We start from the raw sequence: 142,655 nt of genomic DNA on the forward strand, positions 1-142,655 counted from the left end.
CTGTCACAGCTCGAATCAGTCTGTCAGTTTCAATTGTCTGTCAGAGGTCAGATCAGTCTTCCAGTTTCAATTCTCTGTCACAGCTCGGATCAGTCTATCTGTTTCGCTTCTCTGTCACAGCTCGGATCAGTCTGTCAGTTACAATTCTCTGTCACAGCTCGGATCAGTCTGTCAGTTCGAATTGTCTGTCACAGCTCAGATCAGTCACTCAGTTTCAAATCCTTGTCTGAGCTCGTATAAGTCTGTCAAATTCAGTTACCTAACACAGCTCGGAACCGTCTGTCTGTTTCAATTCTCTGCCACAGCTCAGATAACTCTATCAGTTTCAATTCTTAGTCACAGCTCGGATCTGTCTGTCAGTTTCAATTCCCTGTCACAGCTCGGATCAGACTGTCAGTTTCAATTCTCTGTCACAGCACGGATCTGTCTGTCAGTTTCAATTCTCTGTCACAGCTCAGATCAATCTGTCAGTTTCGATTCTCTGTCATAGCTCGGATCAGTCTGTCAGTGTCAATTCTCTGTCACAGCTCGGATCAGTCTGTCAGTTTCAACTCTCTGTCACAGGTCAGATCAGTCTGTCAGTTTCAATTCCTTGTCACAGCTCGGATCAATCTGTCATGTTCCATTCTCTGTCACAGCTCGGATCAGTCTGTCAATTTCAATTCTCTGTCACAGTTCGGATCTCTCTGTCAGTTTCAATTCCCTGTCACAGATCAGATCAGTCTTCCAGTTTCAATTCTCTGTCACAGCTCGGATCAGTCTATCTGTTTCGATTCTCTCTCATAGTTCGGATCAGTCTGTCAGTTTCAATTCTCTGTCACCGCTCGGATCAGTCTGTCAGTTTCAATTCTCTATCACAGCTCAGATCAGTCAGTCAGTTTCAATTCCCTGTCACAGCTCGGGTCAGTCTGTCAGTTTCAATTCTCTGTCACAGTTCGTATTAATCTGTCAATTTCCATTCTCTGTCACAGCTCGGATCAGTCTGTCAGTTTCAATTCTCTGTTATATCTCGGATCTGTCTGTTAGTTTCAATTCTCTGTCACAGTTCGGATCAGTCTGTTAGTTTCAATTCTCTGTCACAGCTCGAATCAGTCTGTCAGTTGCAATTTTCTGTGACAGCTCGGATCAGTCGATCAGTTTGAATTGTCTGTCACAGCTCAGATCAGTCTGTCAGTTTCAAATCCTTGTCTGAGCTCGTATAAGTCTGTCAGCTGCAATTACCTAACACAGCTCGGAACCGTCTGTCTATTTCAATTCTCTGCCACAGCTCGGATAACTCTATCAGTTTCAATTCTCCCTCACAGCTCGGATGAGTCTGTCAGTTTCATTTCCCTGTCACAGTTCAGATTAATCTGTCAGTTTCAATTCCCTGTCACAACTCGGATCAGTCTGTCTGTTTCAGTTCTCTGTTGTAGCTCGGATCAATCTGTCAGTTTCAATTCCCTGTCACAGCTGGGAACAGTCTGTCAGTTTTGATTCTCTGTAATAGCTCGGATCAGTCTGTCAGTTTCAATTCCCTGTCACAGTTCGAATCAGTCTGTCAGGTTCAATTGTCTGTCAGAGGTCAGATCAGTCTTCCAGTTTCAATTCTCTGTCACAGCTCGGATCAGTCTATCTGTTTCGCTTCTCTGCCACAGCTCGGATCAGTCTGTCAGTTTCAATTCTCTGCCACAGCTCGGATCAGTCTGTCAGTTGCAATTTTCTGTCACACCTCGGATCAGTCTGTCAGTTTGAATTGTCTGTGACAGCTCAGATCAGTCTTTCAGTTTCAAATCCTTGTCTGAGCTCGTATAAGTCTGTCAACTTCAATTACCTAACACAGCTCGGAACCGTCTGTCTGTTTCAATTCTCTGCCACAGCTCGGATAACTCTATCAGTTTCAATTCTTAGTCACAGCTCGGATCTGTCTGTCAGTTTCAATTCCCTGTCACAGCTCGGATCTGACTGTCAGTTTCAATTCTCTGTCACAGCTCAGATCTGTCTGTCAGTTTCAATTCTCTGTCACAGCTGGGATCAGTCTGTCAGTTTTGATTCTCTGTAATAGCTCGGATCAGTCTGTCAGTTTCAATTCCCTGTCACAGCTCGAATCAGTCTGTCAGTTTCAATTGTCTGTCAGAGGTCAGATCAGTCTTCCAGTTTCAATTCTCTGTCACAGCTCGGATCAGTCTGTCAGTTCGAATTGTCTGTCACAGCTCAGATCAGTCTCTCAGTTTCAAATCCTTGTCTGAGCTCGTATAAGTCTGTCAAATTCAGTTACCTAACACAGCTCGGAACCGTCTGTCTGTTTCAATTCTCTGCCACAGCTCAGATAACTCTATCAGTTTCAATTCTTAGTCACAGCTCGGATCTGTCTGTCAGTTTCAATTCCCTGTCACAGCTCGGATCAGACTGTCAGTTTCAATTCTCTGTCACAGCTCGGATCTGTCTGTCAGTTTCAATTCTCTGTCACAGCTCAGATCAGTCTGTCAGTTTCAATTCTCTGTCATAGCTCGGATCAGTCTGTCAGTGTCAATTCTCTGTCACAGCTCGGATCAGTCTGTCAGTTTCAACTCTCTGTCACAGGTCAGATCAGTCTGTCAGTTTCAATTCCTTGTCACAGCTCGGATCAATCTGTCATGTTCCATTCTCTGTCACAGCTCGGATCAGTCTGTCAATTTCAATTCTCTGTCACAGTTCGGATCTCTCTGTCAGTTTCAATTCCCTGTCACAGATCAGATCAGTCTTCCAGTTTCAATTCTCTGTGACAGCTCGGATCAGTCTATCTGTTTCGATTCTCTCTCATAGTTCGGATCAGTCTGTCAGTTTCAATTCTCTGTCACAGCTCGGATCAGTCTGTCAGTTTCAATTCTCTATCACAGCTCAGATCAGTCAGTCAGTTTCAATTCCCTGTCACAGCTCGGGTCAGTCTGTCAGTTTCAATTCTCTGTCACAGTTCGTATTAATCTGTCAATTTCCATTCTCTGTCACAGCTCGGATCAGTCTGTCAGTTTCAATTCTCTGTTATATCTCGGATCTGTCTGTTAGTTTCAATTCTCTGTCACAGTTCGGATCAGTCTGTTAGTTTCAATTCTCTGTCACAGCTCGAATCAGTCTGTCAGTTGCAATTTTCTGTGACAGCTCGGATCAGTCGATCAGTTTGAATTGTCTGTCACAGCTCAGATCAGTCTGTCAGTTTCAAATCCTTGTCTGAGCTCGTATAAGTCTGTCAGCTGCAATTACCTAACACAGCTCGGAACCGTCTGTCTATTTCAATTCTCTGCCACAGCTCGGATAACTCTATCAGTTTCAATTCTCCCTCACAGCTCGGATGAGTCTGTCAGTTTCATTTCCCTGTCACAGTTCAGATTAATCTGTCAGTTTCAATTCCCTGTCACAACTCGGATCAGTCTGTCTGTTTCAGTTCTCTGTTGTAGCTCGGATCAATCTGTCAGTTTCAATTCCCTGTCACAGCTGGGAACAGTCTGTCAGTTTTGATTCTCTGTAATAGCTCGGATCAGTCTGTCAGTTTCAATTCCCTGTCACAGTTCGAATCAGTCTGTCAGGTTCAATTGTCTGTCAGAGGTCAGATCAGTCTTCCAGTTTCAATTCTCTGTCACAGCTCGGATCAGTCTATCTGTTTCGCTTCTCTGCCACAGCTCGGATCAGTCTGTCAGTTTCAATTCTCTGCCACAGCTCGGATCAGTCTGTCAGTTGCAATTTTCTGTCACACCTCGGATCAGTCTGTCAGTTTGAATTGTCTGTGACAGCTCAGATCAGTCTTTCAGTTTCAAATCCTTGTCTGAGCTCGTATAAGTCTGTCAACTTCAATTACCTAACACAGCTCGGAACCGTCTGTCTGTTTCAATTCTCTGCCACAGCTCGGATAACTCTATCAGTTTCAGTTCTTAGTCACAGCTCGGATCTGTCTGTCAGTTTCAATTCCCTGTCACAGCTCGGATCTGACTGTCAGTTTCAATTCTCTGTCACAGCTCAGATCTGTCTGTCAGTTTCAATTCTCTGTCACAGCTGGGATCAGTCTGTCAGTTTTGATTCTCTGTAATAGCTCGGATCAGTCTGTCAGTTTCAATTCCCTGTCACAGCTCGAATCAGTCTGTCAGTTTCAATTGTCTGTCAGAGGTCAGATCAGTCTTCCAGTTTCAATTCTCTGTCACAGCTCGGATCAGTCTGTCAGTTCGAATTGTCTGTCACAGCTCAGATCAGTCTCTCAGTTTCAAATCCTTGTCTGAGCTCGTATAAGTCTGTCAAATTCAGTTACCTAACACAGCTCGGAACCGTCTGTCTGTTTCAATTCTCTGCCACAGCTCAGATAACTCTATCAGTTTCAATTCTTAGTCACAGCTCGGATCTGTCTGTCAGTTTCAATTCCCTGTCACAGCTCGGATCAGACTGTCAGTTTCAATTCTCTGTCACAGCTCGGATCTGTCTGTCAGTTTCAATTCTCTGTCACAGCTCAGATCAGTCTGTCAGTTTCAATTCTCTGTCATAGCTCGGATCAGTCTGTCAGTGTCAATTCTCTGTCACAGCTCGGATCAGTCTGTCAGTTTCAACTCTCTGTCACAGGTCAGATCAGTCTGTCAGTTTCAATTCCTTGTCACAGCTCGGATCAATCTGTCATGTTCCATTCTCTGTCACAGCTCGGATCAGTCTGTCAATTTCAATTCTCTGTCACAGTTCGGATCTCTCTGTCAGTTTCAATTCCCTGTCACAGATCAGATCAGTCTTCCAGTTTCAATTCTCTGTCACAGCTCGGATCAGTCTATCTGTTTCGATTCTCTCTCATAGTTCGGATCAGTCTGTCAGTTTCAATTCTCTGTCACAGCTCGGATCTGTCTGTCAGTTTCAATTCCCTGTCACATCTCGGATCAGACTGTCAGTTTCAATTCTCTGTCACAGTTCGTATTAGTCTGTCAGTTTCCATTCTCTGTCACAGCTCGGATCAGTCTGTCAGTTTCAATTCTCTGTTATATCTCGGATCTGTCTGTCAGTTTCAATTCTCTGTCACAGTTCGGATCAGTCTGTTAGTTTCAATTCTCTGTCACAGCTCGAATCAGTCTGTCAGTTGCAATTTTCTGTCACAGCTCGGATCAGTCGATCAGTTTGAATTGTCTGTCACAGCTCAGATCAGTCTGTCAGTTTCAAATCCTTGTCTGAGCTCGTATAACTCTGTCAGCTTCAACTACCTAACACAGCTCGGAACCGTCTGTCTGTTTCAATTCTCTGCCACAGCTCGGATAACTCTATCAGTTTCAATTCTCTCTCACAGCTCGCATCAGTCTGTCAGTTTCATTTCCCTGTCACAGTTCAGATTAATCTGTCAGTTTCAATTCCCTGTCACAACTTGGATCAGTCTGTCTGTTTCAATTCTCTGTTGTAGCTCGGATCAGTCTGTCAGTTTCAATTCCCTGTCACAGCTGGGATCAGTCCGTCAGTTTTGATTCTCTGTAATAGCTCGGATCAGTCTGTCAGTTTCAATTCCCTGTCACAGCTATAATCAGTCTGTCAGTTTCAATTGTCTGTCAGAGGTCAGATCAGTCTTCCAGTTTCAATTCTCTGTCACAGCTCGGATCAGTCTATCTGTTTCGCTTCTCTGTCACAACTCGGATCAGTCTGTCAGTTTCAATTCTCTGTCACAGCTCGGATCAGTCTGTCAGTTGCAATTTTCTGTCACAGCTCAGATCAGTCTCTCAGTTTCAAATCCTTGTCTGAGCTCGTATAAGTCTGTCAAATTCAATTACCTAACACAGCTCGGAACCGTCTGTCTGTTTCAATTCTCTGCCACAGCTCGGATAACTCTATCAGTTTCAATTCTTAGTCACAGCTCGGATCTGTCTGTCTGTTTCAATTCCATGTCACAGCTCGGATCAGACTGTCAGTTTCAATTCTCTGTCACAGCTCGGATCTGTCTGTCAGTTTCAATTTTCTGTCACAGCTCTGATCAGTCTGTCAGTTTTGATTCTCTGTCATAGCTCGGATCAGTCTGTCAGTGTCAGTTCTCTGTCACAGCTCAGATCAGTCTGTCAGTTTCAATTCTCTGTCAGCCTCGGATCTGTCTGTCAGTTTCAATTCTCTGTCGCAGCTCGGATCAGACTGTCTGTTTCAATTCTCTGTCACAGCTCGGATCAGTCTATCAGTTTCAATTCTCTGTCACAGCTCGGATCAGTCTGTCAGTTTCAATTCTCTATCACAGCTCAGATCAGTCAGTCAGTTTCAATTCCCTGTCACAGCTCGGGTCAGTCTGTCAGTTTCAATTCTCTGTCACAGTTCGTATTAATCTGTCAATTTCCATTCTCTGTCACAGCTCGGGTCAGTCTGTCAGTTTCAATTCTCTGTCACAGTTCGTATTAATCTGTCAATTTCCATTCTCTGTCACAGCTCGGATCAGTCTGTCAGTTTCAATTCTCTGTTATATCTCGGATCTGTCTGTTAGTTTCAATTCTCTGTCACAGTTCGGATCAGTTTGTTAGTTTCAATTCTCTGTCACAGCTCGAATCAGTCTGTCAGTTGCAATTTTCTGTGACAGCTCGGATCAGTCGATCAGTTTGAATTGTCTGTCACAGCTCAGATCAGTCTGTCAGTTTCAAATCCTTGTCTGAGCTCGTATAAGTCTGTCAGCTGCAATTACCTAACACAGCTCGGAACCGTCTGTCTATTTCAATTCTCTGCCACAGCTCGGATAACTCTATCAGTTTCAATTCTCCCTCACAGCTCGGATGAGTCTGTCAGGTTCATTTCCCTGTCACAGTTCAGATTAATCTGTCAGTTTCAATTCCCTGTCACAACTCGGATCAGTCTGTCTGTTTCAGTTCTCTGTTGTAGCTCGGATCAATCTGTCAGTTTCAATTCCCTGTCACAGCTGGGAACAGTCTGTCAGTTTTGATTCTCTGTAATAGCTCGGATCAGTCTGTCAGTTTCAATTCCCTGTCACAGTTCGAATCAGTCTGTCAGGTTCAATTGTCTGTCAGAGGTCAGATCAGTCTTCCAGTTTCAATTCTCTGTCACAGCTCGAATCAGTCTATCTGTTTCGCTTCTCTGCCACAGCTCGGATCAGTCTGTCAGTTTCAATTCTCTGCCACAGCTCGGATCAGTCTGTCAGTTGCAATTTTCTGTCACACCTCGGATCAGTCTGTCAGTTTGAATTGTCTGTGACAGCTCAGATCAGTCTTTCAGTTTCAAATCCTTGTCTGAGCTCGTATAAGTCTGTCAACTTCAATTACCTAACACAGCTCGGAACCGTCTGTCTGTTTCAATTCTCTGCCACAGCTCGGATAAGTCTATCAGTTTCAATTCTTAGTCACAGCTCGGATCTGTCTGTCAGTTTCAATTCCCTGTCACAGCTCGGATCTGACTGTCAGTTTCAATTCTCTGTCACAGCTCAGATCTGTCTGTCAGTTTCAATTCTCTGTCACAGCTCGGATCAGTCTATCTGTTTCGCTTCTCTGTCACAGCTCGGATCAGTCTGTCAGTTTCAATTCTCTGTCACAGCTCGGATCAGTCTGTCAGTTCGAATTGTCTGTCACAGCTCAGATCAGTCTCTCAGTTTCAAATCCTTGTCTGAGCTCGTATAAGTCTGTCAAATTCAGTTACCTTACACAGCTCGGAACCGTCTGTCTGTTTCAATTCTCTGCCACAGCTCAGATAACTCTGTCAGTTTCAATTCCCTGTCACAGCTCGGATCAGGCTGTCAGTTTCAATTCTCTGTCGCAGCTCAGATCTGTCTGTCAGTTTCAATTCTCTGTCACAGCTCAGATCAGTCTGTCAGTTTTGATTCTCTGTCATAGCTCGGATCAGTCTGTCAGTGTCAGTTCTCTGTCACAGCTCAGATCAGTCTGTCAGTTTCAATTCTCTGTCACAGCTCGGATCTGTCTGTCAGTTTCAATTCTCTGTCACAGCTCAGATCAGTCTGTCAGTTTCAATTTTCTGTCACAGTTCGGATCAGTCTGTCAGTTTCAATTCCCCACCACAGCTCGGATCAGTCTGTCATTTTGAATTCTCTGTCACAGCTCGGATCAGTCTGTCAGTTTCAACTCTCTGTCACAGGTCAAATCAGTCTTCCAGTTTCAATTCTCTGTCAAAACTCGGATCAGTCTACCTGTTTCGATTCTCTGTCTTAGCTCGCATCAGTCTGTCAGTTACAAATCTCTGTCACAGCTCGGATCAGTCTGTCAGTTTCAATTCTCTGTCACAGATCGGATCAGTCTGTCAGTTTCAATTCCCTGTCACATCTCGGATCAGACTGTCAGTTTCAATTCTCTGTCACAGCTCGGATCAGTCTGTCAGTTTCAATTCTCTGTCACTGCTCGGATCCGTCTGTCAGTTTCAATTCTCTGTCACAGCTCGGATCAGTCTGTCAGTTCGAATTGTCTCTCACAGCTCAGATCAGTCTGACACTTTCAATTCTCGGTCACAGCTCGGATCAGTCTGTCAGTTTCAATTCTCTGTCACAGCTCGGATCCGTCTGTCAGTTTCAATTCTCTGTCATGGTTCGTGCTACTCTGTCAGTTTCAATTACCTGTCACAGCTCGGATCAGTCTGTCAGTTTCAATTCTCGGTCACAGTTCGTATTAGTCTGTCAATTTCAATTCTCTGTCACAGTTCGGATCTCTCTGTCAGTTTCAATTCCCTGTCACAGATCAGATCAGTCTTCCAGTTTCAATTCTCTGTCACAGCTCGGATCAGTCTATCTGTTTCGATTCTCTCTCATAGTTCGGATCAGTCTGTCAGTTTCAATTCTCTGTCACAGCTCGGATCTGTCTGTCAGTTTCAATTCCCTGTCACATCTCGGATCAGACTGTCAGTTTCAATTCTCTGTCACAGTTCGTATTAGTCTGTCAGTTTCCATTCTCTGTCACAGCTCGGATCAGTCTGTCAGTTTCAATTCTCTGTTATATCTCGGATCTGTCTGTCAGTTTCAATTCTCTGTCACAGTTCGGATCAGTCTGTTAGTTTCAATTCTCTGTCACAGCTCGAATCAGTCTGTCAGTTGCAATTTTCTGTCACAGCTCGGATCAGTCGATCAGTTTGAATTGTCTGTCACAGCTCAGATCAGTCTGTCAGTTTCAAATCCTTGTCTGAGCTCGTATAACTCTGTCAGCTTCAACTACCTAACACAGCTCGGAACCGTCTGTCTGTTTCAATTCTCTGCCACAGCTCGGATAACTCTATCAGTTTCAATTCTCTCTCACAGCTCGCATCAGTCTGTCAGTTTCATTTCCCTGTCACAGTTCAGATTAATCTGTCAGTTTCAATTCCCTGTCACAACTTGGATCAGTCTGTCTGTTTCAATTCTCTGTTGTAGCTCGGATCAGTCTGTCAGTTTCAATTCCCTGTCACAGCTGGGATCAGTCCGTCAGTTTTGATTCTCTGTAATAGCTCGGATCAGTCTGTCAGTTTCAATTCCCTGTCACAGCTATAATCAGTCTGTCAGTTTCAATTGTCTGTCAGAGGTCAGATCAGTCTTCCAGTTTCAATTCTCTGTCACAGCTCGGATCAGTCTATCTGTTTCGCTTCTCTGTCACAGCTCGGATCAGTCTGTCAGTTTCAATTCTCTGTCACAGCTCGGATCAGTCTGTCAGTTGCAATTTTCTGTCACAGCTCAGATCAGTCTCTCAGTTTCAAATCCTTGTCTGAGCTCGTATAAGTCTGTCAAATTCAATTACCTAACACAGCTCGGAACCGTCTGTCTGTTTCAATTCTCTGCCACAGCTCGGATAACTCTATCAGTTTCAATTCTTAGTCACAGCTCGGATCTGTCTGTCTGTTTCAATTCCATGTCACAGCTCGGATCAGACTGTCAGTTTCAATTCTCTGTCACAGCTCGGATCTGTCTGTCAGTTTCAATTTTCTGTCACAGCTCTGATCAGTCTGTCAGTTTTGATTCTCTGTCATAGCTCGGATCAGTCTGTCAGTGTCAGTTCTCTGTCACAGCTCAGATCAGTCTGTCAGTTTCAATTCTCTGTCAGCCTCGGATCTGTCTGTCAGTTTCAATTCTCTGTCGCAGCTCGGATCAGACTGTCTGTTTCAATTCTCTGTCACAGCTCGGATCAGTCTATCAGTTTCAATTCTCTGTCACAGCTCGGATCAGTCTGTCAGTTTCAATTCTCTATCACAGCTCAGATCAGTCAGTCAGTTTCAATTCCCTGTCACAGCTCGGGTCAGTCTGTCAGTTTCAATTCTCTGTCACAGTTCGTATTAATCTGTCAATTTCCATTCTCTGTCACAGCTCGGGTCAGTCTGTCAGTTTCAATTCTCTGTCACAGTTCGTATTAATCTGTCAATTTCCATTCTCTGTCACAGCTCGGATCAGTCTGTCAGTTTCAATTCTCTGTTATATCTCGGATCTGTCTGTTAGTTTCAATTCTCTGTCACAGTTCGGATCAGTTTGTTAGTTTCAATTCTCTGTCACAGCTCGAATCAGTCTGTCAGTTGCAATTTTCTGTGACAGCTCGGATCAGTCGATCAGTTTGAATTGTCTGTCACAGCTCAGATCAGTCTGTCAGTTTCAAATCCTTGTCTGAGCTCGTATAAGTCTGTCAGCTGCAATTACCTAACACAGCTCGGAACCGTCTGTCTATTTCAATTCTCTGCCACAGCTCGGATAACTCTATCAGTTTCAATTCTCCCTCACAGCTCGGATGAGTCTGTCAGGTTCATTTCCCTGTCACAGTTCAGATTAATCTGTCAGTTTCAATTCCCTGTCACAACTCGGATCAGTCTGTCTGTTTCAGTTCTCTGTTGTAGCTCGGATCAATCTGTCAGTTTCAATTCCCTGTCACAGCTGGGAACAGTCTGTCAGTTTTGATTCTCTGTAATAGCTCGGATCAGTCTGTCAGTTTCAATTCCCTGTCACAGTTCGAATCAGTCTGTCAGGTTCAATTGTCTGTCAGAGGTCAGATCAGTCTTCCAGTTTCAATTCTCTGTCACAGCTCGAATCAGTCTATCTGTTTCGCTTCTCTGCCACAGCTCGGATCAGTCTGTCAGTTTCAATTCTCTGCCACAGCTCGGATCAGTCTGTCAGTTGCAATTTTCTGTCACACCTCGGATCAGTCTGTCAGTTTGAATTGTCTGTGACAGCTCAGATCAGTCTTTCAGTTTCAAATCCTTGTCTGAGCTCGTATAAGTCTGTCAACTTCAATTACCTAACACAGCTCGGAACCGTCTGTCTGTTTCAATTCTCTGCCACAGCTCGGATAAGTCTATCAGTTTCAATTCTTAGTCACAGCTCGGATCTGTCTGTCAGTTTCAATTCCCTGTCACAGCTCGGATCTGACTGTCAGTTTCAATTCTCTGTCACAGCTCAGATCTGTCTGTCAGTTTCAATTCTCTGTCACAGCTCGGATCAGTCTATCTGTTTCGCTTCTCTGTCACAGCTCGGATCAGTCTGTCAGTTTCAATTCTCTGTCACAGCTCGGATCAGTCTGTCAGTTCGAATTGTCTGTCACAGCTCAGATCAGTCTCTCAGTTTCAAATCCTTGTCTGAGCTCGTATAAGTCTGTCAAATTCAGTTACCTTACACAGCTCGGAACCGTCTGTCTGTTTCAATTCTCTGCCACAGCTCAGATAACTCTGTCAGTTTCAATTCCCTGTCACAGCTCGGATCAGGCTGTCAGTTTCAATTCTCTGTCGCAGCTCAGATCTGTCTGTCAGTTTCAATTCTCTGTCACAGCTCAGATCAGTCTGTCAGTTTTGATTCTCTGTCATAGCTCGGATCAGTCTGTCAGTGTCAGTTCTCTGTCACAGCTCAGATCAGTCTGTCAGTTTCAATTCTCTGTCACAGCTCGGATCTGTCTGTCAGTTTCAATTCTCTGTCACAGCTCAGATCAGTCTGTCAGTTTCAATTTTCTGTCACAGTTCGGATCAGTCTGTCAGTTTCAATTCCCCACCACAGCTCGGATCAGTCTGTCATTTTGAATTCTCTGTCACAGCTCGGATCAGTCTGTCAGTTTCAACTCTCTGTCACAGGTCAAATCAGTCTTCCAGTTTCAATTCTCTGTCAAAACTCGGATCAGTCTACCTGTTTCGATTCTCTGTCTTAGCTCGCATCAGTCTGTCAGTTACAAATCTCTGTCACAGCTCGGATCAGTCTGTCAGTTTCAATTCTCTGTCACAGATCGGATCAGTCTGTCAGTTTCAATTCCCTGTCACATCTCGGATCAGACTGTCAGTTTCAATTCTCTGTCACAGCTCGGATCAGTCTGTCAGTTTCAATTCTCTGTCACTGCTCGGATCCGTCTGTCAGTTTCAATTCTCTGTCACAGCTCGGATCAGTCTGTCAGTTCGAATTGTCTCTCACAGCTCAGATCAGTCTGACACTTTCAATTCTCGGTCACAGCTCGGATCAGTCTGTCAGTTTCAATTCTCTGTCACAGCTCGGATCCGTCTGTCAGTTTCAATTCTCTGTCATGGTTCGTGCTACTCTGTCAGTTTCAATTACCTGTCACAGCTCGGATCAGTCTGTCAGTTTCAATTCTCGGTCACAGTTCGTATTAGTCTGTTAGTTTCCATTCTCTGTCACAGCTCGGATCAGTCATTCAGTTTCGATTCTCTGTTACATCTCGGATCTGTCTGTCAGTTTCAATTCTCTGTCACAGCTCGGATCAGTCTGTCAGTTTCAATTCTCTGCCACAGCTCGGATCAGTCTGTCAGTTGCAATTTTCTGTCACACCTCGGATCAGTCTGTCAGTTTGAATTGTCTGTGACAGCTCAGATCAGTCTTTCAGTTTCAAATCCTTGTCTGAGCTCGTATAAGTCTGTCAACTTCAATTACCTAACACAGCTCGGAACCGTCTGTCTGTTTCAATTCTCTGCCACAGCTCGGATAACTCTATCAGTTTCAATTCTTAGTCACAGCTCGGATCTGTCTGTCAGTTTCAATTCCCTGTCACAGCTCGGATCTGACTGTCAGTTTCAATTCTCTGTCACAGCTCAGATCTGTCTGTCAGTTTCAATTCTCTGTCACAGCTGGGATCAGTCTGTCAGTTTTGATTCTCTGTAATAGCTCGGATCAGTCTGTCAGTTTCAATTCCCTGTCACAGCTCGAATCAGTCTGTCAGTTTCAATTGTCTGTCAGAGGTCAGATCAGTCTTCCAGTTTCGATTCTCTGTCACAGCTCGGGTCAGTCTGTCAGTTTCAATTCTCTGTCACAGCTCAGATCAGTCAGTCAGTTTCAATTCCCTGTCACAGCTCGGGTCAGTCTGTCAGTTTCAATTCTCTGTCACAGTTCGTATTAATCTGTCAATTTCCATTCTCTGTCACAGCTCGGATCAGTCTGTCAGTTTCAATTCTCTGTTATATCTCGGATCTGTCTGTTAGTTTCAATTCTCTGTCACAGTTCGGATCAGTCTGTTAGTTTCAATTCTCTGTCACAGCTCGAATCAGTCTGTCAGTTGCAATTTTCTGTGACAGCTCGGATCAGTCGATCAGTTTGAATTGTCTGTCACAGCTCAGATCAGTCTGTCAGTTTCAAATCCTTGTCTGAGCTCGTATAAGTCTGTCAGCTGCAATTACCTAACACAGCTCGGAACCGTCTGTCTATTTCAATTCTCTGCCACAGCTCGGATAACTCTATCAGTTTCAATTCTCCCTCACAGCTCGGATGAGTCTGTCAGTTTCATTTCCCTGTCACAGTTCAGATTAATCTGTCAGTTTCAATTCCCTGTCACAACTCGGATCAGTCTGTCTGTTTCAGTTCTCTGTTGTAGCTCGGATCAATCTGTCAGTTTCAATTGCCTGTCACAGCTGGGAACAGTCTGTCAGTTTTGATTCTCTGTAATAGCTCGGATCAGTCTGTCAGTTTCAATTCCCTGTCACAGTTCGAATCAGTCTGTCAGGTTCAATTGTCTGTCAGAGGTCAGATCAGTCTTCCAGTTTCAATTCTCTGTCACAGCTCGGATCAGTCTATCTGTTTCGCTTCTCTGCCACAGCTCGGATCAGTCTGTCAGTTTCAATTCTCTGCCACAGCTCGGATCAGTCTGTCAGTTGCAATTTTCTGTCACACCTCGGATCAGTCTGTCAGTTTGAATTGTCTGTGACAGCTCAGATCAGTCTTTCAGTTTCAAATCCTTGTCTGAGCTCGTATAAGTCTGTCAACTTCAATTACCTAACACAGCTCGGAACCGTCTGTCTGTTTCAATTCTCTGCCACAGCTCGGATAACTCTATCAGTTTCAATTCCCTGTCACAGCTCGGATCTGACTGTCAGTTTCAATTCTCTGTCACAGCTCAGATCTGTCTGTCAGTTTCAATTCTCTGTCACAGCTGGGATCAGTCTGTCAGTTTTGATTCTCTGTAATAGCTCGGATCAGTCTGTCAGTTTCAATTCCCTGTCACAGCTCGAATCAGTCTGTCAGTTTCAATTGTCTGTCAGAGGTCAGATCAGTCTTCCAGTTTCAATTCTCTGTCACAGCTCGGATCAGTCTGTCAGTTCGAATTGTCTGTCACAGCTCAGATCAGTCTCTCAGTTTCAAATCCTTGTCTGAGCTCGTATAAGTCTGTCAAATTCAGTTACCTAACACAGCTCGGAACCGTCTGTCTGTTTCAATTCTCTGCCACAGCTCAGATAACTCTATCAGTTTCGATTCTTAGTCACAGCTCGGATCTGTCTGTCAGTTTCAATTCCCTGTCACAGCTCGGATCAGACTGTCAGTTTCAATTCTCTGTCACAGCTCGGATCTGTCTGTCAGTTTCAATTCTCTGTCACAGCTCAGATCAGTCTGTCAGTTTCAATTCTCTGTCATAGCTCGGATCAGTCTGTCAGTGTCAATTCTCTGTCACAGCTCGGATCAGTCTGTCAGTTTCAACTCTCTGTCACAGGTCAGATCAGTCTGTCAGTTTCAATTCCTTGTCACAGCTCGGATCAATCTGTCATGTTCCATTCTCTGTCACAGCTCGGATCAGTCTGTCAATTTCAATTCTCTGTCACAGTTCGGATCTCTCTGTCAGTTTCAATTCCCTGTCACAGATCAGATCAGTCTTCCAGTTTCAATTCTCTGTCACAGCTCGGATCAGTCTATCTGTTTCGATTCTCTCTCATAGTTCGGATCAGTCTGTCAGTTTCAATTCTCTGTCACAGCTCGGATCTGTCTGTCAGTTTCAATTCCCTGTCACATCTCGGATCAGACTGTCAGTTTCAATTCTCTGTCACAGTTCGTATTAGTCTGTCAGTTTCCATTCTCTGTCACAGCTCGGATCAGTCTGTCAGTTTCAATTCTCTGTTATATCTCGGATCTGTCTGTCAGTTTCAATTCTCTGTCACAGTTCGGATCAGTCTGTTAGTTTCAATTCTCTGTCACAGCTCGAATCAGTCAGTCAGTTGCAATTTTCTGTCACAGCTCGGATCAGTCGATCAGTTTGAATTGTCTGTCACAGCTCAGATCAGTCTGTCAGTTTCAAATCCTTGTCTGAGCTCGTATAACTCTGTCAGCTTCAATTACCTAACACAGCTCGGAACCGTCTGTCTGTTTCAATTCTCTGCCACAGCTCGGATAACTCCATCAGTTTCAATTCTCTCTCACAGCTCGCATCAGTCTGTCAGTTTCATTTCCCTGTCACAGTTCAGATTAATCTGTCAGTTTCAATTCCCTGTCACAACTTGGATCAGTCTGTCTGTTTCAATTCTCTGTTGTAGCTCGGATCAGTCTGTCAGTTTCAATTCCCTGTCACAGCTGGGATCAGTCCGTCAGTTTTGATTCTCTGTAATAGCTCGGATCAGTCTGTCAGTTTCAATTCCCTGTCACAGCTATAATCAGTCTGTCAGTTTCAATTGTCTGTCAGAGGTCAGATCAGTCTTCCAGTTTCAATTCTCTGTCACAGCTCGGATCAGTCTATCTGTTTCGCTTCTCTGTCACAGCTCGGATCAGTCTGTCAGTTTCAATTCTCTGTCACAGCTCGGATCAGTCTGTCAGTTGCAATTTTCTGTCACAGCTCAGATCAGTCTCTCAGTTTCAAATCCTTGTCTGAGCTCGTATAAGTCTGTCAAATTCAATTACCTAACACAGCTCGGAACCGTCTGTCTGTTTCAATTCTCTGCCACAGCTCGGATAACTCTATCAGTTTCAATTCTTAGTCACAGCTCGGATCTGTCTGTCTGTTTCAATTCCCTGTCACAGCTCGGATCTGTCTGTCTGTTTCAATTCTCTGTCACAGTTCGTATTAATCTGTCAATTTCCATTCTCTGTCACAGCTCGGGTCAGTCTGTCAGTTTCAATTCTCTGTCACAGTTCGTATTAATCTGTCAATTTCCATTCTCTGTCACAGCTCGGATCAGTCTGTCAGTTTCAATTCTCTGTTATATCTCGGATCTGTCTGTTAGTTTCAATTCTCTGTCACAGTTCGGATCAGTCTGTTAGTTTCAATTCTCTGTCACAGCTCGAATCAGTCTGTCAGTTGCAATTTTCTGTGACAGCTCGGATCAGTCGATCAGTTTGAATTGTCTGTCACAGCTCAGATCAGTCTGTCAGTTTCAAATCCTTGTCTGAGCTCGTATAAGTCTGTCAGCTGCAATTACCTAACACAGCTCGGAACCGTCTGTCTATTTCAATTCTCTGCCACAGCTCGGATAACTCTATCAGTTTCAATTCTCCCTCACAGCTCGGATGAGTCTGTCAGTTTCATTTCCCTGTCACAGTTCAGATTAATCTGTCAGTTTCAATTCCCTGTCACAACTCGGATCAGTCTGTCTGTTTCAGTTCTCTGTTGTAGCTCGGATCAATCTGTCAGTTTCAATTCCCTGTCACAGCTGGGAACAGTCTGTCAGTTTTGATTCTCTGTAATAGCTCGGATCAGTCTGTCAGTTTCAATTCCCTGTCACAGTTCGAATCAGTCTGTCAGGTTCAATTGTCTGTCAGAGGTCAGATCAGTCTTCCAGTTTCAATTCTCTGTCACAGCTCGGATCAGTCTATCTGTTTCGCTTCTCTGCCACAGCTCGGATCAGTCTGTCAGTTTCAATTCTCTGCCACAGCTCGGATCAGTCTGTCAGTTGCAATTTTCTGTCACACCTCGGATCAGTCTGTCAGTTTGAATTGTCTGTGACAGCTCAGATCAGTCTTTCAGTTTCAAATCCTTGTCTGAGCTCGTATAAGTCTGTCAACTTCAATTACCTAACACAGCTCGGAACCGTCTGTCTGTTTCAATTCTCTGCCACAGCTCGGATAACTCTATCACTTTCAATTCTTAGTCACAGCTCGGATCTGTCTGTCAGTTTCAATTCCCTGTCACAGCTCGGATCTGACTGTCAGTTTCAATTCTCTGTCACAGCTCAGATCTGTCTGTCAGTTTCAATTCTCTGTCACAGCTGGGATCAGTCTGTCAGTTTTGATTCTCTGTAATAGCTCGGATCAGTCTGTCAGTTTCAATTCCCTGTCACAGCTCGAATCAATCTGTCAGTTTCAATTGTCTGTCAGAGGTCAGATCAGTCTTCCAGTTTCAATTCTCTGTCACAGCTCGGATCAGTCTATCTGTTTCGCTTCTCTGTCACAGCTCGGATCAGTCTGTCAGTTTCAATTCTCTGTCACAGCTCGGATCAGTCTGTCAGTTCGAATTGTCTGTCACAGCTCAGATCAGTCTCTCAGTTTCAAATCCTTGTCTGAGCTCGTATAAGTCTGTCAAATTCAGTTACCTAACACAGCTCGGAACCGTCTGTCTGTTTCAATTCTCTGCCACAGCTCAGATAACTCTATCAGTTTCAATTCTTAGTCACAGCTCGGATCTGTCTGTCAGTTTCAATTCCCTGTCACAGCTCGGATCAGGCTGTCAGTTTCAATTCTCTGTCGCAGCTCAGATCTGTCTGTCAGTTTCAATTCTCTGTCACAGCTCAGATCAGTCTGTCAGTTTTGATTCTCTGTCATAGCTCGGATCAGTCTGTCAGTGTCAGTTCTCTGTCACAGCTCAGATCAGTCTGTCAGTTTCAATTCTCTGTCACACCTCGGATCTGTCTGTCAGTTTCAATTCTCTGTCACAGCTCAGATCAGTCTGTCAGTTTCAATTTTCTGTCACAGTTCGGATCAGTCTGTCAGTTTCAATTCCCCACCACAGCTCGGATCAGTCTGTCATTTTGAATTCTCTGTCACAGCTCGGATCAGTCTGTCAGTTTCAACTCTCTGTCACAGGTCAAATCAGTCTTCCAGTTTCAATTCTCTGTCAAAACTCGGATCAGTCTACCTGTTTCGATTCTCTGTCTTAGCTCGCATCAGTCTGTCAGTTACAAATCTCTGTCACAGCTCGGATCAGTCTGTCAGTTTCAATTCTCTGTCACAGATCGGATCAGTCTGTCAGTTTCAATTCCCTGTCACGTCTCGGATCAGACTGTCAGTTTCAATTCTCTGTCACTGCTCGGATCCGTCTGTCAGTTTCAATTCTCTGTCACAGCTCGGATCAGTCTGTCAGTTCGAATTGTCTCTCACAGCTCAGATCAGTCTGACACTTTCAATTCTCGGTCACAGCTCGGATCAGTCTGTCAGTTTCAATTCTCTGTCACAGCTCGGATCCGTCTGTCAGTTTCAATTCTCTGTCATGGTTCGTGCTACTCTGTCAGTTTCAATTACCTGTCACAGCTCGGATCAGTCTGTCAGTTTCAATTCTCGGTCACAGTTCGTATTAGTCTGTTAGTTTCCATTCTCTGTCACAGCTCGGATCAGTCATTCAGTTTCGATTCTCTGTTACATCTCGGATCTGTCTGTCAGTTTCAATTCTCTGTCACAGCTCGGATCAGTCTGTCAGTTTCAATTCTCTGTCACAGTTCGTATTAGTCTGTCAGTTTCCATTCTCTGTCACAGCTTGGATCAGTCTGTCAGTTTAAATTCCCTGATACAGCTCAGATTAATCTGTCAGTTTCAATTCCCAACACAGCTCGGAATCGTCTGTCTGTTTCAAATCTCTGCCACAGCTCTGATCAGTCTGTCAGTTTCAATTCCTTGTCTGAACTCGTATACGTCTGTCAGTTTCAATTTCCTGTCACAGCTCGGATCAGTCTCTCAGTTTCAATTCCCTATCAAGGCTCGGATCAGTCTGTCAGTTTCGCTTCTCTGTCACAGCTCGGATCAGTCTGTCAGTTTAAATTCCCTGTTACAGCTCAGATTAAACTGTCAGAATCAATTCCCTGTCTGAGCTCGGATCAGTCTGTTTGTTTCAATTCTCTGTCGCAGCTCGGATCAGTCTGTCAGTTTCAATTCCCTGCACAGCTCGGATCAACCTCTCTGGTTCAATTCTCTGACAGAGCTCGGATCAGTCTGTCAGGTTCGATTCTCTGTCACAGCTCGGATCAGTCTGTCAGTTTCAATTCTCTGTCACAGCTCGGATCTGTCTGTCAGTTTCAATTCTCTGTCACAGCTCGGAGCAGTCTGTCAGTTGCAATTTTCTGTCACAGCTCGGATCAGTCTGTCAGTTCGAATTGTCTGTCACTGCTCAGATCAGTCTGTCAGTTTCAATTCCTTGTCACAGCTCGGATCAATCTGTCATGTTCCATTCTCTGTCACAGCTCGGATCAGTCTGTCAATTTCAATTCTCTGTCACAGTTCGGATCTGTCTGTCAGTTTCAATTCCCTGTCACAGGTCAGATCAGTCTTCCAGTTTCAATTCTCTGTCACAGCTCGGATCAGTCTATCTGTTTCGATTCTCTCCCATAGCTCGGATCAGTCTGTCAGTTTCAATTCTCTGTCACAGCTCGGATCTGTCTGTCAGTTTCAATTCCCTGTCACAGCTTGGGTCAGTCTGTCAGTTTCAATTCTCTGTCACAGTTCGTATTAGTCTGTCAGTTTCCATTCTCTGTCACAGCTCGGATCTGTCTGTCAGTTTCAATTGTCCGTCGCAGCTCTGATCAGTCTGTCAGTTTGAATTCTCTGTCACAGCTCGGATCAGTCTGTCAGTTTCAATTCTCTGTCACAGCTGCGATCACTCTGTCAGTTTCAATTCCCTGTCACAGCTCTGGTCAGTCTGTCAGTTTCAATTCTCTGTTACATTTCGTATTAGTCTTTCAGTTTCCATTCTCTGTCACAGCTCGGATCAGTCTATCATTTTCAATTCTCTGTTACATCTCGGATCTGTCTGTCAGCTTCAATTCTCTGTCACAGCTCGGATCAGTCTGTCAGTTTCAATTCTCTGTCACAGCTCGGATCTGTCTGTCAGTTTCAATTCTCTGTCACAGCTCGGATCAGTCTGTCAGTAGCAATTTTCTGTCACAGCTTGGATCAGTCTGTCAGTTCGAATTGTCTTTCACAGCTCAGATCAGTCTGTCACTTTCAAATCCTTGTCTGAGCTCGTATACGTCTGTCAGCTTCTATTACCTAACACAGCTTGGAACCGTCTGTCTGTTTCAATTCTCTGCCACAGCTCGGATCAGTCTGACAGTTCCAATTGTCTGTCACAGGTCAGATCAGTCTTCCAGTTTCAATTCTCTGTCACAGCTCGGATCAGTCTGTCAGTTTCAATTCTCTGTCACAACTCTGATCAGTCTGTCACTTTCAATTCCCTGTCACATCTCGGATCAGACTGTCAGTTTCAATTCTCTGTCACAGCTCGGATCAGTCTATCAGTTTCAATTCTCTGTCACAGCTCGGATCAGTCTGTCAGTTGCAATTTTCTGTCACAGCTCGGATCAGTCTGTCAGTTTCAATTCCTTGTCTGAGCACGTATAAGTCTCTCAGCTTCAATTACCTAACAAAGCTCGGAACCGTCTTTCTGTTTCAACTCTCTGCCACAGATCGGATAACTCTACCAGTTTCAATTCTTAGTCACACCTCGGAAATGTCTGTCAGTTTCAATTCCCTGTCACAGCTCGAGTCAGTCTGTCAGTTTCAATTCTCTGTCATAGTTCGTATTAGTCTGTCAGTTTCCAGTCTCTGTCACAGCTCGGATCAGTCTCTCACTTTCAAGTCTCTGTCACATCTCGGATCAGACTGTCAGTTCGGATTCTCTGTCACAGCTCAGATCAGTCTGTCTGTTTCAATTCTCTGTCACAGCTCGGATCTGTCTGTCAGTTTCAATTCCCTGTCAGAGCTCGGGTCAGTCTGTCAGTTTCAATTCTCTATCACAGTTCGTATTAGTCTGTCAGTTTCCATTCTCTGTCACAGCTCGGATCAGTCTGTCAGTTTCAATTCTCTGTCACAGCTCGGATCAGTCTGTCAGTTGCAATTTTCTGTCACAGCTCGGATCAATCTGTCACTTCGAATTGTCTCTCACAGCTCAGATCAGTCTGTCGCTTTCAAATCCTTGTCTGAGCTCGTATAAGTCTGTCAACGTCAATTACCTAACACAGCTCGGAACCGTCTGTCTGTTTCAATTCTCTGCCACAGCTCGGATAACTCAATCAGTTTCAATTCTCTGTCACAGCTCGGATCAGTCTGTCAGTTTCAATTCTCTGTCACAGCTCGGATCCGTCTGTCATTTCAATTCTCTGTCATAGCTCTTTAGAGTCTGCCAGTTTCAATTCCCTGTCACAGCTCGGATAAGTCTGTCAGTTTCAGTTCTCTGTTACATCTCCGATCTGTCTGTCAGTTTCAATTCTGTGTCACAGCTCGGATCGGTCTGTCCGTTTCAGTTCTCTGTCACGGCTCAGATCAGTCTGTCACTTTCAATTCCCTGTCACGGCTCGGTTCTGTCTGTTAGTTTGACTTCTCTGTCACAGCTCGGAATCGTCTGTCTGTATCAATTCTCTGCCACAGCTCGGATAACTCTATCAGTTTCAATTCTTAGTCACAGATCGGATCAGTCTGTCAGTTTCAATTCCCTGTCACAGCTCGGATCAGACTGTCAGTTTAAATTCCCTGTCTCAACTCGGATCAGTCTGTCTGTTTCAATTCTCTGTTGTAGCTCGGATCAGTCTGTCAGTTTCAATTCCCTGTCACAGCTCGGATCAGTCTGTCATGTTCCATTTTCTGTCACAGCTCGGATCAGTCTGTCAATTTCAATTCTCTGTCACAGTTCGGATCTGTCTGTCAGTTTCAATTCTCCGTCACAGCTCAGATCAGTCTGTCAGTTTGAATTCTTTGTCACAGCTCGGATTAGTCTGTCAGTTTCAATTCTCTGTCACAGCTCTAATCAGTCTGTCAGTGTCAATTGTCTGTCACAGGTCAGATCAGTCTTCCAGTTTCAATTCTCTGTCACAGCTCGGATCCGTCTACCTGTTTCGATTCTCTGTCATAGCTCGGATCAGTCTGTCAGTTTCAATTCTCTGTCACAGCTCGGATCAGTCTGTCAGTTTCAATTCTCTGTCACAGCTCGGATAACTCTGTCAGTTTCAATTCCCTGTCACAGCTCGGGTCAGTCTGTCAGTTTCAATTCTCTGTCACAGTTCGTATTAGTCTGTCAGTTTGCATTCTCTGTCACAGCTCGGATCAGTCTGTCATTTTCAAGTCTCTGTTACATCTCGGATCTGTCTGCCACTTTCAATTCTCTGTCACAGCTCGGATCAGTCTGTCAGTTTCAATTCTCTGTCACAGCTCGGATCAGTCTGTAGTTGCAATTTTCTGTCACAGCTCGGATCAGTCTGTCAGTTCGAATTGTCTGTCACAGATCAGATCAGTCTGTCACTTTCAAATCCATGTCTGAGCTCGTATAAGTCTGTCAGCTTCAATTACCTAACACAGCTCGGAACCGTCTGTCTGTTTCAATTCTCTGCCACAGCTCGGATAACTCTATCAGTTTCAATTCTTAGTCACAGCTCGGATCAGTCTGTCAGTTCGAATTGTCTGTCACAGCTCAGATCAGTCTGTCACTTTCAAATCCTTGTCTGAGCTCGTATAAGTCTGTCAGCTTCAATTACCTAACACAGCTCGGAACCGTCTGTCTGTTTCAATTCTCTGTCACAGCTCGGATCTGTCTGTCTGTTTCAATTCTCTATCACAGCTCGATCAGTCTGTCAGTTTCGATTCTCTGTCATAGCTCGGATCAGTCTGTCAGTTTGAATTCTCTGTCACAGCTCGGATCAGTCTGTCAGTTTCGATTCTCTGTCATAGCTCGGATCAGTCTGTCAGTTTCAATTCTCTGTCACAGTTCGTATTAGTCTGTCAGTTTGCATTCTCTGTCACAGCTCGGATCTGTCTGTCAGTCTCAATTCTCCGTCACAGCTCAGATCAGTCTGTCAGTTTGAATTCTCTGTCACAGCTCGGATCTGTCTGTCAGTTTCAATTCTCTGTCACAGCTCGAATCAGTCTGTCAGTTTCAATTCCCTGTCACAGCTCGGATCAGTCTGTCAGCTTCAATTCTCTGTCATAGTTCGTATTAGTCTGTCAGTTTCCATTCTCTGTCACAGCTCGGATCAGTCTGTCAGTTTCAATTCTCTGTTACATCTCGGATCTGTCTGTCACTTTCAATTCTCTGTCACAGCTTGGATCAGTCTGTCAGTTCGAATTCTCTGTCACAACTCAGATCACTCTGTCAGTTTCAATTCCCTGTCACAGCTCGGGTCAGTCTGTCAGTTTCAATTCTCTGTCATAGCTCGTATTAGTCTGTCAGTTTCCATTCTCTGTCACTGCTCGGATCAGTCTGTCAGTTTCAAGTCTCTGTTACATTTCGGATCTGTCTGTCACTTTCAATTCTCTGTCACAGCTCGGATCAGTCTGTCAGTTTCAATTCTCTGTCACAGCTCGGATCAGTCTGTCAGTTCGAATTGTCTGTCACAACTCAGATCAGTCTGTCACTTTCAAATCCTTGTCTGAGCTCGTATAAGACAGTCAGCTTCAATTACCTAACACAGCTCGGAACCGTCTGTCTGTTTCAATTCTCTGCCACAGCTCGGATAACTCTATCAGTTTCAATTCTTAGTCACAGCTCGGATCTGTCTATCAGTTTCAATTTCCTGTCACAGCTCGGATCAGACTGTCAGTTTCAATTCTCTGTCACAGCTCGGATCTGTCTGTCAGTTTCAATTCTTTGTCACAGCTCAGTTCAGTCTTTCAGTTTCGAATCTCTGTCATAGCTCGGATCTGTCTGTCAGTTTCAATTCTCTGTCACAGCTCAGATCAGTCTGTCAGTTTCAATTCTCTGTCATAGCTCGGATCAGTCTGTCATTTTAAATTCTCTGTCACAGCTCGGATCAGTCTGTCAGTTTCAATTCTCTGTCACAGCTCGGCTCAGTCTCTCAGTTTCAATTCCCTGTCACAGCTCGGGTCAGTCTGTCAGTTTCAATTCTCTGTCACAGTTCGTATTACTCGTCAGTTTCCATTCTCTGTCACAGCTCGGATCAGTCTGTCAGTTGAAATTTTCTGTCACAGCTCAGATCAGTCTGTCAGTTGCAATTCTCTGTCATAGTTCGTATTAGTCTGTCAGCTTCCATTCTCTGTCACAGCTCGGATCAGTCTGTCAGTTTCAAGTCTCTGTTACATCTCGGATCTCTCTGTCACTTTCAATTCTCTGTCACAGCTCGGATCAGTCTGTCAATTCGAATTCTCTGTCACAGCTCAGATCAGTCTGTCTGTTTCAAATCCTTGTCTGAGCTCATATAAGTCTGTCAGCTTCAATTACCAAACACAGCTTGGAACCGTCTGTCTGTTTCAATTCTTTGCCACAGCTCGGATAACTCTATCAGTTTCAATTCTTAGTCACAGCTCGGATCAGTCTGTCAGTTTCAATTCCCTGTCACAGCTCGGATCAGACTGTCAGATTCAATTCCCTGTCACAACTCGGATCAGTCTGTCTGTTTCAATTCTCTGCCACAGCTCGGATCAGTCTGACAGTTTCAATTGTCTGTCACAGGTCAGATCAGTCTTCCAGTTTGAATTCTCCGTCACAGCTCGGTTCAGTCTGTCAGTTTCAATTCTCTGTCACAGCTCGGATCAGTCTGTCAGTTTCAATTATCTGTCACAGGTCAGATCAGTCTTCCAGTTTCAATTCTCTGTCACAGCTCGGATCAGTCTATCTGTTTCGCCTCTCTGTCACAGCTCAGATCAGTATGTCAGTTTCAATTCTCTGTCACAGCTCGGATCAGTCTGTCAGTTGCAATTTTCTGTCACACCTCGGATCAGTCTGTCAGTTCGAATTGTCTGTCACAGCTCAGATCAGTCACTCAGTTTCAAATCCTGGTCTGAGCTCGTATAAGTCTGTCAACTTCAATTACCTAACACAGTTCGGAACCGTCTGTCTATTTCAATTCTCTGCCACAGCTCGGATAACTCTATCAGTTTCAATTCTTAGTCACAGCTCGGATCTGTCTGTCAGTTTCAATTCCCTGTCACAGCTCGGATCAGTCTGTCATTTTGAATTCTCTGTCACAGCTCGGATCAGTCTGTCAGTTTCAACTCTCTGTCACAGGTCCGATCATTCTTCCAGTTTCAATTCTCTGTCAAACCTCGGATCAGTCTATCTGTTTCGATTCTCTGTCTTAGCTCGCATCAGTCTGTCAGTTACAAATCTCTGTCACAGCTCGGATCAGTCTGTCAGTTTCAATTCTCTGTCACAGCTCAGATCAGTCTGTCAGTTTCAATTCCCTGTCACATCTCGGATCAGACTGTCAGTTTCAATTCTCTGTCACAGCTCAGATCCGTCTGTCAGTTTCAATTCTCTGTCACTGCTCGGATCAGTCTGTCAGTTCGAATTGTCTCTCACAGCTCAGATCAGTCTGACACTTTCAATTCTCGGTCACAGCTCGGATCAGTCTGACAGTTTCAATTCTCTGTCACTGCTCGGATCCGTCTGTCAGTTTCAATTCTCTGTCACAGCTCGGATCAGTCTGTCAGTTCGAATTGTCTCTCACAGCTCAGATCAGTCTGACACTTTCAATTCTCGGTCACAGCTCGGATCAGTCTGTCAGTTTCAATTCTCTGTCACAGCTCGGATCAGTCTGTCAGTTTCATTTCTCTGCCACAGCTCGGATCAGTCTGTCAGTTTAAATTCCCTGTTACAGCTCAGGTTAAACAGTCAGTTTCAATTCCCTGTCTGAGCTCGGATCAGTCTGTCTGTTTCAATTCTCTGTCACAGCTCGGATCAGTCTGTCAGTTTCAATTCCCTGCACAGCTCGGATCAGTCTGTCAGTTCGAATTGTCTGTCACAGCTGAGATCCGTCTGTCAGTTTCAATTCTCGGTCACAGCTCAGATCAGTCTGTCACTTTCAAGTCTCTGTCACAGCTCGGATCAGTCTGTCAGTTTCAATTCCCTGTCACAGCTCGGATCAGTCTGTCAGTTGCAATTTTCTGTCACACCTCGGATCAGTCTGTCAGTTCGAATTGTCTGTCACAGCTCAGATCAGTCACTCAGTTTCAAATCCTGGTCTGAGCTCGTATAAGTCTGTCAACTTCAATTACCTAACACAGTTCGGAACCGTCTGTCTATTTCAATTCTCTGCCACAGCTCGGATAACTCTATCAGTTTCAATTCTTAGTCACAGCTCGGATCTGTCTGTCAGTTTCAATTCCCTGTCACAGCTCGGATCAGTCTGTCATTTTGAATTCTCTGTCACAGCTCGGATCAGTCTGTCAGTTTCAACTCTCTGTCACAGGTCCGATCATTCTTCCAGTTTCAATTCTCTGTCAAACCTCGGATCAGTCTATCTGTTTCGATTCTCTGTCTTAGCTCGCATCAGTCTGTCAGTTACAAATCTCTGTCACAGCTCGGATCAGTCTGTCAGTTTCAATTCTCTGTCACAGCTCAGATCAGTCTGTCAGTTTCAATTCCCTGTCACATCTCGGATCAGACTGTCAGTTTCAATTCTCTGTCACAGCTCGGATCCGTCTGTCAGTTTCAATTCTCTGTCACTGCTCGGATCAGTCTGTCAGTTCGAATTGTCTCTCAGAGCTCAGATCAGTCTGACACTTTCAATTCTCGGTCACAGCTCGGATCAGTCTGACAGTTTCAATTCTCTGTCACTGCTCGGATCCGTCTGTCAGTTTCAATTCTCTGTCTCAGCTCGGATCAGTCTGTCAGTTCGAATTGTCTCTCACAGCTCAGATCAGTCTGACACTTTCAATTCTCGGTCACAGCTCGGATCAGTCTGTCAGTTTCAATTCTCTGTCACAGCTCAGATCAGTCTGTCAGTTTCAATTCTCTGTCATAGCTCGGATCAGTCTGTCATTTTAAATTCTCTGTCACAGCTCGGATCAGTCTGTCAGTTTCAATTCTCTGTCACAGCTCGGCTCAGTCTCTCAGTTTCAATTCCCTGTCACAGCTCGGGTCAGTCTGTCAGTTTCAATTCTCTGTCACAGTTCGTATTACTCGTCAGTTTCCATTCTCTGTCACAGCTCGGATCAGTCTGTCAGTTGAAATTTTCTGTCACAGCTCAGATCAGTCTGTCAGTTGCAATTCTCTGTCATAGTTCGTATTAGTCTGTCAGCTTCCATTCTCTGTCACAGCTCGGATCAGTCTGTCAGTTTCAAGTCTCTGTTACATCTCGGATCTCTCTGTCACTTTCAATTCTCTGTCACAGCTCGGATCAGTCTGTCAATTCGAATTCTCTGTCACAGCTCAGATCAGTCTGTCTGTTTCAAATCCTTGTCTGAGCTCATATAAGTCTGTCAGCTTCAATTACCAAACACAGCTTGGAACCGTCTGTCTGTTTCAATTCTTTGCCACAGCTCGGATAACTCTATCAGTTTCAATTCTTAGTCACAGCTCGGATCAGTCTGTCAGTTTCAATTCCCTGTCACAGCTCGGATCAGACTGTCAGATTCAATTCCCTGTCACAACTCGGATCAGTCTGTCTGTTTCAATTCTCTGCCACAGCTCGGATCAGTCTGACAGTTTCAATTGTCTGTCACAGGTCAGATCAGTCTTCCAGTTTGAATTCTCTGTCACAGCTCGGTTCAGTCTGTCAGTTTCAATTCTCTGTCACAGCTCGGATCAGTCTGTCAGTTTCAATTATCTGTCACAGGTCAGATCAGTCTTCCAGTTTCAATTCTCTGTCACAGCTCGGATCAGTCTATCTGTTTCGCCTCTCTGTCACAGCTCAGATCAGTATGTCAGTTTCAATTCTCTGTCACAGCTCGGATCAGTCTGTCAGTTGCAATTTTCTGTCACACCTCGGATCAGTCTGTCAGTTCGAATTGTCTGTCACAGCTCAGATCAGTCACTCAGTTTCAAATCCTGGTCTGAGCTCGTATAAGTCTGTCAACTTCAATTACCTAACACAGTTCGGAACCGTCTGTCTATTTCAATTCTCTGCCACAGCTCGGATAACTCTATCAGTTTCAATTCTTAGTCACAGCTCGGATCTGTCTGTCAGTTTCAATTCCCTGTCACAGCTCGGATCAGTCTGTCATTTTGAATTCTCTGTCACAGCTCGGATCAGTCTGTCAGTTTCAACTCTCTGTCACAGGTCCGATCATTCTTCCAGTTTCAATTCTCTGTCAAACCTCGGATCAGTCTATCTGTTTCGATTCTCTGTCTTAGCTCGCATCAGTCTGTCAGTTACAAATCTCTGTCACAGCTCGGATCAGTCTGTCAGTTTCAATTCTCTGTCACAGCTCAGATCAGTCTGTCAGTTTCAATTCCCTGTCACATCTCGGATCAGACTGTCAGTTTCAATTCTCTGTCACAGCTCAGATCCGTCTGTCAGTTTCAATTCTCTGTCACTGCTCGGATCAGTCTGTCAGTTCGAATTGTCTCTCACAGCTCAGATCAGTCTGACACTTTCAATTCTCGGTCACAGCTCGGATCAGTCTGACAGTTTCAATTCTCTGTCACTGCTCGGATCCGTCTGTCAGTTTCAATTCTCTGTCACAGCTCGGATCAGTCTGTCAGTTCGAATTGTCTCTCACAGCTCAGATCAGTCTGACACTTTCAATTCTCGGTCACAGCTCGGATCAGTCTGTCAGTTTCAATTCTCTGTCACAGCTCGGATCAGTCTGTCAGTTTCATTTCTCTGCCACAGCTCGGATCAGTCTGTCAGTTTAAATTCCCTGTTACAGCTCAGGTTAAACAGTCAGTTTCAATTCCCTGTCTGAGCTCGGATCAGTCTGTCTGTTTCAATTCTCTGTCACAGCTCGGATCAGTCTGTCAGTTTCAATTCCCTGCACAGCTCGGATCAGTCTGTCAGTTCGAATTGTCTGTCACAGCTGAGATCCGTCTGTCAGTTTCAATTCTCGGTCACAGCTCAGATCAGTCTGTCACTTTCAAGTCTCTGTCACAGCTCGGATCAGTCTGTCAGTTTCAATTCCCTGTCACAGCTCGGATCAGTCTGTCAGTTGCAATTTTCTGTCACACCTCGGATCAGTCTGTCAGTTCGAATTGTCTGTCACAGCTCAGATCAGTCACTCAGTTTCAAATCCTGGTCTGAGCTCGTATAAGTCTGTCAACTTCAATTACCTAACACAGTTCGGAACCGTCTGTCTATTTCAATTCTCTGCCACAGCTCGGATAACTCTATCAGTTTCAATTCTTAGTCACAGCTCGGATCTGTCTGTCAGTTTCAATTCCCTGTCACAGCTCGGATCAGTCTGTCATTTTGAATTCTCTGTCACAGCTCGGATCAGTCTGTCAGTTTCAACTCTCTGTCACAGGTCCGATCATTCTTCCAGTTTCAATTCTCTGTCAAACCTCGGATCAGTCTATCTGTTTCGATTCTCTGTCTTAGCTCGCATCAGTCTGTCAGTTACAAATCTCTGTCACAGCTCGGATCAGTCTGTCAGTTTCAATTCTCTGTCACAGCTCAGATCAGTCTGTCAGTTTCAATTCCCTGTCACATCTCGGATCAGACTGTCAGTTTCAATTCTCTGTCACAGCTCGGATCCGTCTGTCAGTTTCAATTCTCTGTCACTGCTCGGATCAGTCTGTCAGTTCGAATTGTCTCTCAGAGCTCAGATCAGTCTGACACTTTCAATTCTCGGTCACAGCTCGGATCAGTCTGACAGTTTCAATTCTCTGTCACTGCTCGGATCCGTCTGTCAGTTTCAATTCTCTGTCTCAGCTCGGATCAGTCTGTCAGTTCGAATTGTCTCTCACAGCTCAGATCAGTCTGACACTTTCAATTCTCGGTCACAGCTCGGATCAGTCTTTCAGTTTCAATTCTCTGTCACAGCTCGGATCTGTCTGTCAGTTTCAATTCTCTGTCATAAATCGTGCTACTCTGTCAGTTTCAATTACCTGTCACAGCTCGGATCAGTCTGTCAGTTTCAATTCTCTGTCACAGTTCGTATTAGTCTGTCAGTTTCCATTCTCTGTCACAGCTCGGATCAGACATTCAGTTTCGATTCACTGTTACATCTCGGATCTGTCTGTCAATTTCAATTCTCTGTCACAGCTCGGATCAGTCTGTCAGTTTCAATTCTCTGTCACAGTTCGTATTGGTCTGTCAGTTTCCATTCTCTGTCACAGCTTGGATCAGTCTGTCAGTTTAAATTCCCTGATACAGCTCAGATTAATCTGTCAGTTTCAATTCCCAACACAGCTTGGAATCGTCTGTCTGTTTCAATTCTCTGCCACAGCTCGGATAACTCTATCAGTTTCAATTCTTAGTCACAGCTCGGATCAGTCTGTCAATTTTAACTCCCCGTCACAGCTCGGATCAGTCTCTCAGTTTCAATTCTCGGTCACGGCTCTGATCAGTCTGTCAGTTTCAATTCCTTGTCTGAACTCGTATACGTCTGTCAGTTTCAATTTCCTGTCACAGCTCGGATCAGTCTCTCAGTTTCAATTCCCTATCAAAGCTCGGATCAGTCTGTCAGTTACGCTTCTCTGTCACAGCTCGGATCAGTCTGTCAGTTTCATTTCTCTGCCACAGCTCGGATCAGTCTGTCAGTTTAAATTCCCTGTTACAGCTCAGGTTAAACAGTCAGTTTCAATTCCCTGTCTGAGCTCGGTCAGTCTGTCTGTTTCAATTCTCTGTCGCAGCTCGGATCAGTCTGTCAGTTTCAATTCCCTGCACAGCTCGGATCAGTCTGTCAGTTCGAATTGTCTGTCACAGCTGAGATCCGTCTGTCTGTTTCAATTCTCGGTCACAGCTCAGATCAGTCTGTCACTTTCAAGTCTCTGTCACAGCTCGGATCAGTCTGTCAGTTTCAATTCCCTGTCACAGCTCGGATCAGTCTGTCAGTTTCAATTCTCTGTCACAGCTCGGATCAGTCTGTCAGTTTCAATTCCCTGTCACAGCTCGGAGCAGTCTGTCAGTTTCAATTCCCTGTCACAGCTCGGATCTGTCTGTCAGTTTCAATTCTCTGTCACAGCTCGGATCAGTCTGTCAGTTTCAATTCTCTGTCACAGCTCGTAGCAGTCTGTCAGTTGCAATTTTCTGTCACAGCTCGGATCAGTCTGTCAGTTCGAATTGTCTGTCACAGCTCAGATCAGTCTGTCAGTTTCAATTCTTTGTCACAGCTCGGATCAATCTGTCATGTTCCATTCTCTGTCACAGCTCGGATCAGTCTGTCAATTTCAATTCTCTGTCACAGTTCGGATCTGTCTGTCAGTTTCAATTCCCTGTCACAGGTCAGATCAGTCTTCCAGTTTCAATTCTCTGTCACAGCTCTGATCTGTCTGTCAGTTTCAATTCACTGTCACAGCTCGGGTCAGTCTGTCAGTTTCAATTCTCTGTCACAGTTCGTATTAGTCTGTCAGTTTCCATTCTCTGTCACAGCTCGGATCTGTCTGTCAGTTTCAATTCTCCGTCACAGCTCGGATCAGTCTGTCAGTTTCAATTCTCTGTCACAGCTCGAATCAGTCTGTCAGTTTAAATTGTCTGTCACAGGTCAGATCAGTCTTCCAGTTTCAATTCTCTGTCACAGCTCGGATCCGTCTACCTGCTTCGATTCTCTGTCATAGCTCGGATCAGTCTGTCAGTTTCAATTCTCTGTCACAGCTTGGAACAGTCTGTCAGTTTCAATTCTCTGTCACAGCTCGGACCACTCTGTCAGTTTCAATTCCCTGTCACAGCTCTGGTCAATCTGTCAGTTTCAATTCTCTGTCACATTTCGTGTTAGTCTTTCAGTTTCAATTCTCTGTCACAGCTCGGATCAGTCTGTCAGTTCGAATTGTCTCTCACAGCTCAGATCAGTCTGACACTTTCAATTCTCGGTCACAGCTCGGATCAGTCTGTCAGTTTCAATTCTCTGTCACAGCTCGGATCAGTCTGTCAGTTTCATTTCTCTGCCACAGCTCGGATCAGTCTGTCAGTTTAAATTCCCTGTTACAGCTCAGGTTAAACAGTCAGTTTCAATTCCCTGTCTGAGCTCGGATCAGTCTGTCTGTTTCAATTCTCTGTCACAGCTCGGATCAGTCTGTCAGTTTCAATTCCCTGCACAGCTCGGATCAGTCTGTCAGTTCGAATTGTCTGTCACAGCTGAGATCCGTCTGTCAGTTTCAATTCTCGGTCACAGCTCAGATCAGTCTGTCACTTTCAAGTCTCTGTCACAGCTCGGATCAGTCTGTCAGTTTCAATTCCCTGTCACAGCTCGGATCAGTCTGTCAGTTGCAATTTTCTGTCACACCTCGGATCAGTCTGTCAGTTCGAATTGTCTGTCACAGCTCAGATCAGTCACTCAGTTTCAAATCCTGGTCTGAGCTCGTATAAGTCTGTCAACTTCAATTACCTAACACAGTTCGGAACCGTCTGTCTATTTCAATTCTCTGCCACAGCTCGGATAACTCTATCAGTTTCAATTCTTAGTCACAGCTCGGATCTGTCTGTCAGTTTCAATTCCCTGTCACAGCTCGGATCAGTCTGTCATTTTGAATTCTCTGTCACAGCTCGGATCAGTCTGTCAGTTTCAACTCTCTGTCACAGGTCCGATCATTCTTCCAGTTTCAATTCTCTGTCAAACCTCGGATCAGTCTATCTGTTTCGATTCTCTGTCTTAGCTCGCATCAGTCTGTCAGTTACAAATCTCTGTCACAGCTCGGATCAGTCTGTCAGTTTCAATTCTCTGTCACAGCTCAGATCAGTCTGTCAGTTTCAATTCCCTGTCACATCTCGGATCAGACTGTCAGTTTCAATTCTCTGTCACAGCTCGGATCCGTCTGTCAGTTTCAATTCTCTGTCACTGCTCGGATCAGTCTGTCAGTTCGAATTGTCTCTCAGAGCTCAGATCAGTCTGACACTTTCAATTCTCGGTCACAGCTCGGATCAGTCTGACAGTTTCAATTCTCTGTCACTGCTCGGATCCGTCTGTCAGTTTCAATTCTCTGTCTCAGCTCGGATCAGTCTGTCAGTTCGAATTGTCTCTCACAGCTCAGATCAGTCTGACACTTTCAATTCTCGGTCACAGCTCGGATCAGTCTGTCAGTTTCAATTCTCTGTCACAGCTCGGATCTGTCTGTCAGTTTCAATTCTCTGTCATAAATCGTGCTACTCTGTCAGTTTCAATTACCTGTCACAGCTCGGATCAGTCTGTCAGTTTCAATTCTCTGTCACAGTTCGTATTAGTCTGTCAGTTTCCATTCTCTGTCACAGCTCGGATCAGACATTCAGTTTCGATTCACTGTTACATCTCGGATCTGTCTGTCAATTTCAATTCTCTGTCACAGCTCGGATCAGTCTGTCAGTTTCAATTCTCTGTCACAGTTCGTATTGGTCTGTCAGTTTCCATTCTCTGTCACAGCTTGGATCAGTCTGTCAGTTTAAATTCCCTGATACAGCTCAGATTAATCTGTCAGTTTCAATTCCCAACACAGCTTGGAATCGTCTGTCTGTTTCAATTCTCTGCCACAGCTCGGATAACTCTATCAGTTTCAATTCTTAGTCACAGCTCGGATCAGTCTGTCAATTTTAACTCCCCGTCACAGCTCGGATCAGTCTCTCAGTTTCAATTCTCGGTCACGGCTCTGATCAGTCTGTCAGTTTCAATTCCTTGTCTGAACTCGTATACGTCTGTCAGTTTCAATTTCCTGTCACAGCTCGGATCAGTCTCTCAGTTTCAATTCCCTATCAAAGCTCGGATCAGTCTGTCAGTTACGCTTCTCTGTCACAGCTCGGATCAGTCTGTCAGTTTCATTTCTCTGCCACAGCTCGGATCAGTCTGTCAGTTTAAATTCCCTGTTACAGCTCAGGTTAAACAGTCAGTTTCAATTCCCTGTCTGAGCTCGGTCAGTCTGTCTGTTTCAATTCTCTGTCGCAGCTCGGATCAGTCTGTCAGTTTCAATTCCCTGCACAGCTCGGATCAGTCTGTCAGTTCGAATTGTCTGTCACAGCTGAGATCCGTCTGTCTGTTTCAATTCTCGGTCACAGCTCAGATCAGTCTGTCACTTTCAAGTCTCTGTCACAGCTCGGATCAGTCTGTCAGTTTCAATTCCCTGTCACAGCTCGGATCAGTCTGTCAGTTTCAATTCTCTGTCACAGCTCGGATCAGTCTGTCAGTTTCAATTCCCTGTCACAGCTCGGAGCAGTCTGTCAGTTTCAATTCCCTGTCACAGCTCGGATCTGTCTGTCAGTTTCAATTCTCTGTCACAGCTCGGATCAGTCTGTCAGTTTCAATTCTCTGTCACAGCTCGTAGCAGTCTGTCAGTTGCAATTTTCTGTCACAGCTCGGATCAGTCTGTCAGTTCGAATTGTCTGTCACAGCTCAGATCAGTCTGTCAGTTTCAATTCTTTGTCACAGCTCGGATCAATCTGTCATGTTCCATTCTCTGTCACAGCTCGGATCAGTCTGTCAATTTCAATTCTCTGTCACAGTTCGGATCTGTCTGTCAGTTTCAATTCCCTGTCACAGGTCAGATCAGTCTTCCAGTTTCAATTCTCTGTCACAGCTCTGATCTGTCTGTCAGTTTCAATTCACTGTCACAGCTCGGGTCAGTCTGTCAGTTTCAATTCTCTGTCACAGTTCGTATTAGTCTGTCAGTTTCCATTCTCTGTCACAGCTCGGATCTGTCTGTCAGTTTCAATTCTCCGTCACAGCTCGGATCAGTCTGTCAGTTTCAATTCTCTGTCACAGCTCGAATCAGTCTGTCAGTTTAAATTGTCTGTCACAGGTCAGATCAGTCTTCCAGTTTCAATTCTCTGTCACAGCTCGGATCCGTCTACCTGCTTCGATTCTCTGTCATAGCTCGGATCAGTCTGTCAGTTTCAATTCTCTGTCACAGCTTGGAACAGTCTGTCAGTTTCAATTCTCTGTCACAGCTCGGACCACTCTGTCAGTTTCAATTCCCTGTCACAGCTCTGGTCAATCTGTCAGTTTCAATTCTCTGTCACATTTCGTGTTAGTCTTTCAGTTTCCATTCTCTGTCACAGCTCGGATCAGTCTATCATTTTCAATTCTCTGTTTCATCTCGGATCTGTCTGTCAGTTTCAATTCTCTGTCACAGCTCGGATCAGTCTGTCAGTTTCATTTCTCTGTCACAGCTCGGATCAGTCTGTCAGTTTCAATTCTCTGTCACAGCTCGGATCAGTCTGTCAGTTGCAATTTTCTGTCACAGCTTGGATCAGTCTGTCAGTTCGAATTGTCTGTCACAGCTCAGATCAGTCTGTCACTTTCAAATCCTTGTCTGAGCTCGAATACGTCTGTCAGCTTCTATTACCTAACACAGCTTGGAACCGTCTGTCTGTTTCAATTCTCTGCCACAGCTCGGATCAGTCTGACAGTTTCAATTGTCTGTCACAGGTCAGATCAGTCTTCCAGTTTCAATTCTCTGTCACAGCTCGGATCAGTCTATCTGTTTCGATTCTCTGTCAGAGATCGGATCAGTCTGTCAGAATAAATTCTCTGTCACAGCTCGGATCAGTCTGTCAGTTTCAATTCCCTGTCACAGCTCGGGTCAGTCTGTCAGTTTCAATTCTCTGTCACAGTTCGTATTACTTGTCAGTTTCCATTCTCTGTCACAGCTCGGATCAGTCTGTCAGTTTCAATTCTCAGTCACAGCTCGGATCAGTCTGTCAGTTTCAATTCTCTGTCACAGCTCGGATCAGTCTGTCAGTTGCAATTTTCTGTCACAGCTCGGATCAGTCTCTCAGTTCGAATTGTCTGTCACAGCTCAGATCAGTCTGTCAGTTTCAATTCTTTGTCACAGCTCGGATCAATCTGTCATGTTCCATTCTCTGTCACAGCTCGGATCAGTCTGTCAATTTCAATTCTCTGTCACAGTTCGGATCTGTCTGTCAGTTTCAATTCCCTGTCACAGGTCAGATCAGTCTTCCAGTTTCAATTCTCTGTCACAGCTCTGATCTGTCTGTCAGTTTCAATTCACTGTCACAGCTCGGGTCAGTCTGTCAGTTTCAATTCTCTGTCACAGTTCGTATTAGTCTGTCAGTTTCCATTCTCTGTCACAGCTCGGATCTGTCTGTCAGTTTCAATTCTCCGTCACAGCTCGGATCAGTCTGTCAGTTTCAATTCTCTGTCACAGCTCGAATCAGTCTGTCAGTTTAAATTGTCTGTCACAGGTCAGATCAGTCTTCCAGTTTCAATTCTCTGTCACAGCTCGGATCCGTCTACCTGCTTCGATTCTCTGTCATAGCTCGGATCAGTCTGTCAATTTCAATTCTCTGTCACAGCTTGGAACAGTCTGTCAGTTTCAATTCTCTGTCACAGCTCGGACCACTCTGTCAGTTTCAATTCCCTGTCACAGCTCTGGTCAGTCTGTCAGTTTCAATTCTCTGTCACATTTCGTGTTAGTCTTTCAGTTTCCATTCTCTGTCACAGCTCGGATCAGTCTATCATTTTCAATTCTCTGTTTCATCTCGGATCTGTCTGTCAGTTTCAATTCTCTGTCACAGCTCGGATCAGTCTGTCAGTTTCATTTCTCTGTCACAGCTCGGATCAGTCTGTCAGTTTCAATTCTCTGTCACAGCTCGGATCAGTCTGTCAGTTGCAATTTTCTGTCACAGCTTGGATCAGTCTGTCAGTTCGAATTGTCTGTCACAGCTCAGATCAGTCTGTCACTTTCAAATCCTTGTCTGAGCTCGAATACGTCTGTCAGCTTCTATTACCTAACACAGCTTGGAACCGTCTGTCTGTTTCAATTCTCTGCCACAGCTCGGATCAGTCTGACAGTTTCAATTGTCTGTCACAGGTCAGATCAGTCTTCCAGTTTCAATTCTCTGTCACAGCTCGGATCAGTCTATCTGTTTCGATTCTCTGTCAGAGATCGGATCAGTCTGTCAGATTAAATTCTCTGTCACAGCTCGGATCAGTCTGTCAGTTTCAATTCCCTGTCACAGCTCGGGTCAGTCTGTCAGTTTCAATTCTCTGTCACAGTTCGTATTACTTGTCAGTTTCCATTCTCTGTCACAGCTCGGATCAGTCTGTCAGTTTCAATTCTCAGTCACAGCTCGGATCAGTCTGTCAGTTTCAATTCTCTGTCACAGCTCGGATCAGTCTGTCAGTTGCAATTTTCTGTCACAGCTCGGATCAGTCTCTCAGTTCGAATTGTCTGTCACAGCTCAGATTCGTCTGTCAGTTTCAATTCCTTGTCTGAGCTCGTATAAGTCTGTCAGCTTCAATTACCTAACAAAGCTCGGAACCGTCTTTCTGTTTCAATTCACTGCCACAGATCGGATAACTCTATCAGTTTCAGTTCTTAGTCACACCTCGGAAATGTCTGTCAGTTTCAATTCCCTGTCACAGCTCGGGTCAGTCTGTCAGTTTCAATTCTCTGTCATAGATCGTATTAGTCTGTCAGTTTCCATTCTCTGTCACAGCTCCGATCAGTCTGTCACTTTCAAGTCTCTGTCACATCTCGGACCAGTCTGTCAGTTCGAATTCTCTGTCACAGCTCAGATCCGTCTGTCTGTTTCAAATCCTTGTCTGAGTTCGTATAAGTCTGTGAGTTTCAATTATCTGTCACAGGTCAGATCAGTCTTCCAGTTTCAATTCTCTGCCACAGCTCGGATCAGTCTATCTGTTTCGATTCTCTAAAATAGCTCGGATTAGTCTGTCAGTTTCAATTCTCTGTCACAGCTTGGATCAGTCTGTCAGTTTCAATTCTCTGTCACAGCTCGGATCTGTCTGTCAGTTTCAATTCCCTGTCACAGTTCGTATTAGTCTGTCAGTTTCCATTCTCTGTCACAGCTCGGATCAGTCTGTCAGTTTCAATTCTCTGTCACAGCTCGGATCAGTCTGTCAGTTGCAATTTTTTGTCACAGCTCGAATCAGTCTGTCAGTTCGAATTGTCTGTCACAGCTCAGATCAGTCTGTCACTTTCAAATCCTTGTCTGAGCTCGTATAAGTCTGTCAACGTCAATTACCTAACACAGCTCGGAACCGTCTGTCTGTTTCAATTCTCTGCCACAGCTCGGATAACTCTATCACTTTCAATTCTCTGTCACAGCTCGGATCAGTCTGCCAGTTTCAATTCCCTGTCACAGCTCGGATAAGTCTGTCAGTTTCAGTTCTCTGTTACATCTCCGATCTGTCTGTCACTTTCAATTCTCTGTCACGGCTCAGATCAGTCTGTCACTTTCAAATCCTTGTCTGAGCTCGTATAAGTCTGTCAGCTTCAATTACCTAACACAGCTCGGAACCGTCTGTCTGTTTCAATTCTCTGCCACAGCTCGGATAACTCTATCAGTTTCAATTCTTAGTCACAGCTCGGATCTGTCTATCAGTTTCAATTCCCTGTCACAGCTCGGATCAGACTGTCAGTTTCAATTCTCTGTCACAGCTCGGATCTGTCTGTCAGTTTCAATTCTCTGTCACAGCTCAGTTCAGTCTTTCAGTTTCGAATCTCTGTCATAGCTCGGATCAGTCTGTCAGTTTCAATTCTCTGTCACAGCTCGGATCAGTCTGTCAGTTTCAATTCTCTGTCATAGCTCGGATCAGTCTGTCATTTTAAATTCTCTGTCACAGCTCGGATCAGTCTGTCAGTTTCAATTCTCTGTCACAGCTCGGCTCAGTCTGTCAGTTTCAATTCCCTGTCACAGCTCGGGTCAGTCTGTCAGTTTCAATTCTCTGTCACAGTTCGTATTACTCGTCAGTTTCCATTCTCTGTCACAGCTCGGATCAGTCTGTCAGTTTCAATTCTCTGTCACAGCTCGGATCAATCTGTCAGTTGAAATTTTCTGTCACAGCTCAGATCAGTCTGTCAGTTGCAATTCTCTGTCATAGTTCGTATTAGTCTGTCAGCTTCCATTCTCTGTCACAGCTCGGATCAGTCTGTCAGTTTCAAGTCTCTGTTACATCTCGGATCTCTCTGTCACTTTCAATTCTCTGTCACAGCTCGGATCAGTCTCTCAATTCGAATTCTCTGTCACAGCTCAGATCAGTCTGTCTGTTTCAAATCCTTGTCTGAGCTCATATAAGTCTGTCAGCTTCAATTACCATACACAGCTTGGAACCGTCTGTCTGTTTCAATTCTTTGCCACAGCTCGGATAACTCTATCAGTTTCAATTCTTAGTCACAGCTCGGATCAGTCTGTCAGTTTCAATTCTCTGTCACAGCTCGGATCAGTATGTCAGTTTCAATTCTCTGTCACAGCTCGGATCAGTCTGTCAGTTGCAATTTTCTGTCACACCTCGGATCAGTCTGTCAGTTCGAATTGTCTGTCACAGCTCAGATCAGTGTCTCAGTTTCAAATCCTTGTCTGAGCTCGTATAAGTCTGTCAACTTCAATTACCTAACACAGTTCGGAACCGTCTGTCTATTTCAATTCTCTGCCATAGCTCGGATAACTCTATCAGTTTCAATTCTTAGTCACAGCTCGGATCTGTCTGTCAGTTTCAATTCCCTGTCACAGCTCGGATCAGACTGTCAGATTCAATTCTCTGTCACTGCTCGGATCTGTCTGTCAGTTTCAAATCTCTGTCACAGCTCAGATCAGTCTGTCAGTTTCGATTCTCTGTCATAGCTCGGATCAGTCTGTCAGTGTCAATTCTCTGTCACAGCTCAGATCAGTCTGTCAGTTTCAATTCTCTGTCACACCTCGGATCTGTCTGTCAGTTTCAATTCTCTGTCACAGCTCAGATCAGTCTGTCAGTTTCAATTTTCTGTCACAGTTCGGATCAGTCTGTCAGTTTCAATTCCCCACCACAGCTCGGATCAGTCTGTCATTTTGAATTCTCTGTCACAGCTCGGATCAGTCTGTCAGTTTCAACTCTCTGTCACAGGTCAGATCAGTCTTCCAGTTTCAATTCTCTGTCAAAACTCGGATCAGTCTACCTGTTTCGATTCTCTGTCTTAGCTCGCATCAGTCTGTCAGTTACAAATCTCTGTCACAGCTCGGATCAGTCTGTCAGTTTCAATTCTCTGTCACAGATCGGATCAGTCTGTCAGTTTCAATTCCCTGTCACATCTCGGATCAGTCTGTCAGTTCGAATTGTCTCTCACAGCTCAGATCAGTCTGACACTTTCAATTCTCGGTCACAGCTCGGATCAGTCTGTCAGTTTTAATTCTCTGTCACAGCTCGGATCCGTCTGTCAGTTTCAATTCTCTGTCATAGCTCGTGCTACTCTGTCAGTTTAAATTACCTGTCACAGCTCGGATCAGTCTGTCAGTTTCAATTCTCTGTCACAGTTCGTATTAGTCTGTCAGTTTCCATTCTCTGTCACAGCTCGGATCAGTCATTCAGTTTCGATTCTCTGTTACATCTCGGATCTGTCTGTCAGTTTCAGTTCTCTGTCACAGCTCGGATCAGTCTGTCAGTTTCAATTCTCTGTCACAGTTCGTATTAGTCTGTCAGTTTCCATTCTCTGTCACAGCTTGGATCAGTCTGTCAGTTTAAATTCCCTGATACATCTCAGATTAATCTGTCAGTTTCAATTCCCAACACAGCTCGGAATCGTCTGTCTGTTTCAAATCTCTGCCACAGCTCTGATCAGTCTGTCAGTTTCAATTCCTTGTCTGAACTCGTATACGTCTGTCAGTTTCAATTTCCTGTCACAGCTCGGATCAGTCTCTCAGTTTCAATTCCCTATCAAGGCTCGGATCAGTCTGTCAGTTTCGCTTCTCTGTCACAGCTTGGATCAGTCTGTCAGTTTAAATTCCCTGATACAGCTCAGATTAATCTGTCAGTTTCAATTCCCAACACAGCTCGGAATCGTCTGTCTGTTTCAAATCTCTGCCACAGCTCTGATCAGTCTGTCAGTTTCAATTCCTTGTCTGAACTCGTATACGTCTGTCAGTTTCAATTTCCTGTCACAGCTCGGATCAGTCTCTCAGTTTCAATTCCCTATCAAGGCTCGGATCAGTCTGTCAGTTTCGCTTCTCTGTCACAGCTCAGATCAGTCTGTCAGTTTAAATTCCCTGTTACAGCTCAGATTAAACTGTCAGAATCAATTCCCTGTCTGAGCTCGGATCAGTCTGTCTGTTTCAATTCTCTGTCGCAGCTCGGATCAGTCTGTCAGTTTCAATTCCCTGCACAGCTCGGATCAATCTCTCTGGTTCAATTCTCTGACAGAGCTCGGATCAGTCTGTCAGGTTCGATTCTCTGTCACAGCTCGGATCAGTCTGTCAGTTCGAATTCTCTGTCACAGCTCGGAGCAGTCTGTCAGTTTCAATTCCTTGTCACAGCTCGGATCAATCTGTCATGTTCCATTCTCTGTCACAGCTCGGATCAGTCTGTCAATTTCAATTCTCTGTCACAGTTCGGATCTGTCTGTCACTTTCAATTCCCTGTCACAGGTCAGATCAGTCTTCCAGTTTCAATTCTCTGTCACAGCTCGGATCAGTCTATCTGTTTCGATTCTCTCTCATAGCTCGGATCAGTCTGTCAGTTTCAATTCTCTGTCACAGCTCGGATCAGTCTGTCAGTTTCAATTCTCTGTCACAGCTCGCATCAGTATGTCAGTTTCAATTCTCTGTCACAGCTCGGATCAGTCTGTCAGTTGCAATTTTCTGTCACACCTCGGATCAGTCTGTCAGTTCGAATTGTCTGTCACAGCTCAGATCAGTCTCTCAGTTTCAAATCCTTGTCTGAGCTCGTATAAGTCTGTCAACTTCAATTACCTAACACAGTTCGGAACCGTCTGTCTATTTCAATTCTCTGCCATAGCTCGGATAACTCTATCAGTTTCAATTCTTAGTCACAGCTCGGATCTGTCTGTCAGTTTCAATTCCCTGTCACAGCTCGGATCAGACTGTCAGATTCAATTCTCTGTCACAGCTCGGATCTGTCTGTCAGTTTCAAATCTCTGTCACAGCTCAGATCAGTCTGTCAGTTTCGATTCTCTGTCATAGCTCGGATTAGTCTGTCAGTGTCAATTCTCTGTCACAGCTCAGATCAGTCTGTCAGTTTCAATTCTCTGTCACACCTCGGATCTGTCTGTCAGTTTCAATTCTCTGTCACAGCTCAGATCAGTCTGTCAGTTTCAATTTTCTGTCACAGTTCGGATCAGTCTGTCAGTTTCAATTCCCCACCACAGCTCGGATCAGTCTGTCATTTTGAATTCTCTGTCACAGCTCGGATCAGTCTGTCAGTTTCAACTCTCTGTCACAGGTCAGATCAGTCTTCCAGTTTCAATTCTCTGTCAAAACTCGGATCAGTCTACCTGTTTCGATTCTCTGTCTTAGCTCGCATCAGTCTGTCAGTTACAAATCTCTGTCACAGCTCGGATCAGTCTGTCAGTTTCAATTCTCTGTCACAGATCGGATCAGTCTGTCAGTTTCAATTCCCTGTCACATCTCGGATCAGACTGTCAGTTTCAATTCTCTGTCACAACTCGGATCAGTCTGTCAGTTTCAATTCTCTGTCACTGCTCGGATCCGTCTGTCAGTTTCAATTCTCTGTCACAGCTCGGATCAGTATGTCAGTTCGAATTGTCTCTCACAGCTCAGATCAGTCTGACACTTTCAATTCTCGGTCACAGCTCGGATCAGTCTGTCAGTTTTAATTCTCTGTCACAGCTCGGATCCGTCTGTCAGTTTCAATTCTCTGTCATAGCTCGTGCTACTCTGTCAGTTTAAATTACCTGTCACAGCTCGGATCAGTCTGTCAGTTTCAATTCTCTGTCACACTTCGTATTAGTCTGTCAGTTTCCATTCTCTGTCACAGCTCGGATCAGTCATTCAGTTTCGATTCTCTGTTACATCTCGGATCTGTCTGTCAGTTTCAATTCTCTGTCACAGCTCGGATCAGTCTGTCAGTTTCAATTCTCTGTCACAGTTCGTATTAGTCTGTCAGTTTCCATTCTCTGTCACAGCTTGGATCAGTCTGTCAGTTTAAATTCCCTGATACAGCTCAGATTAATCTGTCAGTTTCAATTCCCAACACAGCTCGGAATCGTCTGTCTGTTTCAAATCTCTGCCACAGCTCTGATCAGTCTGTCAGTTTCAATTCCTTGTCTGAACTCGTATACGTCTGTCAGTTTCAATTTCCTGTCACAGCTCGGATCAGTCTCTCAGTTTCAATTCCCTATCAAGGCTCGGATCAGTCTGTCAGTTTCGCTTCTCTGTCACAGCTCGGATCAGTCTGTCAGTTTAAATTCCCTGTTACAGCTCAGATTAAACTGTCAGAATCAATTCCCTGTCTGAGCTCGGATCAGTCTGTCTGTTTCAATTCTCTGTCGCAGCTCGGATCAGTCTGTCAGTTTCAATTCCCTGCACAGCTCGGATCAATCTCTCTGGTTCAATTCTCTGACAGAGCTCGGATCAGTCTGTCAGGTTCGATTCTCTGTCACAGCTCGGATCAGTCTGTCAGTTCGAATTCTCTGTCACAGCTCGGAGCAGTCTGTCAGTTTCAATTCCTTGTCACAGCTCGGATCAATCTGTCATGTTCCATTCTCTGTCACAGCTCGGATCAGTCTGTCAATTTCAATTCTCTGTCACAGTTCGGATCTGTCTGTCAGTTTCAATTCCCTGTCACAGGTCAGATCAGTCTTCCAGTTTCAATTCTCTGTCACAGCTCGGATCAGTCTATCTGTTTCGATTCTCTCTCATAGCTCGGATCAGTCTGTCAGTTTCAATTCTCTGTCACAGCTTGGATCTGTCTGTCAGTTTCAATTCCCTGTCACAGCTTGGGTCAGTCTGTCAGTTTCAATTCTCTGTCACAGTTCGTATTAGTCTGTCAGTTTCCATTCTCTGTCACAGCTCGGATCTGTCTGTCAGTTTCAATGGTCCGTCACAGCTCAGATCAGTCTGTCAGTTTGAATTCTCTGTCACAGCTCGGATCAGTCTGTCAGTTTCAATTCTCTATCACAGCTCGGACCACTCTGTCAGTTTCAATTCCCTGTCACAGCTCTGGTCAGTCTGTCAGTTTCAATTCTCTGTCACATTTCGTATTAGTCTTTCAGTTTCCATTCTCTGTCACAGCTCGGATCAGTCTATCATTTTCAATTCTCTGTTTCATCTCGGATCTGTCTGTCAGTTTCAATTCTCTGTCACAGCTCGGATCAGTCTGTCATTTTCATTTCTCTGTCACAGCTCGGATCAGTCTGTCAGTTGCAATTTTCTGTCACAGCTTGGATCAGTCTGTCAGTTCGAATTGTCTGTCACAGCTCAGATCAGTCTGTCACTTTCAAATCCTTGTCTGAGCTCGAATACGTCTGTCAGCTTCAATTACCTAACACAGCTTGGAACCGTCTGTCTGTTTCAATTCTCTGCCACAGCTCGGATCAGTCTGACAGTTTCAATTGTCTGTCACAGGTCAGATCAGTCTTCCAGTTTCAATTCTCTGTCACAGCTCGGATCAGTCTATCTGTTTCGATTCTCTGTCATAGATCGGATCAGTCTGTCAGATTCAATTCTCTGTCACAGCTCGGATCAGTCTGTCAGTTTCAATTCTCTGTCACAGCTCGGATCAGTCTGTCAGTTTCAATTCCCTGTCACAGCTCGGGTCAGTCTGTCAGTTTCAATTCTCTGTCACAGTTCGTATTACTCGTCAGTTTCCATTCTCTGTCAGAGCTCGGATCAGTCTGTCAGTTTCAATTCTCTGTCACAGCTCGGATCAGTCTGTCAGTTTCAATTCTCTGTCACAGCTCGGATCAGTCTGTCAGTTGCAATTTTCTGTCACACCTCGGATCAGTCTCTCAGTTCGAATTGTCTGTCACAGCTCAGATCCGTCTGTCAGTTTCAATTCCTTGTCTGAGCTCGTATAAGTCTGTCAGCTTCAATTACCTAACAAAGCTCGGAACCGTCTTTCTGTTTCAATTCACTGCCACAGATCGGATAACTCTATCAGTTTGAATTCTTAGTCACACCTCGGAAATGTCTGTCAGTTTCAATTCCCTGTCACAGCTCGGGTCAGTCTGTCAGTATCAATTCTCTGTCATAGATCGTATTAGTCTGTCAGTTTCCATTCTCTGTCACAGCTCCGATCAGTCTGTCACTTTCAAGTCTCTGTCACATCTCGGACCAGTCTGTCAGTTCGAATTCTCTGTCACAGCTCAGATCAGTCTGTCTGTTTCAAATCCTTGTCTGAGTTCGTATAAGTCTGTGAGTTTCAATTATCTGTCACAGGTCAGATCAGTCTTCCAGTTTCAATTCTCTGCCACAGCTCGGATCAGTCTATCTGTTTCGATTCTCTAAAATAGCTCGGATTAGTCTGTCAGTTTCAATTCTCTGTCACAGCTCGGATCAGTCTGTCAGTTTCAATTCTCTGTCACAGCTCGGATCTGTCTGTCAGTTTCAATTCCCTGTCACAGTTCGTATTAGTCTGTCAGTTTCCATTCTCTGTCACAGCTCGGATCAGTCTGTCAGGTTCAATTCTCTGTCACAGCTCGGATCAGTCTGTCAGTTGCAATTTTTTGTCACAGCTCGGATCAGTCTGTCAGTTCGAATTGTCTGTCACAGCTCAGATCAGTCTGTCACTTTCAAATCCTTGTCCGAGCTCGTATAAGTCTGTCAACGTCAATTACCTAACACAGCTCGGAACCGTCTGTCTGTTTCAATTCTCTGCCACAGCTCGGATAACTCTATCACTTTCAATTCTCTGTCACAGCTCGGATCAGTCTGCCAATTTCAATTCCCTGTCACAGCTCGGATAAGTCTGTCAGTTTCAGTTCTCTGTTACATCTCCGATCTGTCTGTCACTTTCAATTCTCTGTCACGGCTCAGATCAGTCTGTCACTTTCAAATCCTTGTCTGAGCTCGTATAAGTCTGTCAGCTTCAATTACCTAACACAGCTCGGAACCGTCTGTCTGTTTCAATTCTCTGCCACAGCTCGGATAACTCTATCAGTTTCAATTCTTAGTCACAGCTCGGATCTGTCTATCAGTTTCAATTCCCTGTCACAGCTCGGATCAGACTGTCAGTTTCAATTCTCTGTCACAGCTCGGATCTGTCTGTCAGTTTCAATTCTCTGTCACAGCTCAGTTCAGTCTTTCAGTTTCGAATCTCTGTCATAGCTCGGATCAGTCTGTCAGTTTCAATTCTCTGTCACAGCTCGGATCAGTCTGTCAGTTTCAATTCTCTGTCATAGCTCGGATCAGTCTGTCATTTTAAATTCTCTGTCACAGCTCGGATCAGTCTGTCAGTTTCAATTCTCTGTCACAGCTCGGCTCAGTCTGTCAGTTTCAATTCCCTGTCACAGCTCGGGTCAGTCTGTCAGTTTCAATTCTCTGTCACAGTTCGTATTACTCGTCAGTTTCCATTCTCTGTCACAGCTCGGATCAGTCTGTCAGTTTCAATTCTCTGTCACAGCTCGGATCAGTCTGTCAGTTGAAATTTTCTGTCACAGCTCAGATCAGTCTGTCAGTTGCAATTCTCTGTCATAGTTCGTATTTGTCTGTCAGCTTCCATTCTCTGTCACAGCTCGGATCAGTCTGTCAGTTTCAAGTCTCTGTTACATCTCGGATCTCTCTGTCACTTTCAATTCTCTGTCACAGCTCGGATCAGTCTGTCAATTCGAATTCTCTGTCACAGCTCAGATCAGTCTGTCTGTTTCAAATCCTTGTCTGAGCTCATATAAGTCTGTCAGCTTCAATTACCATACACAGCTTGGAACCGTCTGTCTGTTTCAATTCTTTGCCACAGCTCGGATAACTCTATCAGTTTCAATTCTTAGTCACAGCTCGGATCAGTCTGTCAGTTTCAATTCTCTGTCACAGCTCGGATCAGTATGTCAGTTTCAATTCTCTGCCACAGCTCGGATCAGTCTGTCAGTTGCAATTTTCTGTCACACCTCGGATCAGTCTGTCAGTTCGAATTGTCTGTCACAGCTCAGATCAGTGTCTCAGTTTCAAATCCTTGTCTGAGCTCGTATAAGTCTGTCAACTTCAATTACCTAACACAGTTCGGAACCGTCTGTCTATTTCAATTCTCTGCCATAGCTCGGATAACTCTATCAGTTTCAATTCTTAGTCACAGCTCGGATCTGTCTGTCAGTTTCAATTCCCTGTCACAGCTCGGATCAGACTGTCAGATTCAATTCTCTGTCACAGCTCGGATCTGTCTGTCAGTTTCAAATCTCTGTCACAGCTCAGATCAGTCTGTCAGTTTCGATTCTCTGTCATAGCTCGGATCAGTCTGTCAGTGTCAATTCTCTGTCACAGCTCAGATCAGTCTGTCAGTTTCAATTCTCTGTCACACCTCGGATCTGTCTGTCAGTTTCAATTTTCTGTCACAGCTCAGATCAGTCTGTCAGTTTCAATTTTCTGTCACAGTTCGGATCAGTCTGTCAGTTTCAATTCCCCACCACAGCTCGGATCAGTCTGTCATTTTGAATTCTCAGTCACAGCTCGGATCAGTCTGTCAGTTTCAACTCTCTGTCACAGGTCAGATCAGTCTTCCAGTTTCAATTCTCTGTCAAAACTCGGATCAGTCTACCTGTTTCGATTCTCTGTCTTAGCTCGCATCAGTCTGTCAGTTACAAATCTCTGTCACAGCTCGGATCAGTCTGTCAGTTTCAATTCTCTGTCACAGATCGGATCAGTCTGTCAGTTTCAATTCCCTGTCACATTTCGGATCAGACTGTCAGTTTCAATTCTCTGTCACAGCTCGGATCAGTCTGTCAGTTTCAATTCTCTGTCACAGCTCGGCTCAGTCTGTCAGTTTCAATTCCCTGTCACAGCTCGGGTCAGTCTGTCAGTTTCAATTCTCTGTCACAGTTCGTATTACTCGTCAGTTTCCATTCTCTGTCACAGCTCGGATCAGTCTGTCAGTTTCAATTCTCTGTCACAGCTCGGATCAGTCTGTCAGTTGAAATTTTCTGTCACAGCTCAGATCAGTCTGTCAGTTGCAATTCTCTGTCATAGTTCGTATTTGTCTGTCAGCTTCCATTCTCTGTCACAGCTCGGATCAGTCTGTCAGTTTCAAGTCTCTGTTACATCTCGGATCTCTCTGTCACTTTCAATTCTCTGTCACAGCTCGGATCAGTCTGTCAATTCGAATTCTCTGTCACAGCTCAGATCAGTCTGTCTGTTTCAAATCCTTGTCTGAGCTCATATAAGTCTGTCAGCTTCAATTACCATACACAGCTTGGAACCGTCTGTCTGTTTCAATTCTTTGCCACAGCTCGGATAACTCTATCAGTTTCAATTCTTAGTCACAGCTCGGATCAGTCTGTCAGTTTCAATTCTCTGTCACAGCTCGGATCAGTATGTCAGTTTCAATTCTCTGCCACAGCTCGGATCAGTCTGTCAGTTGCAATTTTCTGTCACACCTCGGATCAGTCTGTCAGTTCGAATTGTCTGTCACAGCTCAGATCAGTGTCTCAGTTTCAAATCCTTGTCTGAGCTCGTATAAGTCTGTCAACTTCAATTACCTAACACAGTTCGGAACCGTCTGTCTATTTCAATTCTCTGCCATAGCTCGGATAACTCTATCAGTTTCAATTCTTAGTCACAGCTCGGATCTGTCTGTCAGTTTCAATTCCCTGTCACAGCTCGGATCAGACTGTCAGATTCAATTCTCTGTCACAGCTCGGATCTGTCTGTCAGTTTCAAATCTCTGTCACAGCTCAGATCAGTCTGTCAGTTTCGATTCTCTGTCATAGCTCGGATCAGTCTGTCAGTGTCAATTCTCTGTCACAGCTCAGATCAGTCTGTCAGTTTCAATTCTCTGTCACACCTCGGATCTGTCTGTCAGTTTCAATTTTCTGTCACAGCTCAGATCAGTCTGTCAGTTTCAATTTTCTGTCACAGTTCGGATCAGTCTGTCAGTTTCAATTCCCCACCACAGCTCGGATCAGTCTGTCATTTTGAATTCTCAGTCACAGCTCGGATCAGTCTGTCAGTTTCAACTCTCTGTCACAGGTCAGATCAGTCTTCCAGTTTCAATTCTCTGTCAAAACTCGGATCAGTCTACCTGTTTCGATTCTCTGTCTTAGCTCGCATCAGTCTGTCAGTTACAAATCTCTGTCACAGCTCGGATCAGTCTGTCAGTTTCAATTCTCTGTCACAGATCGGATCAGTCTGTCAGTTTCAATTCCCTGTCACATTTCGGATCAGACTGTCAGTTTCAATTCTCTGTCACAGCTCGGATCAGTCTGTCAGTTTCAATTCTCTGTCACTGCTCGGATCCGTCTGTCAGTTTCAATTCTCTGTCACAGCTCGGATCAGTCTGTCAATTCGAATTGTCTCTCACAGCTCAGATCAGTCTGACACTTTCAATTCTCGGTCACAGCTCGGATCAGTCTGTCAGTTTTAATTCTCTGTCACAGCTCGGATCCGTCTGTCAGTTTCAATTCTCTGTCATAGCTCGTGCTACTCTGTCAGTTTAAATTACCTGTCACAGCTCGGATCAGTCTGTCAGTTTCAATTCTCTGTCACAGTTCGTATTAGTCTGTCAGTTTCCATTCTCTGTCACAGCTCGGATCAGTCATTCAGTTTCGATTCTCTGTTACATCTCGGATCTGTCTGTCAGTTTCCATTCTCTGTCACAGCTCGGATCAGTCTATCATTTTCAATTCTCTGTTTCATCTCGGATCTGTCTGTCAGTTTCAATTCTCTGTCACAGCTCGGATCAGTCTGTCAGTTTCATTTCTCTGTCACAGCTCGGATCAGTCTGTCAGTTGCAATTTTCTGTCACAGCTTGGATCAGTCTGTCAGTTCGAATTGTCTGTCACAGCTCAGATCAGTCTGTCACTTTCAAATCCTTGTCTGAGCTCGAATACGTCTGTCAGCTTCAATTACCTAACACAGCTTGGAACCGTCTGTCTGTTTCAATTCTCTGCCACAGCTCGGATCAGTCTGACAGTTTCAATTGTCTGTCACAGGTCAGATCAGTCTTCCAGTTTCAATTCTCTGTCACAGCTCGGATCAGTCTATCTGTTTCGATTCTCTGTCATAGATCGGATCAGTCTGTCAGATTCAATTCTCTGTCACAGCTCGGATCAGTCTGTCAGTTTCAATTCTCTGTCACAGCTCGGATCAGTCTGTCAGTTTCAATTCCCTGTCACAGCTCGGGTCAGTCTGTCAGTTTCAATTCTCTGTCACAGTTCGTATTACTCGTCAGTTTCCATTCTCTGTCAGAGCTCGGATCAGTCTGTCAGTTTCAATTCTCTGTCACAGCTCGGATCAGTCTGTCAGTTTCAATTCTCTGTCACAGCTCGGATCAGTCTGTCAGTTGCAATTTTCTGTCACACCTCGGATCAGTCTCTCAGTTCGAATTGTCTGTCACAGCTCAGATCCGTCTGTCAGTTTCAATTCCTTGTCTGAGCTCGTATAAGTCTGTCAGCTTCAATTACCTAACAAAGCTCGGAACCGTCTTTCTGTTTCAATTCACTGCCACAGATCGGATAACTCTATCAGTTTGAATTCTTAGTCACACCTCGGAAATGTCTGTCAGTTTCAATTCCCTGTCACAGCTCGGGTCAGTCTGTCAGTATCAATTCTCTGTCATAGATCGTATTAGTCTGTCAGTTTCCATTCTCTGTCACAGCTCCGATCAGTCTGTCACTTTCAAGTCTCTGTCACATCTCGGACCAGTCTGTCAGTTCGAATTCTCTGTCACAGCTCAGATCAGTCTGTCTGTTTCAAATCCTTGTCTGAGTTCGTATAAGTCTGTGAGTTTCAATTATCTGTCACAGGTCAGATCAGTCTTCCAGTTTCAATTCTCTGCCACAGCTCGGATCAGTCTATCTGTTTCGATTCTCTAAAATAGCTCGGATTAGTCTGTCAGTTTCAATTCTCTGTCACAGCTCGGATCAGTCTGTCAGTTTCAATTCTCTGTCACAGCTCGGATCTGTCTGTCAGTTTCAATTCCCTGTCACAGTTCGTATTAGTCTGTCAGTTTCCATTCTCTGTCACAGCTCGGATCAGTCTGTCAGGTTCAATTCTCTGTCACAGCTCGGATCAGTCTGTCAGTTGCAATTTTTTGTCACAGCTCGGATCAGTCTGTCAGTTCGAATTGTCTGTCACAGCTCAGATCAGTCTGTCACTTTCAAATCCTTGTCCGAGCTCGTATAAGTCTGTCAACGTCAATTACCTAACACAGCTCGGAACCGTCTGTCTGTTTCAATTCTCTGCCACAGCTCGGATAACTCTATCACTTTCAATTCTCTGTCACAGCTCGGATCAGTCTGCCAATTTCAATTCCCTGTCACAGCTCGGATAAGTCTGTCAGTTTCAGTTCTCTGTTACATCTCCGATCTGTCTGTCACTTTCAATTCTCTGTCACGGCTCAGATCAGTCTGTCACTTTCAAATCCTTGTCTGAGCTCGTATAAGTCTGTCAGCTTCAATTACCTAACACAGCTCGGAACCGTCTGTCTGTTTCAATTCTCTGCCACAGCTCGGATAACTCTATCAGTTTCAATTCTTAGTCACAGCTCGGATCTGTCTATCAGTTTCAATTCCCTGTCACAGCTCGGATCAGACTGTCAGTTTCAATTCTCTGTCACAGCTCGGATCTGTCTGTCAGTTTCAATTCTCTGTCACAGCTCAGTTCAGTCTTTCAGTTTCGAATCTCTGTCATAGCTCGGATCAGTCTGTCAGTTTCAATTCTCTGTCACAGCTCGGATCAGTCTGTCAGTTTCAATTCTCTGTCATAGCTCGGATCAGTCTGTCATTTTAAATTCTCTGTTACAGCTCGGATCAGTCTGTCAGTTTCAATTCTCTGTCACAGCTCGGCTCAGTCTGTCAGTTTCAATTCCCTGTCACAGCTCGGGTCAGTCTGTCAGTTTCAATTCTCTGTCACAGTTCGTATTACTCGTCAGTTTCCATTCTCTGTCACAGCTCGGATCAGTCTGTCAGTTTCAATTCTCTGTCACAGCTCGGATCAGTCTGTCAGTTGAAATTTTCTGTCACAGCTCAGATCAGTCTGTCAGTTGCAATTCTCTGTCATAGTTCGTATTTGTCTGTCAGCTTCCATTCTCTGTCACAGCTCGGATCAGTCTGTCAGTTTCAAGTCTCTGTTACATCTCGGATCTCTCTGTCACTTTCAATTCTCTGTCACAGCTCGGATCAGTCTGTCAATTCGAATTCTCTGTCACAGCTCAGATCAGTCTGTCTGTTTCAAATCCTTGTCTGAGCTCATATAAGTCTGTCAGCTTCAATTACCATACACAGCTTGGAACCGTCTGTCTGTTTCAATTCTTTGCCACAGCTCGGATAACTCTATCAGTTTCAATTCTTAGTCACAGCTCGGATCAGTCTGTCAGTTTCAATTCTCTGTCACAGCTCGGATCAGTATGTCAGTTTCAATTCTCTGCCACAGCTCGGATCAGTCTGTCAGTTGCAATTTTCTGTCACACCTCGGATCAGTCTGTCAGTTCGAATTGTCTGTCACAGCTCAGATCAGTGTCTCAGTTTCAAATCCTTGTCTGAGCTCGGAAAAGTCTGTCAACTTCAATTACCTAACACAGTTCGGAACCGTCTGTCTATTTCAATTCTCTGCCATAGCTCGGATAACTCTATCAGTTTCAATTCTTAGTCACAGCTCGGATCTGTCTGTCAGTTTCAATTCCCTGTCACAGCTCGGATCAGACTGTCAGATTCAATTCTCTGTCACAGCTCGGATCTGTCTGTCAGTTTCAAATCTCTGTCACAGCTCAGATCAGTCTGTCAGTTTCGATTCTCTGTCATAGCTCGGATCAGTCTGTCAGTGTCAATTCTCTGTCACAGCTCAGATCAGTCTGTCAGTTTCAATTCTCTGTCACACCTCGGATCTGTCTGTCAGTTTCAATTTTCTGTCACAGCTCAGATCAGTCTGTCAGTTTCAATTTTCTGTCACAGTTCGGATCAGTCTGTCAGTTTCAATTCCCCACCACAGCTCGGATCAGTCTGTCATTTTGAATTCTCAGTCACAGCTCGGATCAGTCTGTCAGTTTCAACTCTCTGTCACAGGTCAGATCAGTCTTCCAGTTTCAATTCTCTGTCAAAACTCGGATCAGTCTACCTGTTTCGATTCTCTGTCTTAGCTCGCATCAGTCTGTCAGTTACAAATCTCTGTCACAGCTCGGATCAGTCTGTCAGTTTCAATTCTCTGTCACAGATCGGATCAGTCTGTCAGTTTCAATTCCCTGTCACATTTCGGATCAGACTGTCAGTTTCAATTCTCTGTCACAGCTCGGATCAGTCTGTCAGTTTCAATTCTCTGTCACTGCTCGGATCCGTCTGTCAGTTTCAATTCTCTGTCACAGCTCGGATCAGTCTGTCAATTCGAATTGTCTCTCACAGCTCAGATCAGTCTGACACTTTCAATTCTCGGTCACAGCTCGGATCAGTCTGTCAGTTTTAATTCTCTGTCACAGCTCGGATCCGTCTGTCAGTTTCAATTCTCTGTCATAGCTCGTGCTACTCTGTCAGTTTAAATTACCTGTCACAGCTCGGATCAGTCTGTCAGTTTCAATTCTCTGTCACAGTTCGTATTAGTCTGTCAGTTTCCATTCTCTGTCACAGCTCGGATCAGTCATTCAGTTTCGATTCTCTGTTACATCTCGGATCTGTCTGTCAGTTTCAATTCTCTGTCACAGCTCGGATCAGTCTGTCAGTTTCAATTCTCTGTCACAGTTCGTATTAGTCTGTCAGTTTCCATTCTCTGTCACAGCTTGGATCAGTCTGTCAGTTTAAATTCCCTGATACAGCTCAGATTAATCTGTCAGTTTCAATTCCCAACACAGCTCGGAATCGTCTGTCTGTTTCAAATCTCTGCCACAGCTCTGATCAGTCTGTCAGTTTCAATTTCCTGTCACAGCTCGGATCTGCCTGTCAGTTTCAATTCCCTGTCACAGCTCGGATCAGTCTGTCAGTTTCAATTCTCTGTCACAGTTCGTATTAGTCTGTCAGTTTCCATTCTCTGTCACAGCTCGGATCAGACATTCAGTTTCGATTCTCTGTTACATCTCGGATCTGTCTGTCAATTTCAATTCTCTGTCACAGCTCGGATCAGTCTGTCAGTTTCAACTCTCTGACAGAGCTCGGATCAGTCTGTCTGGTTCGATTCTCTGTCACAGCTCGGATCAATCTCTCTGGTTCAACTCTCTGACAGAGCTCGGATCAGTCTGTCTGGTTCGATTCTCTGTCACAGCTCGGATCAGTCTGTCAGTTCGAATTCTCTGTCACAGCTCGGAGCAGTCTGTCAGTTTCAATTCCTTGTCACAGCTCGGATCAATCTGTCAATTTCAATTCTCTGTCACAGCTCAGATCAGTCTGTCAGTTTCAATTCCCTGTCACATCTCGGATCAGACTGTCAGTTTCAATTCTCTGTCACTGCTCGGATCCGTCTGTCAGTTTCAATTCTCTGTCACAGCTCGGATCAGTCTGTCAGTTCGAATTGTCTCTCACAGCTCAGATCAGTCTGACACTTTCAATTCTCTGTCACAGCTCGGATCAGTCTATGTGTTTCGATTCTCTCTCATAGCTCGGATCAGTCTGTCAGTTTCAATTCTCTGTCACAGCTTGGATCTGTCTGTCAGTTTCAATTCCCTGTCACAGCTTGGGTCAGTCTGTCAGTTTCAATTCTCTGTCACAGTTCGTATTAGTCTGTCAGTTTCCATTCTCTGTCACAGCTCGGATCTGTCTGTCAGTTTCAATTGTCCGTCACAGCTCAGATCAGTCTGTCAGTTTGAATTCTCTGTCACAGCTCGGATCAGTCTGTCAGTTTCAATTCTCTGTCACAGCTCGGATCACTCTGTCAGTTTCAATTCCCTGTCACAGCTCTGGTCAGTCTGTCAGTTTCAATTCTCTGTCACATTTCGTATTAGTCTTTCAGTTTCCATTCTCTGTCACAGCTCGGATCAGTCTATCATTTTCAATTCTCTGTTATATCTCGGATCTGTCTGTCAGCTTCAATTCTCTGTCACAGCTCGGATCAGTCTGTCAGTTTCAATTCTCTGTCACAGCTCGAATCAGTCTGTCAGTTTCAATTGCCTGTCACAGGTCAGATCAGTCTTCCAGTTTCAATTCTCTGTCACAGCTCGGATCCGTCTACCTGTTTCGATTCTCTGTCATAGCTCAGATCAGTCTGTCAGTTTCAATTCTCTGTCACAGCTCGGATCAGTCTGTCAGTTTCAATTCTCTGTCACAGCTCGGATCACTCTGTCAGTTTCAATACCCTGTCACAGCTCGGGTCAGTCTGTCAGTTTCAATTCTCTGTCATAGTTCGTATTAGTCTGTCAGTTTCCATTCTCTGTCACAGCTCGGATCAGTCTGTCAATTCGAATTCTCTGTCACAGCTCAGATCAGTCTGTCTGTTTCAAATCCTTGTCTGAGCTTATATAAGTCTGTCAGCTTCAATTACCAAACACAGCTTGGAACCGTCTGTCTGTTTCAATTCTTTGCCACAGCTCGGATAACTCTGTCAGTTTCAATTCTTAGTCACAGCTCGGATCAGTCTGTCAGTTTCAATTCCCTGTCACAGCTCGGATCAGACTGTCAGATTCAATTCCCTGTCACAACTCGGATCAGTCTGTCTGTTTCAATTCTCTGCCACAGCTCGGATCAGTCTGACAGTTTCCATTGTCTGTCACAGGTCAGATCAGTCTTCCAGTTTGAATTCTCTGTCACAGCTCGGTTCAGTCTGTCAGTTTCAATTCTCTGTCCCAGCTCGGATCAGTCTGTCAGTTTCAATTATCTGTCACAGGTCAGATCAGTCTTCCAGTTTCAATTCTCTGTCACAGCTCGGATCAGTCTATCTGTTTCGCCTCTCTGTCACAGCTCAGATCAGTATGTTAGTTTCAATTCTCTGTCACAGCTCGGATCAGTCTGTCAGTTGCAATTTTCTGTCACACCTCGGATCAGTCTGTCAGTTCGAATTGTCTGTCACAGCTCAGATCAGTCACTCAGTTTCAAATCCTGGTCTGAGCTCGTATAATTCTGTCAACTTCAATTACCTAACACAGTTCGGAACCGTCTGTCTATTTCAATCCTCTGCCACAGCTCGGATAACTCTATCAGTTTCAATTCTGAGTCACAGCTCGGATCTGTCTGTCAGTTTCAATTCCCTGTCACAGCTCGGATCAGTCTGTCAGTTTCAATTCTCTGTCACAGTTCGTATTAGTCTGTCAGTTTCCATTCTCTGTCACAGCTCGGATCAGACATTCAGTTTCGATTCTCTGTTACATCTCGGATCTGTCTGTCAATTTCAATTCTCTGTCACAGCTCGGATCAGTCTGTCAGTTTCAACTCTCTGTCACAGGTCCGATCATTCTTCCAGTTTCAATTCTCTGTCAAACCTCGGATCAGTCTATCTGTTTCGATTCTCTGTCTTAGCTCGCATCAGTCTGTCAGTTTCAATTCTCTGTCACAGCTCAGATCAGTCTGTCAGTTTCAATTCCCTGTCACATCTCGGATCAGACTGTCACTTTCAATTCTCTGTCACAGCTCGGATCCGTCTGTCAGTTTCAATTCTCTGTCACTGCTCGGATCAGTCTGTCAGTTCGAATTGTCTCTCACAGCTCAGATCAGTCTGACACTTTCAATTCTCGGTCACAGCTCGGATCAGTCTGACAGTTTCAATTCTCTGTCACTGCTCGGATCCGTCTGTCAGTTTCAATTCTCTGTCACAGCTCGGATCAGTCTGTCAGTTCGAATTGTCTCTCACAGCTCAGATCAGTCTGACACTTTCAATTCTCTGTCACTGCTCGGATCAGTCTGTCAGTTCGAATTGTCTCTCACAGCTCAGATCAGTCTGACACTTTCAATTCTCGGTCACAGCTCGGATCAGTCTGACAGTTTCAATTCTCTGTCACTGCTCGGATCCGTCTGTCAGTTTCAATTCTCTGTCACAGCTCGGATCAGTCTGTCAGTTCGAATTGTCTCTAACAGCTCAGATCAGTCTGACACTTTCAATTCTCTGTCACAGCTCGGATCAGTCTATGTGTTTCGATTCTCTCTCATAGCTCGGATCAGTCTGTCAGTTTCAATTCTCTGTCACAGCTTGGATCTGTCTGTCAGTTTCAATTCCCTGTCACAGCTTGGGTCAGTCTGTCAGTTTCAATTCTCTGTCTCAGTTCGTATTAGTCTGTCAGTTTCCATTCTCTGTCACAGCTCGGATCTGTCTGTCAGTTTCAATTGTCCGTCACAGCTCAGATCAGTCTGTCAGTTTGAATTCTCTGTCACATCTCGGATCAGTCTGTCAGTTTCAATTCTCTGTCACAGCTCGGATCACTCTGTCAGTTTCAATTCCCTGTCACAGCTCTGGTCAGTCTGTCAGTTTCAATTCTCTGTCACATTTCGTATTAGTCTTTCAGTTTCCATTCTCTGTCACAGCTCGGATCAGTCTATCATTTTCAATTCTCTGTTACATCTCGGATCTGTCTGTCCGCTTCAATTCTCTGTCACAGCTCGGATCAGTCTGTCAGTTTCAATTCTCTGTCACAGCTCGAATCAGTCTGTCAGTTTCAATTGCCTGTCACAGGTCAGATCAGTCTTCCAGTTTCAATTCTCTGTCACAGTTCGGATCCGTCTACCTGTTTCGATTCTCTGTCATAGCTCGGATCAGTCTGTCAGTTTCAATTCTCTGTCACAGCTCGGATCAGTCTGTCAGTTTCAATTCTCTGTCACAGCTCGGATCACTCTGTCAGTTTCAATTCCCTGTCACAGCTCGGGTCAGTCTGTCAGTTTCAATTCTCTGTCATAGCTCGTATTAGTCTGTCAGTTTCCATTCTCTGTCACAGCTCGGATCAGTCTGTCAGTTTCAAGTCTCTGTTACATCTCGGATCTGTCTGTCACTTTCAATTCTCTGTCACAGCTCGGATCAGTCTGTCAATTCGAATTCTCTGTCACAACTCAGATCACTCTGTCAGTTTCAATTCCCTGTCACAGCTCGGGTCAGTCTGTCAGTTTCAATTCTCTGTCATAGTTCGTATTAGTCTGTCAGTTTCCATTCTCTGTCACAGCTCAGATCAGTCTGTCACTTTCAAATCCATGTCTGAGCTCGTATAAGACTGTCAGCTTCAATTACCTAACACAGCTCGGAACCGTCTGTCTGTTTCAATTCTCTGCCACAGCTCGGATAACTCTATCAGTTTCAATTCTTAGTCACAGCTCGGATCTGTCTATCAGTTTCAATTACCTGTCACAGCTCGGATCAGACTGTCAGTTTCAATTCTCTGTCACAGCTCGGATCTGTCTGTCAGTTTCAATTCTCTGTCACAGCTCAGTTCAGTCTTTCAGTTTCGAATCTCTGTCATAGCTCGGATCAGTCTGTCAGTTTCAATTCTCCGTCACAGCTCGGATCAGTCTGTCAGTTTCAATTCTCTGTCATAGCTCGGATCAGTCTGTCATTTTAAATTCTCTGTCACAGCTCGGATCAGTCTGTCAGTTTCAATTCTCTGTCACAGCTCGGCTCAGTCTCTCAGTTTCAATTCCCTGTCACAGCTCGGGTCAGTCTGTCAGTTTCAATTCTCTGTCACAGTTCGTATTACTCGTCAGTTTCCATTCTCTGTCACAGCTCGGATCAGTCTGTCAGTTGAAATTTTCTGTCACAGCTCAGATCAGTCTGTCAGTTGCAATTCTCTGTCATAGTTCGTATTAGTCTGTCAGCTTCCATTCTCTGTCACAGCTCGGATCAGTCTGTCAGTTTCAAGTCTCTGTTACATCTCGGATCTCTCTGTCACTTTCAATTCTCTGTCACAGCTCGGATCAGTCTGTCAATTCGAATTCTCTGTCACAGCTCAGATCAGTCTGTCTGTTTCAAATCCTTGTCTGAGCTTATATAAGTCTGACAGCTTCAATTACCAAACACAGCTTGGAACCGTCTGTCTGTTTCAATTCTTTGCCACAGCTCGGATAACTCTATCAGTTTCAATTCTTAGTCACAGCTCGGATCAGTCTGTCAGTTTCAATTCCCTGTCACAGCTCGGATCAGACTGTCAGATTCAATTCCCTGTCACAACTCGGATCAGTCTGTCTGTTTCAATTCTCTGCCACAGCTCGGATCAGTCTGACAGTTTCCATTGTCTGTCACAGGTCAGATCAGTCTTCCAGTTTGAATTCTCTGTCACAGCTCGGTTCAGTCTGTCAGTTTCAATTCTCTGTCCCAGCTCGGATCAGTCTGTCAGTTTCAATTATCTGTCACAGGTCAGATCAGTCTTCCAGTTTCAATTCTCTGTCACAGCTCGGATCAGTCTATCTGTTTCGCCTCTCTGTCACAGCTCAGATCAGTATGTCAGTTTCAATTCTCTGTCACAGCTCGGATCAGTCTGTCAGTTGCAATTTTCTGTCACACCTCGGATCAGTCTGTCAGTTCGAATTGTCTGTCACAGCTCAGATCAGTCACTCAGTTTCAAATCCTGGTCTGAGCTCGTATAATTCTGTCAACTTCAATTACCTAACACAGTTCGGAACCGTCTGTCTATTTCAATTCTCTGCCACAGCTCGGATAACTCTATCAGTTTCAATTCTTAGTCACAGCTCGGATCTGTCTGTCAGTTTCAATTCCCTGTCACAGCTCGGATCAGTCTGTCATTTTGAATTCTCTGTCACAGCTCGGATCAGTCTGTCAGTTTCAACTCTCTGTCACAGGTCCGATCACTCTTCCAGTTTCAATTCTCTGTCAAACCTCGGATCAGTCTATCTGTTTCGATTCTCTGTCTTAGCTCGCATCAGTCTGTCAGTTACAAATCTCTGTCACAGCTCGGATCAGTCTGTCAGTTTCAATTCTCTGTCACAGCTCAGATCAGTCTGACAGTTTCAATTCCCTGTCACATCTCGGATCAGACTGTCAGTTTCAATTCTCTGTCACAGCTCGGATCCGTCTGTCAGTTTCAATTCTCTGTCACTGCTCGGATCAGTCTGTCAGTTCGAATTGTCTCTCACAGCTCAGATCAGTCTGACACTTTCAATTCTCGGTCACAGCTCGGATCAGTCTGACAGTTTCAATTCTCTGTCACTGCTCGGATCCGTCTGTCAGTTTCAATTCTCGGTCACAGCTCGGATCAGTCTATGTGTTTCGATTCTCTCTCATAGCTCGGATCAGTCTGTCAGTTTCAATTCTCTGTCACAGCTCGGATCCGTCTGTCAGTTTCAATTCTCTGTCACAGCTCGGATCAGTCTGTCAGTTCGAATTGTCTCTCACAGCTCAGATCAGTCTGACACATTCAATTCTCTGTCACTGCTCGGATCAGTCTGTCAGTTCGAATTGTCTCTCACAGCTCAGATCAGTCTGACACTTTCAATTCTCGGTCACAGCTCGGATCAGTCTATGTGTTTCGATTCTCTCTCATAGCTCGGATCAGTCTGTCAGTTTCAATTCTCTGTCACAGCTTGGATCTGTCTGTCAGTTTCAATTCCCTGTCACAGCTCGGGTCAGTCTGTCAGTTTCAATTCTCTGTCATAGTTCGTATTAGTCTGTCAGTTTCCATTCTCTGTCACAGCTCGGATCAGTCTGTCAGTTTCAAGTCTCTGTTACATCTCGGATCTGTCTGTCACTTTCAATTCTCTGTCACAGCTCGGATCAGTCTGTCAATTCGAATTCTCTGTCACAACTCAGATCACTCTGTCAGTTTCAATTCCCTGTCACAGCTCGGGTCAGTCTGTCAGTTTCAATTCTCTGTCATAGTTCGTATTAGTCTGTCAGTTTCCATTCTCTGTCACAGCTCGGATCAGTCTGTCACTTTCAATTCTCTGTCACAGCTCGGATCAGTCTGTCAGTTCGAATTGTCTGTCACAGCTCAGATCAGTCTGTCACTTTCAAATCCATGTCTGAGCTCGTATAAGACTGTCAGCTTCAATTACCTAACACAGCTCGGAACCGTCTGTCTGTTTCAATTCTCTGCCACAGCTCGGATAACTCTATCAGTTTCAATTCTTAGTCACAGCTCGGATCTGTCTATCAGTTTCAATTACCTGTCACAGCTCGGATCAGACTGTCAGTTTCAATTCTCTGTCACAGCTCGGATCTGTCTGTCAGTTTCAATTCTCTGTCACAGCTCAGTTCAGTCTTTCAGTTTCGAATCTCTGTCATAGCTCGGATCAGTCTGTCAGTTTCAATTCTCCGTCACAGCTCGGATCAGTCTGTCAGTTTCAATTCTCTGTCATAGCTCGGATCAGTCTGTCATTTTAAATTCTCTGTCACAGCTCGGATCAGTCTGTCAGTTTCAATTCTCTGTCACAGCTCGGCTCAGTCTCTCAGTTTCAATTCCCTGTCACAGCTCGGGTCAGTCTGTCAGTTTCAATTCTCTGTCACAGTTCGTATTACTCGTCAGTTTCCATTCTCTGTCACAGCTCGGATCAGTCTGTCAGTTGAAATTTTCTGTCACAGCTCAGATCAGTCTGTCAGTTGCAATTCTCTGTCATAGTTCGTATTAGTCTGTCAGCTTCCATTCTCTGTCACAGCTCGGATCAGTCTGTCAGTTTCAAGTCTCTGTTACATCTCGGATCTCTCTGTCACTTTCAATTCTCTGTCACAGCTCGGATCAGTCTGTCAATTCGAATTCTCTGTCACAGCTCAGATCAGTCTGTCTGTTTCAAATCCTTGTCTGAGCTTATATAAGTCTGACAGCTTCAATTACCAAACACAGCTTGGAACCGTCTGTCTGTTTCAATTCTTTGCCACAGCTCGGATAACTCTATCAGTTTCAATTCTTAGTCACAGCTCGGATCAGTCTGTCAGTTTCAATTCCCTGTCACAGCTCGGATCAGACTGTCAGATTCAATTCCCTGTCACAACTCGGATCAGTCTGTCTGTTTCAATTCTCTGCCACAGCTCGGATCAGTCTGACAGTTTCCATTGTCTGTCACAGGTCAGATCAGTCTTCCAGTTTGAATTCTCTGTCACAGCTCGGTTCAGTCTGTCAGTTTCAATTCTCTGTCCCAGCTCGGATCAGTCTGTCAGTTTCAATTATCTGTCACAGGTCAGATCAGTCTTCCAGTTTCAATTCTCTGTCACAGCTCGGATCAGTCTATCTGTTTCGCCTCTCTGTCACAGCTCAGATCAGTATGTCAGTTTCAATTCTCTGTCACAGCTCGGATCAGTCTGTCAGTTGCAATTTTCTGTCACACCTCGGATCAGTCTGTCAGTTCGAATTGTCTGTCACAGCTCAGATCAGTCACTCAGTTTCAAATCCTGGTCTGAGCTCGTATAATTCTGTCAACTTCAATTACCTAACACAGTTCGGAACCGTCTGTCTATTTCAATTCTCTGCCACAGCTCGGATAACTCTATCAGTTTCAATTCTTAGTCACAGCTCGGATCTGTCTGTCAGTTTCAATTCCCTGTCACAGCTCGGATCAGTCTGTCATTTTGAATTCTCTGTCACAGCTCGGATCAGTCTGTCAGTTTCAACTCTCTGTCACAGGTCCGATCACTCTTCCAGTTTCAATTCTCTGTCAAACCTCGGATCAGTCTATCTGTTTCGATTCTCTGTCTTAGCTCGCATCAGTCTGTCAGTTACAAATCTCTGTCACAGCTCGGATCAGTCTGTCAGTTTCAATTCTCTGTCACAGCTCAGATCAGTCTGACAGTTTCAATTCCCTGTCACATCTCGGATCAGACTGTCAGTTTCAATTCTCTGTCACAGCTCGGATCCGTCTGTCAGTTTCAATTCTCTGTCACTGCTCGGATCAGTCTGTCAGTTCGAATTGTCTCTCACAGCTCAGATCAGTCTGACACTTTCAATTCTCGGTCACAGCTCGGATCAGTCTGACAGTTTCAATTCTCTGTCACTGCTCGGATCCGTCTGTCAGTTTCAATTCTCTGTCACAGCTCGGATCAGTCTGTCAGTTCGAATTGTCTCTCACAGCTCAGATCAGTCTGACACATTCAATTCTCTGTCACTGCTCGGATCAGTCTGTCAGTTCGAATTGTCTCTCACAGCTCAGATCAGTCTGACACTTTCAATTCTCGGTCACAGCTCGGATCAGTCTATGTGTTTCGATTCTCTCTCATAGCTCGGATCAGTCTGTCAGTTTCAATTCTCTGTCACAGCTTGGATCTGTCTGTCAGTTTCAATTCCCTGTCACAGCTTGCGTCAGTCTGTCAGTTTCAATTCTCTGTCACAGTTCGTATTAGTCTGTCAGTTTCCATTCTCTGTCACAGCTCGGATCTGTCTGTCAGTTTCAATTGTCCGTCACAGCTCAGATCAGTCTGTCAGTTTGAATTCTCTGTCACAGCTCGGATCAGTCTGTCAGTTTCAATTCTCTGTCACAGCTCGGATCACTCTGTCAGTTTCAATTCCCTGTCACAGCTCTGGTCAGTCTGTCAGTTTCAATTCTCTGTCACATTTCGTATTAGTCTTTCAGTTTCCATTCTCTGTCACAGCTCGGATCAGTCTATCATTTTCAATTCTCTGTTACATCTCGGATCTGTCTGTCAGCTTCAATTCTCTGTCACAGCTCGGATCAGTCTGTCAGTTTCAATTCTCTGTCACAGCTCGAATCAGTCTGTCAGTTTCAATTGCATGTCACAGGTCAGATCAGTCTTCCAGTTTCAATTCTCTGTCACAGCTCGGATCCGTCTACCTGTTTCGATTCTCTGTCATAGCTCGGATCAGTCTGTCAGTTTCAATTCTCTGTCACAGCTCGGATCAGTCTGTCAGTTTCAATTCTCTGTCACAGCTCGGATCACTCTGTCAGTTTCAATTCCCTGTCACAGCTCGGGTCAGTCTGTCAGTTTCAATTCTCTGTCATAGTTCGTATTAGTCTGTCAGTTTCCATTCTCTGTCACAGCTCGGATCAGTCTGTCAGTTTCAAGTCTCTGTTACATCTCGGATCTGTCTGTCACTTTCAATTCTCTGTCACAGCTCGGATCAGTCTGTCAATTCGAATTCTCTGTCACAACTCAGATCACTCTGTCAGTTTCAATTCCCTGTCACAGCTCGGGTCAGTCTGTCAGTTTCAATTCTCTGTCATAGTTCGTATTAGTCTGTCAGTTTCCATTCTCTGTCACAGCTCGGATCAGTCTGTCAGTTTCAATTCTCTGTCACAGCTCGGATCAGTCTGTCAGTTCGAATTGTCTGTCACAGCTCAGATCAGTCTGTCACTTTCAAATCCATGTCTGAGCTCGTATAAGACTGTCAGCTTCAATTACCTAACACAGCTCGGAACCGTCTGTCTGTTTCAATTCTCTGCCACAGCTCGGATAACTCTGTCAGTTTCAATTCTTAGTCACAGCTCGGATCTGTCTGTCAGTTTCAATTCCCTGTCACAGCTCGGATCAGACTGTCAGTTTCAATTCTCTGTCACAGCTCGGATCTGTCTGTCAGTTTCAATTCTCTGTCACAGCTCAGTTCAGTCTTTCAGTTTCGAATCTCTGTCATAGCTCGGATCAGTCTGTCAGTTTCAATTCTCCGTCACAGCTCGGATCAGTCTGTCAGTTTCAATTCTCTGTCATAGCTCGGATCAGTCTGTCATTTTAAATTCTCTGTCACAGCTCGGATCAGTCTGTCAGTTTCAATTCTCTGTCACAGCTCGGCTCAGTCTCTCAGTTTCAATTCCCTGTCACAGCTCGGGTCAGTCTGTCAGTTTCAATTCTCTGTCACAGTTCGTATTACTCGTCAGTTTCCATTCTCTGTCACAGCTCGGATCAGTCTGTCAGTTGAAATTTTCTGTCACAGCTCAGATCAGTCTGTCAGTTGCAATTCTCTGTCATAGTTCGTATTAGTCTGTCAGCTTCCATTCTCTGTCACAGCTCGGATCAGTCTGTCAGTTTCAAGTCTCTGTTACATCTCGGATCTCTCTGTCACTTTCAATTCTCTGTCACAGCTCGGATCAGTCTGTCAATTCGAATTCTCTGTCACAGCTCAGATCAGTCTGTCTGTTTCAAATCCTTGTCTGAGCTTATATAAGTCTGACAGCTTCAATTACCAAACACAGCTTGGAACCGTCTGTCTGTTTCAATTCTTTGCCACAGCTCGGATAACTCTATCAGTTTCAATTCTTAGTCACAGCTCGGATCAGTCTGTCAGTTTCAATTCCCTGTCACAGCTCGGATCAGACTGTCAGATTCAATTCCCTGTCACAACTCGGATCAGTCTGTCTGTTTCAATTCTCTGCCACAGCTCGGATCAGTCTGACAGTTTCCATTGTCTGTCACAGGTCAGATCAGTCTTCCAGTTTGAATTCTCTGTCACAGCTCGGTTCAGTCTGTCAGTTTCAATTCTCTGTCCCAGCTCGGATCAGTCTGTCAGTTTCAATTATCTGTCACAGGTCAGATCAGTCTTCCAGTTTCAATTCTCTGTCACAGCTCGGATCAGTCTATCTGTTTCGCATCTCTGTCACAGCTCAGATCAGTATGTCAGTTTCAATTCTCTGTCACAGCTCGGATCAGTCTGTCAGTTGCAATTTTCTGTCACACCTCGGATCAGTCTGTCAGTTCGAATTGTCTGTCACAGCTCAGATCAGTCACTCAGTTTCAAATCCTGGTCTGAGCTCGTATAATTCTGTCAACTTCAATTACCTAACACAGTTCGGAACCGTCTGTCTATTTCAATTCTCTGCCACAGCTCGGATAACTCTATCAGTTTCAATTCTTAGTCACAGCTCGGATCTGTCTGTCAGTTTCAATTCCCTGTCACAGGTCCGATCATTCTTCCAGTTTCAATTCTCTGTCAAACCTCGGATCAGTCTATCTGTTTCGATTCTCTGTCTTAGCTCGCATCAGTCTGTCAGTTACAAATCTCTGTCACAGCTCGGATCAGTCTGTCAGTTTCAATTCTCTGTCACAGCTCAGATCAGTCTGTCAGTTTCAATTCCCTGTCACATCTCGGATCAGACTATCAGTTTCAATTCTCTGTCACAGCTCGGATCCGTCTGTCAGTTTCAATTCTCTGTCACTGCTCGGATCAGTCTGTCAGTTCGAATTGTCTCTCACAGCTCAGATCAGTCTGACACTTTCAATTCTCGGTCACAGCTCGGATCAGTCTGACAGTTTCAATTCTCTGTCACTGCTCGGATCCGTCTGTCAGTTTCAATTCTCTGTCACAGCTCGGATCAGTCTGTCAGTTCGAATTGTCTCTCACAGCTCAGATCAGTCTGACACTTTCAATTCTCGGTCACAGCTCGGATCAGTCTGTCAGTTTCAATTCTCTGTCACAGCTCGGATCTGTCTGTCAGTTTCAATTCTCTGTCATAAATCGTGCTACTCTGTCAGTTTCAATTACCTGTCACAGCTCGGATCAGTCTGTCAGTTTCAATTCTCTGTCACAGTTCGTATTAGTCTGTCAGTTTCCATTCTCTGTCACAGCTCGGATCAGACATTCAGTTTCGATTCTCTGTTACATCTCGGATCTGTCTGTCAATTTCAATTCTCTGTCACAGCTCGGATCAGTCTGTCAGTTTCAACTCGCTGTCACAGGTCCGATCATTCTTCCAGTTTCAATTCTCTGTCAAACCTCGGATCAGTCTATCTGTTTCGATTCTCTGTCTTAGCTCGCATCAGTCTGTCAGTTACAAATCTCTGTCACAGCTCGGATCAGTCTGTCAGTTTCAATTCTCTGTCACAGCTCAGATCAGTCTGTCAGTTTCAATTCCCTGTCACATCTCGGATCAGACTGTCAGTTTCAATTCTCTGTCACAGCTCGGATCCGTCTGTCAGTTTCAATTCTCTGTCACTGCTCGGATCAGTCTGTCAGTTCGAATTGTCTCTCACAGCTCAGATCAGTCTGACACTTTCAATTCTCGGTCACAGCTCGGATCAGTCTGACAGTTTCAATTCTCTGTCACTGCTCGGATCCGTCTGTCAGTTTCAATTCTCTGTCACAGCTCGGATCAGTCTGTCAGTTCGAATTGTCTCTCACAGCTCAGATCAGTCTGACACTTTCAATTCTCGGTCACAGCTCGGATCAGTCTGTCAGTTTCAATTCTCTGTCACAGCTCGGATCTGTCTGTCAGTTTCAATTCTCTGTCATAAATCGTGCTACTCTGTCAGTTTCAATTACCTGTCACAGCTCGGATCAGTCTGTCAGTTTCAATTCTCTGTCACAGTTCGTATTAGTCTGTCAGTTTCCATTCTCTGTCACAGCTCGGATCAGACATTCAGTTTCGATTCTCTGTTACATCTCGGATCTGTCTGTCAATTTCAATTCTCTGTCACAGCTCGGATCAGTCTGTCAGTTTCAATTCTCTGTCACAGTTCGTATTGGTCTGTCAGTTTCCATTCTCTGTCACAGCTTGGATCAGTCTGTCAGTTTAAATTCCCTGATACAGCTCAGATTAATCTGTCAGTTTCAATTCCCAACACAGCTTGGAATCGTCTGTCTGTTTCAATTCTCTGCCACAGCTCGGATAACTCTATCAGTTTCAATTCTTAGTCACAGCTCGGATCAGTCTGTCAATTTTAACTCCCCGTCACAGCTCGGATCAGTCTCTCAGTTTCAATTCTCGGTCACAGCTCTGATCAGTCTCTCAGTTTCAATTCCTTGTCTGAACTCGTATACGTCTGTAAGTTTCAATTTCCTGTCACAGCTCGGATCAGTCTCTCAGTTTCAATTCCCTATCAAAGCTCGGATTAGTCTGTCAGTTACGCTTCTCTGTCACAGCTCGGATCAGTCTGTCAGTTTCATTTCTCTGCCACAGCTCGGATCAGTCTGTCAGTTTAAATTCCCTGTTACAGCTCAGGTTAAACAGTCAGTTTCAATTCCCTGTCTGAGCTCGGATCAGTCTGTCTGTTTCAATTCTCTGTTGCAGCTCGGATCAGTCTGTCAGTTTCAATTCTCTGTCACAGCTCGGATCAGTCTGTCAGTTTCAATTCTCTGTCACAGCTCGGATCACTCTGTCAGTTTCAATTCCCTGTCACAGCTCGGGTCAGTCTGTCAGTTTCAATTATCTGTCATAGTTCGTATTAGTCTGTCAGTTTCCATTCTCTGTCACAGCTCGGATCAGTCTGTCAGTTTCAAGTCTCTGTTACATCTCGGATCTGTCTGTCACTTTCAATTCTCTGTCACAGCTCGGATCAGTCTGTCAATTCGAATTCTCTGTCACAACTCAGATCACTCTGTCAGTTTCAATTCCCTGTCACAGCTCGGGTCAGTCTGTCAGTTTCAATTCTCTGTCATAGTTCGTATTAGTCTGTCAGTTTCCATTCTCTGTCACAGCTCGGATCAGTCTGTCAGTTTCAATTCTCTGTCACAGCTCGGATCAGTCTGTCAGTTCGAATTGTCTGTCACAGCTCAGATCAGTCTGTCACTTTCAAATCCATGTCTGAGCTCGTATAAGACTGTCAGCTTCAATTACCTAACACAGCTCGGAACCGTCTGTCTGTTTCAATTCTCTGCCACAGCTCGGATAACTCTGTCAGTTTCAATTCTTAGTCACAGCTCGGATCTGTCTATCAGTTTCAATTCCCTGTCACAGCTCGGATCAGACTGTCAGTTTCAATTCTCTGTCACAGCTCGGATCTGTCTGTCAGTTTCAATTCTCTGTCACAGCTCAGTTCAGTCTTTCAGTTTCGAATCTCTGTCATAGCTCGGATCAGTCTGTCAGTTTCAATTCTCCGTCACAGCTCGGATCAGTCTGTCAGTTTCAATTCTCTGTCATAGCTCGGATCAGTCTGTCATTTTAAATTCTCTGTCACAGCTCGGATCAGTCTGTCAGTTTCAATTCTCTGTCACAGCTCGGCTCAGTCTCTCAGTTTCAATTCCCTGTCACAGCTCGGGTCAGTCTGTCAGTTTCAATTCTCTGTCACAGTTCGTATTACTCGTCAGTTTCCATTCTCTGTCACAGCTCGGATCAGTCTGTCAGTTGAAATTTTCTGTCACAGCTCAGATCAGTCTGTCAGTTGCAATTCTCTGTCATAGTTCGTATTAGTCTGTCAGCTTCCATTCTCTGTCACAGCTCGGATCAGTCTGTCAGTTTCAAGTCTCTGTTACATCTCGGATCTCTCTGTCACTTTCAATTCTCTGTCACAGCTCGGATCAGTCTGTCAATTCGAATTCTCTGTCACAGCTCAGATCAGTCTGTCTGTTTCAAATCCTTGTCTGAGCTTATATAAGTCTGACAGCTTCAATTACCAAACACAGCTTGGAACCGTCTGTCTGTTTCAATTCTTTGCCACAGCTCGGATAACTCTATCAGTTTCAATTCTTAGTCACAGCTCGGATCAGTCTGTCAGTTTCAATTCCCTGTCACAGCTCGGATCAGACTGTCAGATTCAATTCCCTGTCACAACTCGGATCAGTCTGTCTGTTTCAATTCTCTGCCACAGCTCGGATCAGTCTGACAGTTTCCATTGTCTGTCACAGGTCAGATCAGTCTTCCAGTTTGAATTCTCTGTCACAGCTCGGTTCAGTCTGTCAGTTTCAATTCTCTGTCCCAGCTCGGATCAGTCTGTCAGTTTCAATTATCTGTCACAGGTCAGATCAGTCTTCCAGTTTCAATTCTCTGTCACAGCTCGGATCAGTCTATCTGTTTCGCCTCTCTGTCACAGCTCAGATCAGTATGTCAGTTTCAATTCTCTGTCACAGCTCGGATCAGTCTGTCAGTTGCAATTTTCTGTCACACCTCGGATCAGTCTGTCAGTTCGAATTGTCTGTCACAGCTCAGATCAGTCACTCAGTTTCAAATCCTGGTCTGAGCTCGTATAATTCTGTCAACTTCAATTACCTAACACAGTTCGGAACCGTCTGTCTATTTCAATTCTCTGCCACAGCTCGGATAACTCTATCAGTTTCAATTCTTAGTCACAGCTCGGATCTGTCTGTCAGTTTCAATTCCCTGTCACAGCTCGGATCAGTCTGTCATTTTGAATTCTCTGTCACAGCTCGGATCAGTCTGTCAGTTTCAACTCTCTGTCACAGGTCCGATCATTCTTCCAGTTTCAATTCTCTGTCAAACCTCGGATCAGTCTATCTGTTTCGATTCTCTGTCTTAGCTCGCATCAGTCTGTCAGTTACAAATCTCTGTCACAGCTCGGATCAGTCTGTCAGTTTCAATTCTCTGTCACAGCTCAGATCAGTCTGTCAGTTTCAATTCCCTGTCACATCTCGGATCAGACTGTCAGTTTCAATTCTCTGTCACAGCTCGGATCCGTCTGTCAGTTTCAATTCTCTGTCACTGCTCGGATCAGTCTGTCAGTTCGAATTGTCTCTCACAGCTCAGATCAGTCTGACACTTTCAATTCTCGGTCACAGCTCGGATCAGTCTGACAGTTTCAATTCTCTGTCACTGCTCGGATCCGTCTGTCAGTTTCAATTCTCTGTCACAGCTCGGATCAGTCTGTCAGTTCGAATTGTCTCTCACAGCTCAGATCAGTCTGACACTTTCAATTCTCGGTCACAGCTCGGATCAGTCTGTCAGTTTCAATTCTCTGTCACAGCTCGGATCTGTCTGTCAGTTTCAATTCTCTGTCATAAATCGTGCTACTCTGTCAGTTTCAATTACCTGTCACAGCTCGGATCAGTCTGTCAGTTTCAATTCTCTGTCACAGTTCGTATTAGTCTGTCAGTTTCCATTCTCTGTCACAGCTCGGATCAGACATTCAGTTTCGATTCTCTGTTACATCTCGGATCTGTCTGTCAATTTCAATTCTCTGTCACAGCTCGGATCAGTCTGTCAGTTTCAACTCGCTGTCACAGGTCCGATCATTCTTCCAGTTTCAATTCTCTGTCAAACCTCGGATCAGTCTATCTGTTTCGATTCTCTGTCTTAGCTCGCATCAGTCTGTCAGTTACAAATCTCTGTCACAGCTCGGATCAGTCTGTCAGTTTCAATTCTCTGTCACAGCTCAGATCAGTCTGTCAGTTTCAATTCCCTGTCACATCTCGGATCAGACTGTCAGTTTCAATTCTCTGTCACAGCTCGGATCCGTCTGTCAGTTTCAATTCTCTGTCACTGCTCGGATCAGTCTGTCAGTTCGAATTGTCTCTCACAGCTCAGATCAGTCTGACACTTTCAATTCTCGGTCACAGCTCGGATCAGTCTGACAGTTTCAATTCTCTGTCACTGCTCGGATCCGTCTGTCAGTTTCAATTCTCTGTCACAGCTCGGATCAGTCTGTCAGTTCGAATTGTCTCTCACAGCTCAGATCAGTCTGACACTTTCAATTCTCGGTCACAGCTCGGATCAGTCTGTCAGTTTCAATTCTCTGTCACAGCTCGGATCTGTCTGTCAGTTTCAATTCTCTGTCATAAATCGTGCTACTCTGTCAGTTTCAATTACCTGTCACAGCTCGGATCAGTCTGTCAGTTTCAATTCTCTGTCACAGTTCGTATTAGTCTGTCAGTTTCCATTCTCTGTCACAGCTCGGATCAGACATTCAGTTTCGATTCTCTGTTACATCTCGGATCTGTCTGTCAATTTCAATTCTCTGTCACAGCTCGGATCAGTCTGTCAGTTTCAATTCTCTGTCACAGTTCGTATTGGTCTGTCAGTTTCCATTCTCTGTCACAGCTTGGATCAGTCTGTCAGTTTAAATTCCCTGATACAGCTCAGATTAATCTGTCAGTTTCAATTCCCAACACAGCTTGGAATCGTCTGTCTGTTTCAATTCTCTGCCACAGCTCGGATAACTCTATCAGTTTCAATTCTTAGTCACAGCTCGGATCAGTCTGTCAATTTTAACTCCCCGTCACAGCTCGGATCAGTCTCTCAGTTTCAATTCTCGGTCACAGCTCTGATCAGTCTCTCAGTTTCAATTCCTTGTCTGAACTCGTATACGTCTGTAAGTTTCAATTTCCTGTCACAGCTCGGATCAGTCTCTCAGTTTCAATTCCCTATCAAAGCTCGGATTAGTCTGTCAGTTACGCTTCTCTGTCACAGCTCGGATCAGTCTGTCAGTTTCATTTCTCTGCCACAGCTCGGATCAGTCTGTCAGTTTAAATTCCCTGTTACAGCTCAGGTTAAACAGTCAGTTTCAATTCCCTGTCTGAGCTCGGATCAGTCTGTCTGTTTCAATTCTCTGTTGCAGCTCGGATCAGTCTGTCAGTTTCAATTCCCTGCACAGCTCGGATCAGTCTGTCAGTTCGAATTGTCTGTCACAGCTGAGATCCGTCTGTCAGTTTCAATTCTCGGTCACAGCTCAGATCAGTCTGTCACTTTCAAGTCTCTGTCACAGCTCGGATCAGTCTGTCAGTTTCAATTCCCTGTCACAGCTCGGATCAGTCTGTCAGTTTCAATTCTCTGTCACAGCTCGGATCAGTCTGTCAGTTTCAATTCCCTGTCACAGCTCGGAGCAGTCTGTCAGTTTCAATTCCCTGTCACAGCTCGGATCTGTCTGTCAGTTTCAATTCTCTGTCACAGCTCGGATCAGTCTGTCAGTTTCAATTCTCTGTCACAGCTCGGAGCAGTCTGTCAGTTGCAATTTTCTGTCACAGCTCGGATCAGTCTGTCAGTTCGAATTGTCTGTCACAGCTCAGATCAGTCTGTCAGTTTCAATTCTTTGTCACAGCTCGGATCAATCTCTCATGTTCCATTCTCTGTCACAGCTGGATCAGTCTGTCAATTTCAATTCTCTGTCACAGTTCGGATCTGTCTGTCAGTTTCAATTCCCTGTCACAGGTCAGATCAGTCTTCCAGTTTCAATTCTCTGTCACAGCTCGGATCAGTCTATCTGTTTCGATTCTCTCTCATAGCTCGGATCAGTCTGTCAGTTTCAATTCTCTGTCACAGCTCGGATCTGTCTGTCAGTTTCAATTCACTGTCACAGCTCGGGTCAGTCTGTCAGTTTCAATTCTCTGTCACAGTTCGTATTAGTCTGTCAGTTTCCATTCTCTGTCACAGCTCGGATCTGTCTGTCAGTTTCAATTCTCCGTCACAGCTCAGATCAGTCTGTCAGTTTGAATTCTCTGTCACAGCTCGGATCAGTCTGTCAGTTTCAATTCTCTGTCACAGCTCGAATCAGTCTGTCAGTTTAAATTGTCTGTCACAGGTCAGATCAGTCTTCCAGTTTCAATTCTCTGTCACAGCTCGGAACCGTCTACCTGCTTCGATTCTCTGTCATAGCTCGGATCAGTCTGTCAGTTTCAATTCTCTGTCACAGCTTGGAACAATCTGTCAGTTTCAATTCTCTGTCACAGCTCGGATCACTCTGTCAGTTTCAATTCCCTGTCACAGCTCTGGTCAGTCTGTCAGTTTCAATTCTCTGTCACATTTCGTATTACTCTTTCAGTTTCCATTCTCTGCCACAGCTCGGATCAGTCTATCATTTTCAATTCTCTGTTACATCTCGGATCTGTCTGTCAGTTTCAATTCTCTGTCACAGCTCGGATCAGTCTGTCAGTTTCATTTCTCTGTCACAGCTCGGATCAGTCTGTCAGTTTCAATTCTCTGTCACAGCTCGGATCAGTCTGTCAGTTGCAATTTTCTGTCACAGCTTGGATCAGTCTGTCAGTTCGAATTGTCTGTCACAGCTCAGATCAGTCTGTCACTTTCAAATCCTTGTCTGAGCTCGAATACTTCTGTCAGCTTCAATTACCTAACACAGCTTGGAACCGTCTGTCTGTTTCAATTCTCTGCCACAGCTCGGATCAGTCTGACAGTTTCAATTGTCTGTCACAGGTCAGATCAGTCTTCCAGTTTCAATTCTCTGTCACAGCTCGGATCAGTCTATCTGTTTCGATTCTCTGTCATAGATCGGATCAGTCTGTCAGATTCAATTCTCTGTCACAGCTCGGATCAGTCTGTCATTTTGAATTCTCTGTCACAGCTCGGATCACTCTGTCAGTTTCAATTCCCTGTCACAGCTCTGGTCAGTCTGTCAGTTTCAATTCTCTGTCACATTTCGTATTACTCTTTCAGTTTCCATTCTCTGCCACAGCTCGGATCAGTCTATCATTTTCAATTCTCTGTTACATCTCGGATCTGTCTGTCAGTTTCAATTCTCTGTCACAGCTCGGATCAGTCTGTCAGTTTCATTTCTCTGTCACAGCTCGGATCAGTCTGTCAGTTTCAATTCTCTGTCACAGCTCGGATCAGTCTGTCAGTTGCAATTTTCTGTCACAGCTTGGATCAGTCTGTCAGTTCGAATTGTCTGTCACAGCTCAGATCAGTCTGTCACTTTCAAATCCTTGTCTGAGCTCGAATACTTCTGTCAGCTTCAATTACCTAACACAGCTTGGAACCGTCTGTCTGTTTCAATTCTCTGCCACAGCTCGGATCAGTCTGACAGTTTCAATTGTCTGTCACAGGTCAGATCAGTCTTCCAGTTTCAATTCTCTGTCACAGCTCGGATCAGTCTATCTGTTTCGATTCTCTGTCATAGATCGGATCAGTCTGTCAGATTCAATTCTCTGTCACAGCTCGGATCAGTCTGTCAGTTTCAATTCCCTGTCACAGCTCGGGTCAGTCTGTCAGTTTCAATTCTCTGTCACAGTTCGTATTTGTCTGTCAGTTTCCATTCTCTGTCACAGCTCGGATCAGTCTGTCAGTTTCAATTCTCTGTCACAGCTCGGATCAGTCTGTCAGTTTCAATTCTCTGTCACAGCTCGGATCAGTCTGTCAGTTGCAATTTTCTGTCACAGCTCGGATCAGTCTCTCAGTTCGAATTGTCTGTCACAGCTCAGATCCGTCTGTCAGTTTCAATTCCATGTCTGAGCTCGTATAAGTCTGTCAGCTTCAATTACCTAACAAAGCTCGGAACCGTCTTTCTGTTTCAATTCACTGCCACAGATCGGATAACTCTATCAGTTTCAATTCTTAGTCACACCTCGGAAATGTCTGGCAGTTTCAATTCCCTGTCACAGCTCGGGTCAGTCTGTCAGTTTCAATTCTCTGTCATAGATCGTATTAGTCTGTCAGTTTCCATTCTCTGTCACAGCTCCGATCAGTCTGTCACTTTCAAGTCTCTGTCACATCTCGGACCAGTCTGTCAGTTCGAATTCTCTGTCACAGCTCAGATCAGTCTGTCTGTTTCAAATCCTTGTCTGAGTTCGTATAAGTCTGTGAGTTTCAATTATCTGTCACAGGTCAGATCAGTCTTCCAGTTTCAATTCTCTGCCACAGCTCGGATCAGTCTGTCAGTTGCAATTTTTTGTCACAGCACGGATCAGTCTGTCAGTTTCAATTCTCTGTCACAGCTCGGATCAGTCTGTCAGTTTCAATTCTCTGTCACAGCTCGGATCAGTCTGTCAGTTTCAATTCCCTGTCACAGTTCGTATTAGTCTGTCAGTTTCCATTCCCTGTCACAGCTCGGATCAGTCTGTCAGTTTCAATTCTCTGTCACAGCTCGGATCAGTCTGTCAGTTGCAATTTTTTGTAACAGCTCGGATCAGTCTGTCAGTTCGAATTGTCTGTCACAGCTCAGATCAGTCTGTCACTTTCAAATCCTTGTCTGAGCTCGTATAAGTCTGTCAACGTCAATTACCTAACACAGCTCGGAACCGTCTGTCTGTTTCAATTCTCTGCCACAGCTCGGATAACTCTATCACTTTCAATTCTCTGTCACAGCTCGGATCAGTCTGCCAGTTTCAGTTCTCTGTTACATCTCCGATCTGTCTGTCACTTTCAATTCTCTGTCACGGCTCAAATCAGTCTGTCACTTTCAAATCCTTGTCTGAGCTCGTATAAGTCTGTCAGCTTCAATTACCTAACACAGCTCGGAACCGTCTGTCTGTTTCAATTCTCTGCCACAGCTCGGATAACTCTATCAGTTTCAATTCTTAGTCACAGCTCGGATCTGTCTGTCAGTTTCAATTCCCTGTCACAGCTCGGATCAGACTGTCAGTTTCAATTCTCTGTCACAGCTCGGATCTGTCTATCAGTTTCAATTCCCTGTCACAGCTCGGATCAGACTGTCAGTTTCAATTCTCTGTCACAGCTCGGACCTGTCTGTCAGTTTCAATTCTCTGTCACAGCTCAGTTCAGTCTTTCAGTTTCGAATCTCTGTCACAGCTCGGATCAGTCTGTCAGTTTCAATTCTCTGTCACAGCTCGGGTCAGTCTGTCAGTTTCAATTCTCTGTCACAGTTCGTATTACTCGTCAGTTTCCATTCTCTGTCACAGCTCGGATCAGTCTGTCAGTTTCAATTCTCTGTCACAGCTCGGATCAGTCTGTCAGTTTCAATTCTCTGTCACAGCTCGGATCAGTCTGTCAGTTGCAATTTTCTGTCACAGCTCGGATCAGTCTCTCAGTTCGAATTGTCTGTCACAGCTCAGATCCGTCTGTCAGTTTCAATTCCTTGTCTGAGCTCGTATAAGTCTGTCAGCTTCAATTACCTAACAAAGCTCGGAACCGTCTTTCTGTTTCAATTCACTGCCACAGATCGGACAACTCTATCAGTTCCAATTCTTAGTCACACCTCGGAAATGTCTGTCAGTTTCAATTCCCTGTCACAGCTCGGGTCAGTCTGTCAGTTTCAATTCTCTGTCATAGGTCGTATTAGTCTGTCAGTTTCCATTCTCTGTCACAGCTCCGATCAGTCTGTCACTTTCAAGTCTCTGTCACATCTCGGACCAGTCTGTCAGTTCGAATTCTCTGTCACAGCTCAGATCAGTCTGTCTGTTTCAAATCCTTGTCTGAGTTCGTATAAGTCTGTGAGTTTCAATTGTCTGTCACAGGTCAGATCAGTCTTCCAGTTTCAATTCTCTGCCACAGCTCGGATCAGTCTATCTGTTTCGATTCTCTAAAATAGCTCGGATTAGTCTGTCAGTTTCAATTCTCTGTCACAGCTCGGATCAGTCTGTCAGTTTCAATTCCCTGTCACAGTTCGTATTAGTCTGTCAGTTTCCATTCTCTGTCACAGCTCGGATCAGTCTGTCAGTTTCAATTCTCTGTCACAGCTCGGATCAGTCTGTCAGTTGCAATTTTTGGTCACAGCTCGGATCAGTCTGTCAGTTCGAATTGTCTGTCACAGCTCAAATCAGTCTGTCACTTTCAAATCCTTGTCTGAGCTCGTATAAGTCTGTCAACGTCAATTACCTAACACAGCTCGGAACCGTCTGTCTGTTTCAATTCTCTGCCACAGCTCGGATAACTCTATCACTTTCAATTCTCTGTCACAGCTCGGATCAGTCTGCCAGTTTCAATTCCCTGTCACAGATCGGATAAGTCTGTCAGTTTCAGTTCTCTGTTACATCTCCGATCTGTCTGTCACTTTCAATTCTCTGTCACGGCTCAGATCAGTCTGTCACTTTCAAATCCTTGTCTGAGCTCGTATAAGTCTGTCAGCTTCAATTACCTAACACAGGTCGGAACCGTCTGTCTGTTTCAATTGCCTGCCACAGCTCGGATAACTCTATCAGTTTCAATTCTTAGTCACAGCTCGGATCTGTCTATCAGTTTCAATTCCCTGTCACAGCTCGGATCAGACTGTCAGTTTCAATTCTCTGTCACAGCTCGGATCTGTCTGTAAGTTTCAATTCTCTGTCACAGCTCAGTTGAGTCTTTCAGTTTCGCATCTCTGTCATAGCTCGGATCAGTCTGTCAGTTTCAATTCTCTGTCACAGCTCGGATCAGTCTGTCAGTTTCAATTCTCTGTCATAGCTCGGATCAGTCTGTCATTTTAAATTCTCTGTCACAGCTCGGATCAGTCTGTCAGTTTCAATTCTCTGTCACAGCTCGGCTCAGTCTGTCAGTTTCAATTCCCTGTCACAGCTCGGGTCAGTCTGTCAGTTTAAATTCTCTGTCACAGTTCGTATTACTCGTCAGTTTCCATTCTCTGTCACAGCTCGGATCAGTCTGTCAGTTTCAATTCTCTGTCACAGCTCGGATCAGTCTGTCAGTTGAAATTTTCTGTCACAGCTCAGATCAGTCTGTCAGTTGCAATTCTGTGTCATAGTTCATATTAGTCTGTCAGCTTCCATTCTCTGTCACAGCTCGGATCAGTCTGTCAGTTTCAAGTCTCTGTTACATCTCGGATCTCTCTGTCACTTTCAATTCTCTGTCACAGCTCGGATCAGTCTGTCAATTCGAATTCTCTGTCACAGCTCAGATCAGTCTGTCTGTTTCAAATCCTTGTCTGAGCTCATATAAGTCTGTCAGCTTCAATTACCATACACAGCTTGGAACCGTCTGTCTGTTTCAATTCTTTGCCACAGCTCGGATAACTCTATCAGTTTCAATTCTTAGTCACAGCTCTGATCTGTCTGTCAGTTTCAATTCCCTGTCACAGCTCGGATCAGACTGTCAGATTCAATTCCCTGTTTCACCTCGGATCAGTCTGTCTGTTTCAATTCTCTGCCACAGCTCGGATCAGTCTGACAGTTTCAATTGTCTGTCACAGGTCAGATCAGTCTTCCAGTTTGAATTCTCTGTCACAGCTCGGTTCAGTCTGTCAGTTTCAATTCTCTGTCACAGCTCGGATCAGTCTGTCAGTTTCAATTATCTGTCACAGGTCAGATCAGTCTTCCAGTTTCAATTCTCTGTCACAGCTCGGATCAGTCTATCTGTTTCGCCTCTCTGTCACAGCTCGGATCAGTATGTCAGTTTCAATTCTCTGTCACAGCTCGGATCAGTCTGTCAGTTGCAATTTTCTGTCACACCTCGGATCAGTCTGTCAGTTCGAATTGTCTGTCACAGCTCAGATCAGTCTCTCAGTTTCAAATCCTTGTCTGAGCTCGTATAAGTCTGTCAACTTCAATTACCTAACACAGTTCGGAACCGTCTGTCTATTTCAATTCTCTGCCACAGCTCGGATAACTCTATCAGTTTCAATTCTTAGTCACAGCTCGGATCTGTCTGTCAGTTTCAATTCCCTGTCACAGCTCGGATCAGACTGTCAGATTCAATTCTCTGTCACAGCTCGGATCTGTCTGTCAGTTTCAAATCTCTGTCACAGCTCAGATCAGTCTGTCAGTTTCGATTCTCTGTCATAGCTCGGATCAGTCTGTCAGTGTCAATTCTCTGTCACAGCTCAGATCAGTCTGTCAGTTTCAATTCTCTGTCACACCTCGGATCTGTCTGTCAGTTTCAATTCTCTGTCACAGCTCAGATCAGTCTGTCGGTTTCAATTTTCTGTCACAGTTCGGATCAGTCTGTCAGTTTCAATTCCCCACCACAGCTCGGATCAGTCTGTCATTTTGAATTCTCTGTCACAGCTCGGATCAGTCTGTCAGTTTCAACTCTCTGTCACAGGTCAGATCAGTCTTCCAGTTTCAATTCTCTGTCAAAACTCGGATCAGTCTACCTGTTTCGATTCTCTATCTTAGCTCGCATCAGTCTGTCAGTTACAAATCTCTGTCACAGCTCGGATCAGTCTCTCAGTTTCAATTCTCTGTCACAGATCGGATCAGTCTGTCAGTTTCAATTCCCTGTCACATCTCGGATCAGACTGTCAGTTTCAATTCTCTGTCACAGCTCGGATCAGTCTGTCAGTTTCAATTCTCTGTCACAGCTCGGATCAGTCTGTCATTTCGAATTGTCTCTCACAGCTCAGATCAGTCTGACACTTTCAATTCTCGGTCACAGCTCGGATCAGTCTGTCAGTTTCAATTCTCTGTCACAGCTCGGATCCGTCTGTCAGTTTCAATTCTCTGTCATAGCTCGGTTCAGTCTGTCAGTTTCAATTCTCTGTCACAGCTCGGATCAGTCTGTCAGTTTCAATTATCTGTCACAGGTCATATCAGTCTTCCAGTTTCAATTCTCTGTCACAGCTCGGATCAGTCTATCTGTTTCGCCTCTCTGTCACAGCTCGGATCAGTATGTCAGTTTCAATTCTCTGTCACAGCTCGGATCAGTCTGTCAGTTGCAATTTTCTGTCACACCTCGGATCAGTCTGTCAGTTCGAATTGTCTGTCACAGCTCAGATCAGTCTCTCAGTTTCAAATCCTTGTCTGAGCTCATATAAGTCTGTCAGCTTCAATTACCATACACAGCTTGGAACCGTCTGTCTGTTTCAATTCTTTGCCACAGCTCGGATAACTCTATCACTTTCAATTCTTAGTCACAGCTCTGATCTGTCTGTCAGTTTCAATTCCCTGTCACAGCTCGGATCAGACTGTCAGATTCAATTCCCTGTCACACCTCGGATCAGTCTGTCTGTTTCAATTCTCTGCCACAGCTCGGATCAGTCTGACAGTTTCAATTGTCTGTCACAGGTCAGATCAGTCTTCCAGTTTGAATTCTCTGTCACAGCTCGGTTCAGTCTGTCAGTTTCAATTCTCTGTCACAGCTCGGATCAGTCTGTCAGTTTCAATTATCTGTCACAGGTCAGATCAGTCTTCCAGTTTCAATTCTCTGTCACAGCTCGGATCAGTCTATCTGTTTCGCCTCTCTGTCACAGCTCGGATCAGTATGTCAGTTTCAATTCTCTGTCACAGCTCGGATCAGTCTGTCAGTTGCAATTTTCTGTCACACCTCGGATCAGTCTGTCAGTTCGAATTGTCTGTCACAGCTCAGATCAGTCTCTCAGTTTCAAATCCTTGTCTGAGCTCGTATAAGTCTGTCAACTTCAATTACCTAACACAGTTCGGAACCGTCTGTCTATTTCAATTCTCTGCCACAGCTCGGATAACTCTATCAGTTTCAATTCTTAGTCACAGCTCGGATCTGTCTGTCAGTTTCAATTCCCTGTCACAGCTCGGATCAGACTGTCAGATTCAATTCTCTGTCACAGCTCGGATCTGTCTGTCAGTTTCAAATCTCTGTCACAGCTCAGATCAGTCTGTCAGTTTCGATTCTCTGTCATAGCTCGGATCAGTCTGTCAGTGTCAATTCTCTGTCACAGCTCAGATCAGTCTGTCAGTTTCAATTCTCTGTCACACCTCGGATCTGTCTGTCAGTTTCAATTCTCTGTCACAGCTCAGATCAGTCTGTCGGTTTCAATTTTCTGTCACAGTTCGGATCAGTCTGTCAGTTTCAATTCCCCACCACAGCTCGGATCAGTCTGTCATTTTGAATTCTCTGTCACAGCTCGGATCAGTCTGTCAGTTTCAACTCTCTGTCACAGGTCAGATCAGTCTTCCAGTTTCAATTCTCTGTCAAAACTCGGATCAGTCTACCTGTTTCGATTCTCTATCTTAGCTCGCATCAGTCTGTCAGTTACAAATCTCTGTCACAGCTCGGATCAGTCTCTCAGTTTCAATTCTCTGTCACAGATCGGATCAGTCTGTCAGTTTCAATTCCCTGTCACATCTCGGATCAGACTGTCAGTTTCAATTCTCTGTCACAGCTCGGATCAGTCTGTCAGTTTCAATTCTCTGTCACAGCTCGGATCAGTCTGTCAGTTCGAATTGTCTCTCACAGCTCAGATCAGTCTGACACTTTCAATTCTCGGTCACAGCTCGGATCAGTCTGTCAGTTTCAATTCTCTGTCACAGCTCGGATCCGTCTGTCAGTTTCAATTCTCTGTCATAGCTCGGTTCAGTCTGTCAGTTTCAATTCTCTGTCACAGCTCGGATCAGTCTGTCAGTTTCAATTATCTGTCACAGGTCATATCAGTCTTCCAGTTTCAGTTCTCTGTCACAGCTCGGATCAGTCTATCTGTTTCGCCTCTCTGTCACAGCTCGGATCAGTATGTCAGTTTCAATTCTCTGTCACAGCTCGGATCAGTCTGTCAGTTGCAATTTTCTGTCACACCTCGGATCAGTCTGTCAGTTCGAATTGTCTGTCACAGCTCAGATCAGTCTCTCAGTTTCAAATCCTTGTCTGAGCTCGTATAAGTCTGTCAACTTCAATTACCTAACACAGTTCGGAACCGTCTGTCTATTTCAATTCTCTGCCACAGCTCGGATAACTCTATCACTTTCAATTCTTAGTCACAGCTCGGATCTGTCTGTCAGTTTCAATTCCCTGTCACAGCTCAGATCAGACTGTCAGATTCAATTCTCTGTCACAGCTCGGATCTGTCTGTCAGTTTCAAATCTCTGTCACAGCTCAGATCAGTCTGTCAGTTTCGATTCTCTGTCATAGCTCGGATCAGTCTGTCAGTGTCAATTCTCTGTCACAGCTCAGATCAGTCTGTCAGTTTCAATTCTCTGTCACACCTCGGATCTGTCTGTCAGTTTCAATTCTCTGTCACAGCTCAGATCAGTCTGTCAGTTTCAATTTTCTGTCACAGTTCGGATCAGTCTGTCAGTTTCATTTCCCCACCACAGCTCGGATCAGTCTGTCATTTTGAATTCTCTGTCACAGCTCGGATCAGTCTGTCAGTTTCAACTCTCTGTCACAGGTCAGATCAGTCTTCCAGTTTCAATTCTCTGTCAAAACTCGGATCAGTCTACCTGTTTCGATTCTCTATCTTAGCTCGCATCAGTCTGTCAGTTACAAATCTCTGTCACAGCTCGGATCAGTCTGTCAGTTTCAATTCACTGTCACAGATCGGATCAGTCTGTCAGTTTCAATTCCCTGTCACATCTCGGATCAGACTGTCAGTTTCAATTCTCTGTCACAGCTCGGATCAGTCTGTCAGTTTCAATTCTCTGTCACTGCTCGGATCCGTCTGTCAGTTTCAATTCTCTGTCACAGCTCGGATCAGTCTGTCAGTTCGAATTGTCTCTCACAGCTCAGATCAGTCTGACACTTTCAATTCTCGGTCACAGCTCGGATCAGTCTGTCAGTTTCAATTCTCTGTCACAGCTCGGATCCGTCTGTCAGTTTCAATTCTCTGTCATAGCTCGTGCTACTCTGTCAGTTTCAATTACCTGTCACAGCTCGGATCAGTCTGTCAGTTTCAATTCTCTGTCACAGTTCGTATTAGTCTGTCAGTTTCCATTCTCTGTCACAGCTCGGATCAGTCATTCAGTTTCGATTCTCTGTTACATCTCGGATCTGTCTGTCAGTTTCAATTCTCTGTCACAGCTCGGATCAGTCTGTCAGTTTCAATTCTCTGTCACAGTTCGTATTAGTCTGTCAGTTTCCATTCTCTGTCACAGCTTGGATCAGTCTGTCAGTTTAAATTCCCTGATACAGCTCAGATTAATCTGTCAGTTTCAATTCCCAACACAGCTCGGAATCGTCTGTCTGTTTCAAATCTCTGCCACAGCTCTGATCAGTCTGTCAGTTTCAATTCCTTGTCTGAACTCGTATACGTCTGTCAGTTTCAATTTCCTGTCACACCTCGGATCAGTCTCTCAGTTTCAATTCCCTATCAAGGCTCGGATCAGTCTGTCTGTTTCGCTTCTCTGTCACAGCTCGGATCAGTCTGTCAGTTTAAATTCCCTGTTACAGCTCAGATTAAACTGTCAGAATCAATTCCCTGTCTGAGCTCGGATCAGTCTGTCTGTTTCAATTCTCTGTCGCAGCTCGGATCAGTCTGTCAGTTTCAATTCCCTGCACAGCTCGGATCAATCTCTCTGGTTCAATTCTCTGACAGAGCTCGGATCAGTCTGTCAGGTTCGATTCTCTGTCACAGCTCGGATCAGTCTGTCAGTTTCAATTCTCTGTCACAGCTCGGATCTGTCTGTCAGTTTCAATTCTCTGTCACAGCTCGGAGCAGTCTGTCAGTTGCAATTTTCTGTCACAGCTCGGATCAGTCTGTCAGTTCGAATTGTCTGTCACAGCTCAGTTCAGTCTGTCAGTTTCAATTCCTTGTCACAGCTCGGATCAATCTGTCATGTTCCATTCTCTGTCACAGCTCGGATCAGTCTGTCAATTTCAATTCTCTGTCACAGTTCGGATCTGTCTGTCAGTTTCAATTCCCTGTCACAGGTCAGATCAGTCTTCCAGTTTCAATTCTCTGTCACAGCTCGGATCAGTCTATCTGTTTCGATTCTCTCTCATAGCTCAGATCAGTCTGTCAGTTTCAATTCTCTGTCACAGCTTGGATCTGTCTGTCAGTTTCAATTCCCTGTCACAGCTTGGGTCAGTCTGTCAGTTTCAATTCTCTGTCACAGTTCGTATTAGTCTGTCAGTTTCCATTCTCTGTCACAGCTCGGATCTGTCTGTCAGTTTCAATTGTCCGTCACAGCTCAGATCAGTCTATCATTTTCAATTCTCTGTTACATCTCGGATCTGTCTGTCAGCTTCAATTCTCTGTCACAGCTCGGATCAGTCTGTCAGTTTCAATTTTCTGTCACAGCTCGGATCTGTCTGTCAGTTTCAATTCTCTGTCACAGCTCGGATCAGTCTGTCAGTAGCAATTTTCTGTCACAGCTTGGATCAGTCTGTCAGTTCGAATTGTCTTTCACAGCTCAGATCAGTCTGTCACTTTCAAATCCTTGTCTGAGCTCGTATACGTCTGTCAGCTTCAATTACCTAACACAGCTTGGAACCGTCTGTCTGTTTCAATTCTCTGCCACAGCTCGGATCAGTCTGACAGTTTCAATTGTCTGTCACAGGTCAGATCAGTCTTCCAGTTTCAATTCTCTGTCACAGCTCGGATCAGTCTATCTGTTTCGATTCTCTGTCATAGATCGGATCAGTCTGTCAGATTCAATTCTCTGTCACAGCTCGGATCAGTCTGTCAGTTTCAATTCTCTGTCACAACTCTGATCAGTCTGTCACTTTCAATTCCCTGTCACATCTCGGATCAGACTGTCAGTTTCAATTCTCTCACACAGCTCGGATCAGTCTATCAGTTTCAATTCTCTGTCACAGCTCGGATCAGTCTGTCAGTTTCAATTCTCTGTCACAGCTCAGATCAGTCAGTCAGTTTCAATTCTCTGTCACAGCTCGGATCAGTCTGTCAGTTGCAATTTTCTGTCACAGCTCGGATCAGTCTGTCAGTTTCAATTCCTTGTCTGAGCTCATATAAGTCTCTCAGCTTCAATTACCTAACAAAGCTCGGAACCGTCTTTCTGTTTCAACTCTCTGCCACAGATCGGATAACTCTACCAGTTTCAATTCTTAGTCACACCTCGGAAATGTCTGTCAGTTTCAATTCCCTGTCACAGCTCGAGTCAGTCTGTCAGTTTCAATTCTCTGTCATAGTTCGTATTAGTCTGTCAGTTTCCATTCTCTGTCACAGCTCGGATCAGTCTGTCACTTTCAAGTCTCTGTCACATCTCGGATCAGTCTGTCCGTTCGGATTCTCTGTCACAGCTCAGATCAGTCTGTCTGTTTCAAATCCTTGTCTGAGTTCGTATAAGTCTGTCAGTTTCAATTATCTGTCACAGGTCAGATCAGTTTTCCAGTTTCAATTCTCTGCCACAGCTCGGATCAGTCTATCTGTTTCGATTCTCTGTCACAGCTCGGATCAGTCTGTCAGTTTCAATTCTCTGTCACAGCTTGGATCAGTCTGTCAGTTTCAATTCCCTGTCACAGCTCGGGTCAGTCTGTCAGTTTCAATTCTCTATCACAGTTCGTATTAGTCTGTCAGTTTCCATTCTCTGTCACAGCTCGGATCAGTCTGTCAGTTTCAATTCTCTGTCACAGCTCGGATCAGTCTGTCAGTTGCAATTTTCTGTCACAGCTCGGATCAATCTGTCAGTTCGAATTGTCTGTCACAGCTCAGATCAATCTGTCGCTTTCAAATCCTTGTCTGAGCTCGTATAAGTCTGTCAACGTCAATTACCTAACACAGCTCGGAACCGTCTGTCTGTTTCAATTCTCTGCCACAGCTCGGATAACTCTATCAGTTTCAATTCTCTGTCACAGCTCGGATCAGTCTGTCAGTTTCAATTCTCTGTCACAGCTCGGATCCGTCTGTCATTTCAATTCTCTGTCATAGCTCTTTAGAGTCTGCCAGTTTCAATTCCCTGTCACAGCTCGTATCAGTCTCTCAGTTTCAATTCCCTGTCACAGATCGGATCAGTCCGTCAGCTTCAATTCCCTGTCACAGCTCAGATCTGCCTTTCCGTTTCAATTACGTAACACAGCTCGGAATCGTCTGTCTGTATCAATTCTCTGCCACAGCTCGGATAACTCTATCAGTTTCAATTCTTAGTCACAGCTCGGATCAGTCTGTCAGTTTCAATTCCCTGTCACAGCTCGGATCAGACTGTCAGCTTAAATTCCCTGTCACAACTCGGATCAGTCTGTCTGTTTCAATTCTCTGTTGTAGCTCGGATCAGTCTGTCAGTTTCAATTCCCTGTCACAGCTCGGATCAGTCTGTCATGTTCCATTTTCTGTCACAGCTCGGATCAGTCTGTCAATTTCAATTCTCTGTCACAGTTCGGATCTGTCTGTCAGTTTCAATTCTCCGTCACAGCTCAGATCAGTCTGTCAGTTTGAATTCTCTATCACAGCTCGGATCAGTCTGTCAGTTTCAATTCTCTGTCACAGCTCGAATCAGTCTGTCAGTTTCAATTGTCTGTCACAGGTCAGATCAGTCTTCCAGTTTCAATTCTCTGTCACAGCTCGGATCCGTCTACCTGTTTCGATTCTCTGTCATAGCTCGGATCAGTCTGTCAGTTTCAATTCTCTGTCACAGCTCGGATCAGTCTGTCAGTTTCAATTCTCTGTCACAGCTCGGATAACTCTGTCAGTTTCAATTCCCTGTCACAGCTCGGGTCAGTCTGTCAGTTTCAATTCTCTGTCACAGTTCGTATTAGTCTGTCAGTTTCCATTCTCTGTCACAGCTCGGATCAGTCTGTCATTTTCAAGTCTCTGTTACATCTCGGATCTGTCTGCCACTTTCAATTCTCTGTCACAGCTCGGATCAGTCTGTCAGTTTCAATTCTCTGTCACAGCTCGGATCAGTCTGTAGTTGCAATTTTCTGTCACAGCTCGGATCAGTCTGTCAGTTCGAATTGTCTGTCACAGCTCAGATCAGTCTGTCACTTTCAAATCCTTGTCTGAGCTCGTATAAGTCTGTCAGCTTCAATTACCTAACACAGCTCGGAACCGTCTGTCTGTTTCAATTCTCTGCCACAGCTCGGATAACTCTATCAGTTTCAATTCTTAGTCACAGCTCGGATCTGTCTATCAGATTCAATTCCCTGTCACAGCTAGGATCAGACTGTCAGTTTCAATTCTCTGTCACAGCTCGGATCTGTCTGTCAGTTTCAATTATCTGTCACAGCTCAGTTCAGTCTTTCAGTTTCGATTCTCTATCATAGCTCGGATCAGTCTGTCAGTTTCAATTCTCTGTCACAGCTCGCATCAGTCTGTCAGTTTCAATTCTCTGTCACAGCTCGGATCTGTCTGTCTGTTTCAATTCTCTGTCACAGCTCGATCAGTCTGTCAGTTTCGATTCTCTGTCATAGCTCGGATCAGTCTGTCAGATTCAATTCTCTGTCACAGCTCGGATCAGTCTGTCAGTTTCGATTCTCTGTCATAGCTCGGATCAGTCTGTCAGTTTCAATTCTCTGTCACAGTTCGTATTAGTCTGTCAGTTTGCATTCTCTGTCACAGCTCGGATCTGTCTGTCAGTCTCAATTCTCCATCACAGCTCAGATCAGTCTGTCAGTTTGAATTCTCTGTCACAGCTCGGATCTGTCTGTCAGTTTCAATTCTCTGTCACAGCTCGAATCAGTCTGTCAGTTTCAATTGCCTGTCACAGGTCAGATCATTCTTCCAGTTTCAATTCTCTGTCGCAGCTCGGATCCGTCTACCTGTTTCGATTCTCTGTCATAGCTCGGATCAGTCTGTCAGTTTCAATTCTCTGTCACAGCTCGGATCAGTCTGTCAGTTTCAATTCTCTGTCACAGCTCGGATCACTCTGTCAGTTTCAATTCCCTGTCACAGCTCGGGTCAGTCTGTCAGTTTCAATTCTCTGTCATAGTTCGTATTAGTCTGTCAGTTTCCATTCTCTGTCACAGCTCGGATCAGTCTGTCAGTTTCAAGTCTCTGTTACATTTCGGATCTGTCTGTCACTTTCAATTCTCTGTCACAGCTCGGATCAGTCTGTCAGTTTCAATTCTCTGTCACAGCTCGGATCAGTCTGTCAGTTCGAATTGTCTGTCACAGCTCAGATCAGTCTGTCACTTTCAAATCCTTGTCTGAGCTCGTATAAGTCTGTCAGCTTCAATTACCTAACACAGCTCGGAACCGTCTGTCTGTTTCAATTCTCTGCCACAGCTCGGATAACTCTATCAGTTTCAATTCTTAGTCACAGCTCGGATCTGTCTATCAGTTTCAATTCCCTGTCACAGCTCGGATCAGACTGTCAGTTTCAATTCTCTGTCACAGCTCGGATCTGTCTGTCAGTTTCAATTCTCTGTCACAGCTCAGTTCAGTCTTTCAGTTTCGAATCTCTGTCATAGCTCGGATCAGTCTGTCAGTTTCAATTCTCTGTCACAGCTCTGATCAGTCTGTCAGTTTCAATTCTCTGTCATAGCTCGGATCAGTCTGTCATTTTAAATTCTCTGTCACAGCTCGGATCAGTCTGTCAGTTTCAATTCTCTGTCACAGCTCGGCTCAGTCTGTCAGATTCAATTCCCTGTCACAGCTCGGGTCAGTCTGTCAGTTTCAATTCTCTGTCACAGTTCGTATTACTCGTCAGTTTCCATTCTCTGTCACAGCTCGGATCAGTCTGTCAGTTTCAATTCTCTGTCACAGCTCCGATCACTCTGTCAGTTTCAATTCCCTGTCACAGCTCTGGTCAGTCTGTCAGTTTCAATTCTCTGTCACATTTCGTATTAGTCTTTCAGTTTCCATTCTCTGTCACAGCTCGGATCAGTCTATCATTTTCAATTCTCTGTTACATCTCGGATCTGTCTGTCAGCTTCAATTCTCTGTCACAGCTCGGATCAGTCTGTCAGTTTCAATTCTCTGTCACAGCTCGAATCCGTCTACCTGTTTCGATTCTCTGTCATAGCTCGGATCAGTCTGTCAGTTTCAATTCTCTGTCACAGCTCGGATCAGTCTGTCAGTTTCAATTCTCTGTCACAGCTCGGATCACTCTGTCAGTTTCAATTCCCTGTCACAGCTCGGGTCAGTCTGTCAGTTTCAATTCTCTGTCATAGTTCGTATTAGTCTGTCAGTTTCCATTCTCTGTCACAGCTCGGATCAGTCTGTCAGTTTCAAGTCTCTGTTACATCTCGGATCTGTCTGTCACTTTCAATTCTCTGTCAAAGCTCGGATCAGTCTGTCAATTCGAATTCTCTGTCACAACTCAGATCACTCTGTCAGTTTCAATTCCCTGTCACAGCTCGGGTCAGTCTGTCAGTTTCAATTCTCTGTCATAGTTCGTATTAGTCTGTCAGTTTCCATTCTCTGTCACAGCTCGGATCAGTCTGTCAGTTTCAAGTCTCTGTTACATTTCGGATCTGTCTGTCACTTTCAATTCTCTGTCACAGCTCGGATCAGTCTGTCAGTTTCAATTCTCTGTCACAGCTCGGATCAGTCTGTCAGTTCGAATTGTCTGTCACAGCTCAGATCAGTCTGTCACTTTCAAATCCTTGTCTGAGCTCGTATAAGACTGTCAGCTTCAATTACCTAACACAGCTCGGACCCGTCTGTCTGTTTCAATTCTCTGCCACAGCTCGGATAACTCTATCAGTTTCAATTCTTAGTCACAGCTCGGATCTGTCTATCAGTTTCAATTCCCTGTCACAGCTCGGATCAGACTGTCAGTTTCAATTCTCTGTCACAGCTCGGATCTGTCTGTCAGTTTCAATTCTCTGTCACAGCTCATTTCAGTCTTTCAGTTTCGAATCTCTGTCATAGCTCGGATCAGTCTGTCAGTTTCAATTCTCTGTCACAGCTCTGATCAGTCTGTCAGTTTCAATTCTCTGTCATAGCTCGGATCAGTCTGTCATTTTAAATTCTCTGTCACAGCTCGGATCAGTCTGTCAGTTTCAATTCTCTGTCACAGCTCGGCTCAGTCTGTCAGTTTCAATTCCCTGTCACAGCTCGGGTCAGTCTGTCAGTTTCAATTCTCTGTCACAGTTCGTATTACTCGTCAGTTTCCATTCTCTGTCACAGCTCGGATCAGTCTGTCAGTTTCAATTCTCTGTCACAGCTCGGATCACTCTGTCAGTTTCAATTCCCTGTCACAGCTCTGGTCAGTCTGTCAGTTTCAATTCTCTGTCACATTTCGTATTAGTCTTTCAGTTTCCATTCTCTGTCACAGCTCGGATCAGTCTATCATTTTCAATTCTCTGTTACATCTCGGATCTGTCTGTCAGCTTCAATTCTCTGTCACAGCTCGGATCAGTCTGTCAGTTTCAATTCTCTGTCACAGCTCGAATCAGTCTGTCAGTTTCAATTGCCTGTCACAGGTCAGATCAGTCTTCCAGTTTCAATTCTCTGTCACAGCTCGAATCCGTCTACCTGTTTCGATTCTCTGTCATAGCTCGGATCAGTCTGTCAGTTTCAATTCTCTGTCACAGCTCGGATCAGTCTGTCAGTTTCAATTCTCTGTCACAGCTCGGATCACTCTGTCAGTTTCAATTCCCTGTCACAGCTCGGGTCAGTCTGTCAGTTTCAATTCTCTGTCATAGTTCGTATTAGTCTGTCAGTTTCCATTCTCTGTCACAGCTCCGATCAGTCTGTCAATTTCAAGTCTCTGTTACATCTCGGATCTGTCTGTCACTTTCAATTCTCTGTCACAGCTCGGATCAGTCTGTCAATTCGAATTCTCTGTCACAACTCAGATCACTCTGTCAGTTTCAATTCCCTGTCACAGCTCGGGTCAGTCTGTCAGTTTCAATTCTCTGTCATAGTTCGTATTAGTCTGTCAGTTTCCATTCTCTGTCACAGCTCGGATCAGTCTGTCAGTTTCAAGTCTCTGTTACATTTCGGATCTGTCTGTCACTTTCAATTCTCTGTCACAGCTCGGATCAGTCTGTCAGTTTCAATTCTCTGTCACAGCTCGGATCAGTCTGTCAGTTCGAATTGTCTGTCACAGCTCAGATCAGTCTGTCACTTTCAAATCCTTGTCTGAGCTCGTATAAGACTGTCAGCTTCAATTACCTAACACAGCTCGGAACCGTCTGTCTGTTTCAATTCTCTGCCACAGCTCGGATAACTCTATCAGTTTCAATTCTTAGTCACAGCTCGGATCTGTCTATCAGTTTCAATTCCCTGTCACAGCTCGGATCAGACTGTCAGTTTCAATTCTCTGTCACAGCTCGGATCTGTCTGTCAGTTTCAATTCTCTGTCACAGCTCAGTTCAGTCTTTCAGTTTCGAATCTCTGTCATAGCTCGGATCAGTCTGTCAGTTTCAATTCTCTGTCACAGCTCGGATCAGTCTGTCAGTTTCAATTCTCTGTCATAGCTCGGATCAGTCTGTCATTTTAAATTCTCTGTCACAGCTCGGATCAGTCTGTCAGTTTCAATTCTCTGTCACAGCTCGGCTCAGTCTCTCAGTTTCAATTCCCTGTCACAGCTCGGGTCAGTCTGTCAGTTTCAATTCTCTGTCACAGTTCGTATTACTCGTCAGTTTTCCATTCTCTGTCACAGCTCGGATCAGTCTGTCAGTTGAAATTTTCTGTCACAGCTCAGATCAGTCTGTCAGTTGCAATTCTCTGTCATAGTTCGTATTAGTCTGTCAGCTTCCATTCTCTGTCACAGCTCGGATCAGTCTGTCAGTTTCAAGTCTCTGTTACATTTCGGATCAGTCTGTCAGCTACGCTTCTCTGTCACAGCTCGGATCAGTCTGTCAATTCGAATTCTCTGTCACAGCTCAGATCAGTCTGTCTGTTTCAAATCCTTGTCTGAGCTCATATAAGTCTGTCAGCTTCAATTACCAAACACAGCTTGGAACCGTCTGTCTGTTTCAATTCTTTGCCACAGCTCGGATAACTCTATCAGTTTCAATTCTTAGTCACAGCTCGGATCAGTCTGTCAGTTTCAATTCCCTGTCACAGCTCGGATCAGACTGTCAGATTCAATTCCCTGTCACAACTCGGATCAGTCTGTCTGTTTCAATTCTCTGCCACAGCTCGGATCAGTCTGACAGTTTCAATTGTCTGTCACAGGTCAGATCAGTCTTCCAGTTTGAATTCTCTGTCACAGCTCGGTTCAGTCTGTCAGTTTCAATTCTCTGTCACAGCTCGGATCATTCTGTCAGTTTCAATTATCTGTCACAGGTCAGATCAGTCTTCCAGTTTCAATTCTCTGTCACAGCTTGGATCAGTCTGTCAGTTGCAATTTTCTGTCACACCTCGGATCAGTCTGTCAGTTCGAATTGTCTGTCACAGCTCAGATCAGTCACTCAGTTTCAAATCCTGGTCTGAGCTCGTATAAGTCTGTCAACTTCAATTACCTAACACAGTTCGGAACCGTCTGTCTATTTCAATTCTCTGCCACAGCTCGGATAACTCTATCAGTTTCAATTCTTAGTCACAGCTCGGATCTGTCTGTCAGTTTCAATTCCCTGTCACAGCTCGGATCAGTCTGTCATTTTGAATTCTCTGTCACAGCTCAGATCAGTCTGTCAGTTTCAACTCTCTGTCACAGGTCCGATCATTCTTCCAGTTTCAATTATCTGTCAAACCTCGGATCAGTCTATCTGTTTCGATTCTCTGTCTTAGCTCGCATCAGTCTGTCAGTTACAAATCTCTGTCACAGCTCGGATCAGTCTGTCAGTTTCAATTCTCTGTCACAGCTCGGATCAGTCTGTCAGTTTCAATTCCCTGTCACATCTCGGATCAGACTGTCAGTTTCAATTCTCTGTCACAGCTCGGATCCGTCTGTCAATTTCAATTCTCTGTCACAGCTCGGATCAGTCTGTCAGTTCGAATTGTCTCTCACAGCTCAGATCAGTCTGACACTTTCAATTCTCGGTCACAGCTCGGATCAGTCTGTCAGTTTCAATTCTCTGTCACAGCTCGGATCTGTCTGTCAGTTTCAATTCTCTGTCATAAATCGTGCTACTCTGTCAGTTTCAATTACCTGTCACAGCTCGGATCAGTCTGTCAGTTTCAATTCTCTGTCACAGTTCGTATTAGTCTGTCAGTTTCCATTCTCTGTCACAGCTCGGAGCAGACATTCAGTTTCGATTCTCTGTCACAGCTCGGATCAGTCTGTCTGTTTCAATTCTCTGTCACAGTTCGTATTGATCTGTCAGTTTCCATTCTCTGTCACAGCTTGGATCAGTCTGTCAGTTTAAATTCCCTGATACAGCTCAGATTAATCTGTCAGTTTCAATTCCCAACACAGCTTGGAATCGTCTGTCTGTTTCAATTCTCTGCCACAGCTCGGATAACTCTATCAGTTTCAATTCTTAGTCACAGCTCGGATCAGTCTGTCAATTTTAACTCCCCGTCACAGCTCGGATCAGTCTCTCAGTTTCAATTCTCGGTCACAGCTCTGATCAGTCTCTCAGTTTCAATTCCTTGTCTGAACTCGTATACGTCTGTCAGTTTCAATTTCCTGTCACAGCTCGGATCAGTCTCTCAGTTTCAATTCCCTATCAAAGCTCGGATCAGTCTGTCAGTTACGCTTCTCTGTCACAGCTCGGATCAGTCTGTCAGTTTCATTTCTCTGCCACAGCTCGGATCAGTCTGTCAGTTTAAATTCCCTGTTACAGCTCAGGTTAAACAGTCAGTTTCAATTCCCTGTCTGAGCTCGGATCAGTCTGTCTGTTTCAATTCTCTGTCGCAGATCGGATCAGTCTGTCAGTTTCAACTCCCTACACAGCTCGGATCAGTCTGTCAGTTCGAATTGTCTGTCACAGCTGAGATCCGTCTGTCAGTTTCAATTCTCGGTCACAGCTCAGATCAGTCTGTCACTTTCAAGTCTCTGTCACAGCTCGGATCAGTCTGTCAGTTTCAATTCCCTGTCACAGCTCGGATCAGTCTGTCAGTTTCAATTCTCTGTCACAGCTCGGATCTGTCTGTCAGTTTCAATTCTCTGTCACAGCTCGGATCAGTCTGTCAGTTTCAATTCTCTGTCACAGCTCGGAGCAGTCTGTCAGTTGCAATTTTCTGTCACAGCTCGGATCAGTCTGTCAGTTCGAATTGTCTGTCACAGCTCAGATCAGTCTGTCAGTTTCAATTCTTTGTCACAGCTCGGATCAATCTGTCATGTTCCATTCTCTGTCACAGCTCGGATCAGTCTGTCAATTTCAATTCTCTGTCACAGTTCGGATCTGTCTGTCAGTTTCAATTCCCTGTCACAGGTCAGATCAGTCTTCCAGTTTCAATTCTCTGTCACAGCTCGGATCAGTCTATCTGTTTCGATTCTCTCTCATAGCTCGGATCAGTCTGTCAGTTTCAATTCTCTGTCACAGCTCGGATCTGTCTGTCAGTTTCAATTGTCCGTCACAGCTCAGATCAGTCTATCATTTTCAATTCTCTGTTACATCTCGGATCTGTCTGTCAGCTTCAATTCTCTGTCACAGCTCGGATCAGTCTGTCAGTTTCAATTTTCTGTCACAGCTCGGATCTGTCTGTCAGTTTCAATTCTCTGTCACAGCTCGGATCAGTCTGTCAGTAGCAATTTTCTGTCACAGCTTGGATCAGTCTGTCAGTTCGAATTGTCTTTCACAGCTCAGATCAGTCTGTCACTTTCAAATCCTTGTCTGAGCTCGTATACGTCTGTCAGCTTCAATTACCTAACACAGCTTGGAACCGTCTGTCTGTTTCAATTCTCTGCCACAGCTCGGATCAGTCTGACAGTTTCAATTGTCTGTCACAGGTCAGATCAGTCTTCCAGTTTCAATTCTCTGTCACAGCTCGGATCAGTCTATCTGTTTCGATTCTCTGTCATAGATCGGATCAGTCTGTCAGATTCAATTCTCTGTCACAGCTCGGATCAGTCTGTCAGTTTCAATTCTCTGTCACAACTCTGATCAGTCTGTCACTTTCAATTCCCTGTCACATCTCGGATCAGACTGTCAGTTTCAATTCTCTCACACAGCTCGGATCAGTCTATCAGTTTCAATTCTCTGTCACAGCTCGGATCAGTCTGTCAGTTTCAATTCTCTGTCACAGCTCAGATCAGTCAGTCAGTTTCAATTCTCTGTCACAGCTCGGATCAGTCTGTCAGTTGCAATTTTCTGTCACAGCTCGGATCAGTCTGTCAGTTTCAATTCCTTGTCTGAGCTCATATAAGTCTCTCAGCTTCAATTACCTAACAAAGCTCGGAACCGTCTTTCTGTTTCAACTCTCTGCCACAGATCGGATAACTCTACCAGTTTCAATTCTTAGTCACACCTCGGAAATGTCTGTCAGTTTCAATTCCCTGTCACAGCTCGAGTCAGTCTGTCAGTTTCAATTCTCTGTCATAGTTCGTATTAGTCTGTCAGTTTCCATTCTCTGTCACAGCTCGGATCAGTCTGTCACTTTCAAGTCTCTGTCACATCTCGGATCAGTCTGTCCGTTCGGATTCTCTGTCACAGCTCAGATCAGTCTGTCTGTTTCAAATCCTTGTCTGAGTTCGTATAAGTCTGTCAGTTTCAATTATCTGTCACAGGTCAGATCAGTTTTCCAGTTTCAATTCTCTGCCACAGCTCGGATCAGTCTATCTGTTTCGATTCTCTGTCACAGCTCGGATCAGTCTGTCAGTTTCAATTCTCTGTCACAGCTCGGATCAGTCTGTCAGTTTCAATTCCCTGTCACAGCTCGGGTCAGTCTGTCAGTTTCAATTCTCTATCACAGTTCGTATTAGTCTGTCAGTTTCCATTCTCTGTCACAGCTCGGATCAGTCTGTCAGTTTCAATTCTCTGTCACAGCTCGGATCAGTCTGTCAGTTGCAATTTCTGTCACAGCTCGGATCAATCTGTCAGTTCGAATTGTCTGTCACAGCTCAGATCAATCTGTCGCTTTCAAATCCTTGTCTGAGCTCGTATAAGTCTGTCAACGTCAATTACCTAACACAGCTCGGAACCGTCTGTCTGTTTCAATTCTCTGCCACAGCTCGGATAACTCTATCAGTTTCAATTCTCTGTCACAGCTCGGATCAGTCTGTCAGTTTCAATTCTCTGTCACAGCTCGGATCCGTCTGTCATTTCAATTCTCTGTCATAGCTCTTTAGAGTCTGCCAGTTTCAATTCCCTGTCACAGCTCGTATCAGTCTCTCAGTTTCAATTCCCTGTCACAGATCGGATCAGTCCGTCAGCTTCAATTCCCTGTCACAGCTCAGATCTCCCTTTCCGTTTCAATTACGTAACACAGCTCGGAATCGTCTGTCTGTATCAATTCTCTGCCACAGCTCGGATAACTCTATCAGTTTCAATTCTTAGTCACAGCTCGGATCAGTCTGTCAGTTTCAATTCCCTGTCACAGCTCGGATCAGACTGTCAGTTTAAATTCCCTGTCACAACTCGGATCAGTCTGTCTGTTTCAATTCTCTGTTGTAGCTCGGATCAGTCTGTCAGTTTCAATTCCCTGTCACAGCTCGGATCAGTCTGTCATGTTCCATTTTCTGTCACAGCTCGGATCAGTCTGTCAATTTCAATTCTCTGTCACAGTTCGGATCTGTCTGTCAGTTTCAATTCTCCGTCACAGCTCAGATCAGTCTGTCAGTTTGAATTCTCTATCACAGCTCGGATCAGTCTGTCAGTTTCAATTCTCTGTCACAGCTCGAATCAGTCTGTCAGTTTCAATTGTCTGTCACAGGTCAGATCTGTCTTCCAGTTTCAATTCTCTGTCACAGCTCGGATCCGTCTACCTGTTTCGATTCTCTATCATAGCTCGGATCAGTCTGTCAGTTTCAATTCTCTGTCACAGCTCGGATCAGTCTGTCAGTTTCAATTCTCTGTCACAGCTCGGATAACTCTGTCAGTTTCAATTCCCTGTCACAGCTCGGGTCAGTCTGTCAGTTTCAATTCTCTGTCACAGTTCGTATTAGTCTGTCAGTTTCCATTCTCTGTCACAGCTCGGATCAGTCTGTCATTTTCAAGTCTCTGTTACATCTCGGATCTGTCTGCCACTTTCAATTCTCTGTCACAGCTCGGATCAGTCTGTCAGTTTCAATTCTCTGTCACAGCTCGGATCAGTCTGTAGTTGCAATTTTCTGTCACAGCTCGGATCAGTCTGTCAGTTCGAATTGTCTGTCACAGCTCAGATCAGTCTGTCACTTTCAAATCCTTGTCTGAGCTCGTATAAGTCTGTCAGCTTCAATTACCTAACACAGCTCGGAACCGTCTGTCTGTTTCAATTCTCTGCCACAGCTCGGATAACTCTATCAGTTTCAATTCTTAGTCACAGCTCGGATCTGTCTATCAGATTCAATTCCCTGTCACAGCTAGGATCAGACTGTCAGTTTCAATTCTCTGTCACAGCTCGGATCTGTCTGTCAGTTTCAATTATCTGTCACAGCTCAGTTCAGTCTTTCAGTTTCGATTCTCTATCATAGCTCGGATCAGTCTGTCAGTTTCAATTCTCTGTCACAGCTCGCATCAGTCTGTCAGTTTCAATTCTCTGTCACAGCTCGGATCTGTCTGTCTGTTTCAATTCTCTGTCACAGCTCGATCAGTCTGTCAGTTTCGATTCTCTGTCATAGCTCGGATCAGTCTGTCAGATTCAATTCTCTGTCACAGCTCGGATCAGTCTGTCAGTTTCGATTCTCTGTCATAGCTCGGATCAGTCTGTCAGTTTCAATTCTCTGTCACAGTTCGTATTAGTCTGTCAGTTTGCATTCTCTGTCACAGCTCGGATCTGTCTGTCAGTCTCAATTCTCCATCACAGCTCAGATCAGTCTGTCAGTTTGAATTCTCTGTCACAGCTCGGATCTGTCTGTCAGTTTCAATTCTCTGTCACAGCTCGAATCAGTCTGTCAGTTTCAATTGCCTGTCACAGGTCAGATCATTCTTCCAGTTTCAATTCTCTGTCGCAGCTCGGATCCGTCTACCTGTTTCGATTCTCTGTCATAGCTCGGATCAGTCTGTCAGTTTCAATTCTCTGTCACAGCTCGGATCAGTCTGTCAGTTTCAATTCTCTGTCACAGCTCGGATCACTCTGTCAGTTTCAATTCCCTGTCACAGCTCGGGTCAGTCTGTCAGTTTCAATTCTCTGTCATAGTTCGTATTAGTCTGTCAGTTTCCATTCTCTGTCACAGCTCGGATCAGTCTGTCAGTTTCAAGTCTCTGTTACATCTCGGATCTGTCTGTCACTTTCAATTCTCTGTCACAGCTCGGATCAGTCTGTCAATTCGAATTCTCTGTCACAACTCAGATCACTCTGTCAGTTTCAATTCCCTGTCACAGCTCGGGTCAGTCTGTCAGTTTCAATTCTCTGTCATAGTTCGTATTAGTCTGTCAGTTTCCATTCTCTGTCACAGCTCGGATCAGTCTGTCAGTTTCAAGTCTCTGTTACATTTCGGATCTGTCTGTCACTTTCAATTCTCTGTCACAGCTCGGATCAGTCTGTCAGTTGCAATTCTCTGTCACAGCTCGGATCAGTCTGTCAGTTCGAATTGTCTGTCACAGCTCAGATCAGTCTGTCACTTTCAAATCCTTGTCTGAGCTCGTATAAGTCTGTCAGCTTCAATTACCTAACACAGCTCGGAACCGTCTGTCTGTTTCAATTCTCTGCCACAGCTCGGATAACTCTATCAGTTTCAATTCTTAGTCACAGCTCGGATCTGTCTATCAGTTTCAATTCCCTGTCACAGCTCGGATCAGACTGTCAGTTTCAATTCTCTGTCACAGCTCGGATCTGTCTGTCAGTTTCAATTCTCTGTCACAGCTCAGTTCAGTCTTTCAGTTTCGAATCTCTGTCATAGCTCGGATCAGTCTGTCAGTTTCAATTCACTGTCACAGCTCTGATCAGTCTGTCAGTTTCAATTCTCTGTCATAGCTCGGATCAGTCTGTCATTTTAAATTCTCTGTCACAGCTCGGATCAGTCTGTCAGTTTCAATTCTCTGTCACAGCTCGGCTCAGTCTGTCAGATTCAATTCCCTGTCACAGCTCGGGTCAGTCTGTCAGTTTCAATTCTCTGTCACAGTTCGTATTACTCGTCAGTTTCCATTCTCTGTCACAGCTCGGATCAGTCTGTCAGTTTCAATTCTCTGTCACAGCTCCGATCACTCTGTCAGTTTCAATTCCCTGTCACAGCTCTGGTCAGTCTGTCAGTTTCAATTCTCTGTCACATTTCGTATTAGTCTTTCAGTTTCCATTCTCTGTCACAGCTCGGATCAGTCTATCATTTTCAATTCTCTGTTACATCTCGGATCTGTCTGTCAGCTTCAATTCTCTGTCACAGCTCGGATCAGTCTGTCAGTTTCAATTCTCTGTCACAGCTCGAATCAGTCTGTCAGTTTCAATTGCCTGTCACAGGTCAGATCAGTCTTCCAGTTTCAATTCTCTGTCACAGCTCGAATCCGTCTACCTGTTTCGATTCTCTGTCATAGCTCGGATCAGTCTGTCAGTTTCAATTCTCTGTCACAGCTCGGATCAGTCTGTCAGTTTCAATTCTCTGTCACAGCTCGGATCACTCTGTCAGTTTCAATTCCCTGTCACAGCTCGAGTCAGTCTGTCAGTTTCAATTCTCTGTCATAGTTCGTATTAGTCTGTCAGTTTCCATTCTCTGTCACAGCTCGGATCAGTCTGTCAGTTTCATGTCTCTGTTACATCTCGGATCTGTCTGTCACTTTCAATTCTCTGTCAAAGCTCGGATCAGTCTGTCAATTCGAATTCTCTGTCACAACTCAGATCACTCTGTCAGTTTCAATTCCCTGTCACAGCTCGGGTCAGTCTGTCAGTTTCAATTCTCTGTCATAGTTCGTATTAGTCTGTCAGTTTCCATTCTCTGTCACAGCTCGGATCAGTCTGTCAGTTTCAAGTCTCTGTTACATTTCGGATCTGTCTGTCACTTTCAATTCTCTGTCACAGCTCGGATCAGTCTGTCAGTTTCAATTCTCTGTCACAGCTCGGATCAGTCTGTCAGTTCGAATTGTCTGTCACAGCTCAGATCAGTCTGTCACTTTCAAATCCTTGTCTGAGCTCGTATAAGACTGTCAGCTTCAATTACCTAACACAGCTCGGACCCGTCTGTCTGTTTCAATTCTCTGCCACAGCTCGGATAACTCTATCAGTTTCAATTCTTAGTCACAGCTCGGATCTGTCTATCAGTTTCAATTCCCTGTCACAGCTCGGATCAGACTGTCAGTTTCAATTCTCTGTCACAGCTCGGATCTGTCTGTCAGTTTCAATTCTCTGTCACAGCTCAGTTCAGTCTTTCAGTTTCGAATCTCTGTCATAGCTCGGATCAGTCTGTCAGTTTCAATTCTCTGTCACAGCTCTGATCAGTCTGTCAGTTTCAATTCTCTGTCATAGCTCGGATCAGTCTGTCATTTTAAATTCTCTGTCACAGCTCGGATCAGTCTGTCAGTTTCAATTCTCTGTCACAGCTCGGCTCAGTCTGTCAGTTTCAATTCCCTGTCACAGCTCGGGTCAGTCTGTCAGTTTCAATTCTCTGTCACAGTTCGTATTACTCGTCAGTTTCCATTCTCTGTCAGAGCTCGGATCAGTCTGTCAGTTTCAATTCTCTGTCACACCTCGGATCACTCTGTCAGTTTCAATTCCCTGTCACAGCTCTGGTCAGTCTGTCAGTTTCAATTCTCTGTCACATTTCGTATTAGTCTTTCAGTTTCCATTCTCTGTCACAGCTCGGATCAGTCTATCATTTTCAATTCTCTGTTACATCTCGGATCTGTCTGTCAGCTTCAATTCTCTGTCACAGCTCGGATCAGTCTGTCAGTTTCAATTCTCTGTCACAGCTCGAATCAGTCTGTCAGTTTCAATTGCCTGTCACAGGTCAGATCAGTCTGTCAGTTTCAATTCTCTGTCACAGCTCGGATCAGTCTGTCAGTTTCAATTCTCTGTCACAGCTCGGATCACTCTGTCAGTTTCAATTCCCTGTCACAGCTCGGGTCAGTCTGTCAGTTTCAATTCTCTGTCATAGTTCGTATTAGTCTGTCAGTTTCCATTCTCTGTCACAGCTCCGATCAGTCTGTCAATTTCAAGTCTCTGTTACATCTCGGATCTGTCTGTCACTTTCAATTCTCTGTCACAGCTCGGATCAGTCTGTCAATTCGAATTCTCTGTCACAACTCAGATCACTCTGTCAGTTTCAATTCCCTGTCACAGCTCGGGTCAGTCTGTCAGTTTCAATTCTCTGTCATAGTTCGTATTAGTCTGTCAGTTTCCATTCTCTGTCACAGCTCGGATCAGTCTGTCAGTTTCAAGTCTCTGTTACATTTCGGATCTGTCTGTCACTTTCAATTCTCTGTCACAGCTCGGATCAGTCTGTCAGTTTCAATTCTCTGTCACAGCTCGGATCAGTCTGTCAGTTCGAATTGTCTGTCACAGCTCAGATCAGTCTGTCACTTTCAAATCCTTGTCTGAGCTCGTATAAGACTGTCAGCTTCAATTACCTAACACAGCTCGGAACCGTCTGTCTGTTTCAATTCTCTGCCACAGCTCGGATAACTCTATCAGTTTCAATTCTTAGTCACAGCTCGGATCTGTCTATCAGTTTCAATTCCCTGTCACAGCTCGGATCAGACTGTCAGTTTCAATTCTCTGTCACAGCTCGGATCTGTCTGTCAGTTTCAATTCTCTGTCACAGCTCAGTTCAGTCTTTCAGTTTCGAATCTCTGTCATAGCTCGGATCAGTCTGTCAGTTTCAATTCTCTGTCACAGCTCGGATCAGTCTGTCAGTTTCAATTCTCTGTCATAGCTCGGATCAGTCTGTCATTTTAAATTCTCTGTCACAGCTCGGATCAGTCTGTCAGTTTCAATTCTCTGTCACAGCTCGGCTCATTCTCTCAGTTTCAATTCCCTGTCACAGCTCAGGTCAGTCTGTCAGTTTCAATTCTCTGTCACAGTTCGTATTACTCGTCAGTTTCCATTCTCTGTCACAGCTCGGATCAGTCTGTCAGTTGAAATTTTCTGTCACAGCTCAGATCAGTCTGTCAGTTGCAATTCTCTGTCATAGTTCGTATTAGTCTGTCAGCTTCCATTCTCTGTCACAGCTCGGATCAGTCTGTCAGTTTCAAGTCTCTGTTACATTTCGGATCAGTCTGTCAGCTACGCTTCTCTGTCACAGCTCGGATCAGTCTGTCAATTCGAATTCTCTGTCACAGCTCAGATCAGTCTGTCTGTTTCAAATCCTTGTCTGAGCTCATATAAGTCTGTCAGCTTCAATTACCAAACACAGCTTGGAACCGTCTGTCTGTTTCAATTCTTTGCCACAGCTCGGATAACTCTATCAGTTTCAATTCTTAGTCACAGCTCGGATCAGTCTGTCACTTTCAAGTCTCTGTCACAGCTCGGATCAGTCTGTCAGTTTCAATTCCCTGTCACAGCTCGGATCAGACTGTCAGATTCAATTCCCTGTCACAACTCGGATCAGTCTGTCTGTTTCAATTCTCTGCCACAGCTCGGATCAGTCTGACAGTTTCAATTGTCTGTCACAGGTCAGATCAGTCTTCCAGTTTGAATTCTCTGTCACAGCTCGGTTCAGTCTGTCAGTTTCAATTCTCTGTCACAGCTCGGATCATTCTGTCAGTTTCAATTATCTGTCACAGGTCAGATCAGTCTTCCAGTTTCAATTCTCTGTCACAGCTTGGATCAGTCTGTCAGTTGCAATTTTCTGTCACACCTCGGATCAGTCTGTCAGTTCGAATTGTCTGTCACAGCTCAGATCAGTCACTCAGTTTCAAATCCTGGTCTGAGCTCGTATAAGTCTGTCAACTTCAATTACCTAACACAGTTCGGAACCGTCTGTCTATTTCAATTCTCTGCCACAGCTCGGATAACTCTATCAGTTTCAATTCTTAGTCACAGCTCGGATCTGTCTGTCAGTTTCAATTCCCTGTCACAGCTCGGATCAGTCTGTCATTTTGAATTCTCTGTCACAGCTCAGATCAGTCTGTCAGTTTCAACTCTCTGTCACAGGTCCGATCATTCTTCCAGTTTCAATTATCTGTCAAACCTCGGATCAGTCTATCTGTTTCGATTCTCTGTCTTAGCTCGCATCAGTCTGTCAGTTACAAATCTCTGTCACAGCTCGGATCAGTCTGTCAGTTTCAATTCTCTGTCACAGCTCAGATCAGTCTGTCAGTTTCAATTCCCTGTCACATCTCGGATCAGACTGTCAGTTTCAATTCTCTGTCACAGCTCGGATCCGTCTGTCAATTTCAATTCTCTGTCACAGCTCGGATCAGTCTGTCAGTTCGAATTGTCTCTCACAGCTCAGATCAGTCTGACACTTTCAATTCTCGGTCACAGCTCGGATCAGTCTGTCAGTTTCAATTCTCTGTCACAGTTCGTATTAGTCTGTCAGTTTCCATTCTCTGTCACAGCTCGGAGCAGACATTCAGTTTCGATTCTCTGTTACATCTCGGATCTGTCTGTCAATTTCAATTCTCTGTCACAGCTCAGATTAATCTGTCAGTTTCAATTCCCAACACAGCTTGGAATCGTCTGTCTGTTTCAATTCTCTGCCACAGCTCGGATAACTCTATCAGTTTCAATTCTTAGTCACAGCTCGGATCAGTCTGTCAATTTTAACTCCCCGTCACAGCTCGGATCAGTCTCTCAGTTTCAATTCTCGGTCACAGCTCTGATCAGTCTCTCAGTTTCAATTCCTTGTCTGAACTCGTATACGTCTGTCAGTTTCAATTTCCTGTCACAGCTCGGATCAGTCTCTCAGTTTCAATTCCCTATCAAAGCTCGGATCAGTCTGTCAGTTACGCTTCTCTGTCACAGCTCGGATCAGTCTGTCAGTTTCATTTCTCTACCACAGCTCGGATCAGTCTGTCAGTTTAAATTCCCTGTTACAGCTCAGGTTAAACAGTCAGTTTCAATTCCCTGTCTGAGCTCTGATCAGTCTGTCTGTTTCAATTCTCTGTCGCAGATCGGATCAGTCTGTCAGTTTCAACTCCCTACACAGCTCGGATCAGTCTGTCAGTTCGAATTGTCTGTCACAGCTGAGATCCGTCTGTCAGTTTCAATTCTCGGTCACAGCTCAGATCAGTCTGTCACTTTCAAGTCTCTGTCACAGCTCGGATCAGTCTGTCAGTTTCAATTCCCTGTCACAGCTCGGATCAGTCTGTCAGTTTCAATTCTCTGTCACAGCTCGGATCTGTCTGTCAGTTTCAATTCTCTGTCACAGCTCGGATCAGTCTGTCAGTTTCAATTCTCTGTCACAGCTCGGAGCAGTCTGTCAGTTGCAATTTTCTGTCACAGCTCGGATCAGTCTGTCAGTTCGAATTGTCTGTCACAGCTCAGATCAGTCTGTCAGTTTCAATTCTTTGTCACAGCTCGGATCAATCTGTCATGTTCCATTCTCTGTCACAGCTCGGATCAGTCTGTCAATTTCAATTCTCTGTCACAGTTCGGATCTGTCTGTCAGTTTCAATTCCCTGTCACAGGTCAGATCAGTCTTCCAGTTTCAATTCTCTGTCACAGCTCGGATCAGTCTATCTGTTTCGATTCTCTCTCATAGCTCGGATCAGTCTGTCAGTTTCAATTCTCTGTCACAGCTCGGATCTGTCTGTCAGTTTCAATTCACTGTCACAGCTCGGGTCAGTCTGTCAGTTTCAATTCTCTGTCACAGTTCGTATTAGTCTGTCAGTTTCCATTCTCTGTCACAGCTCGGATCTGTCTGTCAGTTTCAATTCTCCGTCACAGCTCAGATCAGTCTGTCAGTTTCAATTCTCTGTCACAGCTCGAATCAGTCTGTCAGTTTAAATTGTCTGTCACAGGTCAGATCAGTCTTCCAGTTTCAATTCTCTGTCACAGCTCGGATCCGTCTACCTGCTTCGATTCTCTGTCATAGCTCGGATCAGTCTGTCAGTTTCAATTCTCTGTCACAGCTTGGAACAGTCTGTCAGTTTCAATTCTCTGTCACAGCTCGGATCACTCTGTCAGTTTCAATTCCCTGTCACAGCTCTGGTCAGTCTGTCAGTTTCAATTCTCTGTCACATTTCGTATTAGTCTTTCAGTTTCCATTCTCTGTCACAGCTCGGATCAGTCTATCATTTTCAATTCTCTGTTACATCTCGGATCTGTCTGTCAGTTTCAATTCTCTGTCACAGCTCGGATCAGTCTGTCAGTTTCATTTCTCTGTCACAGCTCGACTCAGTCTGTTAGTTTCAATTCTCTGTCACAGCTCGGATCAGTCTGTCAGTTTCAATTCCCTGTCACAGCTCGGGTCAGTCTGTCAGTTTCAATTCTCTGTCACAGTTCGTATTACTCGTCAGTTTCCATTCTCTGTCACAGCTCGGATCAGTCTGTCAGTTTCAATTCTCTGTCACAGCTCGGATCAGTCTGTCAGTTTCAATTCTCTGTCACAGCTCGGATCAGTCTGTCAGTTGCAATTTTCTGTCACAGCTCGGATCAGTCTCTCAGTTCGAATTGTCAGTCACAGCTCAGATCCGTCTGTCAGTTTCAATTCCTTGTCTGAGCTCGTATAAGTCTGTCAGCTTCAATTACCTAACAAAGCTCGGAACCGTCTTTCTGTTTCAATTCACTGCCACAGATCGGATAACTCTATCACTTTCAATTCTTAGTCACACCTCGGAAATGTCTGTCAGTTTCAATTCCCTGTCACAGCTCGGGTCAGTCTGTCAGTTTCAATTCTCTGTCATAGATCGTATTAGTCTGTCAGTTTCCATTCTCTGTCACAGCTCCGATCAGTCTGTCACTTCCAAGTCTCTGTCACATCTCGGACCAGTCTGTCAGTTCGAATTCTCTGTCACAGCTCAGATCAGTCTGTGTGTTTCAAATCCTTGTCTGAGTTCGTATAAGTCTGTGAGTTTCAATTATCTGTCACAGGTCAGATCAGTCTTCCAGTTTCAATTCTCTGCCACAGCTCGGATCAGTCTATCTGTTTCGATTCTCTAAAATAGCTCGGATTAGTCTGTCAGTTTCAATTCTCTGTCACAGCTCGGATCGGTCTGTCAGTTTCAATTCTCTGTCACAGCTCGGATCAGTCTGTCAGTTTCAATTCCCTGTCACAGTTCGTATTAGTCTGTCAGTTTCCATTCTCTGTCACAGCTCGGATCAGTCTGTCAGTTTCAATTCTCTGTCACAGCTCGGATCAGTCTGTCAGTTGCAATTTTTTGTCACAGCTCGGATCAGTCTGTCAGTTCGAATTGTCTGTCACAGCTCAGATCAGTCTGTCACTTTCAAATCCTTCTCTGAGCTCGTATAAGTCTGTCAACGTCAATTACCTAACACAGCTCGGAACTGTCTGTCTGTTTCAATTCTCTGCCACAGCTCGGATAACTCTATCACTTTCAATTCTCTGTCACAGCTCGGATCAGTCTGCCAGTTTCAATTCCCTGTCACAGCTCGGATAAGTCTGTCAGTTTCAGTTCCCTGTTACATCTCCGATCTGTCTGTCACTTTCAATTCTCTGTCACGGCTCAGATCAGTCTGTCACTTTCAAATCCTTGTCTGAGCTCGTATAAGTCTGTCAGCTTCAATTACCTAACACAGCTCGGAACCGTCTGTCTGTTTCAATTCTCTGCCACAGCTCGGATAACTCTATCAGTTTCAATTCTTAGTCACAGCTCGGATCTGTCTATCAGTTTCAATTCCCTGTCACAGCTCGGATCAGACTGTCAGTTTCAATTCTCTGTCACAGCTCGGATCTGTCTGTCAGTTTCAATTCTCTGTCACAGCTCAGTTCAGTCTTTCAGTTTCGAATCTCTGTCATAGCTGGGATCAGTCTGTCAGTTTCAATTCTCTGTCACAGCTCGGATCAGTCTGTCAGTTTCAATTCTCTGTCATAGCTCGGATCAGTCTGTCATTTTAAATTCTCTGTCGCAGCTCGGATCAGTCTGTCAGTTTCAATTCTCTGTCACAGCTCGGCTCAGTCTGTCAGTTTCAATTCCCTGTCACAGCTCGGGTCAGTCTCTCAGTTTCAATTCTCTGTCACAGTTCGTATTACTCGTCAGTTTCCATTCTCTGTCACATCTCGGATCAGTCTGTCAGTTTCAATTCTCTGTCACAGCTCGGATCAGTCTGTCAGTTGAAATTTTCTGTCACAGCTCAGATCAGTCTGTCAGTTGCAATTCTCTGTCATAGTTCGTATTAGTCTGTCAGCTTCCATTCTCTGTCACAGCTCGGATCAGTCTGTCAGTTTCAAGTCTCTGTTACATCTCGGATCTCTCTGCCACTTTCAATTCTCTGTCACAGCTCGGATCAGTCTGTCAATTCGAATTCTCTGTCACAGCTCAGATCAGTCTGTCTGTTTCAAATCCTTCTCTGAGCTCATATAAGTCTGTCAGCTTCAATTACCATACACAGCTTGGAACCGTCTGTCTGTTTCAATTCTTTGCCACAGCTCGGATAACTCTATCAGTTTCAATTCTTAGTCACAGCTCGGATCAGTCTGTCAGTTTCAATTCCCTGTCACAGCTCGGATCAGACTGTCAGATTCAATTCCCTGTCACAACTCGGATCAGTCTGTCTGTTTCAATTCTCTGCCACAGCTCAGATCAGTCTGACAGTTTCAATTGTCTGTCACAGGTCAGATCAGTCTTCCAGTTTGAATTCTCTGTCACAGCTCGGTTCAGTCTGTCAGTTTCAATTCTCTGTCACAGCTCGGATCAGTCTGTCAGTTTCAATTATCTGTCACAGGTCAGATCAGTCTTCCAGTTTCAATTCTCTGTCACAGCTCGGATCAGTCTATCTGTTTCGCCTCTCTGTCACAGCTCGGATCAGTATGTCAGTTTCAATTCTCTGTCACAGCTCGTATCAGTCTGTCAGTTGCAATTTTCAGTCACACCTCGGATCAGTCTGTCAGTTCGAATTGTCTGTCACAGCTCAGATCAGTCTCTCAGTTTCAAATCCTTGTCTGAGCTCGTATAAGTCTGTCAACTTCAATTACCTAACACAGTTCGGAACCGTCTGTTTATTTCAATTCTCTGCCACAGCTCGGATAACTCTATCAGTTTCAATTCTTAGTCACAGCTCGGATCTGTCTGTCAGTTTCAATTCCCTGTCACAGCTCGGATCAGACTGTCAGATTCAATTCTCTGTCACAGCTCGGATCTGTCTGTCAGTTTCAAATCTCTGTCACAGCTCAGATCAGTCTGTCAGTTTCGATTCTCTGTCATAGCTCGGATCAGTCTGTCAGAGTCAATTCTCTGTCACAGCTCAGATCAGTCTGTCAGTTTCAATTCTCTGTCACACCTCGGATCTGTCTGTCAGTTTCAATTTTCTGTCACAGCTCAGATCAGTCTGTCAGTTTCAATTCCCCACCACAGCTCGGATCAGTCTGTCATTTTGAATTCTCTGTCACAGCTCGGATCAGTCTGTCAGTTTCAACTCTCTGTCACAGGTCAGATCAGTCTTCCAGTTTCAATTCTCTGTCAAAACTCGGATCAGTCTACCTGTTTCGATTCTCTGTCTTAGCTCGCATCAGTCTGTCAGTTACAAATCTCTGTCACAGATCGGATCAGTCTGTCAGTTTCAATTCCCTGTCACATCTCGGATCAGACTGTCAGTTTCAATTCTCTGTCACAGCTCGGATCAGTCTGTCAGTTTCAATTCTCTGTCACTGCTCGGATCCGTCTGTCAGTTTCAATTCTCTGTCACAGCTCGGATCAGTCTGTCAGTTCGAATTGTCTCTCACAGCTCAGATCAGTCTGACACTTTCAATTCTCGGTCACAGCTCGGATCCGTCTGTCAGTTTCAATTCTCTGTCATAGCTCGTGCTACTCTGTCAGTTTAAATTACCTGTCACAGCTCGGAACAGTCTGTCAGTTTCAATTCTCTGTCACAGTTCGTATTAGTCTGTCAGTTTCGATTCTCTGTCACAGCTTGGATCAGTCTGTCAGTTTAAATTCCCTGATACAGCTCAGATTAATCTGTCAGTTTCAATTCCCAACACAGCTCAGAATCGTCTGTCTGTTTCAAATCTCTGCCACAGCTCTGATCAGTCTGTCAGTTTCAATTCCTTGTCTGAACTCGTATACGTCTGTCAGTTTCAATTTCCTGTCACAGCTCGGATCAGTCTCTCAGTTTCAATTCCCTATCAAGGCTCGGATCAGTCTGTCAGTTTAAATTCCCTGTTACAGCTCAGATTAAACTATCAGAATCAATTCCCTGTCCGAGCTCGGATCAGTCTGTCTGTTTCAATTCTCTGTCGCAGCTCGGATCAGTCTGTCAGTTTCAATTCCCTGCACAGCTCGGATCAATCTCTCTGGTTCAATTCTCTGACAGAGCTCGGATCAGTCTGTCAGGTTCGATTCTCTGTCACAGCTCGGATCAGTCTGTCAGTTTCAATTCTCTGTCACAGCTCGGATCTGTCTGTCAGTTTCAATTCTCTGTCACAGCTCGGAGCAGTCTGTCAGTTGCAATTTTCTGTCACAGCTCGGATCAGTCTGTCAGTTCGAATTGTCTGTCACAGCTCAGATCAGTCTGTCAGTTTCAATTCCTTGTCACAGCTCGGATCAGTCTGTCAATTTCAATTCTCTCTCACAGTTCGGATCTGTCTGTCAGTTTCAATTCCCTGTCACAGGTCAGATCAGTCTTCCAGTTTCAATTCTCTGTCACAGCTCGGATCAGTCTATCTGTTTCGATTCTCTCTCATAGCTCGGATCAGTCTGTCAGTTTCAATTCTCTGTCACAGCTTGGATCTGTCTGTCAGTTTCAATTTCCTGTCACAGCTTGGGTCAGTCTGTCAGTTTCAATTCTCTGTCACAGTTCGTATTAGTCTGTCAGTTTCCATTCTCTGTCACAGCTCGGATCTGTCTGTCAGTTTCAATTGTCCGTCACAGCTCAGATCAGTTTGTCAGTTTGAATTCTCTGTCACAGCTCGGATCAGTCTGTCAGTTTCAATTCTCTGTCACAGCTCGGATCACTCTGTCAGTATCAATTCCCTGTCACAGCTCTGGTCAGTCTGTCAGTTTCAATTCTCTGTCACATTTCGTATTAGTCTTTCAGTTTCCATTCTCTGTCACAGCTCGGATCAGTCTATCATTTTCAATTCTCTGTTACATCTCGGATCTGTCTGTCAGCTTCAATTCTCTGTCACAGCTCGGATCAGTCTGTCAGTTTCAATTCTCTGTCACAGCTCGGATCTGTCTGTCAGTTTCAATTCTCTGTCACAGCTCGGATCAGTCTGTCAGTAGCAATTTTCTGTCACAGCTTGGATCAGTCTGTCAGTTCGAATTGTCTTTAACAGCTCAGATCAGTCTGTCACTTTCAAATCCTTGTCTGAGCTCGTATACGTCTGTCAGCTTCAATTACCTAACACAGCTTGGAACCGTCTGTCTGTTTCAATTCTCTGCCACAGCTCGGATCAGTCTGACAGTTTCAATTGTCTGTCACAGGTCAGATCAGTCTTCCAGTTTCAATTCTCTGTCACAGCTCAGATCAGTCTATCTGTTTCGATTCTCTGTCATAGATCGGATCAGTCTGTCAGATTCAATTCTCTGTCACAGCTCGGATCAGTCTGTCAGTTTCAATTCTCTGTCACAACTCTGATCAGTCTGTCACTTTCAATTCCCTGTCACATCTCGGATCAGACTGTCAGTTTCAATTCTCTGTCACAGCTCGGATCAGTCTATCAGTTTCAATTCTCTGTCACAGCTCGGATCAGTCTGTCAGTTTCAATTCTCTGTCACAGCTCAGATCAGTCAGTCAGTTTCAATTCTCTGTCACAGCTCGGATCAGTCTGTCAGTTGCAATTTTCTGTCACAGCTCGGATCAGTCTGTCAGTTTCAATTCCTTGTCTGAGCTCGTATAAGTCTCTCAGCTTCAATTACCTAACAAAGCTCGGAACCGTCTTTCTGTTTCAACTCTCTGCCACAGATCGGATAACTCTACCAGTTTCAATTCTTAGTCACACCTCGGAAATGTCTGTCAGTTTCAATTCCCTGTCACAGCTCGAGTCAGTCTGTCAGTTTCAATTCTCTGTCATAGTTCGTATTAGTCTGTCAGTTTCCATTCTCTGTCACAGCTCGGATCAGTCTGTCACTTTCAAGTCTCTGTCACATCTCGGATCAGTCTGTCAGTTTGGATTCTCTGTCACAGCTCAGATCAGTCTGTCTGTTTCAAATCCTTGTCTGAGTTCGTATAAGTCTGTCAGTTTCAATTATCTGTCACAGGTCAGATCAGTTTTCCAGTTTCAATTCTCTGCCACAGCTCGGATCAGTCTATCTGTTTCGATTCTCTAAAATAGCTCGGATCAGTCTGTCAGTTTCAATTCTCTGTCACAGCTCGGATCAGTCTGTCAGTTTCAATTCTCTGTCACAGCTTGGATCAGTCTGTCAGTTTCAATTCCCTGTCACAGCTCGGGTCAGTCTGTCAGTTTCAATTCTCTATCACAGTTCGTATTAGTCTGTCAGTTTCCATTCTCTGTCACAGCTCGGATCAGTCTGTCAGTTTCAATTCTCTGTCACAGCTCGGATCAGTCTGTCAGTTGCAATTTTCTGTCACAGCTCGGATCAATCTGTCAGTTCGAATTGTCTGTCACAGCTCAGATCAGTCTGTCGCTTTCAAATCCTTGTCTGAGCTCGTATAAGTCTGTCAACGTCAATTACCTAACACAGCTCGGAACCGTCTGTCTGTTTCAATTCTCTGTCACAGCTCGGATCAGTCTGTCAGTTTCAAATCTCTGTCACAGCTCGGATCCGTCTGTCATTTCAATTCTCTGTCATAGCTCTTTAGAGTCTGCCAGTTTCAATTCCCTGTCACAGCTCGGATAAGTCTGTCAGTTTCAGTTCGCTGTTACATCTCCGATCTGTCTGTCAGTTTCAATTCTGTGTCACAGCTCGGATCGGTCTGTCAGTTTCAATTCTCTGTCACAGCTCAGTTCAGTCTTTCAGTTTCGATTCTCTGTCATAGCTCGGATCAGTCTGTCAGTTTCAATTCTCTGTCACAGCTCGCATCAGTCTGTCAGTTTCAATTCTCTGTCACAGCTCGGATCTGTCTGTCTGTTTCAATTCTCTGTCACAGCTCGATCAGTCTGTCAGTTTCGATTCTCTGTCATAGCTCGGATCAGTCTGTCAGATTCAATTCTCTGTCACAGCTCGGATCAGTCTGTCAGTTTCGATTCTCTGTCATAGCTCAGATCAGTCTGTCAGTTTCAATTCTCTGTCACAGTTCGTATTAGTCTGTCAGTTTGCATTCTCTGTCACAGCTCGGATCTGTCTGTCAGTCTCAATTCTCCGTCACAGCTCAGATCAGTCTGTCAGTTTGAATTCTCTGTCACAGCTCGGATCTGTCTGTCAGTTTCAATTCTCTGTCACAGCTCGAATCAGTCTGTCAGTTTCAATTGCCTGTCACAGGTCAGATCAGTCTTCCAGTTTCAATTCTCTGTCACAGCTCGGATCCGTCTACCTGTTTCGATTCTCTGTCACAGCTCGGGTCAGTCTGTCAGTTTCAATTCTCTGTCATAGTTCGTATTAGTCTGTCAGTTTCCATTCTCTGTCACAGCTCGGATCAGTCTGTCAGTTTCAAGTCTCTGTTACATCTCGGATCTGTCTGTCACTTTCAATTCTCTGTCACAGCTCGGATCAGTCTGTCAATTCGAATTCTCTGTCACAACTCAGATCACTCTGTCAGTTTCAATTCCCTGTCACAGCTCGGGTCAGTCTGTCAGTTTCAATTCTCTGTCATAGTTCGTATTAGTCTGTCAGTTTCCATTCTCTGTCACAGCTCGGATCAGTCTGTCAGTTTCAAGTCTCTGTTACATTTCGGATCTGTCTGTCACTTTCAATTCTCTGTCACAGCTCGGATGAGTCTGTCAGTTTCAATTCCCTGTCACAGCTCGGATCAGTCTGTCAGTTCGAATTGTCTGTCACAGCTCAGATCCGTCTGTCACTTTCAAATCCTTGTCTGAGCTCGTATAAGTCTGTCAGCTTCAATTACCTAACACAGCTCGGAACCGTCTGTCTGTTTCAATTCTCTGCCACAGCTCGGATAACTCTATCAGTTTCAATTCTTAGTCACAGCTCGGATCTGTCTATCAGTTTCAATTCCCTGTCACAGCTCGGATCAGACTGTCAGTTTCAATTCTCTGTCACAGCTCGGATCTGTCTGTCAGTTTCAATTCTCTGTCACAGTTCGTATTACTCGTCAGTTTCCATTCTCTGTCACAGCTCGGATCAGTATGTCAGTTGAAATTTTCTGTCACAGCTCAGATCAGTCTGTCAGTTGCAATTCTCTGTCATAGTTCGTATTAGTCTGTCAGCTTCCATTCTCTGTCACAGCTCGGATCAGTCTGTCAGTTTCAAGTCTCTGTTACATCTCGGATCTCTCTGTCACTTCCAATTCTCTGTCACAGCTCAGATCAGTCTGTCAGTTTCAATTCTCTGTCACAGCTCAGATCAGTCTGTCAGTTTCAATTCCCTGTCACATCTCGGATCAGACTGTCAGTTTCAATTCTCTGTCACAGCTCGGATCCGTCTGTCAGTTTCAATTCTCTGTCACAGCTCGGATCAGTCTGTCAGTTCGAATTGTCTCTCACAGCTCAGATCAGTCTGACACTTTCAATTCTCGGACACAGCTCGGATCAGTCTGACAGTTTCAATTCTCTGTCACTGCTCGGATCCGTCTGTCAGTTTCAATTCTCTGTCACAGCTCAGATCAGTCTGTCAGTTCGAATTGTCTCTCACAGCTCAGATCAGTCTGACACTTTCAATTCTCGGTCACAGCTCGGATCAGTCTGTCAGTTTCAATTCTCTGTCACAGCTCGGATCTGTCTTTCAGTTTCAATTCTCTGTCATCAATCGTGCTACTCTGTCAGTTTCAATTACCTGTCACAGCTCGGATCAGTCTGTCAGTTTCAATTCTCTGTCACAGTTCGTATTTGTCTGTCAGTTTCCATTCTCTGTCACAGCTCGGATCAGTCATTCAGTTTCGATTCTCTGTTACATCTCGGATCTGTCTGTCAATTTCAATTCTCTGTCGCAGCTCGGATCAGTCTGTCAGTTTCAATTCTCTGTCACAGTTCGTATTGGTCTGTCAGTTTCCATTCTCTGTCACAGCTTGGATCAGTCTGTCAGTTTAAATTTCCTGATACAGCTCAGATTAATCTGTCAGTTTCAATTCCCAACACAGCTTGGAATCGTCTGTCTGTTTCAATTCTCTGCCACAGCTCGGATAACTCTATCAGTTTCAATTCTTAGTCACAGCTCGGATCAGTCTGTCAATTTTAACTCCCCGTCACAGCTCGGATCAGTCTCTCAGTTTCAATTCTCGGTCACAGCTCTGATCAGTCTGTCAGTTTCAATTCCTTGTCTGAACTCGTATACGTCTGTCTGTTTCAATTTCCTGTCACAGCTCGGATCTGTCTCTCAGTTTCAATTCCCTATCAAAGCTCGGATCAGTCTGTCAGTTACGCTTCTCTGTCACAGCTCGGATCAGTCTGTCAGTTTCATTTCTCTGCCACAGCTCGGATCAGTCTGTCAGTTTAAATTCCCTGTTACAGCTCAGGTTAAACATTCAGTTTCAATTCCCTGTCTGAGCTCGGATCAGTCTGTCTGTTTCAATTCTCTGTCGCAGCTCGGATCAGTCTGTCAGTTTCAATTCCCTGCACAGCTCGGATCAGTCTGTCAGTTCGAATTGTCTGTCACAGCTGAGATCCGTCTGTCAGTTTCAATTCTCGGTCAAAGCTCAGATCAGTCTGTCACTTTCAAGTCTCTGTCACAGCTCGGATCAGTCTGTCAGTTTCAATTCCCTGTCACAGCTCGGATCAGTCTGTCAATTTCAATTCTCTGTCACAGCTCGGATCAGTCTGTCAGTTTCAATTCCCTGTCACAGCTCGGAGCAGTCTGTCAGTTTCAATTCCCTGTCACAGCTCGGATCTGTCTGTCAGTTTCAATTCTCTGTCACAGCTCGGATCAGTCTGTCACTTTCAATTCTCTGTGACAGCTCGGATCTGTCTGTCAGTTTCAATTCTCTGTCACAGCTCAGTTCAGTCTTTCAGTTCGAATTGTCTGTCACAGCTCGGATCAGTCTGTCAGCTTCAATTCTCTGGCACAGCTCGGATCAGTCTGTCAGTTTCAATTCTCTGTCATAGCTCGGATCAGTCTGTCATTTTAAATTCTCTGTCAAAGCTCGGATCAGTCTGTCAGTTTCAATTCTCTGTCACAGCTCGGCGCAGTCTGTCAGTTTCAATTCCCTGTCACAGCTCGGGTCAGTCTGTCAGTTTCAATTCTCTGTCACAGTTCGTATTACTCGTCAGTTTCCATTCTCTGTCACAGCTCGGATCAGTCTGTCAGCTTCCATTCCCTGTCACAGCTCGGATCAGTCTGTCAGTTTCAAGTCTCTGTTACACCTCGGATCTCTCTGTCACTTTCAATTCTCTGTCACAGCTCGGATCAGTCTGTCAATTCGAATCCTCTGTCACAGCTCAGATCAGTCTGTCTGTTTCAAATCCTTGTCTGAGCTCATATAAGTCTGTCAGCTTCAATTACCAAACACAGCTTGGAACCGTCTGTCTGTTTCAATTCTTTGCCACAGCTCGGATAACTCTATCAGTTTCAATTCTTAGTCACAGCTCGGATCAGTCTGTCAGTTTCAATTCCCTGTCACAGCTCGGATCAGACTGTCAGATTCAATTCCCTGTCACAACTCGGATCAGTCTGTCTGTTTCAATTCTCTGCCACAGCTCGGATCAGTCTGTCTGCTTCAATTCCCTGTCACAGCTCGGATCAGTCTGTCAGTTTCAATTCTCTGTCACAGCTCGGATCAGTCTGTCAGTTTCAATTCCCTGTCACAGCTCGGAGCAGTCTGTCAGTTTCAATTCCCTGTCACAGCTCGGATCTGTCTGTCAGTTTCAATTCTCTGTCACAGCTCGGATCAGTCTGTCAGTTTCAATTCTCTGTCACAGCTCGGAGCAGTCTGTCATTTGCAATTTTCTGTCACAGCTCGGATCAGTCTGTCAGTTCGAATTGTCTGTCACAGCTCAGATCAGTCTGTCAGTTTTAATTCTTTGTCACAGCTCGGATCAATCTGTCATGTTCCATTCTCTGTCACAGCTCGGATCAGTCTGTCAATTTCAATTCTCTGTCACAGTTCGGATCTGTCTGTCAGTTTCAATTCCCTGTCACAGGTCAGATCAGTATTCCAGTTTCAATTCTCTGTCACAGCTCGGATCAGTCTATCTGTTTCGATTCTCTCTCACAGCTCGGATCAGTCTGTCAGTTTCAATTCTCTGTCACAGCTCGGATCTGTCTGTCAGTTTCAATTCACTGTCACAGCTCGGGTCAGTCTGTCAGTTTCAATTCTCTGTCACAGTTCGTATTAGTCTGTCAGTTTCCATTCTCTGTCACAGCTCGGATCAGTCTGTCAGTTTCAAGTCTCTTTTACATTTCGGATCTGTCTGTCACTTTCAATTCTCTGTCACAGCTCGGATCTGTCTGTCAGTTTCAATTCTCTGTCACAGCTCGGATCAGTTTGTCAGTTCAAATTGTCTGTCACAGCTCAGATCAGTCTGTCACTTTCAAATCCTTGTCTGAGCTCGTATAAGTCTGTCAGCTTCAATTACCTAACACAGCTCGGAACCGTCTGTCTGTTTCAATTCTCTGCCACAGCTCGGATATCTCTATCAGTTTCAATTCTTAGTCACAGCTCGGATCTGTCTATCAGTTTCAATTCCCTGTCACAGCTCGGATCAGACTGTCAGTTTCAATTCTCTGTCACAGCTCGGATCTGTCTGTCAGTTTCAATTCTCTGTCACAGCTCAGTTCAGTCTTTCAGTTTCGAATCTCTGTCATAGCTCGGATCAGTCTGTCAGTTTCAATTCTCTGTCACAGCTCGGATCAGTCTGTCAGTTTCAATTCTCTGTCATAACTCGGATCAGTCTGTCATTTTAAATTCTCTGTCACAGCTCGGATCAGTCTGTCAGTTTCAATTCTCTGTCACAGCTCGGCTCAGTCTGTCAGTTTCAATTCCCTGTCACAGCTCGGGTCAGTCTGTCAGTTTCAATTCTCTGTCACAGTTCGTATTACTCGTCAGTTTCCATTCTCTGTCACAGCTCGGATCAGTCTGTCAGTTGAAATTTTCTGTCACAGCTCAGATCAGTCTGTCAGTTGCAATTCTCTGTCATAGTTCGTATTAGTCTGTCAGCTTCCATTCTCTGTCACAGCTCGGATCAGTCTGTCAGTTTCAAGTCTCTGTTACATCTCGGATCTCTCTGTCACTTTCAATTCTCTGTCACAGCTCGGATCAGTCTGTCAATTCGAATTCTCTGTCACAGCTCAGATCAGTCTGTCTGTTTCAAATCCTTGTCTGAGCTCATATAAGTCTGTCAGCTTCAATTACCAAACACAGCTTGGAACCGTCTGTCTGTTTCAATTCTTTGCCACAGCTCGGATAACTCTATCAGTTTCAATTCTTAGTCACAGCTCGGATCAGTCTGTCAGTTTCAATTCCCTGTCACAGCTCGGATCAGACTGTCAGATTCAATTCCCTGTCACAACTCGGATCAGTCTGTCTGTTTCAATTCTCTGCCACAGCTCGGATCAGTCTGACAGTTTCAATTGTCTGTCACAGGTCAGATCAGTCTTCCAGTTTGAATTCTCTGTCACAGCTCGGTTCAGTCTGTCAGTTCCAATTCTCTGTCACAGCTCGGATCAGTCTGTCAGTTTCAATTATCTGTCACAGGTCAGATCAGTCTTCCAGTTTCAATTCTCTGTCACAGCTCGGATCAGTCTATCTGTTTCGCCTCTCTGTCACAGCTCGGATCAGTATGTCAGTTTCAATTCTGTGTCACAGCTCGGATCAGTCTGTCAGTTGCAATTTTCTGTCACACCTCGCATCAGTCTGTCAGTTCGAATTGTCTGTCACAGCTCAGATCAGTCTCTCAGTTTCAAATCCTGGTCTGAGCTCGTATAAGTCTGTCAACTTCAATTACCTAACACAGTTCGGAACCGTCTGTCTATTTCAATTCTCTACCACAGCTCGGATAACTCTATCAGTTTCAATTCTTTGTCACAGCTCGGATCTGTCTGTCAGTTTCAATTCCCTGTCACAGCTCGGATCAGTCTGTCATTTTGAATTCTCTGTCACAGCTCGGATCAGTCTGTCAGTTTCAACTCTCTGTCACAGGTCCGATCATTCTTCCAGTTTCAATTCTCTGTCAAACCTCGGATCAGTCTATCTGTTTCGATTCTCTGTCTTAGCTCGCATCAGTCTGTCAGTTACAAATCTCTGTCACAGCTCGGATCAGTCTGTCAGTTTCAATTCTCTGTCACAGCTCAGATCAGTCTGTCAGTTTCAATTCCCTGTCACGTCTCTGATCAGACTGTCAGTTTCAATTATCTGTCACAGCTCGGATCCGTCTGTCAGTTTCAATTCTCTGTCACAGCTCGGATCAGTCTGTCAGTTCGAATTGTCTCTCACAGCTCAGATCAGTCTGACACTTTCAATTCTCGGTCACAGCACGGATCAGTCTGACAGTTTCAATTCTCTGTCACTGCTCGGATCCGTCTGTCAGTTTCAATTCTCTGTCACAGCTCGGATCAGTCTGTCAGTTCGAATTGTCTCTCACAGCTCAGATCAGTCTGACACTTACAATTCTCGGTCACAGCTCGGATCAGTCTGTCAGTTTCAATTCTCTGTCACAGCTCGGATCTGTCTGTCAGTTTCAATTCTCTGTCATAAATCGTGCTACTCTGTCAGTTTCAATTGCCTGTCACAGCTCGGATCAGTCTGTCAGTTTCAATTCTCTGTCACAGTTCGTATTAATCTGTCAGTTTCCATTCTCTGTCACAGCTCGGATCAGTCATTCAGTTTCGATTCTCTGTTACATCTCGGATCTGTCTGTCAATTTCAATTCTCTGTCACAGCTCGGATCAGTCTGTCAGTTTCAATTCTCTGTCACAGTTCGTATTGGTCTGTCAGTTTCCATTCTCTGTCACAGCTTGGATCAGTCTGTCAGTTTAAATTCCCTGATACAGCTCAGATTAATCTGTCAGTTTCAATTCCCAGCACAGCTTGGAATCGTCTGTCTGTTTCAATTCTCTGCCACAGCTCGGATAACTCTATCAGTTTCAATTCTTAGTCACAGCTCGGATCAGTCTGTCAATTTTAACTCCCCGTCACAGCTCGGATCAGTCTCTCAGTTTCAATTCTCGGTCACAGCTCTGATCAGTCTCTCAGTTTCAATTCCTTGTCTGAACTCGTATACGTCTGTCAGTTTCAATTTCCTGTCACAGCTCGGATCAGTCTCTCAGTTTCAATTCCCTATCAAAGCTCGGATCAGTCTGTCAGTTACGCTTCTCTGTCACAGCTCGGATCAGTCTGTCAGTTTCATTTCTCTGCCACAGCTCGGATCAGTCTGTCAGTTTAAATTCCCTGTTACAGCTCAGGTTAAACAGTCAGTTTCAATTCCCTGTCTGAGCTCGGATCAGTCTGTCTGTTTCAATTCTCTGTCGCAGCTCGGATCAGTCTGTCACTTTCAAGTCTCTGTCACAGCTCGGATCAGTCTGTCAGTTTCAATTCCCTGTCACAGCTCGGATCAGTCTGTCAGTTTCAATTCTCTGTCACAGCTCGGATCAGTCTGTCAGTTTCAATTCCCTGTCACAGCTCGGAGCAGTCTGTCAGTTTCAATTCCCTGTCACAGCTCGGATCTGTCTGTCAGTTTCAATTCTCTGTCACAGCTCGGATCAGTCTGTCAGTTTCAATTCTCTGTCACAGCTCGGAGCAGTCTGTCAGTTGCAATTTTCTCTCACAGCTCGGATCAGTCTGTCAGTTCGAATTGTCTGTCACAGCTCAGATCAGTCTGTCAGTTTCAATTCTTTGTCACAGCTCGGATCAATCTGTCATGTTCCATTCTCTGTCACAGCTCGGATCAGTCTGTCAATTTCAATTCTCTGTCACAGTTCGGATCTGTCTGTCAGTTTCAATTCCCTGTCACAGGTCAGATCAGTCTTCCAGTTTCAATTCTCTGTCACAGCTCGGATCAGTCTATCTGTTTCGATTCTCTCTCATAGCTCGGATCAGTCTGTCAGTTTCAATTCTCTGTCACAGCTCGCATCTGTCTGTCAGTTTCAATTCACTGTCACAGCTCGGGTCAGTCTGTCAGTTTCAATTCTCTGTCACAGTTCGTATTAGTCTGTCAGTTTCCATTCTCTGTCACAGCTCGGATCAGTCTGTCAGATTCAATTCTCCGTCACAGCTCAGATCAGTCTGTCAGTTTGAATTCTCTGTCACAGCTCGGAGCAGTCTGTCAGTTTCAATTCTCTGTCACAGCTCGAATCAGTCTGTCAGTTTAAATTGTCTGTCACAGGTCAGATCAGTCTTCCAGTTTCAATTCTCTGTCACAGCTCGGATCCGTCTACCTGCTACGATTCTCTGTCATAGCTCAGATCAGTCTGTCAGTTTCAATTCTCTGTCACAGCTTGGAACAGTCTGTCAGTTTCAATTCTCTGTCACAACTCGGATCACTCTGTCAGTTTCAATTCCCTGTCACAGCTCTGGTCAGTCTGTCAGTTTCAATTCTCTGTCACATTTCGTATTAGTCTTTCATTTTCCATTCTCTGTCACAGCTCGGATCAGTCTATCATTTTCAATTCTCTGTTACATCTCGGATCTGTCTGTCAGTTTCAATTCTCTGTCACAGCTCGGATCAGTCTGTCAGTTTCATTTCTCTGTCACAGCTCGGATCAGTCTGTCAGTTTCAATTCTCTGTCACAGCTCGGATCAGTCTGTCAGTTGCAATTTTCTGTCACAGCTTGGATCAGTCTGTCAGTTCGAATTGTCTGTCACAGCTCAGATCAGTCTGTCACTTTCAAATCCTTGTCTGAGCTCGAATACGTCTGTCAGCTTCAATTACCTAACACAGCTTGGAACCGTCTGTCTGTTTCAATTCTCTGCCACAGCTCGGATAGTCTGACAGTTTCAATTGTCTGTCACAGGTCAGATCACTGTTCCTGTTTCAATTCTCTGTCACACCTCGGGTCAGTCTATCTGTTTCGATTCTCTGTCATAGATCGGATCAGTCTGTCAGATTCAATTCTCTGTCACAGCTCGGATCAGTCTGTCAGTTTCAATTCTCTGTCACAGCTCGGATCAGTCTGTCAGTTTCAATTCCCTGTCACAGCTCGGGTCAGTCTGTCAGTTTCAATTCTCTGTCACAGTTCGTATTACTCGTCAGTTTCCATTCTCTGTCACAGCTCGGATCAGTCTGTCAGTTTCAATTCTCTGTCACAGCTCGGATCAGTCTGTCAGTTTCAATTCTCTGTCACAGCTCGGATCAGTCTGTCAGTTGCAATATTCTGTCACAGCTCGGATCAGTCTCTCAGTTCGAATTGTCTGTCACAGCTCAGATCCGTCTGTCAGTTTCAATTCCTTGTCTGAGCTCGTATAAGTCTGTCAGCTTCAATTACCTAACAAAGCTCGGAACCGTCTTTCTGTTTCAATTCTCTGCCACAGATCGGATAACTCTATCAGTTTCAATTCTTAGTCACACCTCGGAAATGTCTGTCAGTTGTAATTCCCTGTCACAGCTCGGGTCAGTCTGTCAGTTTCAATTCTCTGTCATAGATCGTATTAGTCTGTCAGTTTCCATTCTCTGTCACAGCTCCGATCAGTCTGTCACTTTCAAGTCTCTGTCACATCTCGGACCAGTCTGTCAGTTCGAATTCTCTGTCACAGCTCAGATCAGTCTGTCTGTTTCAAATCCTTGTCTGAGTTCGTATAAGTCTGTCAGTTTCAATTATCTGTCACAGGTCAGATCAGTCTTCCAGTTTCAATTCTCTGCCACAGCTCGGATCAGTCTATCTGTTTCGATTCTCTAAAATAGCTCGGATCAGTCTGTCAGTTTCAATTCTCTGTCACAGCTCGGATCAGTCTGTCAGTTTCAATTCTCTGTCACAGCTCGGATCAGTCTGTCAGTTTCAATTCCCTGTCACAGTTCGTATTAGTCTGTCAGTTTCCATTCTCTGTCACAGCTCGGATCAGTCTGTCAGTTTCAATTCTCTGTCACAGCTCGGATCAGTCTGTCAGTTGCAATTTTTTGTCACAGCTCGGATCAGTCTGTCAGTTCGAATTGTCTGTCACAGCTCAGATCAGTCTGTCACTTTCAAATCCTTGTCTGAGCTCGTATAAGTCTGTCAACGTCAATTACCTAACGCAGCTCGGAACCGTCTGTCTGTTTCAATTCTCTGCCACAGCTCGGATAACTCTATCACTTTCAATTCTCTGTCACAGCTCGGATGAGTCTGCCAGTTTCAATTCCCTGTCACAGCTCGGATAAGTCTGTCAGTTTCAGTTCTCTGTTACATCTCCGATCTGTCTGTCACTTTCAATTCTCTGTCACGGCTCAGATCAGTCTGTCACTTGCAAATCCTTGTCTGAGCTCGTATAAGTCTGTCAGCTTCAATTACCTAACACAGCTCAGAACCGTCTGTCTGTTTCAATTCTCTGCCACAGCTCGGATAACTCTATCAGTTTCAATTCTTAGTCACAGCTCGGATCTGTCTATCAGTTTCAATTCCCTGTCACAGCTCGGATCAGACTGTCAGTTTCAATTCTCTGTGACAGCTCGGATCTGTCTGTCAGTTTCAATTCTCTGTCACAGCTCAGTTCAGTCTTTCAGTTTCGAATCTCTGTCATAGCTCGGATCAGTCTGTCAGCTTCAATTCTCTGTCACAGCTCGGATCAGTCTGTCAGTTTCAATTCTCTGTCATAGCTCGGATCAGTCTGTCATTTTAAATTCTCTGTCAAAGCTCGGATCAGTCTGTCAGTTTCAATTCTCTGTCACAGCTCGGCTCAATCTGTCAGTTTCAATTCCCTGTCACAGCTCGGGTCAGTCTGTCAGTTTCAATTCTCTGTCACAGTTCGTATTACTCGTCAGTTTCCATTCTCTGTCACAGCTCGGATCAGTCTGTCAGCTTCCATTCTCTGTCACAGCTCGGATCAGTGTGTCAGTTTCAAGTCTCTGTTACACCTCGGATCTCTCTGTCACTTTCAATTCTCTGTCACAGCTCGGATCAGTCTGTCAATTCGAATTCTCTGTCACAGCTCAGATCAGTCTGTCTGTTTCAAATCCTTGTCTGAGCTCATATAAGTCTGTCAGCTTCAATTACCAAACACAGCTTGGAACCGTCTGTCTGTTTCAATTCTTTGCCACAGCTCGGATAACTCTATCAGTTTCAATTCTTAGTCACAGCTCGGATCAGTCTGTCAGTTTCAATTCCCTGTCACAGCTCGGATCAGACTGTCAGATTCAATTCCCTTTCACAACTCGGATCAGTCTGTCTGTTTCAATTCTCTGCCACAGCTCGGATCAGTCTGTCAGTTTCAATTCCCTGTCACAGCTCGGATCAGTCTGTCAGTTTCAATTCTCTGTCACAGCTCGGATCAGTCTGTCAGTTTCAATTCTCTGTCACAGCTCGGAGCAGTCTGTCAGTTGCAATTTTCTGTCACAGCTCGGATCAGTCTGTCAGTTCGAATTGTCTGTCACAGCTCAGATCAGTCTGTCAGTTTTAATTCTTTGTCACAGCTCGGATCAATCTGTCATGTTCCATTCTCTGTCACAGCTCGGATCAGTCTGTCAATTTCAATTCTCTGTCACAGTTCGGATCTGTCTGTCAGTTTCAATTCCCTGTCACAGGTCAGATCAGTCTTCCAGTTTCAATTCTCTGTCACAGCTCGGATCAGTCTATCTGTTTCGATTCTCTCTCACAGCTCGGATCAGTCTGTCAGTTTCAATTCTCTGTCACAGCTCGGGTCAGTCTGTCAGTTTCAATTCTCTGTCACAGTTCGTATTAGTCTGTCAGTTTCCATTCTCTGTCACAGCTCGGATCAGTCTGTCAGTTTCAACTCTCTTTTACATTTCGGATCTGTCTGTCACTTTCAATTCTCTGTCACAGCTCGGATCAGTCTGTCAGTTTCAATTCTCTGTCACAGCTCGGATCAGTTTGTCAGTTCAAATTGTCTGTCACAGCTCAGATCAGTCTGTCACTTTCAAATCCTTGTCTGAGCTCGTATAAGTCTGTCAGCTTCAAATACCTAACACAGCTCGGAACCGTCTGTCTGTTTCAATTCTCTGCCACAGCTCGGATAACTCTATCAGTTTCAATTCTTAGTCACAGCTCGGATCTGTCGATCAGTTTCAATTCCCTGTCACAGCTCGGATCTGTCTGTCACTTTCAATTCTCTGTCACAGCTCGGATCAGTCTGTCAGTTTCAATTCTCTGTCACAGCTCGGATCAGTTTGTCAGTTCAAATTGTCTGTCACAGCTCAGATCAGTCTGTCACTTTCAAATCCTTGTCTGAGCTCGTATAAGTCTGTCAGCTTCAAATACCTAACACAGCTCGGAACCGTCTGTCTGTTTCAATTCTCTGCCACAGCTCGGATAACTCTATCAGTTTCAATTCTTAGTCACAGCTCGGATCTGTCGATCAGTTTCAATTCCCTGTCACAGCTCGGATCAGACTGTCAGTTTCAATTCTCTGTCACAGCTCGGATCTGTCTGTCAGTTTCAATTCTCTGTCACAGCTCAGTTCAGTCTTTCAGTTTCGAATCTCTGTCATAGCTCGGATCAGTCTGTCAGTTTCAATTCTCTGTCACAGCTCGGATCAGTCTGTCAGTTTCAATTCTCTGTCATAACTCGGATCAGTCTGTCATTTTAAATTCTCTGTCACAGCTCGGATCAGTCTGTCAGTTTCAATTCTCTGTCACAGCTCGGCTCAGTCTGTCAGTTTCAATTCCCTGTCACAGCTCGGGTCAGTCTGTCAGTTTCAATTCTCTGTCACAGTTCGTATTACTCGTCAGTTTCCATTCTCTGTCACAGCTCGGATCAGTCTGTCAGTTGAAATTTTCTGTCACAGCTCAGATCAGTCTGTCAGTTGCAATTCTCTGTCATAGTTCGTATTAGTCTGTCAGCTTCCATTCTCTGTCACAGCTCGGATCAGTCTGTCAGTTTCAAGTCTCTGTTACATCTCGGATCTCCCTGTCACTTTCAATTCTCTGTCACAGCTCGGATCAGTCTGTCAATTCGAATTCTCTGTCACAGCTCAGATCAGTCTGTCTGTTTCAAATCCTTGTCTGAGCTCATATAAGTCTGTCAGCTTCAATTACCAAACACAGCTTGGAACCGTCTGTCTGTTTCAATTCTTTGCCACAGCTCGGATAACTCTATCAGTTTCAATTCTTAGTCACAGCTCGGATCAGTCTGTCAGTTTCAATTCCCTGTCACAGCTCGGATCAGACTGTCAGATTCAATTCCCTGTCACAACTCGGATCAGTCTGTCTGTTTCAATTCTCTGCCACTGCTCGGATCAGTCTGACAGTTTCAATTGTCTGTCACAGGTCAGATCAGTCTTCCAGTTTGAATTCTCTGTCACAGCTCGGTTCAGTCTGTCAGTTCCAATTCTCTGTCACAGCTCGGATCAGTCTGTCAGTTTCAATTATCTGTCACAGGTCAGATCAGTCTTCCAGTTTCAATTCTCTGTCACAGCTCGGATCAGTCTATCTGTTTCGCCTCTCTGTCACAGCTCGGATCAGTATGTCAGTTTCAATTCTCTGTCACAGCTCGGATCAGTCTGTCAGTTGCAATTTTCTGTCACACCTCGCATCAGTCTGTCAGTTCGAATTGTCTGTCACAGCTCAGATCAGTCTCTCAGTTTCAAATCCTGGTCTGAGCTCGTATAAGTCTGTCAACTTCAATTACCTAACACAGTTCGGAACCGTCTGTCTATTTCAATTCTCTACCACAGCTCGGATAACTCTATCAGTTTCAATTCTTTGTCACAGCTCGGATCTGTCTGTCAGTTTCAATTCCCTGTCACAGCTCGGATCAGTCTGTCATTTTGAATTCTCTGTCACAGCTCGGATCAGTCTGTCAGTTTCAACTCTCTGTCACAGGTCCGATCATTCTTCCAGTTTCAATTCTCTGTCAAACCTCGGATCAGTCTATCTGTTTCGATTCTCTGTCTTAGCTCGCATCAGTCTGTCAGTTACAAATCTCTGTCACAGCTCGGATCAGTCTGTCAGTTTCAATTCTCTGTCACAGCTCAGATCAGTCTGTCAGTTTCAATTCCCTGTCACGTCTCTGATCAGACTGTCAGTTTCAATTCTCTGTCACAGCTCGGATCCGTCTGTCAGTTTCAATTCTCTGTCACGGCTCGGATCAGACTGTCAGTTCGAATTGTCTCTCACAGCTCAGATCAGTCTGACACTTTCAATTCTCGGTCACAGCACGGATCAGTCTGACAGTTTCAATTCTCTGTCACTGCTCGGATCCGTCTGTCAGTTTCAATTCTCTGTCACAGCTCGGATCAGTCTGTCAGTTCGAATTGTCTCTCACAGCTCAGATCAGTCTGACACTTACAATTCTCGGTCACAGCTCGGATCAGTCTGTCAGTTTCAATTCTCTGTCACAGCTCGGATCTGTCTGTCAGTTTCAATTCTCTGTCATAAATCGTGCTACTCTGTCAGTTTCAATTACCTGTCACAGCTCGGATCAGTCTGTCAGTTTCAATTCTCTGTCACAGTTCGTATTAATCTGTCAGTTTCCATTCTCTGTCACAGCTCGGATCAGTCATTCAGTTTCGATTCTCTGTTACATCTCGGATCTGTCTGTCAATTTCAATTCTCTGTCACAGCTCGGATCAGTCTGTCAGTTTCAATTCTCTGTCACAGTTCGTATTGGTCTGTCAGTTTCCATTCTCTGTCACAGCTTGGATCAGTCTGTCAGTTTAAATTCCCTGATACAGCTCAGATTAATCTGTCAGTTTCAATTCCCAGCACAGCTTGGAATCGTCTGTCTGTTTCAATTCTCTGCCACAGCTCGGATAACTCTATCAGTTTCAATTCTTAGTCACAGCTCGGATCAGTCTGTCAATTTTAACTCCCCGTCACAGCTCGGATCAGTCTCTCAGTTTCAATTCTCGGTCACAGCTCTGATCAGTCTCTCAGTTTCAATTCCTTGTCTGAACTCGTATACGTCTGTCAGTTTCAATTTCCTGTCACAGCTCGGATCAGTCTCTCAGTTTCAATTCCCTATCAAAGCTCGGATCAGTCTGTCAGTTACGCTTCTCTGTCACAGCTCGGATCAGTCTGTCAGTTTCATTTCTCTGCCACAGCTCGGATCAGTCTGTCAGTTTAAATTCCCTGTTACAGCTCAGGTTAAACAGTCAGTTTCAATTCCCTGTCTGAGCTCGGATCAGTCTGTCTGTTTCAATTCTCTGTCGCAGCTCGGATCAGTCTGTCAGTTTCAATTCCCTGCACAGCTCGGATCAGTCTGTCAGTTCGAATTGTCTGTCACAGCTGAGATCCGTCTGTCACTTTCAATTCTCGGTCACAGCTCAGATCAGTCTGTCACTTTCAAGTCTCTGTCACAGCTCGGATCAGTCTGTCAGTTTCAATTCCCTGTCACAGCTCGGATCAGTCTGTCAGTTTCAATTCTCTGTCACAGCTCGCATCTGTCTGTCAGTTTCAATTCACTGTCACAGCTCGGGTCAGTCTGTCAGTTTCAATTCTCTGTCACAGTTCGTATTAGTCTGTCAGTTTCCATTCTCTGTCACAGCTCGGATCAGTCTGTCAGATTCAATTCTCCGTCACAGCTCAGATCAGTCTGTCAGTTTGAATTCTCTGTCACAGCTCGGATCAGTCTGTCAGTTTCAATTCTCTGTCACAGCTCGAATCAGTCTGTCAGTTTAAATTGTCTGTCACAGGTCAGATCAGTCTTCCAGTTTCAATTCTCTGTCACAGCTCGGATCCGTCTACCTGCTTCGATTCTCTGTCATAGCTCGGATCAGTCTGTCAGTTTCAATTCTCTGTCACAGCTTGGAACAGTCTGTCAGTTTCAATTCTCTGTCACAGCTCGGATCACTCTGTCAGTTTCAATTCCCTGTCACAGCTCTGGTCAGTCTGTCATTTTCAATTCTCTGTCACATTTCGTATTAGTCTTTCAGTTTCCATTCTCTGTCACAGCTCGGATCAGTCTATCATTTTCAATTCTCTGTTACATCTCGGATCTGTCTGTCAGTTTCAATTCTCTGTCACAGCTCGGATCAGTCTGTCAGTTTCATTTCTCTGTCACAGCTCGGATCAGTCTGTCAGTTTCTATTCTCTGTCACAGCTCGGATCAGTCTGTCAGTTGCAATTTTCTGTCACAGCTTGGATCAGTCTGTCAGTTCGAATTGTCTGTCACAGCTCAGATCAATCTGTCACTTTCAAATCCTTGTCTGAGCTCGAATACGTCTGTCAGCTTCAATTACCTAACACAGCTTGGAACCGTCTGTCTGTTTCAATTCTCTGCCACAGCTCGGATAGTCTGACAGTTTCAATTGTCTGTCACAGGTCAGATCACTGTTCCAGTTTCAATTCTCTGTCACACCTCGGGTCAGTCTATCTGTTTCGATTCTCTGTCATAGATCGGATCAGTCTGTCAGATTCAATTCTCTGTCACAGCTCGGATCAGTCTGTCAGTTTCAATTCTCTGTCACAGCTCGGATCAGTCTGTCAGTTTCAATTCCCTGTCACAGCTCGGGTCAGTCTGTCAGTTTCAATTCTCTGTCACAGTTCGTATTACTCGTCAGTTTCCATTCTCTGTCACCGCTCGGATCAGTCTGTCAGTTTCAATTCTCTGTCACAGCTCTGATCAGTCTGTCAGTTTCAATTCTCTGTCACAGCTCAGATCAGTCTGTCAGTTGCAATATTCTGTCACAGCTCGGATCAGTCTCTCAGTTCGAATTGTCTGTCACAGCTCAGATCCGTCTGTCAGTTTCAATTCCTTGTCTGAGCTGGTATAAGTCTGTCAGCTTCAATTACCTAACAAAGCTCGGAACCGTCTTTCTGTTTCAATTCTCTGCCACAGATCGGATAACTCTATCAGCTTCAATTCTTAGTCACACCTCGGAAATGTCTGTCAGTTTCAATTCCCTGTCACAGCTCGGGTCAGTCTGTCAGTTTCAATTCTCTGTCATAGATCGTATTAGTCTGTCAGTTTCCATTCTCTGTCACAGCTCCGATCAGTCTGTCACTTTCAAGGCTCTGTCACATCTCGGACCAGTCTGTCAGTTCGAATTCTCTGTCACAGCTCAGATCAGTCTGTCTGTTTCAAATCCTTGTCTGAGTTCGTATAAGTCTGTCAGTTTCAATTATCTGTCACAGGTCAGATCAGTCTTCCAGTTTCAATTCTCTGCCACAGCTCGGATCAGTCTATCTGTTTCGATTCTCTAAAATAGCTCGGATCAGTCTGTCAGTTTCAATTCTCTGTCACAGCTCGGATCAGTCTGTCAGTTTCAATTCTCTGTCACAGCTCGGATCAGTCTGTCAGTTTCAATTCCCTGTCACAGTTCGTATTAGTCTGTCAGTTTCCATTCTCTGTCACAGCTCGGATCAGTCTGTCAGTTTCAATTCTCTGTCACAGCTCGGATCAGTCTGTCAGTTGCAATTTTTTGTCACAGCTCGGATCAGTCTGTCAGTTCGAATTGTCTGTCACAGCTCAGATCAGTCTGTCACTTTCAAATCCTTGTCTGAGCTCGTATAAGTCTGTCAACGTGAATTACCTAACACAGCTCGGAACCGTCTGTCTGTTTCAATTCTCTGCCACAGCTCGGATAACTCTATCACTTTCAATTCTCTGTCACAGCTCGGATGAGTCTGCCAGTTTCAATTCCCTGTCACAGCTCGGATAAGTCTGTCAGTTTCAGTTCTCTGTTACATCTCCGATCTGTCTGTCACTTTCAATTCTCTGTCACGGCTCAGATCAGTCTGTCACTTGCAAATCCTTGTCTGAGCTCGTATAAGTCTGTCAGCTTCAATTACCTAACACAGCTCGGAACCGTCTGTCTGTTTCAATTCTCTGCCACAGCTCGGATAACTCTATCAGTTTCAATTCTTAGTCACAGCTCGGATCTGTCTATCAGTTTCAATTCCCTGTCACAGCTCGGATCAGACTGTCAGATTCAATTCCCTGTCACAACTCGGATCAGTCTGTCTGTTTCAATTCTCTGCCACAGCTCGGATCAGTCTGACAGTTTCAATTGTCTGTCACAGGTCAGATCAGTCTTCCAGTTTGAATTCTCTGTCACAGCTCGGTTCAGTCTGTCAGTTTCAATTCTCTGTCACAGCTCGGATCAGTCTGTCAGTTTCAATTATCTGTCACAGGTCAGATCAGTCTTCCAGTTTCAATTCTCTGTCACAGCTCGGATCAGTCTATCAGTTTCAATTCTTAGTCACAGCTCGGATCTGTCTGTCAGTTTCAATTCCCTGTCACAGCTCGGATCAGACTGTCAGATTCAATTCTCTGTCACAGCTCAGATCAGTCTGTCAGTTTCAATTCTCTGTCACACCTCGGATCTGTCTGTCAGTTTCAATTCTCTGTCACAGCTCAGATCAGTCTGTCAGTTTCAATTTTCTGTCACAGCTCGGATCAGTCTGTCAGTTTCAATTCCCCGTCACAGCTCGGATCAGTCTGTCATTTTGAATTCTCTGTCACAGCTCGGATCAGTCTGTCAGTTTCAACTCTCTGTCACAGGTCAGATCAGTCTTCCAGTTTGAATTCTCTGTCACAGCTCGGTTCAGTCTGTCAGTTTCAATTCTCTGTCACAGCTCGGATCAGTCTGTCAGTTTCAATTATCTGTCACAGGTTAGATCAGTCTTCCAGTTTCAATTCTCTGTCACAGCTCGGATCAGTCTATCTGTTTCGCCTCTCTGTCACAGCTCGGATCAGTCTGTCAGTTTCAATTCTCTGTCACAGCTCGGATCAGCCTGTCAGTTGCAATTTTCTATCACAGCTCGGATCAGTCTCTCAGTTCGAATTGTCTGTCACAGTTCAGATCCGTCTGTCAGTTTCAATTCCTTGTCTGAGCTCATATAAGTCTGTCAGCTTCAATTACCAAACAAAGCTCGGAACCGTCTTTCTGTTTCAATTCTCTGCCACAGATCGGATAACTCTATCAGTTTCAATTCTTAATCACACCTCGGAAATCTCTGTCAGTTTCAATTCCCTGTCACAGCTCGGGTCAGTCTGTCAGTTTCAATTCTCTGTCATAGATCGTATTAGTCTGTCAGTTTCCATTCTCTGTCACAGCTCCGATCAGTCTGTCACTTTCAAGTCTCTGTCACATCTCGGACCAGTCTGTCAGTTCGAATTCTCTGTCACAGCTCAGATCAGTCTGTCTGTTTCAAATCCTTGTCTGAGTTCGTATAAGTCTGTCAGTTTCTATTATCTGTCACAGGTCAGATCAGTCTTCCAGTTTCAATTCTCTGCCACAGCTCGGATCAGTCTATCTGTTTCGATTCTCTGTCTTAGCTCGCATCAGACTGTCAGTTTCATTTCTCTGCCACAGCTCGGATCAGTCTGTCAGTTTAAATTCCCTGTTACAGCTCAGGTTAAACAGTCAGTTTCAATTCCCTGTCTGAGCTTGGATCAGTCTGTCTGTTTCAATTCTCTGTCGCAGCTCGGATCAGTCTATCAGTTTCAATTCTCTGTCACAGCTCGGATCAGTCTGTCAGTTTCAATTCTCTGTCACAGCTGAGATCCGTCTGTCAGTTTCAATTCTCGGTCACAGCTCAGATCAGTCTGTCACTTTCAAGTCTCTGTCACAGCTCGGATCACTCTGTCAGTTTCAATTCCCTGTCACAGCTCGGATCAGTCTGTCAGTTTCAATTCTCTGTCACAGCTCGGATCAGTCTGTCAGTTTCAATTCCCTGTCACAGCTCGGAGCAGTCTGTCAGTTTCAATTCCCTGTCACAGCTCGGATCTGTCTGTCAGTTTCAATTCTCTGTCACAGCTCGGATCAGTCTGTCAGTTTCAATTCTCTGTCACAGCTCGGAGCAGTCTGTCAGTTGCAATTTTCTGTCACAGCTCGGATCAGTCTGTCAGTTCGAATTGTCTGTCACAGCTCAGATCAGTCTGTCAGTTTTAATTCTTTGTCACAGCTCGGATCAATCTGTCATGTTCCATTCTCTGTCACAGCTCGGATCAGTCTGTCAATTTCAATTCTCTGTCACAGTTCGGATCTGTCTGTCAGTTTCAATTCCCTGTCACAGGTCAGATCAGTCTTCCAGTTTCAATTCTCTGTCACAGCTCGGATCAGTCTATCTGTTTCGATTCTCTCTCATAGCTCGGATCAGTCTGTCAGTTTCAATTCTCTGTCACAGCTCGGATCTGTCTGTCAGTTTCAATTCACTGTCACAGCTCGGGTCAGTCTGTCAGTTTCAATTCTCTGTCACAGTTCGTATTAGTCTGTCAGTTTCCATTCTCTGTCACAGCTCGGATCTGTCTGTCAGTTTCAATTCTCCGTCACAGCTCAGATCAGTCTGTCAGTTTGAATTCTCTGTCACAGCTCGGATCAGTCTTCCAGTTTCAATTCTCTGTCACAGCTCGGATCCGTCTACCTGCTTCGATTCTCTGTCATAGCTCGGATCAGTCTGTCAGTTTCAATTCTCTGTCACAGCTTGGAACAGTCTGTCAGTTTCAATTCTCTGTCACAGCTCGGATCACTCTGTCAGTATCAATTCCCTGTCACAGCTCTGGTCAGTCTGTCAGTTTCAATTCTCTGTCACATTTCGTATTAGTCTTTCAGTTTCCATTCTCTGTCACAGCTCGGATCAGTCTATCATTTTCAATTCTCTGTTACATCTCGGATCTGTCTGTCAGTTTCAATTCTCTGTCACAGCTCGGATCAGTCTGTCAGTTTCAATTCTCTGTCACAGCTCGGATCAGTCTGTCAGTTTCAATTCTCTGTCACAGCTCGGATCAGTCTGTCAGTTGCAATTTTCTGTCACAGCTTGGATCAGTCTGTCAGTTCGAATTGTCTGTCACAGCTCAGATCAGTCTGTCACTTTCAAATCCTTGTCTGAGCTCGAATACGTCAGTCAGCTTCAATTACCTAACACAGCTTGGAACCGTCTGTCTGTTTCAATTCTCTGCCACAGCTCGGATCAGTCTGACAGTTTCAATTGTCTGTCACAGGTCAGATCAGTCTTCCAGTTTCAATTCTCTGTCACAGCTCGGATCAGTCTATCTGTTTCGATTCTCTGTCATAGATCGGATCAGTCTGTCAGATTCAATTCTCTGTCACAGCTCGGATCAGTCTGTCAGTTTCAATTCTCTGTCCCAGCTCGGATCAGTCTGCCAGTTTCAATTCCCTGTCACAGCTCGGGTCAGTCTGTCAGTTTCAATTCTCTGTCACAGTTCGTATTACAAGTCAGTTTCCATTCTCTGTCACAGCTCGGATCAGTCTGTCAGTTTCAATTCTCTGTCACAGCTCGGATCAGTCTGTCAGTTTCAATTCTCTGTCACAGCTCGGATCAGTCTGTCAGTTGCAATTTTCTGTCACAGCTCGGATCGGTCTCTCAGTTCGAATTGTCTGTCACAGTTCAGATCCGTCTGTCAGTTTCAATTCCTTGTCGGAGCTCGTATAAGTCTGTCAGCTTCAATTACCTAACAAAGCTCGGAACCGTCTTTCTGTTTCAATTCTCTGCCACAGATCGGATAACTCTATCAGTTTCAATTCTTAGTCACACCTCGGAAATGTCTGTCAGTTTCAATTCCCTGTCACAGCTCGGGTCAGTCTGTCAGTTTCAATTCTCTGTCATAGATCGTATTAGTCTGTCAGTTTCCATTCTCTGTCACAGCTCCGATCAGTCTGTCACTTTCAAGTCTCTGTCACATCTCGGACCAGTCTGTCAGTTCGAATTCTCTGTCACAGCTCAGATCAGTCTGTCTGTTTCAAATCCTTGTCTGAGTTCGTATAAGTCTGTCAGTTTCAAATATCTGTCACAGGTCAGATCAGTCTTCCAGTTTCAATTCTCTGCCACAGTTCGGATCAGTCTATCTGTTTCGATTGTCTGTCTTAGCTCGCATCAGACTGTCAGTTACAAATCTCTGTCACAGCTCGGATCAGTCTGTCAGTTTCAATTCTCTGTCACAGCTCGGATCAGTCAGTCAGTTTCAATTCCCTGTCACATCTCGGATCAGACTGTCAGTTTCAATTCTCTGTCACAGCTCGGATCCGTCTGTCAGTTTCAATTCTCTGTCACAGCTCGGATCAGTCTGTCAGTTCGAATTGTCTCTCACAGCTCAGATCAGTCTGACACTTTCAATTCTCGGTCACAGCTCGGATCAGTCTGACAGTTTCAATTCTCTGTCACTGCTCGGATCCGTCTGTCAGTTTCAATTCTCTGTCACAGCTCGGATCAGTCTGTCAGTTCGAATTGTCTCTCACAGCTCAGATCAGTCTGACACTTTCAATTCTCGGTCACAGCTCAGATCAGTCTGACAGTTTCAATTCTCTGTCACTGCTCGGATCCGTCTGTCAGTTTCAATTCTCTGTCACAGCTCGGATCTGTCTGTCAGTTTCAATTCTCTGTCATAAATCGTGCTACTCTGTCAGTTTCAATTACCTGTCACAGCTCGGATCAGTCTGTCAGTTTCAATTCTCTGTCACAGTTCGTATTAGTCTGTCAGTTTCCATTCTCTGTCACAGCTCGGATCAGTCATTCAGTTTCGATTCTCTGTTACATCTCGGATCTGTCTGTCAATTTCAATTCTCTGTCACAGCTCGGATCAGTCTGTCAGTTTCAATTCTCTGTCACAGTTCGTATTGGTCTGTCAGTTTCCATTCTCTGTCACAGCTTGGATCAGTCTGTCAGTTTAAATTCCCTGATACAGCTCAGATTAATCTGTCAGTTTCAATTCCCAACACAGCTTGGAATCGTCTGTCTGTTTCAATTCTCTGCCACAGCTCGGTTAACTCTATCAGTTTCAATTCTTAGTCACAGCTCGGATCAGTCTGTCAGTTTTAACTCCCCGTCACAGCTCGGATCAGTCTCTCAGTTTCAATTCTCGGTCACAGCTCTGATCAGTCTGTCAGTTTCAATTCCTTGTCTGAACTCGTATACGTCTGTCAGTTTCAATTTCCTGTCACAGCTCGGATCAGTCTCTCAGTTTCAATTCCCTATCAAAGCTCGGATCAGTCTGTCAGTTTCGCTTCTCTGTCACTGCTCGGATCAGTCTGTCAGTTTCATTTCTCTGCCACAGCTCGGATCAGTCTGTCAGTTTAAATTCCCTGTTACAGCTCAGGTTAAACAGTCAGTTTCAATTCCCTGTCTGAGCTCGGATCAGTCTGTCTGTTTCAATTCTCTGTCGCAGCTCGGATCAGTCTGTCAGTTTCAATTCCCTGCACAGCTCGGATCAGTCTGTCAGTTCGAATTGTCTGTCACAGCTGAGATCCGTCTGTCAGTTTCAATTCTCGGTCACAGCTCAGATCAGTCTGTCACTTTCAAGTCTCTGTCACAGCTCGGATCAGTCTATCTGTTTCGATTCTCTGTCATAGATCGGATCAGTCTGTCAGATTCAATTCTCTGTCACAGCTCGGATCAGTCTGTCAGTTTCAATTCCCTGTCACAGCTCGGGTCAGTCTGTCAGTTTCAATTCTCTGTCACAGTTCGTATTACTCGTCAGTTTCCATTCTCTGTCACAGCTCGGATCAGTCTGTCAGTTTCAATTCCCTGTCACAGCTCGGGTCAGTCTGTCAGTTTCAATTCTCTGTCACAGTTCGTATTACTCGTCAGTTTCCATTCTCTGTCACAGCTCGGATCAGTCTGTCAGTTTCAATTCTCTGTCACAGCTCGGAACAGTCTGTCAGTTTCAATTCTCTGTCACAGCTCGGATCAGTCTGTCAGTTGCAATTTTCTGTCACAGCTCGGATCAGTCTCTCAGTTCGAATTGTCTGTCACAGCTCAGATCCGTCTGTCAGTTTCAATTCCTTGTCTGAGCTCGTATAAGTCTGTCAGCTTCAATTACCTAACAAAGCTCGGAACCGTCTTTCTGTTTCAATTCTCTGCCACAGATCGGATAACTCTATCAGTTTCAATTCTTAGTCACACCTCGGAAATGTCTGTCAGTTTCAATTCCCTGTCACAGCTCGGGTCAGTCTGTCAGTTTCAATTCTCTGTCATAGATCGTATTAGTCTGTCAGTTTCCATTCTCTGTCACAGCTCCGATCAGTCTGTCACTTTCAAGTCTCTGTCACATCTCGGACCAGTCTGTCAGTTCGAATTCTCTGTCACAGCTCAGATCAGTCTGTCTGTTTCAAATCCTTGTCTGAGTTCGTATAAGTCTGTCAGTTTCAATTATCTGTCACAGGTCAGATCAGTCTTCCAGTTTCAATTCTCTGCCACAGCTCGGATCAGTCTATCTGTTTCGATTCTCTAAAATAGCTCGGATCAGTCTGTCAGTTTCAATTCTCTGTCACAGCTCGGATCAGTCTGTCAGTTTCAATTCTCTGTCACAGCTCGGATCAGTCTGTCAGTTTCAATTCCCTGTCACAGTTCGTATTAGTCTGTCAGTTTCCATTCTCTGTCACAGCTCGGATCAGTCTGTCAGTTTCAATTCTCTGTCACAGCTCGGATCAGTCTGTCAGTTGCAATTTTTTGTCACAGCTCGGATCAGTCTGTCAGTTCGAATTGTCTGTCACAGCTCAGATCAGTCTGTCACTTTCAAATCCTTGTCTGAGCTCGTATAAGTCTGTCAACGTCAATTACCTAACACAGCTCGGAACCGTCTGTCTGTTTCAATTCTCTGCCACAGCTCGGATAACTCTATCACTTTCAATTCTCTGTCACAGCTCGGATCAGTCTGCCAGTTTCAATTCCCTGTCAAGCTCGGATAAGTCCGTCAGTTTCAGTTCTCTGTTACATCTCCGATCTGTCTGTCAGTTTCAATTCTCTGTCACAGCTCGGATCGGTCTGTCCATTTCAATTCTCTGTCACGGCTCAGATCAGTCTGTCACTTTCAATTCCCTGTCACGGCTCGGTTCTGTCTGTTAGTTTGACTTCTCTGTCACAGCTCATAATAGTCTGTCTGTTTAAATTCCCTGTCACAGCTCGTATCAGTCTCTCAGTTTCAATTCCCTGTTGTAGCTCGGATCAGTCTGTCAGTTTCAATTCCCTGTCACAGCTCGGATCAGTCTGTCATGTTCCATTTTCTGTCACTGCTCGGATCAGTCTGTCAATTTCAGTTCTCTGTCACAGTTCGGATCTGTCTGTCAGTTTCAATTCTCCGTCACAGCTCAGATCAGTCTTTCAGTTTGAATTCTCTGTCACAGCTCGGATCTGTCTGTCAGTTTCAATTCTCTGTCACAGCTCGAATCAGTCTGTCAGTTTCAATTGTCTGTCACAGGTCAGATCAGTCTTCCAGTTTCAATTCTCTGTCACAGCTCGGATCCGTCTACCTGTTTCGATTCTCTGTCATAGCTCGGATCAGTCTGTCATTTTCAAGTCTCTGTTACATCTCGGATCTCTCTGCCACTTTCAATTCTCTGTCACAGCTCGGATCAGTCTGTCAGTTTCAATTCTCTGTCACAGCTCGGATCAGTCTGTCAGTTGCAATTTTTTGTCACACCTCGGAACAGTCTGTCAGTTCGAATTGTCTGTCACAGCTCAGATCAGTCTGCCAGTTTCAAATCCTTGTCTGAGCTCGTATAAGTCTTTCAGCTTCAACTACCTGACACAGCTCGGAACCGTCCGTCTTTTTCAATTCTCTGCCACAGCTTGGATAACTCCATCAGTTTCAATTCTTAGTCACAGCTCGGATCTGTCTGTCAGTTTCAATTCCCTGTCACAGCTCGGATCAGACTGACAGTTTCAATTCTCTGTCACAACTCGGATCTGTCTGTCAGTTTCAATTCTCTGTCACAGCTCGGATCAGTCTGTCAGTTGCAATTTTTTGTCACAGCTCGGATCAGTCTGTCAGTTCGAATTGTCTGTCACAGCTCAGATCAGTCTGTCACTTTCAAATCCTTGTCTGAGCTCGTATAAGTCTGTCAACGTCAATTACCTAACACAGCTCGGAACCGTCTGTCTGTTTCAATTCTCTGCCACAGCTCGGATAACTCTATCACTTTCAATTCTCTGTCACAGCTCGGATCAGTCTGCCAGTTTCAATTCCCTGTCACAGCTCGGATAAGTCCGTCAGTTTCAGTTCTCTGTTACATCTCCGATCTGTCTGTCAGTTTCAATTCTCTGTCACAGCTCGGATCGGTCTGTCCATTTCAATTCTCTGTCACGGCTCAGATCAGTCTGTCACTTTCAATTCCCTGTCACGGCTCGGTTCTGTCTGTTAGTTTGACTTCTCTGTCACAGCTCATAATAGTCTGTCTGTTTAAATTCCCTGTCACAGCTCGTATCAGTCTCTCAGTTTCAATTCCCTGTTGTAGCTCGGATCAGTCTGTCAGTTTCAATTCCCTGTCACAGCTCGGATCAGTCTGTCATGTTCCATTTTCTGTCACTGCTCGGATCAGTCTGTCAGTTTCAATTCTCTGTCACAGCTCAGATCAGTCTGTCAGTTTCAATTCTCTGTCACACCTCGGATCTGTCTGTCAGTTTCAATTCTCTGTCACAGCTCAGATCAGTCTTTCAGTTTCAATTCTCTGTCACAGCTCGGATCAGTCTGTCAGTTTCAATTCCCCGTCACAGCTCGGGTCAGTCTGTCATTTTGAATTCTCTGTCACAGCTCGGATCAGTCTGTCAGTTTCAACTCTCTGTCACAGGTCAGATCAGTCTTCCAGTTTCAATTCTCTGTCAAACCTCGGATCAGTCTATCTGTTTCGATTCTCTGTCATAGTTCGCATCGGTCTGTCAGTTACAATTCTCTGTCACCGCTCTGATTAGTCTGTCAGTTTCAATTCTCTGTCACAGCTCGGATCTGTCTGTCAGTTTCAATTCCCTGTCACATCTCGGATCAGACTGTCATTTTCAATTCTCTGTCACAGCTCGGATCAGTCTATCAGTTTCAATTCTCTGTCACAGCTCGGATCAGTCTGTCAGTTTCAATTGTCTGTCACAGCTCAGATCAGTCAGTCAGTTTCAATTCCCTGTCACAGCTCGGTTCAGTCTGTCAGTTTCAATTCTCTGTCACAGTTCGTATTAATCTGTCAGTTTCCATTCTCTGTCACAGCTCGGATCAGTCTGTTAGTTTCAATTCTCTGTTATATCTCGGATATGTCTGTCAGTTTCAATTCTCTGTCACAGTTCGGATCAGTCTGTTCGTTTCAATTCTCTGTTCCAGCTCGAATCAGTCTGTCAGTTGCAATTTGCTGTCACAGCTCGGATCTGTCGATCAGTTTGAATTGTCTGTCACAACTCAGATCAGTCTGTCAGTTTCAAATCCTTGTCTGAGCTCGTATAAGTCTGTCAGCTTCAATTACCTAGCACAGCTCGGAACCGTCTGTCTGTTTCAATTCTCTGCCACAGCTCGGATAACTCTATCAGTTTCAATTCTCTGTCACAGCTCGAATCAGTCTGTCAGTTCCAATACCCTGTCACATCTCGGATCAGACTGTCAGTTTCAATTCTCTGTCACAGCTCGGATCAGTCTATCAGTTTCAATTCTCTGTCACAGCTCGGATCAGTCTGTCAGTTTCAATTCTCTGTCACAGCTCAGATCAGTCAGTCAGTTTCAATTCCCTGTCACAGCTCGGGTCAGTCTGTCAGTTTCAATTCTCTGTCACAGTTCGTATTAATCTGTCAGTTTCCATTCTCTGTCACAGCTCGGATCAGTCTGTTAGTTTCAATTCTCTGTCACAGCTCGAATCAGTCTGTCAGTTGCAATTTTCTGTCACAGCTCGGATCAGTCGATCAGTTTGAAGTGTCTGTCACAGCTCAGATCAGTCTGTCAGTTTCAAATCCTTGTGTGAGCTCGTATAAGTCTGTCAGCTTCAATTACCTAACACATCTCGGAACCGTCTGTCTGTTTCAATTCTCTGCCGCAGCTCGGATAACTCTATCAGTTTCAATTCTCTCTCACAGCTCGGATCAGTCTGTCAGTTTCGATCCTCTGTCACAGCTCCAATCAGTCTATCAATTTCAATTCTCTGACACAGCTCGGATCAGTCTGTCAGTTTCATTTCCCTGTCACAGTTCAGATTAATCTGTCAGTTTCAATTCCCTGTCACAACTCGGATAAGTCTGTCCGTTTCAATTCTCTGCTGTAGCTCGGATCAGTCTGTCAGTTTCAATTGCCTGTCACTGCTCGGATCAGTGTTTCAGTTTCGATTCTCTGTAATAGCTCGGGTCAGTCTGTTAGTTTCAATTCCCTGTCACAGCTCGAATCAGTCTGTCAGTTTCAATTGTCTGTCAGAGGTCAGATCAGTCTTCTAGTTTCAATTCTCTGTCACAGCTCGGATCAGTCTATCTGTTTCGATTCTCTAAAATAGCTCGGATCAGTCTGTCAGTTTCAATTCTCTGTCACAGCTCGGATCAGTCCGTCAGTTTCAATTCTCTGTCACAGCTCGGGTCAGTCTGTCAGTTTCAATTCTCTGTCACAGTTCGTATTAGTCTGTCAGTTTCCATTCTCTGTCACAGCTCGGATCAGTCTGTCAGTTTCAATTCTCTGTTACATCTCGGATCTGTCTGTCAGATTTAATTCTCTGTCACAGCTCGGATCATTCTGTTAGTTTCAATTCTCTGTCACAGCTCGGATCAGTCTGTCAGTTGCAATTTTCTGTCACAGCTCGGATCAGTCTGTCAGTTCGAATTGTCTGTCACAGCTCAGATCAGTGTGTCGCTTTCAAATCCTTGTCTGAGCTCGTATAAGTCTGTCAGCGTCAATTACCTAACACAGCTTGGAACCGTCTGTCTGTTTCAATTCTCTGCCACAGCTCGGATAACTCTATCAGTTTTAATTCTCTGTCACAGCTCGGATCTGTCTGTCAGTTTCAATTCCCTGTCACATCTCGGATCAGACTGTCAGTTTCAATTCTCTGTCACAGCTCTGATCAGTCTATCAGTTTCAATTCTCTGTCACAGCTCGGATCAATCTGTCAGTTTCAATTCTCTGTCACAGCTGAGATCAGTCAGTCAGTTTCAATTCCCTGTCACAGCTCGGGGCAGTCTGCCAGTTTCAATTCTCTGTCACAGTTCGTATTAATCTGTCAGTTTCCATTCTCTGTCACAGCTCGGATCAGTCTGTCAGTTTCAATTCTCTGTTATATCTCAGATCTGTCTGTCAGTTTAAATTCTCTGTCACAGTTCGGATCAGTCTGTTAGTTTCAATTCTCTGTCGCAGCTCGAATCAGTCTGTCAGTTGCAATTTTCTGTCACAGCTCGGATCAGTCGATCAGTTGGAATTGTCTGTCACAGCTCAGATCAGTCTGGCAGTTTCAAATCCTTGTCTGAGCTCGTATAAGTCTGTCAGCTTCAATTACCTAACACAGCTCGGAACCGTCTGTCTGTTTCAATTCTCTGCCACAGCTCGGATAACTCTAACAGTTTCAATTCTCTCTCACAGCTCGGATCAGTCTGTCAGTTTCGATCCTCTGTCACAGCTCCAATCAGTCTGTCAGTTTCAATTCTCTGTCACAGCTCGGATCAGTCTGTCAGTTTCAATTCCCTGTCACAGCTCGAATCAGTCTGTCAGTTTCAATTGTCTGTCAGAGCTCGGATCAGTCTATCTGTTTCGGTTCTCTGTCACAGCTCGGATCAGTCTGTCAGTTTCAGTTCTCTGTCACAGCTCGGATCAGTCTGTCAGTTGCAATTTTCTGTCACACCTCGGAACAGTCTGTCAGTTCGAATTGTCTGTCACAGCTCAGATCAGTCTGTCAGTTTCAAATCCTTGTCTGAGCTCGTATAAGTCTGTCAGCTTCAATTACCTAACACAGCTCGGAACCGTCTGTTTTTTTCAATTCTCTGCCACATCTCGGATAACTCTATCAGTTTCAATTCTTAGTCACAGCTCGGATCTGTCTGTCAGTTTCAATTCCCTGTCACAGCTCGGATCAGACTGACAGTTTCAATTCTCTGTCACAGCTCGGATCTGTCTGTCAGTTTCAATTCTCTGTCACAGCTCGGATCAGTCTGTCAGTTTCAATTCTCTCTCACACCTCGGATCTGTCTGTCAGTTTCAATTCTCTGTCACAACTCAGATCAGTCTGTCAGTTTCAATTCTCTGTCACAGCTCAGATCAGTCTGTCAGTTTCAATTCTCTGTCACACCTCGGATCTGTCTGTCAGTTTCAATTCTCTGTCACAGCTCAGATCAGTCTTTCAGTTTCAATTCTCTGTCACAGCTCGGATCAGTCTGTCAGTTTCAATTCCCCGTCACAGCTCGGATCAGTCTGTCATTTTGAATTCTCTGTCACAGCTCGGATCAGTCTGTCAGTTTCAACTCTCTGTCACAGGTCAGATCAGTCTTCCAGTTTCAATTCTCTGTCAAACCTCGGATCAGTCTATCTGTTTCGATTCTCTGTCAGAGCTCGCATCAGTCTGTCAGTTACAATTCTCTGTCACAGCTCGGATTTGTCTGTAAGTTTCAATTCTCTGTCACAGCTCGGATCAGTCTGTCAGTTTCAATTCTCTGTCACAGCTCGAATCAGTCTGTCAGTTTCAATTCTCTGTCACAGCTCGGATCAGTCTGTCAGTTGCAATTTTCTCTCACACCTCGGAACAGTCTGTCAGTTCGAATTGTCTGTCACAGCTCAGATCAGTCTGCCAGTTTCAAATCCTTGTCTGAGCTCGTATAAGTCTTTCAGCTTCAACTACCTGACACAGCTCGGAACCGTCTGTCTTTTTCTATTCTCTGCCACAGCTTGGATAACTCTATCAGTTTCAATTCTTAGTCACAGCTCGGATCTGTCTGTCAGTTTCAATTCCCTGTCACAGCTCGGATCAGACTGACAGTTTCAATTCTCTGTCACATTTCGTATTAGTCTTTCAGTTTCCATTCTCTGTCACAGCTCGGATCAGTCTATCATTTTCAATTCTCTGTTACATCTCGGATCTGTCTGTCAGTTTCAATTCTCTGTCACAGCTCGGATCAGTCTGTCAGTTTCAATTCTCTGTCACAGCTCGGATCAGTCTGTCAGTTTCAATTCTCTGTCACAGCTCGGATCAGTCTGTCAGTTGCAATTTTCTGTCACAACTTGGATCAGTCTGTCAGTTCGAATTGTCTGTCACAGCTCAGATCAGTCTGTCACTTTCAAATCCTTGTCTGAGCTCGAATACATCTGTCAGCTTCAATTACCTAACACAGCTTGGAACCGTCTGTCTGTTTCAATTCTCTGCCACAGCTCGGATCAGTCTGACAGTTTCAATTGTCTGTCACAGGTCAGAGCCGTCTTCCAGTTTCAATTCTCTGTCAAAGCTCGGATCAGTCTATCTGTTTCGATTCTCTGTCATAGATCGGATCAGTCTGTCAGATTCAATTCTCTGTCACAGCTCGGATCAGTCTGTCAGTTTCA

Source organism: Mobula birostris, chromosome 20 (genome assembly GCF_030028105.1).
Source record: "Mobula birostris isolate sMobBir1 chromosome 20, sMobBir1.hap1, whole genome shotgun sequence".
NCBI classification, from domain to species: Eukaryota; Metazoa; Chordata; class Chondrichthyes; order Myliobatiformes; family Myliobatidae; genus Mobula; species Mobula birostris.